This window comes from Meriones unguiculatus, chromosome 1, assembly GCF_030254825.1.
Source record: "Meriones unguiculatus strain TT.TT164.6M chromosome 1, Bangor_MerUng_6.1, whole genome shotgun sequence".
NCBI classification, from domain to species: Eukaryota; Metazoa; Chordata; class Mammalia; order Rodentia; family Muridae; genus Meriones; species Meriones unguiculatus.
This window is the reverse complement of record NC_083349.1, coordinates 185,973,106-186,089,147: the sequence shown is the minus strand read 5'-3', so window position 1 is coordinate 186,089,147 and position 116,042 is coordinate 185,973,106. Positions and strand designations below refer to the sequence as shown.

The window sequence follows — 116,042 nt, the reverse complement described above, 5'->3', positions numbered from 1 at the left end:
CAAAGAAAGAATTCTTAAACACCTGTTCTGTATGTGTTTGGATACTAGGACGACACACTCCTGTGGTGGTCAGAAGGCATCCTGCAGTAGTCAGCTCTTTTCACAATGTGAGTTTTGAGGACCCAACTGAGGTCATCAGCTCAGCATTGAGCACCTTACCTGCTGGGCCATCTTGCTGTCCCTAAACTTTGTTTTTGTTTTTGCAAATGTTTTTTTTTTTTTAATTGAAAATTGATTCTTCACTCATACAATACATCCCAACCACAATTTCCCCTCTTTTTACTCCTCCTAGCTTCCTTCCATCTCCTCTCTTCTCCAGATCCACTCCTCCTCCCTTTCCCCTTAGAAAAGAGCAGGCCTCCAAGAGAGGTCAGCTAGACAGGAGAAAACAAGATACAGTAAGGCAAGACGAAAGCCCATGGAAACTGAGACAAGGCAACCCAGTAGGAAAAGTCTGAGGCGCACCTGCTCTGACATTAGGAGACTCACAAAAACACCAAGCTAACAGTCACACATATATGCAGAGGACCTGGTGCAGTTATTTCTTGTTTTGTGTATGTGAGTTTTCCCTGCATGTGCACACACACACACACACACACACACACACACACACACACACACACGCGGCTACAATCCCTGCACTCAAGAGACAGAGGCAGGAGGACCAAAAAAAGAGTTTGAGGTCAGCCTGGGCTGCACAGTTGAGTTCAAAGCCAGCCTGAACTGTGTAGCAAGACCCACCTCAAAACAGAAATTTCAAAAAGCAAAATTAGGGGCTAGAAATGTGGTTCATTGGTAAGACCACTTGCTGTTAAAGTAAGAGGACCTGAGTTCAAATCCCCAGCCTCCATACAAATGCTAGGCATGGCAGTGCATACCAGTAACCACAGCACTGAGGGCAGGGATCCTATGAGCTCACTGGGCAGCTAGCCTAGCCAAAAGAGTGAGAGACCCTGTCTCAGAAACGGTGGAGAGAAACAAAGAAAAAGATCCAGCATCCTCCCCCGGTCTCTCCATGTGCACAACCATACTCCCCCTCACCCCCAGACACAGAACAGAAGATAAACCCGAGCGAATTCCACAAATACAGAGGTTAAGGACAAAGATGAAAAACTATGTTCACCACAAGACAAAGATACATATCCAAGACCTTTCATCACCTCATTATTTATGATAGAAAACAGATCCAAGCTCGAGATGTGCAAAAGGACCAGGTGAGTGGATAACGAAACATCCGCACACACGAGATAGTTGCCTTTGGCTGCCAAGTAGGCACACTCTTCAGCACCTTAACTGCAGTGCCCATGGGGGCCAGAAGAGGGCACCAGATATCTCTCTCTCTCTCTCTCTCTCTCTCTCTCTCTCTCTCTCTCTCTCTCACACACACACACACACACAAATTTATTGTAAGTGCTGTTAGTGAGGGTCCTCTGGAAGAGGAGTAAATGTTCTTAAACAATGGTCATCCAGCCTCCCAAGTAATAATAGGATGGATTTCTTCCATGGTTGGCTTGAAAGGGTGGAATGTCGCTCTCATGCTGGAGATGCATGTCACTCTGGGAGGAAGACAGTGTTGTGCCCTTCAGCAACAATTACAAGGAACCAAGGCCCTTGGGGGCCAGTTCTCTTTTTCTGGTGTGTTCATCAGGGTAGATATAATCTACAAAATACAGCTTGTACTTTTTACTCTATTAAAAGTGTGACTTTCTGCCTCCTCTTCCATTTTCTGACATCTCTACCAACTCTCAGAGCACTGTTTCTCTCATCGTGCCCCCATTACTACCATGAGCACAAGTTAAGGTGCTGAAGAGGGCAAGCACCGAAGAGCCCGAGTCTTAGATGATATCCCTGTACAGCTGCTCCCATCTGCACGTGTCTGCCTCCAGACAGCCCTTACATGCACTTTTCTGCACTAGCGCTATTCTTGCAGAGTAGGCGAGTGTGCTTACTTGGCAGCCAGAGGCAACTACCTCGTGTGTGCGGATGTTTCGTTATCCACTCACCTGGTCCTTTTGCACATCTCGAGCTTGGATCTGTTTTCTATCATAAATAATGAGGTGATGAAAGGTCTTGGATATGTATCTTTGTCTTGTGGTGAACATAGTTTTTCATCTTTGTCCTTAACCTCTGTATTTGTGGAATTCGCTCGGGTTTATCTTCTGTTCTGTGTCTGGGGGTGAGGGGGAGTATGGTTGTGCACATGGAGAGACCGGGGGAGGATGCTGGATCTTTTTCTTTGTTTCTCTCCACCGTTTCTGAGACAGGGTCTCTCACTCTTTTGGCTAGGCTAGCTGCCCAGTGAGCTCATAGGATCCCTGCCCTCAGTGCTGTGGTTACTGGTATGCACTGCCATGCCTAGCATTTGTATGGAGGCTGGGGATTTGAACTCAGGTCCTCTTACTTTAACAGCAAGTGGTCTTACCCACTGAACCACATTTCTAGCCCCTAATTTTGTTTTTTGAAATTTCTGTTTTGAGGTGGGTCTTGCTACACAGTTCAGGCTGGCTTTGAACTCAACTGTGCAGCCCAGGCTGACCTCAAACTCTTTTTTTGGTCCTCCTGCCTCTGTCTCTTGAGTGCAGGGATTGCAGCCATGTGCCAGCATACTCGCTTTTGGACCTTATTGTGTGCTTTTCTTCCTCTCCTTGTGTCACAGCTACTTCACCTTTTATCTTAGCTTATTTTTTTCTGTTTGTGACTGAGTTCATGTCTTCAGATGTGCTTTACACACACACACATACACACACACCACTTAAGAGGCAGCATTAGCAGGGTGTGGTGGCACATGCCTATAATCCCAGTAGTTGGGAGACAGAGACAAGAATCTCTGAGTTTGAGACCAACCTGAGCTACTGAGCTACATAGTGAGATACTTCCCCCCCATCTCAACAAAACACGAAAAGGATGGAACAGAGGAGGAGAAAGCTTTTCCCTGGATGTCTTTGTAATTTTAGCACCGTTCATAGTGAAAATGGATTCTTCTGGCATTAGGTGTTATACTGAGTCTATAAACATCTTAAGTAGAGAAGAGAGTCAGTAGAGCCTGTGAAGCTTATGAAAACATGAGTCACAGGCAGAGTGAGAGCTGCCTGATGTGAACCCAGCTTCCACTCGGCCATTTCCACTGACACTGGGAATCCCCACGCGTGTTGCTCAATTTGGCAGCTGCAGATGATGAGCACAGGCAAAGCTGGCACTGAGCAAGCTGCAGCTAGGGTGCCCAGGAGCTGCTGCATTCTGTTGGAACTTTACTCTTTGTGCTGAAAATCAGTGTGCATGGCTGAGAATGGTGTAATAGCCAACTCTAAAGCAAAATGGTAAAAGGCTCTTCGGTGCTTGTCCTCTTTAGCATCTTAACGTGCTCACAGTAGTAATGGGGGTACAGAACGAATTCACTCCAAGTCACCTCCAAGTCAGAATTAAATCCATTTCAAAACCTCTTCCCAAAAGAATGTAAAGGGGATTTACAAGAATGACTTACAGGCTCCATGGTCTAGCTCATCAAACAATGACTGTCTATGGACATAAAGTTCAAGAATCCAGAAGTTGCATAGTCCACAAGGCTAGGTGTCTCTGCTGGTCTTCAGTAGACTCTGGAATCCTGAAAAAGTAGGCTATAATGCCAAAGAAGGTATGTACTTGCTAGCAAGATGAGGGCAAGCAGGCAAAGAGCAAAAGTGTCCCTCTTCCACGTCCTCATATAGGCTTCCAGCAGAAGGTGTGGCCCAGATTAAAGGTCCAATTTAAAGACACGTGTCTTCCCGCCTCAAGATCCAGATCAAACATGTGCCTTCCCACCTCAAAGGTAGGAGGAAGTGGATTCACCCACTTCAAACCAAGCAAAAAAATTTCTCACAGCTGTGCCCTCCATTTCTGGATTGCAGGTTTATTCCGTATGTAATCAAGTCAACAACGAAGGTTATCATCATAGAGAGTTTGAGGTCAGCCTGAGATTATAGGAGACCCTGCCTCAATACACACACACATACACACACACACACACACACACACACACACACACAGAGAGAGAGAGAGTGGAGAGGGAGGGAGAGATAGAACAGTTCTTACCTGGAGCTTCTGCTCCGACTTCCCTAATTAAGCTTATGAGCTGTAATTGTGAACAAGTACCAGCCCCACCCCCATTGTTTGTTGGATTGTTGCATCTCAGCAAGAGAATAAAACTAGAACACAGTAAAATTAGGATGAGCTATGGATAATATGTAATCAAGAACTCTTTGGGAGATTACTTATGATTCATCTTAGGAATGTGTCTAATGGGTTATGTATTCTCAGACAACGAAATGAGCCACTTCAAGCCAAATTAAAATATATAAAGGCTAGGGATGGAGAGGTGGCTCAGTGATTAAGAGCACTGGCTGCTCTTCCAGAGATTCTGAGTTTGATTCTCAGCACGCACATGGTGGCTCACAAGCATCTAAGGGATTCAATGCCTTCTGGTCTGTAGATGTGCATGCAAACAAACCATTGATAATACAAAAAATAAATAAATATTAAGAAACAATTTGAGCCAGGCGCAGTGGTACACACCTGTAATCCCAGCACTCTGGGAGGCAGAGGCAGGTGGATCTCTGTGATTTTGAGGCCAGCCTCGTCTACAAAGTGAGTCCAAGACAGCCAAGGCTACACAGAGAAACCCTGTCTCAAAAAACATATATATATATATATATATATATATATATATATGCAGGTTTAATGGGGGAAGCTCTTAGGTGGGTTCACTGATCTCACAGGAGGGGGAGACAGAAAAGCAGGGGCAGAGAAACAGAAAGAGGGAGAAAGAGAGAGAGTCAGGGGAGCCAAAATACCTATATAATAGAGTGAAGAAGAGCCTCTGGGGGAGAGGAAGCCCAGGCCCTGGGATGAAAAGTTTAGAGGATGGAGTATGCCAGCCATGCCCTGCAATAGGTAGGGACTGAGATGCTGGGAGAACCTGGAGGCCAGGTCTGCTTTGGTTAAATAGGCATCTCAGCTGTTTGTGTGAATCCCAACACTTAAGATGTTTTTCATTTATTTCTATTTGAGTGACTGGAGGGCCCATATTTGTGTGGTAGTCAGAGGACAACTTGTGGGACTCCGTTCTCTCCTTCATAATGTGGTTCCTGGGGATGGGCTCAGCCTGTTAGGCCTGGTGGCAAGTGCTTTTACCTGCTGAGGCCTGGCTCATGACCACAGTTTTTTGCCTTTAATTTTTTCCTTTATTTTTATTGTGTGTGTATGGGTGTTTAATTTTTTCCTTTATTTTTATTGTGTGTGTATGGGTGTTTAATTTTTTCCTTTATTTTTATTGTGTGTGTATGGGTGTTTAATTTTTTCCTTTATTTTTATTGTGTGTGTATGGGTGTTTTGGCTGGATGTATATCTCTGCACCACATGTATGCAGTGTCCGGGGAGACTAGAATAGGATGTCAGATCCCCTGGAACTGGAGCTGCCGTGTGGGTGCTGGGTATTGAACCCAGGTCCTGTGGAAGAGCAGCCAGGGTTCTTAACTGCTGAGCCATCTCTCCAGCCCCAAGATTTTGTTTTTAATTGTATTTTCCCCAACACACATGCAGGCTATAAGCCAAAAGAACAACAGCTGTGAATAAAAAAAAAAAAAAAGAACAATTGATATGTTTGAGTCTTTCAGGGGCCCTGACTTGTGATTCATTCCCTTGTTTTTACTAGAGAACTTTGTCTTTTTCATGCCCTCGCTTTATCCCACTTTCTTAGATCACCCCTTTCTTTCATGCAGTTAAATGGTGACTTCCTAAATAATATAAAGTTATGACCTTCATGCAGACATAAAGTGAATACATATTTGAGCTGGGCATGGTGGGCACGTGGCTGTCATGCTAGAATTTGGGAAGACTGAGGTAGGAGGATCAGAGGTTCAAAATTTGGCAAATGAGATGGCTCAGCAGCTAGAAGTGCTTGCTGCCAAGCCTGATGACCTGAGTTCACCTCCAGGATCTACATGGTGGAAGGAGAGAAAACTTACTCTTCAATGCTGTCCTCTGACTTCCACATATACGAATCATGGTGAGCATGCAATCCTAATCGCATGTGTATGCACACACATACACACACATACAAACATAGTACTACTATTACTACTAAAAGGCTTAGTGACTACTTAGAAGAGTGAGGAAACTCCACTGTGTCTTCACTGTGTCTCTACTGAACCTTCAGGCTGTTTTTGCTTCCTTAAGCAACTTGTGCACACCTCCCTGAGATTAGACTGCCCTTGGAGACCGAGTTAGGGACTTGGTTTGTTGCCATCTGTGCAGTAAATGACACGTTGCCTGGCATATAACAAGGCATTTAATATGGGCATGCTTGATCCCTTACCTAGGTTCAACTTCCTGTGTCAAGGTACCAAGAGAGAAGGGTGGCGCCTTTGCAGTTACTTACTGGAAGTCTTGGGGTGTGTAGTGTTATCAAGGTGGAAGAGGCAGGCCGACCAGGCAGGACCAGCGTGTCGGCTCCGCACATCACATTCAGCCTGCCCCAGTGACCTCACCACTCTTGGCTCAGAAGGTATTCATAGTCTGTTTTCCATAGTAAATCTTTAACCACACAAGATTCTGAGGCTACCAGCCACTGATAAACGACAAGGCAAAGCCTCAGTGACAGATACTGCCCTCTGCCCCTCAGCACAGACAGTCTAGGCTATTGACTAGGGTCTTCAGGACTTGAGAGCTTTGCAGGGTTGCAGACTTTTACGTTATGTTGGTTGATTGTGTGTGTGTGTGTCTGTGTGGGTGTGTTTGCACACATGCTCATTTACAAGGCATAACAAGTAAGTGGAGGTCAGAGCACGACTTGCAGGAGTTTGTGGTGGAGGTTTTGGAGTCTTTAAAAACTCAGTTATGTTATGTACACACGTTTTTTGTTTTAATCCCAGGTGTGGGATATGGGACTGCTTTAGACTGTCCACGGCAGCAGACTATTTGCCTCTCTTGGGCTGGGAGAGGAGCATGACCTTTGCTAGCTACAGAGAGTTTAATTCTGAGGACTCTGAGAGGAAATAAATGTCAAAACTAGGAGAGAAAAGGGGTGGGGGCTGCTCTGAGAAAGAAGAAGGTGGCGGCTGCTTCCTCTCTGCTGCTCCTGGTTGCTGTTGTTGCCGTTTGATGAGAAGTTGGAGATACCCTGAAAGGAAGAGTGGAGCCTGACACCCCTAACCAGCAGGAAGTAACTAGGAGACCTACATTTCTTTACCCCACTAACCTTTTTCTCCTACCTAGCGTTGGGGGGTTGGAAGGTATTAGGGTGGACAAGGGTTGGAAGGGAGGTAGAGGTATAAGAACCCCATTAAAATAGTTAAAATAAAGATGCCTAAGCAGGGCGCAGTGGCACACACCTGTAATACCAGCACTCGGGGAGGCAGAGGCAGGCAGATCTCTGTGAGTTCGAGGCCAGGATGGTCTACAAAGCAAGTCCAGGACAGCCAAGGCTACACAGAGAAACCCTGTCGGGGGTGGTGGGGGATGCCTACAGGAGTTGGTTCTTTGCCTCCCACACCTGGGTTCTGGGGATCTAACTCAGGTCACCAGGTCCTATAGCAAACTGTCATGTTGCTAGCTCCCTGGTTTTTCTTTTCTCTTCAAAAAAAAAAAACAGGTCTCATCTATCCCAGGTTAGATCTGTACTTGTTGAGTGGTGAAGGATGATGAATGTGAAGCTCTGATCTTCCCTCACCTCTCCTGTCCCATTTCGCTTCATACTGTATCAACAGTCCAGCCATAGAACATTAAGGGACCTAAATGATGTGTAATTTGCAACCAGTGATGGGGAATTACAGGTTTCACAGGCTCAGCCACCTCCCAAAATAGCAAGTCTGGGGCAGAGGTGGGAAAGGATCTAATGAAAGCTTCCCTGTTGAGTTCTAGGGATGAGAGAATGGAACTCTGCCAGCGAAGCTGGGAGGGACCAGGGTGCCTCTCTCAATCAACACCAATGGCCTCAGCAACCTGCACAATAAGGAGGGAGGCAAAATGGATCTTGGAGACGTGATCAAGAATGTCAGCCGTGCAGGTAGAGACAGCCAAACTGAAAGGACTGTAGGGACAGGAGTGAGAGTCTCCTAAGTAACCAGCCAGAGACCAAAAGAGAGTTGTAGACGGCTCAGCAGATGTCACTGTGTGGTGGTAACAACAGAGGGCTGAGCTCCCCACCCATCCCATCCCTGATTCCTTGGTATTACACCATGGAACTCAGATACGACTCTAGACAAAGAGGGGCACCCTGAAAAATCTAAAATCTAGTTCCTACTACTTTCAGAATGCTGAGAATATGGAGAAGAAATTGAAATGTAGAAAATGTGTTGTTCCTTCCGCCCCCAGAGTTACTAGACTAATCTGCTGTGTCATTTAGCCCTCTGGCCTACACAGAACACCTTCCACAGAGTCCCGTGTTTACAAGCTATGAAGAAAGAGGCCCTCCACATGCGTCTCTTAAAATCTTTGTTTTCGAGACTTACGTGACATGTTTGCAGTGAAAAGTCCCCCAGCAGTGGGCCTTCTCTCCTGTCCTTTTTTTATTTTTAGTTTTGGTTTTTTGAGACAAGGTTTCTCTGTATAGCCCTGACTGTCCTGGACTTGCTCTGTAGACCAGGCTGGCCTTGAACTCACAGAGATCTGCCCACCTCTGCCTCCCTGGGACTATAGGTGTTTTCTACCACACCTGGCCTGTACTTTGTTTTTATTGTGTGAATTTTTAGAAGGCCTAAGATTTTTTTTCCCTGATATATATTTTAAATTTAAATTAATTTTGTAGCCCTGACTGTCCTGGAACTTTCTCTGTGTAGACCAGACTGGCCTTGAACTCACAGAGAATATTGTTTAACTTTTAATTTATTTTTTAGCCAGACTTGCCTCAAACTTGCTATAATAATCAAGGATGACCTTAAATTTCCAGTCCTCTTGCTTTTACTCCTGGGATTACAGGAGTATAAAATGGTTCATTTTATGCAGTGCTGGGCATTCAGCATGGCAGTGTGTGCATATTTCCGGCACTCCACCAATGGAGTTAAAGCTTAGCCCCACCTCCATGTTTGCTTTCAGTTTTAATTTTTAAAAAAGATTTATTTTTTACTCTTATTTACTTAATTAAATTAATTAATATACTTTATATATGAGTGCTTTATATGCATGTACACCTGCATGCCAGAAGAGGGCATCAGATGACATGATAGATGGTTGTGAGCCACTATGTTGCTGGGAATTGAATTCAGGACCTAGGGAAAAGCAGACAGTGGACAGTGCACTTAACCACTGAACCATCTCTCCAGCCCCTGATTTATTTTATTTTTGATTTTGGTATTTTGTGTGTGTGTGTGTGAGAGAGAGAGAGAGAGAGAGAGAGAGAGAGAGAGAGAGAGAGAGAGAGAACTGCTGGAGTGGGGATGATGGGCACTGTGAACTGTCTAATAATGTCGTCATGTTTCAGTTTTTTACAGTGAAAAAAATTAAAATGCCTAAAATAGCATAATGTGGCCAGAGAGATGGCCACATTCAACAGGTAAAGGAGCTTGCCATGCAAGCCTATAATCTGAATTTGATTCCTGGAACCTGGAACCTAAAACCCACACAAAGATGGAAGCGTAGAACTGTCTCCACACGCTCACTGTGATATGTGCCTGCTACCATCATATGCACAATAGTAATCGTTTTTAACTTGAGTCCTCTGGGAGAATAGCAAGTGCTCTTCATCACTGAGCTGTCTCTCCACCCCTCAAGTGCTATCTTAAAAATTTTAATGTAATTATTATCAGACTTTAACAACATGTTGAGGCTACTATTGCTATTTATTTCAATGCCACAAATGTAGATTTGTTTTGGTTCATGTGTTGAAAACTTGGTCCAAAGGACAACTGTGTTGAGGTGGTGAGATGTTTAAGAGATGGGAGAGGGTTAGGCCACGAGGGCCCCAGCACCCAAAAGATCTAATGTTTCTCTCAAGAATGAGCTGCTACAAGGGGAGGCTCATCCACGTGAAATTCACATATGGCCAGTTTCTTTCCTTTTGTCTTCTATGTTGTGATACATTCAGGGCCTTTCTCCAGGGAGTAAAAAATTGGGCAAAACACATGAGACAAATAAACTTGCTTGCTTTATAAATTATGCACCCCCAGGTATACATTATCCTAAGGCTCATGCCTTCTAATCATCTTTCTAGAACACAAAAACTTTAATGCTTAACTTTGATGTAAGGGTGTAACAGTGAACATTACAGATTTATCCCCATTTTCATCCTTTTTTTTCAAGATGAGTTTGAAAGCGTCTTCCTCCTTTTGGCAAGCTAGAAAGTGCCCTTTGTACAGTGAAGATTCAAATTGCATCTTATTGTGTCCTGGAACACGTTTCTGAAAGAATATGAGATCACTTTCTGTATCATCAATATTTTCAGGTGGATTCATTTCCTGTGGAGAAAACACAAAATACACAATTTTTAGGAATATAAACAATTGGAACCTGGCTCAGTGGTTAGTGTGCTAGCTGCTCTGGTTTCTCAGAGATCTAGAACTTAGCTCCTAGTGGCAGCTCATAATGCCTCAACTCCAGCACCGGGGGATCCGACTCCCCCTTCTGGCCTCCAAACAAACACACATACACACAGAACCATGCACAGGAAATGAAATATATATTTTAAAAAGGATATTACCAATTTGAATATGTGCAGTTTATTTAGAAGTGTATTGCTAAGCAGACCTAAGGTAGTTTTACTTTTTTCAAAAGTTAAGGAAAAAAACAAAAAACAAAAAACACAAAACCCTTTGATTGTATGACTGACTGCCTCCCTTTAATCCCTAACTTGTTTTTCCTATCCATCCTGACGTTTTCCGCCATGAGATGCTCCTCACTATGGAGGCCTCCTGGTTCCCTTATGCCCCGAGAGCTTCCTTCTGTTCTCTTCCACCATGTGGAGTCTGTGTCCTACTATTGATGAAGTAAAGTTCTAGCAGACCCAGCCACTTCTCTGGACTAATTTCAGTTCTCGTCTTGTCAGTCGTCCATAGCTAAACACACGGATGACCTCCTCCCTTGCGCTCAGTAGCCCTAGTTTCTGGATCAGCAATGTGAGATGCAGGAGGGGTAGAGAATCTCCGCTTCCTCCTTCTGTGGATCCTGAAACCAAGCTGTAGTGTGATTAGACCCAACACTCTGCTGAGACATGTGTTTCCTGATACCTAGCCCGGCTGTACTGACTCAGCCTGTGGCCTCTGAATGCTGCCTTGCTGCCAAGTGCGACGCTGCTCAGCAGTCCCGCCTTTCTGTCCTGAGTTTACTCTCTTTGGCTGGGTCGTGCCCAGAAAGGCCAAGTACTCATTCCTATATCTTGTGGAGATGCCAGGGTGCTATCAGGATTAGGCATCTGGAAGCTGCAGTTCCTCCCACTGAGCATGGGTCTGCTAGGAGTGCCTGGCTTTTCCTAATCTCCAATTCTGTCTACCTTTCAGGGTGGGTTAAGAAATATAGGCGCTGCCTAAGATTCTTCCAAGGTCATGAGAGAGCTGATATTTTGGAGTTAGTTTTGACCCGATGGTAGGAAAGGGCCTCATCAAAATTAAAAATGAAAAAAGCATCCTACCCTCCTAAGATGCACAGAAGACTCTGAGGGGCTTTCCACCGAACCAGTTACAGAGCTGACAGTCACTGTCTTTCAGCCACAAGTATAGCCATGAGTTGACAGTGATGTGAATTACTCTCTCATTAGCATCTGCTTCCGAAGCTGTGCCTAGCAAACACAACTTAGGGAGAGACTTTAAGGAGACGATCTAGGATCAAGTTGAAGCTGAAAGTCTAACTGAGAGGTAGTTCTTAGCTACAAAGCCCTAGCCATATGGCAGGGAGATGAAGTTGGGTCTTCTCCAAATCCAGTCTCCACAGTGGCTGAGATCTGTATTAGTGGGAGACCCAGACTGTGAGATTGGGCACAGTGACAGACACCTATAATCCTAGCACCTGGGAGTGGGGATGGAAGGGTTTAAAGTTCAAGGTCACCCTCAACTGAGTTTGAGGTCAGTCTAGAATAGAGGAAACCCTGTCTGAAAGAAATCGTTCAGCTGCTCCTTCCTCTTTGACAGGCTCAGAGACAAAATTAGACAAATGAGTATCATCACACTAGGCCAAAGGGCTTGACAATCCCCACAAACAGTCCATTTCAGTGCTTGTCTCCGCTCTCTGGGCTCCAGATAAAATGCTGGTATGAGGATATCTGGCTTTTGTAAATTTGTCCATTAATATGACTAGAACCAAAATGAAGCTGAATCTTACCTCAAAGGAAATGATTTTGTTCTTACAGGAGAGGGTAGCCATTGTTGTATCCTTCACAGAGAGGGTTACAGCCAGCCCCCTTGCTTCAGTATCCTTATACATATATATTATCAGTCTGGTCTGGGGTCCATTAGCTGGAATTAATATTAATAATGAGATCATTAATTAGAGTATTTTTCTCCAGATAAGATTCCCTTTAGTATATTAGTCACTACCCTGCCCTCAGGTTGGCCAGACAGTCGACAGACATGACGCCCACCTAGCCAGACACCCCTTGAAACACACTTAAGGTGGGCAACATGAGTGTGTTAAAAAATATTCTGAGTGAGGCTGAGGAGATGGCTCCGTGGTTAAGAGCACTGACTGCTCTTCCAGAAGACCTGAGTTCAATTCTCAGCACCCACATGGGGGTTCATAAGCATCTGTAACTCCAAGATCTGACCCCCTCACACAGGCGTGCATGCAGGCAAAACACCAACGCACATTAAAAAGTGTTCCGAGTGTGTTAAAGATATTCTGATATGTATATTTTTTGAGCGTGATAAAAATAACACGAACCTCGCCGGGTGTGGATGTGCATATCTCGGGAGGTAGAGGCAGGTGGTTTTGGGCCAGTCTGGTCTACAGAGTGAGCTCCAAGCCTGCAAGGGCTGCACAGAGAGACACTGTCCCGAAACAAAAACCCAAACTAACCCCAAACAACATTATTCTGAATCTAGAGACCATGTTTAACCGTTGAATGTTCAACAGAATATTAAAAACATTTGTTGAGGTGAAAATCTTAGGATAGGATTCTTTTTTCAAGAATATGCATTCAGCCAGGCCCCAAACTGTGCTATTTGGAACTTTAATCTCGAGAGGCAACAGTGAGCTTGTTCATCAGAGATGCTCTCGTGTTCTGGTGGAAGATGGGTTCATTTGAAATGCTTCTGTTTTACTCTTCATTTTGAGTGTTGATGATGTCAGCAGTATGTTGAGCTCTAACAGTGGGGAGGAAGGACCCAACATGACATGGCTCTTCTACAGAGGTACGATTGAAACAAGGAAGCTGATAGTACACATGCAGTCTCAGAGCGCCATGGCCTCTATCAGTGTCTTTTATTGTATTTGGATCCAACTCCTCACTCCATCTAAAAATATGCTCTCTAAGGTGAAATTATATTTGCTGCTGTGAATTCCCGTCTGAGGAAAGGGTCTGACATTTGAAAATGTAGGCAGTAAAATGGAGAGGGAAGAAGTGGGTGGCCCAATGTACCCTCTTGTTCCGCATCAGTCATGTCCTCAAACACTGGCTGTTTTCCTCTGTCAACGAAGAGAACTTGCTCATTTATATTTCGTATCACCGTGGCTGTAGAGCTAAGCCTGCCAAAGCTGTCTGATTCCAGGTCTCCTATAACACACATTGAATCATCAGTGGTAAGTTGTTTTTTCAGATAAACAAGTGAGTCAGTCCAACCCTCCGGTTCTGGAAGCAGCAGTGAGCAGCGAGCTGAGTGATTTTCACCTGCTTCTAAGAGCACACCAAGTTTCCTGTTTGTACTCGAGCTACTCTTCCTCCAACGGTTCGGATATGTTACCTTCTGACCAGTGTCCTGCCCTTTTTGTTTTCTCACACTTTTGTTCATGCTGTCTATGTTCTGAGATCTCACGATGCCCTCCCATGTCCTGTCTCTGGAAACTCTTCCCTAGCCAATTTCCTTCCTGCCCTTCCCTTCTTAATTGCACCATGTGCTTCATTATAGCATCTTGTTAGTACTTAGATCCTTAACCTATTTATACAGATGTGAAAACTGTGCACCGCAGGCTCAGTGGTGGTTCGCGTTTTGCTTTCCAGTTCGGCCTGTTTCTCATAGGCCACAACTGTAGTTTCAAGTCTTGTTCCTCTCAGGATCTTTACCCCATCATCTTATATCTACCTTCTCTCTCTCTCTCTGTCTTTCCTTTCCTCTCCTCTCCTCCTCTCTCCATCCCCCCCCCCCTTTTATTGAGACAGGTTTCTTTTCATAGTCTTGGCTGTCCTGGAACTTGCACTTTAGACCAAGCTGGCCTCAAACTCAGAGATCTGCCTGCCTCTGCCTCCCATGCTTGGCTAAGGAATTATCTCTTGCTAATATACTTATAAACTCAATGGTGGGACCAGTTATTTTTCTCTACCAAAGAAAAATACAGAAAAATTGTCCCAGTGTCTAAGACAGAGCCAAACTGTGCTCTGTATGTAACAGATTGAAGCTTTGATTTGCCAACTGTTCCTTTTCTTCTGTCAACCTGGCATTTCTACTTCCTAGATTTTATCCTGAACACTCTAACACATTCTGCTAACACTATTGTATAAGAATGCTTCTGGGTATGCTGCCACACACTTGTGATCCTAGCCCTTGGGATGCTAAGGCAGGAGGATCACAAGTTTGAGGCCAGTCCAGGTTACATAGTGAGTTCTGGGTCAGTCTAGTCTGTATAGTAAGAACCAGTGTTAAACCAGACAAACAACAGAGATCTCCAATAATCCTGCAAGGGTGCTGTAAACAATTGAGTAGTAAGGTAGAAACAACTTCTAAGTCTACCAGCCGAGAAATTAAGCTTTTATTATGCTCTCACCAAATGATTTTAATCTAATTGTAATTATTAACTGCCAGGGAAGCAGCCCTATGGTCAGAATCTCCCATACGACAATGATGTGTCTTAAGTACCATCTAATTTGAAGAAAAATAAAAAAGATAAATTTATACTTTACCATTATCTTCAGCTAAAGGGAGGAAAAGAGAAACACAACATGTTAGATTGTATACTTCAGCTCAACATGCCCCCTCTTCTGCCCTTTTGCAACTCTGTTCTTCCTTCCACTCCCTTCCCCCAACTCTCCCGAGACCGAGTCTTACTATATAGCTATGGCTGTCCTGAAACTCACTTTATACACTTGACTGGCCTCAAACTCACAGAGATCCACCTGTCTCTGCCTCCTAAAGTGCTGGGATTGAAGGCATGTGCCACCATGCATGGCCCCACTCCTCACTCCTTAACCTCTGTATAATGGTGATGGGCTCTGTGGGCCTCCATTAGGAATATCATGTGACAAAGCATTCAGGAGCGCAGGCATTAAGCTTATTAGGGTTCAAGTGTGCTAACATAGCTAAACATGTTAGGCATAAAACTTAAACCCAGAGCTGAAGAGATGGCTCAGTGGTTAAGGGCACTGTTTGCTGTTCCAGAGGAGCCATGTTTGATGCCCAGCATGAACACGGTGGCTCACATCATCTGTGACTCCAGTTTTAGGGGATCTAACGTCCCCTTCTGGCCTCTGTGGGCCTTGCATGCATATGGTACACAGACACACATGCAGGAGAAACACCCATATACATAAAATAATAATAATTAAAATCGTTAAATCCAGGATTTGTGAATTTCAGTACATAGCTAAAATATTTTTTAATAAACTGGCAAACATTTCTTTTAAATTTATTGTTTAAATGTGAAAATATCTAAGGACTTTTCAAGAAGCCTCCAAAGAAAGCTGAACTTTCAGTGACGTCAAATCGCCCATGAAACTTAATCAGAAGAATCTCTCGCTTTCTCTCTCTCATCAAGTACATTCACCTGAATGGTGTGACTATTCACAGAACTCTAGGCCTAGAATATCATGACTTGGATTTCTTTTGGGAAGCGTGTTTTCTCAATGGCACATTTTTATGGGATTTTCATGATGGGTACCAGGTACCATCTTGCTGAACTACTGCCAGAGTGCCACTCCCTGAGGTGGGGAAGGGCACTGGGGCCTTGGTGATCTTACAGTTATTTTTAGAAAGGGGAGTCATTAACATTATAGTAGAATTTGATGACAAACAGGAGCCTAAGCTCACTCCATGATTTCTAGTTGAATATGTGTATCTGAGCCCTGCATTTTTTAAAGCTGGTTTAGACTTACGTATAAAGTAAAGTGTGTTGTCAATAAACATTATTTCCTTGAAGTTGATGCAAGAGCCTTCTTCTGGTGTGGCAGCCATCATTATTCCTAATAAAATCAAAGAGTCACCAATGAAGAGGCAAAGACTGCAATTTCTACACATAATATGAACGGACTGCTTACCTTTTTTTAATTTATTTTTTTGTTTTGTGTATTTGGTATTTTGTTTTTGTTTGTCTGTGTACCAGATGCAGTTCTTATAGAGGCCAGAAGAAGGTGCTGGATCCCCTTGAACTGGAGTTACAGATGGTTGTAAGCTACCATGTGGGTGCTGGGAACTGAATCCCAGACCTCTGGAAGAGGTCAGAGCTCCTAATTGCTGAGCCATCTCTCCAGATCCTTAATGCAGTCTTCTAAACCTTCAAATTTGAAAGTCAGTTATCATCCAGGATGCTGATGAATACTGCAGATGCTTAATAAATGTGAAGCATCAGCCTATGACACTGGTGCCCATATTCTTTTACAGATCATTACCTATTTGGAATCAGGAGAGTGCTGTTTCATTTAAAAAACACTTTAAAGGGCAACAGTATGGCTCACTATTGAGTTATTAGTTTTTTTGTTCACTGAGGATGCTAGAAATATACCCTTAACTGGAAACCAGTTCTATCTGAACTTAAAACCCAGTGGCCAGGTGCTGAGGGTTCATAACTTCAGGGTCACAGTGGTAAAGGAGAGGAGGTGATAGGAAGTGGTATTTCCACCTGGTGTTTGGGGCAGGGTGGGAGAGCGCCGAGAGGCTCTGGCTTTTGGTGGATTTCCTCGCCAGGCAGCAGCACCTTTGGATCTGAAATCTGGGTTGTCCATGTCCGTGAATGAGTAATACATAAATATGGTGTTTCTCCAAAAACTCAAAAAATAGGATTTCAAAAAAAAAATCTACATTATTGTATTTGCTTTTTGCCCTTCCCTCATCCCACTGTCCACTTACACCTGTGTACCCTTTTAGAGTTTTGTCATGGCATAAGGCTTTGTCTTGAAGTTCTATGTATGCGAAATCTGTGATTTGGGGGTAGAAACAAATACCTATTTATTCTCATCTATGTCTAAGCTGAAATGTAGCACTCCTTCCTAGTGTTACGTAAGAAACAAATGACGGTGTTTGCAGTGGTACCCATGACCCAGCTACTAATAGAGAAGCTCATGTGTTGTCATGTTACGGTTGCTACAGGAGCCTTGAAACATGGTTTAAGTTCTTTATCACTTTGAAGTTACCCTGACAGATCTTTGTTGCTTCGTGTCTTAATAAGGAGCACAAAAACACTATATAACATTTTAACAGTTCTTTTTGACAGCATTTGTGAGGGTGAGAGAGAAGGATCAGGAGTTCAAAGCTATATGATAGGTTTGCTACAGAAGTCCCTGTCCTAATGTTCAGCTCCTCAGCTTTTAATAACTATTCTAGTTTAATGAGTTTCTTGCATTTAATTTAATGACATCAATGGGCTGGATGGAAGCAGCAGCCTCAGGTCTCTCTAATCCCTCCCCACTGTCACGGGTAGGTTCCCTTGATCCCTTTCTTTCCTAAAGTAGGAAAGAACCTCATGTGCCATTTTCTGTCTCCTGATTTTGGGGTCCACTGAAGAGGGACAAAATTACCTTCAATATTTTTTTTGTTTGTTTTCTGTTTTTACTCTTTTGAGTCAGGGTTCTGTTATATACCCTCCGGTGGCCTGGGCAGCATAATCCTCCTGCCTCAGCCACTTGGATGTTGGGATTATAAGTGTATGCCACCACATCTACATCTGACTTTGGGTCCACTCTTTTCCCTCAAGTAATCCACTACCCTTCAATGCCCCGCAAGCCTTACTTCTACTTCCCGTCTGAGGAATGCATTCAAACTTCTCCTTCTGCCTTCTGTAGCCCAGGTGCCTGTGGGTGTAAATAATGTCGAGCAGCCTTTGCTCCTGTTAATCTGTTGAGTTAGTCTTATTTCAGCAGGCGCAAACACAGCCTCTTCAGGGGAAACCCCCGACTTCTCCTGGGCCACAAGTGTGTTCCAGAGGATGGCTGCTCTCTCTAATGGGTGGAGCTTCCAGGATGGTGACTGAGTCACAGCTCCTAATTGTTTATGGTGTGTAGCCATCAAGACTCCTGTTGAGACTTGGTCTCTATACATCAGTGCTGGAGGTGGGGCTTTGTATAGAAATTTGGATAATTAAAGTGGAGCCCACATTAGAGGGCACGTCTCTCTCTCTCTCTCTCTGTGTGTGTCTCTCTCTCTCTCTCTCTGTGTGTGTGTGTGTGTGTGTGTGTGTGTGTTTGTATCCCCTAGAGCTCTAGTTACAGACCTGGGTGCTGGGAAATGCTATTTGACAAGCAAGCCCTTTGACTGTGGTTTTTCTAGGTGCCTGGTTGTTTTTCTTCTTTCAACCAGGAGTTGAAGCAGCACAGGCCCTCACTTAGACTTTCCAGCTCCTGAATTCTAAGACACAAATAAAACTCATTAAAAAAAAAAATAAAAAAGAAGTTGGTTGGGTGTGGTGGCACATGCCTATGATCCCAGCACGCTGGGAGGCAGAGGCAGGTAGATCTCTGTGAGTTCAAGGACAGCCTGGTTTACAAAGCAAGTCCAGGACAAACAAGGCTACACAGAGAGACCGTGTCTCAAAACAAAAACAATCTCACTGAGAACGCTCAAATCTCACTCAGAAGGAAAAGTGAAATAGACATCTGAAGTAGATGGACAGAGGGAACTGGGTAGGGGAGAGGAGTGGGAGTGGAGATCAGGTGTGGGGAGGGGGACTGGGAGGAAGAAAGGAAATATTTGAGTTGGGGAGGCTCTCGGGGGTCTATGGGGTGATCCTAGCTGAGACTCCTAGCATCAGGGGAATATGGAGCCTTAAGTCGCCACCTCCTGTAGCCAGGTGGGACTTCCAGTGAAGGGAGGGGAACACCAACCCACCCATAAAACCTTCAACCCAAAATTTGTCCTGCCTACAAGAAGTAGGGATAAAGATGGAGCAAAGATTGAGGGAATGGCCAACCAATGACTAGCCCAACTTGAGACCCATCTTATGGGAGAGAGCCAACCCCTATTACTATTAATGATCCTCTGCTATGCTTGCAGACAGGCGCCTAGCATAACTGTCTTCTGAGAGGCTTCATCCAGCACCTGATGGAAACACATGCAGAGACCCACAGCCAAACAAGAGGCAGAGCTCAGGGAGTCTTGTAGAAGAGTGGGAGGAAGAATAAAGGGAGCTGGAGGGGTCAAGGACACTACAAGAAGACCTATAAAGTAAATTAAGTTGGGCCCGTTGGGGCTCACAGAGACTGAACCACCAACCAAAGTGCATACACGGGCTGGATGTAGGCCCACTACACATATGTAGCAGATGTGCAGCTTGGTCATCATGTGGGTTCCCTAACAATTGGAGTAGGAACTGTCTCTGACTCTATTGCCTGCCTTTGGATCCCTTTCTTCTAGCTGGGCTGTCTATTCTGGGAGAGGATTCACTTAGTCCTGCTGAGACTTGATGTGCCAGGGTGGGTTGGTATTCATGGGGGGGGGGGGTCCCCTTCCATGAGGGAGTCAGGAAGGGGGTTATGATGGTAGGACTGGAAGGAGAGGAGCAAGGGTCTGTGATCAGTCTGTAAACTGATTAAATGAGTTCATGAAAACAAACAAGCAAACAAACCCAGAACTAAAACAAAACAAAAGAGAAATTCCTAACAAATGCTAGTGAGGATGTAGAGAAAAAGGAACCCTTCTAAATTCCTGGTAGAAATGGACCTTATTTTAACCTTTATGGAAATAAAGATGGAGGTCTCTCAAAAAACAAAAAATAGAGTTATCATATTAACCTGGTATCTGATTCCTGGGTATATACCTAAATAAAGCAAAGCCACGCACAGTAGGGATACCTGCACATCTGTGTTACTTACGCTGCTCTTCACAAGGGACAAGTTATAGAATCAGCCTGGGTGCCATCAACAGATGAATGAAAAAAGATGTGGTATATTTACACAATGGAGTATTATTCAGCCGTAAAGAAGGATGGGTAGCATTACTGGAGGGAGACATGGCTGGAACTGGAAGTTACTATTTTAACTGAAACGAAACAGACTCAGAATGACCTATTTTTTTTTTTTCTCAAATGAAGAATCTAGACTTAAGAAAATATGAAAGTAGCTTGGCAGTGGTGGCTCATGCCTTTAATCCCAGCACTGGGGAGGCAGAGGCAGGTGGATCTCTGGGTTTGAGAAACCCTGTCTTTAAAAACTAAGAAAAAAGAAAAAAAAAAGAAAGAAAGAAAAGTAGGAGGGAGACTATTTGGAAGGAGGAAGAAGACTAGAGCAGTGAAAAGGTAGAACTCTATTTTGATTCACTGTAGTGAAATAATGGATTGTGTTGTCTTCTCTAATATATAGTATACATATTTTTCAAAGTGACTTGCCTGGAATACAGCAAACACAATGGACAAAAATGGGATTTTAAAATTACTAGCATTTACTATAGTGAGTATTTAATTAGTCTTTAGGTAAATGACCTTAGAGAAGGATTCAGTTACCCTAAAATACCACTCTTATGGGTGGAGAGATGGCTCAGTGGTTAAGAGCACTGGCTGCTCTTCAAGAGGACCCAGATCCATTCTCAGCACCCACATCCATCTATTATTCCAGTTCCGGGAGATCCAATGCCCTTTCCTGGACTCCACAGGCAGCAGGCAAACATGCAGGCAAAGCATCCATAACACTACATAGTGGGACCCTGTCTCAAACAATAAAGTCAGGGATGTGGCTCAGTGTTTGAGAGCTTGCCTGGCAGGCACAAGGCTCTGCCCAGCCCTTCCAAAATTAGACCAGCAACAGTGAAACAAAACACCCTTTCCCACAATTCTTGTACTTGTTTATCATCCAGACACTAACTATCGACTATGAGGCAATCACGGGGCTAAAAGCTGGTTGAAACTTGCTCCCATCTTCTAGTGACTCAGATGGCTGTGGGTGAGACAAAGAATGCCAGATGTAGTAGGAACTGGTGGAGATGCAGGAGGCTCTGTGGTGATGATGAAGGTTTCACAGTGATGTCAGTGCAGCATGGACAGAGGAGCAGCCTTGTCAAGAGCAGGGGAGGGTTTCTAGGAAGGAGGGCCAGGGAGCTGGGAAGCTGAGAGACCAAGGCTTCCTTGAGGTTTCCTCATCTTACCATACAAACTGTAAATGCAGTCACAGCTTTCAGAAAGGATGTGTTTCTGAAGACCCCACATGCTTCCAAGATTATTTTATTTCTTGGTAATAAATGTAACAGTAATGGGGCACCATTCTTGGGGTGCACACGTGGATGGCCACCAATGTGGGCACATTCGTTTTCCCCACTCACTTCTCAGCATTATTAACAATGCTTTGTAGGGTGTGTTCTCCTCGCACCTTATCATGGTGGTACTTTGGCCCTCTTAGTACTGTATACTTGCATCTTGCTAGAGATTGTTCATGTCACAAAGAGTAACAATTCCCCTTAATACACTGATAATGTTGTTATCAGATCTGAAAATGTTTAAGCCTGGGCGTGTTGCTGTACACCAGTAATCACATTTGGTAGGAAAAGGTGAGGTAGGGGTTAAAGGTAGAGGCAGGAGGTTATCCTCAGCTACGCAGAGAATTAGAGTCCAGTATGTGTTTTGTGAGATCATGTCTCAAAAAAGGCAAAAATAAAATAGTTGTGATGGAAAATAATATATGGCTGGTGAGGTGGTTCTGGCATTGGCCACCCATATCTGAAAACCTGAGTTCAAATCCCAGAACCTATATAGTGGTGCAGAGAACTGACTCAGCAGGAGTTGTCCTCTGTCCCCTTCACGCCTGTTTCATGCACATGCACACATTGTAATAAAATAATACTTTAATAACAGCATTATAATCCAGTCTGATGGAGCAGACCTGTAACTCCAGTTACAAGGGCAGATGAGACAGGATATCTGCTTAGGTAATGCAGAGAATGCAGAATGAGTTTCAAGGTCAGCTTAGGTCACTTAGTTTCTGTCCCCAAATTTTAGAAAAATGTAAAAAAAAGGGGGGGCAGAGTGGTTGGAGCTAGGGCTCAGTGGGAGAGCTTTTGAGATATGTAAGGAATGGCTTAACTTATGCCATAGTGATGGAGGCAGAGAGTTCCACAGTCTTCCACCTGGCAATAGTGCTAACAGTTGACAGTCCCCTTGGCCTAGCAGCACTGAAATTATGCCAATCTAGACCAAGTGTTTAACTTGGAAATGTTCTTATTATTTCCACTTACTTATAAAGTTAAAACCATCATTTTCCTATCACATTATTTGAATTTTGCCCAATGTAATTCAGAGGAACTTGCAGTGTAGTTTGACAAAAACCAGGGAAGGAAAGCCAGGTAGTAAGTCTTGTTTATGCATGCCTGATCTCTTTGGGTAGGAGAAAGACAGGTTAAATTTGAGTTTTAAAATTTTACCTGGATCATAGTGCCACCATTACATTCTATTTGGGGACAGGCCTTAAAACTTCCCTCTAACACCCAGTGAAAGAAAGAAAAGAAGGGAAGCCTAAAAGCTGGTGAATCAAAATGTAATACTTTCTCAAACAGTCTTTGCTTTCTGATTGATTTTGTCTCGTGTATTTACTTTGGTTTTCACTTATTTGTCCCCTCGTATGTTAGCTCTCAGTGCATCATGGTAGCAACTGTGACCTTCCTATTCTCCACTCCTCTTCCCGTTTTTCCTCTAATTCCTTCTCACTCATATTTCTTTGCTTTCTCAATTCTAATCTATGAAATACAGTTCCCAGAGGATAAGAATGGCCTGAACATTTTATCCAATAGTTTCTTGCACATGTATGTGTAAATGTCCATGTATGTTCTTACTCTGTGGTGTGTGTGTGTGTGTGTGTGTGTGTGTGTGAGTATGGTCAGAGGACCACTTGCAGAAGTCATTTCTGGAGCCAGGCTTCCCCACAGGCGCTCTTATTCTCTGAGTCATCTTGCTGGCCACACCCCATGTTTTTGATACAGGACCTCTCAGTGTCCTGGAACCTGCCTGCTGGCTAGACTGGATCTTCAGCAAGAGCCACGGAGCCCCCTGTTTCTGTTAGACTAGCACTGGGATTATGAATTTACTTGCACCACACAGCTCGTTTGTTCTTTAAACTTGCATTCTGGAGAGTGAACTCGGGTGCTAGTGTACTTTTGTAGCCTTCATCTAATCGTCTCATAAAGAGCCTCCCAGGAGTATATAGAAGATTTGGATCTTCAAAACAAAAAAGATGTAGTATAAATCTTTGAAAACTAGTCCACAGAGAGTGAATGGCAGAGCTTCATGATGAAAATTAGGTCACATGAGTTCCAATTTTGTCTGGGGCGAGTTACTTGACTTGGTGGGGGGGTCCTCAGTTTCTGCATTTGAAAAACAAGGAAGCTTTAGAGTTTTTTCTACAGCCCGAGCATTCTGCAATTCTAGGCTATAGTGGAAGCTGCCAGGAAAGAGCCATTTATATGAGGCCAATGTCAGAGTAGCCATGTCCTCTGGTTGTGGTTCTCAACTTGAGGTTCTTGACCCCTTTGAGAGTCCTCCGACCCTTTCAGTGGGGGTCACAAATATAGATATTTACATTACAATTCATAACAGTAGAAAAATTACAGTTATGAAGTAACAACAACAATAATTTTATGGTTGGGAGTCAGCACAATGTGAGGAACTGTATTAAGTGTTGCAGCGTTAGGAAGGTTGAGAACCACTGGAAAACAATACACAGCTATAGAATATTGCTCAGCCAGTATTTTTAAATTGCTAGGAGTTTTAAAACATAATATTGTATTACAAGTAAAATGCCTTGAACTTGAAAAGCAACTCTGATCCCATATTTCCTGTCTGTGAAACTCCAGTTTTATGGAATAGATGTGGGTTAGACAGATGGGGCCAGTTACATGATTAAATTTCTACATTCAGATGGGAAGTCATCCTGACTTCAACAAGATCAACACTCAACATTAAAACAAACAAACAGACAAACAAAAACAATGCCTATATTGTAGTCAAGTATAGCAGCACATGCCTTTAATCCCAGCACTTGAGAGACAGAGGCAGGCAGATCTCTGTGAGTTTGAGGGGTCTGCTTTATGTAGTTCCAAGACAGCCAGAGCTGCATACAGAGTGAGGCCCTGTCTCAAAACCAAACAAAACTAGACAAACAGAAACAAAATACCTGTATTGTGTGTGTGTGTGTGTGTGTGTGTGTGTGTGTGTGTGGGTGTAGTTTATGATGGCATGTGAGTGGAGGTCAGGGACTCCTTCCATCTTTATAAGGGTTTCATGGATCAGTGGTCAGCAGGCTTTGACACAGTGCTTTTCCTGCTGAGCTATCTCACTGGCCAGGTGGTACTTCAGTTTAGTAAGATGTATGTGGGATGTAGAAGCAACAGGGGCAGAACCCAACAGGAAATTAGATCATTAATGACAGGTATATTTAATCAACTGTTAAATATAGACTTGAAAAAAAGGTCACACATAACTGACATACTTGGAATGCATGTGTGTAAGGGGAGAAGAAATGCTCCATATTTGGACGGAGGGAGAAGGGCACCCAGGAAGAGTCTGTGCATGAGGGGGGAACAGAGGTATGGTGGGGTGAGATGGCGGGTGGAGCTGCTTTATTGTGAACAGGAGAAAATGGAGGGTGTCATGGGAGACTCAAACTCTGATCTTAACAGCAGTGGGAAGTCACCTCAGGTAAAAAAAAAAAAGTAAGATATTCTGAAGGAGCATGGCATAGAATTTGGTCAGCTGAAAAGAGGCAGCAAGTAAAGAGATTAAGGACATCTTAATTGGTTTTGTTATATGACTTGAAAAATAGAGATCATTTACTTATTCAGCCCTTCCTTGTGAAATAGTCTTGCCAGAGAATGCCACAATACTACCCAAGTACAGACCAACCCAGTCTTCTGCTGCAGAGCTTACTGATTATCAACCTTGCACATTGTCTTGTTTGCTTCAACAGAACTGGTTTGGATTTGAGACTTCCTTGAAAGAAAAGCTCGTTTCAACGCTCCAAAGCAGAGGTTCTTAGGGTTCACAGAGTAGCTGACGCTGTTTCTAGTAATCCTGGATGCCATTTGCCTTTTAGATCTCATACTCTTAGAAGGGGACAGGAGAGTGTTAGAGGCGAATTCTGTGTATCACTGCAGCAGTCTGAAGACAAAGCCAGAAGAATCCCACTTTCTTCCATTGGGCCAGTCATTAAAGAGATTTGTAAATATACAAAAGGCTATTCAGGATAGATGGCTGTCTCTAAAAATGTCATTTAAGAATTCATGTGATAAGCCGGGTGCCGTGGCGCATGCATGTAATCCCAGGCAGATCTCTGTGAGTTTGAGGCCAGCCTGGTCTACAAAGTGAGTCCAGGACAGCCAAGGCTACACAGAGAAACCCTGTCTGAATGCCCCCCCACCCCCAATATAAGTGATACACTTGACAAAACAAAACAAAACTAAATAAAACACTAGGTAACTTTAAAAAAAAATTCTCAGCTTTACTTTCTAGTACAGTGCAATATAGCAATATGGTAAATAGCCAAGAGAAACAAAAGCTCCCCAGGTCCTTAATAATTTTCAAGAGAGAAAAGAGAATCTCTGCCCTGAAGTGACATTCTCCCATGTCTAATAAAGATGTGCTTCTGTTCCTTCTGCTTCTGTTCCTTCTGAGATTACTGACTTCCTGTCTTGGTGATAAAGGAGACTTGTACTCTCAGTAGCATTTCAGCTTATTTACCTCTAATTCTCATGCTAGCGTGTCCGAAAAAAGAGGGACATGTCTTACCTGGGCCAAGAGGAAGTGCTCTGGAAGCTTGGCGGCCTCTTTCCTCTTCCTGACACTGGAGGTTGCAGAATTGGCAGTTCTCTCAGGGGCCAGAGCAGGCAGCCAGGAATACAGAGGGCATGGAGGCGCAGAGAATCTGCAGCCCGGGTGTGGATCCAGCTGCAGTCAGAGAAAAGGCCTGGGAGGAATGAGGAAGGAGAGAGGCCAAGGGAGGAGACTGCCCCTGGCACGCCTCAGACCCGCCTTCAGATGGTGCCTCTTTTCCAGGGCACGAGAAAAATTGAAGCAATATGCTGGAAAATATGGACATTTCCTTTAATGTGAGTGTCACTATTTAGTGAAACAGCCCTTCTGTAAAAGTTGGGGCCTGGCCCTTCCAAAGTCCATGCCTCTTTCAGAAGGTTAGGAAAGCAATGTATGGAAGTGAACCTGCTTGGCTGAGCAGAGCATCCATTTTTCACACCAGCCTCTGTGTTTGAGGCTCTTGTCACATTTCATCATGAAATGTATTTATTTAATACCAGTGAATAATCAGTTATACTGGAGTAATTTCTAAAATATAGTCATTATACCTAAAATAGCCCTAAATTATATTTTTGGGGGAAATAAATACTTTTGTATTTTCTTTCTTTCCTTTTAAGACCTTATTCAGGATTTTACCTTCCCAAGCTCAGCATGGTGTCGTATGACACCTGATAGAGGCTCTTCAGATTTACTTCTAACCTCTTTTGTTTGTTTGTTTTTTCCAGACAGGGCTTTTCTGTGTACTTCTGGCTTGTTCTGGAACTCACTTGGTAGACCAGGCTGGCCTCAAACTCACAGACCTACCTGCCTCTGCTTCCTGAGTGCCGCGATTAAAGTCCTGCACCACCACCCCAGTTTACTTCTCAATGGTCTGGAATCAGCCCATTTTTGTAAAGCTTTTCTACTATCGTATCAAATACCAGCCAAAACCTGTATCATTATAACTTTTTCTATCTCGTTATAATTTTGCATGTGTGCATGTGGGGGATGTGCATTCGTGTAGAGGCAGAGTCCATCTTCAAGTGTTGCTCTCAGAACTGTCAATAATGGTTTTTGAGACAGGGTTTCTCACTAGAATAAGGGGTTCACATGACTTAGCTATCAAAGAGGATGGGCTCGTGATACCCAGGAACCTGACTGTCTCCACTACCCAGTGCTGGGGTTACAAGTACATGCCAGCATGCTAATAATACTAATAATTATATATGTATGTTTTTGTTTTGTGTGCCTGTGTGGGAGTTGCATGTGCCATGGTACATCTATGGATGTCAGACGACAGCTTGCAGGAGTGGATTTATTCCTTACAGCACGTGGGCCCCATGGATTGAACTTAGGCTGTTCGGCTTGGCAGTAAGCGCCTTTATGTGCTGCGGTATCTCCCCGGCCCTATGCCAGCGTTAATAATAATAATAACAATAATAATGTTAATAATAATAACATTATTATTATTATTATTTAATGTGAGTTAATTGGGGATTGAATGTAGGCCTTTGTGCTTCTGTGGTAGAACTGTACTGGCTGAGTTGTCTCCTCAGTTCCACCATTAGAACTTTTTTTGAATAAAAAGCTTGAGTAAAAATTTGACTAAAAGCTAGACAGAGTAGCTTTAGTGTCTAACTCCAGTACACCTTTAGAAAATGAGAGGTGGAGACAGGAGGATTCCCCAGGAGCTCCGGGGCCAGGTATGCCGTGGCAAAGACACTCTAGGCTGTCCTCTGATTGACACATGTGTACTGTGTCATTAGAGCATCTGCAGGCAACCCTCTCCCAATACAAACACAAAACAGAACCATCTATTCCTAGGATGGTGGCAAATTTCTGGCTTAAAATATTTGAAATATGATTTAGGGAGGTTTTTGTTGTTGTTGTCTTGTTTTTCCAGACAGGGTTTCTCTGTGCAGACTTGGCTGTCCTGGACTCACCTTGTAGACCAGATGGGCCTCAAACTCACAGAGATCCGCCTGCCTCTGTCTCCCAGAGTGCTGGGATTATAGGTGTGTGCCACTGCGCTCGGCTGGGATATTATTTTTTATCTTTAACTCATTGATACAGCCTTCAAACCAACTCATTGATGTTGTTCAAAAATGTTACTTCTAAAAAATAGAATATAAATGAAATGATAGCAGTATTTCTTAGGGACTTTTTACTTGGACACAGCTAAATTATTGCTTTGTTAGCAATGAAATTAGCAAAGTGACTGTTTTTTTTTTTTTTTTTCCCAGTACAGAAATTGTAAGAGAGCTTCTAAAGTCAGGAAATAAAATGTTGCGTAAACAGGTAGTTTTGAAGGTTTTTTTTTTTAAACAGGGTAGAATTTTCATTTCCTAAAATCATGAAAACATGTCCATAGCTATGATTACAGAGGGAGTTGGTGATGAGATGGTTGGAGGTGCTTGGTGTGATGGAATATGAGGAGAAAAAAAGTAACATTTTAAAGACTGTGGTAGGAACAGGAGTGTGACTGAATTTGAAATAGCAAGTTTTCATTCTCCAAGTGACAGCAATGACAGAATGATTGCTAATCATGCAGCAAGGGGAGCTGACTGTAGAGCCTTCAGCCAGCGGTCCCGAGCTTAATATGCAACATGTAGAAAGAGGTCAGCAGCGGATGCCAGCGAGCATCCTCCAGCTCTGAAGATTTGCACACAAGGTTCTTCTTCTTCTTTTTTTTTCTTTCCTATGATACAGAGTAAATTGTGTTTCTCTATAGACTTGTTGGCAGTCCTTGGAAGAGTCTAAGACACTGGGTAACTATCACCCTCCACGCCCTCTCATGACCGATTTAATTCATACAATGAAGGTAATATTAAAACAAGAAAATAATGTTACAGTTTTCTTTTAATCTAATAAAAACATGCATTAGGATAGATTTTTTTCTTTGAAATATTTAAGAACCAAATGGATAATTATCTGTTTAGAGATATTATTACAATGTGAAGGTTGGAAGAGGAAATAGACCAATATCACTGAAACTTTTTGATTTAATGGACTTTTAAAAATAACAATGCTGGGTGGAACACAGGGAGTCTTGTGGAAGAATGGGGGAGGAATAGAAAGACAAAGAGGAAGAAGACCAACAAGAAAACCACAAGAAGACCAACAGAGCCAATCAACCTGGGCCCAGGGGGGCTTATGGAGCACCAAGCAAGGACCATGCATGGACTCAACTTAGGCCCCTTACACTTAGGTAGACGATGGGTATCTTAGTCTTTATGTGGATTTCCTAATAAGGGGAGCAGGAGCTGTCTCTGACATGGAATCTGTTGCCTGCTTTTCAATCACTTCCCCCTGGCAGGCTGCCTTACCAGGCCAGAGGGGAAGAATTGCTCAGTCTTGATGAAACTTGATGTCCTGGGATGGGTAGGTGGGGAGTGGGGATGGGAAATCCGCTTTTCTTAAGGGTAGGGTAGGGAGTATAGGGAGAAGAGGGAGGGTGGGACTGGAAGGAGAGGAGAAAGGAGGCTACGATTGGAATGTAAAGTGAATTTAAAAATAAATTGTTTATAGTTATTTATTAAATAAAATAACTATGCTAATGATAATACTATAGAATAGTTAAGACTGGAGCAGGAGGATTATAAATTCTGGTCTAGCGTGGACTAGAAAACATGACTGTCTCACAAACAAACAAACAAACAAACACAAAGAAAAAACCAAAACAAAACCAAATAAATACTGAGTGGAGAGCTTTATATCTGGTAAATAGGAATGCTTAAAAATTTAAATCCATTTTAATTCATGTTTATACCAAAAAATTTTAGAAAAGCCAGTCTTCTAACAAGGGATAGTCTTTTACTTTGATAAGGTCTCATGTATCCCAGGGCAGCCTCAAAAGTAGGCAAGAATGACCTTAAACTTAGGATCCTCTGGCCTCTACCTTCCTAGTAGTATTGGAATTCATGTGTGCACTGGTTTATGGGTGCTGGAGAATGAACTCAGGGCCATGAAAGTCCTACAAAAATGAAGACAATCAAATTTATAAAAAATGTATTACTTTTTCTATCATTGTACTGCAGATGGTAAAAATTTCAACACAGATAACACACTTTCAAGTGCCCCTCAGCTCCCACATCAGGGAAGGAACATTCTAGTTAGGCAATAACGCTCCATATCGCTGGCCACTTCTCAGCCTTGATGCTAGCCTTTAAATAAACAAAAGGAAAAAAAAAAAAACACCACAAAAACCCACGTGCTAAATAACAGCCTTTTAAAATGTAAAATTTTATGCTCAGAATTCATGGAGGCATGTCATTGACCTTTGTTTTATGAGGCAATATACTTACTTCTGTACCAAGTCAACTAGCCGGAAAGATTTTAGGAAGTTTGTCTTGGAAACTGAAAGTCAAAGTCGGCATGTGACAGTACCCAATAAAGGTTAAGCTTCGAGGGTATGAACCATGTGAACTTTTGAACACTAAGTCAGCTAAAGTTACTGACATTTTTTTTTTTTATTCATAACGTTATTAAAAGGATGTATTTCAGAGAGTTTGGTCTCAACAGGGACGAAGAGGGACATGATGGAGACTGTGGGCTAAAGGAACCGGCTGACTCTCCTGTCTGCATACCGTAGGCTGAGCATGCGCTTTCCTGAGAGGAGCGGGTGGGAACTATTTCATGCTCATCTGCTGAGAGTCCTGGCCCGGCTTTCCAAGGGCAACACCTCTCTTCCCTCCTGGAATCCGGTTTTGAAGTTTACTCTTCCTTCTCCACAGTGTGGGAAGCAAGCTCCCAAGGTGAGAGAAAAGGGCGGGAAATGGACGGAAGTGAGGCTCCAGTCACGTGGGCGCGCGCTGCCTGCCGGGAGCCGCGCACTTGGCGCCTGCGCAGAGGGGCACGAAGCCTTCACCCTCGCTCCGCTCTGAGGAGGCAGGTCGTGGCCGAATCGCTGGTGGGGCAAGAGGGTGAGTGCGCGCGTGATGGTTAGTGGAGTGTGAAGGGAGGCAGGGAGTGGGGTGGGCGCGGCCTGTCCGGGTTTGGGCCTGGCGTGGGGTCGCAGCGCTAACCAGAAGGTGTGAGGGAGGCGAGGCAAAGAGGCGAGAAAGGACCGAGGAGACCGTAGCGTTGTAAAGGGAGAACAGCACGCTGAAGCGGCAGTAGTAGCGCATGCCTGTAATCCCAGCACTCGGGGCGGGGGCACAGGAGGATTGCTGCGAGTTTGAGTCCAGCCTCGGCTACCCAGTGAGTTCCAGGCCAGTTCGGTTCATGGGGTGAGTCGCAGTCCCATAAAACCCGAAGCCAAACCCGCGGAAGAAAAACTAAACAAATAACAACAGGCAGTTGCACAAGGCAAAGCCTCAGGATGGCAAAGCGGCAGGTCATGATATTTTCCCAGGGAGAGGATGAGCCTGTTCACCTCGACTTGGATTATTCAGGAGTTTTAAATTATGACAGAAATCATTTTCACAAATACAGAATTATGTAATTATGGAAGTTTTCTTGGATGTGTGTATGTGTTCTGGTAGTTTGTAAAAGGAAAGAAGAAGCAGAAAAGGGAAAACTAGAAGGGGAAGAAGACTTTTTCCTAGTGTTCATTTCTTGGAAATACTTTCCAACACTTGAGGACGGTCAGTGTATCCATGCGTTCCATTTTTTTTTTTCCACTTGAGCTTAGTACTGTGAAGGTAGTAGTAAGCACATGGAAGTACTGTGCATTTAGAAGCGTCTTTATAATCTACTTTTTGCTCTTGTTTCCATCTTATGCATACTATATGTAAGTACTCAGATTCTTTACAGTTGTCTAGCTCATGGTATTTAAAAGAAACAAATAGAACCGGGTATGTGGTGCCCATCTTTAATCTCTGAGTTAGAGGCCAGCCTGGTGTACAAAGTAACTTCTAGGTCAGCCAGGGCTACACAGAGAAGCCCTGTCCTGAAAAACCAACAAACCAACACACACCCACATCCACACACACATCCTGACTTGAAAAACCAATAAATAAATAAAAGATAATTTGAATGTAAATAGTTCCACAACTCTTAAGGTGTAGTTTTAGGTTCCAAAGTCTTTTCAAGTTTAAATCTTAGCAGTTTAAAACCTGGGGCTGGAGAGATGGCTCAGTGGTTAAGAGCACTGATGTTCTTTCTGAGGACCTGGGTTCAATTCTCAGCATCCACATGGCAGCTCATAATTGTCTGTAACTCCACATACACACAGACATTCATTCAAGCAAAATACCAATGCACATAAAATAAAAATAAAAAAAAATAAAAATGAATAAAGTGTTAAAAACAGTTTAGATCCCTAGGGAAATAGCTTCAGAATTTATGGGAAAGCTATTTCATGGCATGTTAAGGTGAGGGTAGGGCAATGGAAACAATCTCAGACTGGAAGATCTTGTTTCAGTTTTATTTTTTAAATGTGGTCAACCATCTCTGCCCACTTCCTCATTTGGAAAGAGTGAAGGACAGAAAGAGGGGAGCTCTAATCTCTTAATTCTAACATTAAAGTCTTATAAAGTTAGAAGAATCTTAAATGTTCTAGTGCTGAAACAAGCTAGAACTGCAGTGGTTAGTTGAGGCTAGTAGCTGAAAATGGTACGATTCATAAGTTGGTCTCAGATAATGGAGGATGTTAGATGCCATGTGATAAAACTTACTGACCCAGAGGGTTTTTGAACGAAAACTTTTGAGAGGTAGGATGAATTAGAGGGGAGAAAATAAATTTAAGAGGCAGATTAGGAGAGCAGAAATTAGTAACAGAATTGTTACTAATTGGGGAAAGGACATAGATGAAGAGAACTGTAGTGTGGAGTAATTGACATTTCTCTAAACTTTATACTTTGTATATCCAGAGTATGATGGCAAACCACTTTGTAAAACCCGACTCTAGAAACTGCAAGAGGTTAAGAGATACGGAGGTAAGCCTTTATGCCCCCTGGAGCTGCTTATTGTATTTTTACCTATTTCTAATATTTTCTTTAAGAAAATGCCTAGAGGTAGAATTGTCTTGAGAGGAACTGTGTGGACGCCACCTAGCTTTTTCGATAAGAACAGATATATGAATGTCTGTTTGGGAATTTCTTCTTGGTAGCTTGTGGTTTTAAATGTAACTGTAAAGTGAGTCCATGGCTTTTGGTACATGGGACTTTACATGCATAATTATTTGCTAAGATGAGTAAAATTCTTACAGACAGGTCTAAGGATTGTACTCAAATCATTTATGTCCACATAAAATGTCCACATTTTAGTGGACGTGCTTTCTTTCACTGCTGAGCCATCTTGTCAGTCTCTCTATTGCAAAATTTTGCAGGCATTTGGCTGTTGTTTAAATTACAGTTATTGTAGTATTATAAAAATATACACCACTGCAAGATACAAGGCTGTTTTCCATTGAGTTAAAGGCCATTTTTAAAATCTAAAGAAAAAATTTAGTATTTTGAGTAACGTGTCTCTTTTGTCTAATGGTTTCTTTGATGATAAAAATGTAAATAACTGGTATGTAATCTTTGGTATTTTTGGTATTTTTTCACTGCTGAAACCTAGTCCAGTGCTTTGCCTCTAAACTAACCCTAATCCCAAGCATAGAGTTTCATTTTTAATTTTGAAGTACTGGGTTTGAACCTTAAGTGTACGAGGTAAACACTGTCCTATAGAACAGTCCCTAGCCCTTCTGAAAACGTTTGGTTTCTTTTTTAAACAAGCAGAATATATATGTCTTAAAGACCTTACCATTGATCTGTTTTCTTTTTTCTTTTTTTTTTCTTTTTTTAGCCTCAGGTGTCTGATAGTCAACAGGTACCACCTCTTGGAAAATCAGATTCATCTTTCTCTGAGATTTCTGGACTCTTTTATAACGAGGAAGCCCTGGAGAAGGATCTGAGCGGTGATGTATAAACAGTGCTTGTATTTATGTGTATTAACTATATCATGCAGGTTGGTTATATTTATAACCTACTCAATTTTTTGAACAGATATGAGCAAGGAAATTAATCTGATGTTGTCTACATATGCAAAGATTTTAAGGCAAGTAATTATGGTTTTTTGAGTATTTTTGTTAGAAATCTTTTTCTTTTAAAACTCAGTAGTGACAAATTTAATTCCATGGCTTAAAAATCTATCTGGTAACTAAAAATTTGGAGTTCTACAATTCTGTGTCAATTCCTTACAATAGGTGAGTTGATTATTTTAAGGGAGTAATCCCCAATTTATCTAAACATTTCTCATATTTCTAGTGCTAATACCAGAGTGGATATATCTTGGTCTCTAGAAGATAATATCTTTTACATTTTATACAGATATTTCTTTGAGAATAGTATTATTTAGTAAAATTAATTGGGTTAGATTAAATATAAATATTCCATATATTTATATTTTATCACTATACATTTGAAGGATGAATCTAAATATTGGCCTGAGAAAATGAAATATTACAAGATGCTTTATAAGCTACTGGATAGTCACTATATCCAAATAATAGTTTGTTTAATTTTAATAATTTATGTAATTTATAGTTAAAATTATATAAGATGCACTTTCTGTGTTTTAAGTAGTCAAAAATATTTTCTGGACTGTTTTAATATTTTCTTGATGCATATTAGTTAATGAGGCTCTCATGGGCAAAGCCATGAAAATGAAATAGCTAACAAATAAAGTATAAAGAATATGACCACCAACCAAGAACCAGGGATGAACTAGAACTACACCTTCTGCACATAGATGCCCAATGGGCAGCTCAGCCTCCATATGGGTCTCTGTTGCATGCCGTTTGATCAGTTCACCCTGGCCTGGCTGCCTTGCCAGAGCACTGTGAAAGAGGAAATAGACAAGCTTGATGAGACTGAATGTGCTGGGGCGGGTTTGTGGGGGAGGAATGGTCTCTTTTCTGAGGGGCAAGGGAGGGGGGATGAGGGAGGAACAGAGGAGAGGAGGGAGTGGGCCACAATTGAGATGTAAAGTGAATAACTAACTAAATAGTAATAATAATAAATATTCTAAAAAACATGACAGTGATGATGTGTCTAGATTTTATAACTTGTTTTAATATCAACTTTTTCCCTATTAGTGAGAGAGCAGCAGTAGATGCATCTTACATCGATGAGCTAGATGGACTCTTCAAAGAAGCCAATATTATTGAAAACTTCCTAGTACAAAAAAGAGAGTTCCTGAAGCAGAGGTTTACAGTGATTACCAACACTCTGCACAAGGAAAGTGCTTATACCAGCTGAAAATGTTCCTATTACTGCTGTGCTATACTTGTTAAAGAAAATATATAATAAACTGTAACTTTTTCTAAATTTAAAGGGGGCTTTAAGGTGGACATTAGTACGAAGTGTGTAATATGTCTTTTGAGGGTCAAATATTTGTCACATTATATAAAAATGTAAATTAAAAATTATATACATGTTCTTTATCCTTTACTCCTAAATTGCTTAGCCCTTCTTAAACTGTGAAAGAGGACTCTGTTAATTTGATTATGGCTAACAATATTTGTTTAAATGGCAGATAATTTTGGAGATAGTTTTAAAATGTTTTTTGGTCAATATTATAAAAGAACATCAAAACATTAAAGGTAATTTGTCCAGTTTCTCAACATATAATAAAATATAACTTCAGGGTGGATACAAAGTGAATAAACTATAATTAATAAAAATAAAAAACTATAAAAATATAACAATGTGCTGCTCTCATTTAATATTACCATTTGATTATTTTTACCTTTAACCATTGACCAATAAAATTTTGGATTAAAATATTTTCTTGTGATAAAAATAAAAACTGGAAGTGACTATAACCTATTTCCTTATTATTTAAGTGTCATGCTGTATGGAACACAGGTGAATTCATGGTGCATCTGCCTCAACCTCCCTAGTATCAACACAACACTAAAGCTATGTACCACTAAGTCTGACTGTCTGAGTGGCTTTTTCCCTATTAACCGCATTGATTTGTAAAGTTAGTAAATTATATTTAGAAGCTTTGGCTATAAGGCAGATGAGATGGAAATTAGTAATACGGAACTCAGGAGGTCAGCTTAAACATGGCTTTGGCAGGCTTCTTCAATCATGATAATGTGAAGTTGAATTTGGTCTAGATAAGTGGTTCTTAACCTTCCTAATGCTGCAAACATTTAATATAGTTTCTCATGTAACCCCCAACATTAATTATTTTTTGCTGTTACTTTATAACTATAATTTTGCTACAGTTATGAATTTTAAGTATCTGTCTTCTAATCTTAGGAGACTTATGTGAAATGGTCATTCGACCCACAAAGGGGTTGTGACCTACAGGTCTAGAGAATCTTGTATCAAACTAAAAAATTCCTCCTTTGATAAGAATTAAGTACAGCTAACATTTTATTCAAAATGACCCATATAATAGGTAACTACATTACTTGGGTCCAAAAAAGTCGGTCTCCATTTTTAATCATATAAACAGTTTGGTCTTGCATATGTATATTTTCCAACATAAGCAATTAGAACTTGGGTACATTTGCATACGACACCACAAGGAATTTGTATTCTTAAATTAGGCAGTGTCCTTTTACCCTGCTGTTTGTAAACTTTAAATTTTCATTTCATCAAGTTACTTTTGGTTGTTTGAGGCAGGGTGTATGTAACCCTGTATGGCCTAGAACTCACTAGAACAGGCTGGCCTTGAAACCCCAGAGTTCTAGCTGCCGCTGCCACTGCCTCTGCCTCTAGATTGTTGGGATTGAAAGAGAAATACAAAGAAGGGGGAAAAAAAGGAATGGGGTGCTGAATCCTGTGTTTTGGTATTTTTGCATCCTAGCAGTATTTGCTGTTTAAGTTATCAAAGATGCTTGTTAAAGTAATGAAAATCATGTATCGTTACATGTATTCATGGTGTCCTGTCTTTTATTGTGAGAGAATTCTTTTTTAAACTAATGAATGTAAAAGAAAAGGGATGAGATGAAAGGAAAAGGGTGACCTGTTGCCTCACAGTCTAAATCTGGACTTTATTCTTTGAATCATTTGGAGACACGTTGTGTACTGAACTCCTGACTCTAGTTCCAGGGACTTAACTACAGGTGGGGCCAAATTCCGGAAAGGGATGGTTAAGGAGGGGGACTATCAGTCCCATTTTAATGTCAAAGATTATTTATAATTGGTTAGGCTACTTGCCATGGAACTGAGACTAAGTTTACCAGTGTTTAGAAGCCCCGCCCCTTGCTTTCCTTCCCCCACTAGTCTCATTTTTGTCACAGATCCAGGCACAACCCAGGCTCATTGTTTACTTAAGGCCAGTGGCTGCGGATTTGGAACTCTTGAGACCTGCTGCCATCCTTGAACTGAGTTAAATCATATTTCTCAACTCTTTCTCCGATTCCTCAGCAGCCTTCCTGCCACTGCAGTGGGGGTCCTTTCTGTGGCAGTGCACAGCTTCCAGGTAGGGAACCACCCCCGTCCTCTTTCTTTCCTGGCCCACTTCTTACCAGTCTGCAGTTGGACTGCTTGCTGTGCCTGGCTCCTGAAGATTATGGCAGGCTTCCGAAGCTTCTCTCTCTGTGTGAGGCAGGCAGTACTCCACAGGGGAGAAGTGAAAGAAGGCTTGGTTTACCAACCACAGCATTGTTTTCACTCAATATGACGCACTGGGGCAGGATTCAGTCTAGAGATTTCTCTTGCATACCTCATCAGAAGGGTTTTTCTCTATTCTGACTTTTCCCAACCCAAAACCACTGCTTTGCATTATGACGTAAAGGTTTGGTTTTCCTATTTGCATTCTGAGAAATGGTTTCAAACCCTATGGGTTTTGTTTTGTAGCTTTCTGTTATAGCTAGAACTTCAAGAATTTATTTTCAGTAATTGGTTGATATAAAACTGCCAGAAATTGCACCAATATGCACAGGAAATGATAAAGTTATCTAATCACTTGGTGCTGCAGAATGTAAGGCTTTGTGTTAGGTGCTAGGAGAGGGAGGGCTAACTAGACTTTGTATTCAAGGAGTACTGCTAGGAGAGGTTGTAAAGTGCACTCGATCACACAAGATAGCAAGAAGAGGAGCACAGGAAAGCTATCCGAAGCAGCAGTGGGGAAACGGGAATGTGGCGCTTAGGAAGCAGGTGACCCAGACACCGAGGCTGACAGGTTAAGTTATACATGCAAATTCCATCTGAAAGAGATGGGGAATATTCTAGGTGAAGAATAGTCTTGAGAAGAGACTGGGGATATGTCCAGTTAGGCTGGAGTGAACAGTAAGGTGGGCTGAGACCATACAAGGCCTTCAAGTGCCTGGGCAGGTAGTTTCAACAAGGATAAGTGGTTTGTGCGTTATGGAGGAATAAATGATGCAGGCAGAATTTTATATGTAGGAAATTTAATTTAGTAACGGTACTTCTCTACCTTCTTAATATTATTGCACTGGTGGAAAATCATCTTCCCTGCTCATTCAGATAAATGAGAATCTGAATTCCTGATGAGCTATTTAGAGCTGGAGGCAATTATTTTAGGCCTCTAACCCTTAAGACAGCCAAGGGACTCAAGGAACTCACTAAGTAGGAAGTACTGGTGTGAAGAAGAAGCTTCATCATCACTGTTTTTCTTTCCATCTTCTCCAGTTGGGAGGCTGTAATCCAGTTAAGAGTCAAGGGCCTGAGTCAGGCAGTAGGAAGGAAGTGACATGTAGGAAAGAGAAGTTGAGGCCTAAGTGCTGAGGAAGATGGGCTTAGGATGGGAAAAAAATGTGTAGTCCAAGGGAGGAAAGATTGGTGAAAATAAAGTTGCTCATGCAGAATTTTGAGCCTGGGAAATTTATGCATAAGCCACGGAAGTCATCTTTTTAAAAAATTTCTCCTACTGCCCTGTGCCACTGTGGTCAGAACTGTGTTATAAGGGGAGTGAACAAGATGAATTCTGTGCCCAAAGAGAGACTGAAGTGAGATGTTTGCTGGTGGAAGAGCTGATGCAGAGAGAAGATAAAAGAGGTGAGAGCCACATCTAAGACATAACTGGAGAATTTAAGAGCCAAGATGAGATTACTAGTGCAGAATGTTGAAATTAAAGAGTAAAGGTCCAAGGTTATACCTTGATATTTATGGGCAATAAAAGGGAAAGGATCAGAGGAGGAGGTTAACATTTGCAAAGTATCATTATATTTAACTATGATGATAGATATAAGCAGGAATCATTAAGCTCTCTCAATCCTTATTTTATCTTGGAAAAACTTGAGGTTTCATCAGGTTAAGGTGTTTGCCTAAGGTTTCCAGCTAATGAATAAAGAAGCTGATGGAAAGAAGCATAGTCAAAGGGCAGCAAAGGTAAAACAGCAATTAACTCTAGAGTAGCTTGTCTCCCAAGCCAAGAGTGGAAACAAGTGTAAGGAGATGGTGGCAGCCATATCAAGTACTACAAAAAGTTTGAAGAATATAAGATTTTCAGTATTGTGGAGTATAGAGCATACAGATATGTAAATATAATCTAAAATGAAGGGGCCAGAGAGATGGCTAGCTGCTGCTCCAGATGATTTGGGTTTGATTCCCAGCATATACATGGTGGCTCACAACCATCTTTAACTTCAGTCCCAGGGAACCTAACACCCTCTTCTGAATTCTGAGGGTAACAGGCATGCACACAGCAAAAAGACATAAAACATGAAACACTTCCCATTCATGGTATCTAGTTGGGCTGTTCAGTTTAACTCTATTTAAAATAGCTAACCCTATTTTTTATCAGGAAATTTTTTAAAAATATTTTTTTATTTTTAAATAATTTTATACATTCACTTATATCCCAGCTGTAGCCCTCCCTCTTTCCCTCCCAATCCTCCCCTCCCTCATCTCCTCCCTGCCCCCTTCTGAGTCCACTGAGAGGGGAGGTCCTCCTCACCTTCCATCCGACCCTAGCTTATCGGGTATCTTCATGATGGCTGCAATGTCCTTATCTGTGGCCTAGCAAGGCTGCTCCTCCCTGGGGGGGGGGGGGAGGGAGGGAGAGGAAGTTCAATGAGCTAGTCTTTGTTCATGTCAGAAACAATTCCTGTCCCCCTTACTAGGGAACCCACTTGGATACTGAGCTACCATAGGCTATGTCTGGGCAGGGGTTATAGGTTATATCCAGGCATGGTCCTTAGTTGGAAAAACAGTCTCAGAGAAGACCCCTGTGCTCAGATATATTTGGACCTTGTGGGGATCCTGTCCCCTCTAGGTCATACTAACTCCTCTTTCCTTCATATGATTCACTGCACTCTGCTGAAGGCTTGGTTATGGGTCTCAGCATCTGCTTTGATACACTGCTATGTAGAGTGCCTTCTGTGGTAGGCTACTGTCCTGTTACTTGTTTTCTCCTCCTTCCAATGTCCATCCCCTTTGTCTTTCTAGGTGAGGATTGATCATCTTATCCCTGGTCCTTTTTCTTGTTTATCTTCTTTAGGTGTACAGATTTTAGTATGTTTATCCTATCTTATGGTATCAGGGAATTTTAATGTAAGAGGAGAATCTGATAAATTCACCACTGGGGAGAGTAAGAAAAGTCTAGATTTCTTTTTACTTTTTTTTTCAAAGCATTTTCTTAATACTTCTAAAACTCCTCATCTTTTAGCCTGCTTGCTGACACCACCCCAGAGACTATGTAATATTAGATAGAGTGGAGTCTAGGCATTTCTATGTCAGCTCTTGTATCAGAGAGTAATGGGTCATACTTCTGTTGAAAATCGTCTTCAGACAGGACAGAGACACGATGCTGAAATGACTCATCTGACCCGCTATGCAACGAGTTCCTCTTGTTGTGTTTGGAGGCTTTTCAGTGTCTCATCAGTGTCTGGCTCTTTGTTGGAAAACTGAAATAATTCAAAGAAAGAAAATCCGTAGTGAATCTATGGTATTGATCATTAAAAGTTAAATAACACTGAACATTTTGGGGATATGTATTGTGTCCTAAAGCTTTTTCATAAAGTCGTATGGTTATTTATAACCTTAGGCATGATAAAAAATTCTATTTCTCTGTCTTAGAAAAGAAGAAAAAGCACAGAGAGGTTGAAAACTATTGGAAGAGACTTAAGATTTGAACCTAGGCACTCTAGTCATTCTCTTTAAAGGAAAACAAGGTCTAACATTTGAGTTAGACTTTGAACAATAGGTCGATTTTTTCCTCTCTCTCTCTCTCTCTCTGTACATACGTTGAGGTGAGAGGTTGATAGCAGTCTTCCTCAATTTCCTTCCGCCTTTGTTTTTTGAGGTAAGATCTCTCTCTGACCCTGAAGCTGATCACGGCTAGGCTGATGAGCTGGCCAACAACCCGTGGAATCCTCCACCGACCCAGTGATAGGATAACGAGTCTTGATGCTGCAACCAGAGTGTCGTAATGTTGTTGTTCTTTATGTGGGTGTTGGGGTTGCATAGCAAACAACTTCCTGACCGAGCTACCTTCTGATCCTCCCACTTCTCTCTGCTCTCCTTTCCCCAAGAGACAGGATCTTACTTGGCAGCCCAGGCTGGCCCCTTATATGCTCCATTTTTACTTTTTGAGTGCTGGGATTACAGATGTGTGCCACTGCAACTGTCCAACATTCTTCTTGTCTTGCTTTGTTTTATTTTTCAGTGTTGGAACTTAACACAGGGCCTCGTGCATGTTGGGGAGGCGCTTTACCACTGATCTACATTCCCAGCTATCATTTTCTTAGGGGAGGCTTTGGGAAGGGCATTCAGAGTGGAATGAATATTATTTGGAAAAACAGAGCTGGGCCCGACTGAATGGTTATAGTTAGGAAAGTAAAAGGTCACATGTGCTCAAAATTTAATATTTCAAAGAAATCGGATCATATACCATAACATAAATTGCCAAAAGAACGTAGATCTCATGTCTTTGGGTAAGTTTATCTGTTAATTTTTCTAGTCTAGATCCTGTACCATTGATAACTTCGGTGATGTAAAGGATTGTAGCCGAAGTTACAAGTAGCTTTGTTGTAACTAGAGCTGTATTTGACCACACCTCTCTGCATTAGTGCATCACTATCTCCAAGTCTTTTAAGCATGAAATAACAGGAATGATGTTCTGCTCCTGATTATAGGATATGATTGCTCTTGTGGCTAAAAATTGTTATGGTCCAGAATGGAGAATCCATGTTGGTACCTCGAGAATGAAAAAGAAAAGAAAAAAAAATTGGGGAAATGAACATATTAACAGGAGATCCTGTAACAATGTGTGTGTGTGTGTGTGTGTGTGTGTGTGCGTGCGTGCGCGTGCGCATGCGTGGGTGTGCGTGCTTGTTTATGTGTGTATGCCTCTATGTGTGCATGCATGTGTGTGTACTTGTTTATGAGTGTGTGTGTGTGTGTGCTTTTTGCTTCTCTTCCACAGTGCATGTGGGCACTTGTAGCACCATGTTGCGACCGCAGCAGAGCCTGCCGTGTATTGCCCCGCTGCTGACCACGGTGGAGGAGACTCTAAATACTGTCTGTGCGCAAGTCCGAGGACACATTCCTGAGTGGCTCAATGGCTACCTGCTTCGAGTAGGACCTGGGAAGTTCGAGTTTGGAAAGGATGAGTAAGCCTGGATTTTGGAGAACAATTTGGGCTTTTGAGTCTCTAGAGCATACATTCAACTCTCCTCTCTGAGGTGTCTACTGCCTTTGGCTTCAGACAGGGTAAATGTTGCCTAGAGAAGGGCAACAAAGTATTTTTAAGACTATTTTGCCCCCTCACTCCCAGCACAAATTGTGAATTTGAAGTTCTCTTTGGATTCTGCCCCAAGGGAACCATGCAAGGTTTTCTGTGAGACCACTGAGGTATTTCACCACAAGGTCCTGAAAAAAGGGCATGGCTCTCACCTCCTACCTCTTTCTCTACCACCCTGAACCTCCCAGTCACAATGATCTCTTTCACTTCCTCATATTTTTGCTTCGTATCTTGGCATTGATGCTTTTTTACTTTTCCTCCCTAATTTCCAAGAACGGATTTTTTTTGTTTTGTTTATTTATTTATTTATCTATTTATTTATTTATTATTTTTGTTTTCTTTTCTTTTTTTAATTTTATTTTTAATTACACTTTATTTACTTTGTATCCCCCCTCTAGTTCCCTCCCTCCTCCCCTCCCAATCCCTCCCTTCTTCCCTCTTCTTCATGAATGCCCCTCCCCAAGTCCACTGGTAGGGGAGAGTTTCTTTTTCTTCCTTTGAATTGTCCTGTGAATTTTTATTTATTTTTTATTTGTTTGCTTTACATCCCAATTGTAGGCCCCTTCCACCACTCCTCCCCTCCCCCTGCTGCACCTTTCCTCCTTCTTCCCTCTATTCCCCCTCTCCCTATTCCTTAGAAAAGGAACCACTACCAACCCATCCCAGCACACCAAGTCCCATCAGGACTGAGTGCATCCTCTTCTACTGTGGCTGGGCCAGGCAGCCCTGCCAGAGGGAAGTGATCAGAAAGCAGGCAGCAGAGTCCATGTAAGAGATGGCTCTTGCTTTCCTTACTAGGGAATCCATATGAAAACTAAGCTTCCTATCGGCTAGCGGCTACATATGTGCAGGGGCCCAGGTGAAGTCCATGCATTGCCCTTGGTTGGTGCTTCAGTCTCCATAAGCACCCCTGGGCCCAGGTTAGTTGGCTCTGTTGGTCTTTGTCCCCTCTGGGTCCTTCTGTCCCTCACCCCCACCCTCTGCACTCTTTCAAGGTTCCCTGAACACCACCCAATATTTGCCTGTGAGTCTCAGCATCTGTTTAGTTCCACTGCTGGGTGGAGCCTCTCAGAGGACAGCTATGCCAGGCTCCTGTCTGCAAGCATAACGGAGTATCATTAATAGTGTGAGGTGAGGGGTGGCTCTCTTCCAGGGGGTGGGTCTCAGATTGGGCCAGGCATTGGTTGGCCATTCCCTCAATCTCTTCTGTGACTTCTCATTCTGAAAACACCAGGGTTGATTGCCTTGCCAGTTTCCTACATAGAAGTATTGTGACTAGTGCCCATTTCCTTTGTTTGTCTTAAAAAATTACCTATTAATCATTTATTTTATTTGTATGAGTATTTTATATGTTTTATATTGCATGAGTGTAGGTATATGTATCATGTATATGCCTGGTGCCTGCAGAGATCATAAAAGGGCGTTTGGATCCCCAGAAACTGGAGTTATGGATAATTGTGAGTCACCATGCAGGTTCAGGGAGCTGAACACTTGTCCTCTGTAAGAGCAACAAGAACTATTTTTTTTTCAATGTCTTTTATTGTTCCAAAAGACACCCCAAATCAAACTTATAATTCAAGATTTTGTTTCTGGAGCAGGGTAACTTAGGTCTTATTCATCAGCCTGCTGCACAGTTCTCTTTTCAGACACATAGATATCATCCAAAAACTTTCCGATATCCTTGTTTTTAACTGTTGTTGCTTGCTGAATCAGAGCCATTGAATTTGAGATAAGTTCAATATCATTTCCTTCAAGGATTAATTCATCCTTCTGGGCTTGAGAGATAGAACAAGGAACACCTGCCCTCATCCAAATCCTGCAGCTGTATTTTTCACCCCAAAATTTCGGATTTCAACCAAAGACCCATTTTCCTGGATAACCACATTGATGGGGAAGTGAGCATACACAGACCTCATCTTGTAGCGGAAGCCCAGCGTACCACCCTTGATCATGTTCCTTTCTGTTGACCAGTTCCTTTCTGTTACCCCACCATTTGTCAGCCCGGAGCATCTTCTTTTTCTTCCCAAGATGACTCAGCTCTACACTGATGTGATTGAAGTCCCTCCGCAGGGTTCCCCTGGGACCTCAATGACTGTGAGCCCCTTCAGAGTGATGCCGACATTTTCTGGGGTGTCAATAATCTGCTTGCTGAGAATGGTCTTTGTTCTTGCAGTAGATGGGGCCACAGCCAGAACTATTAACTGCTGGGCCATCTCTCCAGCCGTGTTTGTTTTTCCTCGTGTTTGTTTTTCCTCGGTGATGTATGTCAGCTGTGTTCCTCCACTAGGATGTAACTTCCACAAGGGCAGAGATGCTTCCTAACTTATCCAGATGTTCCCAATATCTTGAATCGTACCTAGCTAGCACTCAATAAGTAGATACAATGGGTGAAAACTCAATGGGTCTTTAGGATATCGTTTCTTTGGGTGTATAAGAGGGATATGGAATGATGAGAAGAAATGCCTATGGCTAGGATGTAATCTGCTTTTTAGCTTTTTTTTAATGTTGGAAAATTATTGTATGAAAAAAAGTTGAACTATAGTAAAGTTATTGGGGTGAGCTGGGGGTGGGCACGTGCTACCCGGCACGTCCTCTTTTATCAATTTCATGTTACTCTCTGCCAGTCTTCTCCAGTATTGCAACAGACTTCTTTTTTAAGAATTGCAGTCTGGAGAGATTGCTCAGTGGGTAGGGTACGTGTTGCTATTGCAGAGGACTCGTGTTCAAGTTCCAGCACCCACATGGTAACTTACAACCATCTGTAACTCCAGTTCCAGGGCATCTGATGCCCTGTTCTGACCTCCCTGGGCATTAGGCATGCATGTGCTGCACATACATACATGAAAACAGAAGTTTTAATACACATAAAATAAAATAAATCAAAAACAAATTCAATAAGAATTGCAATCATCACTAGGAATTTTTTTTGTTTGTTTCGCTTTCTAAAAATTTGTGCTATCACAGCAGCAAGACAGCTCAATGTGTAAAAGTGTTTGCCAGCGAGCCTGATGAGCTGAGCGCGACCCACATGGCCAAAGGAGAGAACCAACTCCAGCAAGCTGTTCTTTGACCTCCAGACAGACACACATACACACACATACACACTTAAAAATTCACACAACCGTAATTTTATGTTGCTACAAAATAGGGATGATCAGTATTTTTAATGACTTGATATTCCAGGGCTTATTACCTGTTAAAAATTGAGCAATGCATTTTTTTTCCCATAAGCTTGCTATCTTAACTACTTACAAGGGTACAGTTCAGTAGCCTTGAGTTCATCCAACCTGGGGTGCCGCCACCATTACACCCATCCACAGAACTCACTTTACAGAACTGAACACTGTGCTTTAAGGCTTAATCCCTTCCTTTCTTCCCCACCTCCTGCCCCTCCTTCCTTCCTATCAACTACCTTTCAGCTTTTCTGTCAGCTACACCAAGCTGCTGTGCCTGGCTATCACACTCCATCACGCCTCTCCATCTGTTTTTGGAAATAGGCCAAGGACCAAGAGAAGGAGACATTCTCAGGATATTTTTAAGACATTTTTAAGAGATACTTGCGTTTATTTTAATTTGCAGAGCTTTGTCTTTACTGAATGGTATGCATGCACCAAGCACAGCAGAGCACCCCAGCCAGCTGCTGCAAGAGGCTGATAAGGAGTTACGTTAGAGGTCAGGATGCAGTAGGTAGAGGGGAGGATGAAGGCCTACATAGAGATTGAAAGTTGAGAAAAATCAAAGTACACAAACCAATAGATAACAGAATGGAAAAAAGTGAGAAAGCATAGATAAACAAAAATGAGAGAGAACAAAGAAATAGCTATTAAAACAGAAAAAAAACTGTAAGAGATTTTGTAGATCTCAATGCAAATACACTTGAAAACCCTGAATAACTTTCTAGAGAATATGAATTACTAGAATAGATAGAGATAGAATGTTTAGGTAGATTGACTTTTTGGCAGCTGAAATAGAGACAATTATTAAAAATATATTATTTTTTTAAGGCACAAGTCTCAGATTATTTCAAAGATGATTCCACCAAAAAATCACATAGAGGTATCCTGATATTGCTTTATAAATTATTTTATAGCCCTAGAAATAGAAGAAAATGTACCAACTGATTTTATGAAGGAAGCATATAAAGACAGTGCAAGAAAGGAAATCTCAGACTAATTATATTTATAAACACATATACAAAAGAACAATTTGACACTGATAAATTATTTATTAACAAACACAGTTTAACATCACATTACAAAAAAATTCATGAAGTTTAGGCGGAATTAAGTCCAAGAAAGCAAATCTGGCTCATCATTAGGAAATGTACCTGTGTCATATTATTAATTGGTCTCAGGGAAAATAGAACTTTCTTATAGGGGCTGGGAAGCCTTTTTGTTGAAATTTACCATCTGTTTCTTGTAAACTGTTACAGGAAAATCTAACTTAACAGATAGTTTCTTAACATGATTTCATATACATGTGAATATGTAATATCTCATCTCTTTCTTCATGCCTGTATCTTTAAGCTCAGGTAGTAAGGCTAAACTGGAAATTGCTAAAATGTTTTTTTTTTCCATACCAAGGGAAGATGTTCAGGGTTTCCACTGCTATGCAATAACTCGATGTTCAATGTAAGAAATGCAGTTAGAATAAAGGCATTGATTTAGGGGCCAGACCTTAAGTAAAGGAGTAAGTTTCCCCACCCCCACCGAGAAGAAAGGTTAGGAAACCCAACACACCAAAATAAATAAGACAACTAAACACAACAGGAAAATTGAAGGTGACAGGATGTAGAACTGTGCTGGTGACAAAAGCATCACTCAAGACAGCAGCAGATTCAATATTTAGGAAAGGGATTTGGTTCTGGCTGTTTTGTTTGCTGGAGATGTGGTCTTGCTTTGTAGCCTGAACTAGCTACTTGAATTCAAAACAAACTTCCTGCCTCAATGTCATGGGCATGTTATGCTGAAACATGGATTTCCACAATTCATATAAGAAAAATGAAGAGTCACCAAGTGTGGTGCAGGCCTGTAACTGAGTATTTGGGAGGCTGGAGCAGGGAGATCACAAGTTTGAAGTTAGCTTTCTCTACATAGCAAGTTCAAGGCCAGCCTGGGTTAAGTAGTGAGACCCTGTCACAAACAAGCAAACAATGCACACACAGAGACATACTAATAATTCTTATTTTCAGTGTGTTCTTGATAATTCTTGTATATATATTTATCCACGTGAGGGAGGAGAAAGAGTGAGAGAGAGAGAGAGAGAGATCCTCAAAAATCTCTTAGCACTAATGCCTGGGTAGTAGCTGGACCAAGAGTAGTAAATTGTGAGAATGTGACAAGGGTTGGAACTAGGGCAGTTAATCATGGGAAGGTCACTGTCAAAGGGAGTTTGTTTAGCAAGGTTTTCTTTTTGCCTCAACTCCCCGTCTCCAGGCACAGAGATGCCTGCCTTCCTCGTGATACAGGGAGGGAGGCCATGTTTCATGAGAGGGTTTTATCTCCCACTTTTGGAAAGATAACGGGTCACAGTGCTCCTCTTGAAGCTGCTGACTTTCAAGTGTTTCAGGCTCACAATGGTGTGTCGGAGTGGCGGATTTTGGGGTAACGAGCACTGACCTCTACAGCTGGTTTGTCCTTAGTCATCAGTGGAAACTTTACTCATTTCTCTTGGCTCTTGTGAGTAAGGCTGACTGGAGCCCAAGTGAACAGAAAGCAGCTCTGATTTCAGGAGCGGCTGTCTCTCGGACAATGATATAAGCCTTCCTTGCCCGTGCTGACGACATCAAGCATTTGAGGCAGGGCCTTAGCTCAGGGCAGCCTCAGACTCCTAGTCCTCCTGCACCCAGCTCTCCAGAAAATACTGAGATTGTCGTTATGTATTGCCACACTGGCTGGGACAACTTTTATTTTGAAACAAGGCTACATTTTTTTTTCTTACAGGTTTTTAGTGTTCCATGGTTTAGTTTTTATTTTCACATTTGCCACCACATATATGTAGAGATCAGAGGACAACATTCAGGAGTCTGTTCTCTCCTCTCATCCTGTGGTTTCTGGGGATTGTATTCAGGTCAACAGGCTTGTTTGTTGGCAAGCAAGCACCTTACCCATTGAACCATCTTGCTAACCCTGCTCCATCTCTTTAATAGGCAATTTCTAAGTATAGTCATAAGACAAATGATTATGCAAAGAATAAAACTGAAAAAATTATAGTAAACAGATGCACTTAAGATATGAGGACAAAGGCTTCTTTTTAAGAACTTGTTCTGATTTGGAAAATGCCACGCTTTCTCTGTCTTCTTACCTATAGGAAAATCAGCATAATTATCTCAGGGATCACCACTGTAGGGTTTTACTTCAGCCCATTGGAAAGTGAGATTTTTGACAGGGGTTAAGGGTCATAGGGTAGGGGTCAGGAGGATGCAAGTTGCTCTTCCCTTTTGTAGCCCAGAGAACTGAGAACACTGTTGTTCCATAATTTCAAGTTCTCTGCGTGATTGGGTAGTTCTGGGGAAACATGACTCTACTATCTTTCTAGTTAGATGGCAAAAATATCCCTCTGCCCCCTCATTATGACCCATGCTTTCCTTACTCATAAGTGAATTTCTATTCTTTCCTCCCGTTTGCAGATACAATCATTGGTTTGATGGGATGGCTTTGCTTCACCAGTTCAGAGTGGAGAAGGGCACAGTGACATACAAGAGCAGGTTTCTACAGAGTGACACATACAAGGCCAACAGTGCTGGGGACAGAATTGTGATCTCAGAATTTGGCACACTGGCCCTGCCTGACCCATGCAAGAATATTTTTGAACGTTTCATGTCAAGGTTTGAGCAACCCAGTAAGTAGCCCTTAAAATAACAGTGATCTCTAATTAAATTAGTATCTGTACAAATAGAATTTTTGAAAAATATAGATTTTAAAAAAGATATTTTTATTTATGTATATGTATCTGTGATGGTGGGTGTTTGTTGAGGCCAGAAGACGGTGTCAAATCTCCTGGAGCTGGGGTTACAGATGGCTGTTAGCTGCCCTATGTGGGTGCTAGGAACAGAATTGAGGTCTTCTGGAAGAGCAATATGTGCTCTTAAGTTGTGAGACATTTCTCCAGCCCTTAAAAAATCCACACTGTGTGTGTGTGTGTGTGTGTGTGTGTGTGTGTGTGTGTGTGTGAAAGAGAGGGGGTGAATTTTCTCCCTCAATGTCTGTGCTCAGTGTCTGCTCCCTGATTTCAGCTATGACTGACAACACCAGTGTCAACTTCGTACAGTACAAGGGTGATTATTTCCTGAGCACAGAGACCAATTTTATGAATAAAGTGGACATTGAAACTCTGGAAAGGACGGAAAAGGTAATGTGTAGGCCCAAAATGAATAAAATAGGTCCTAATTTTCTTTCTATTTAGAGTACCTTGTAGAATCTCTGCAGCTAAAGAAGAAATCAGAGGCTCATCCTCACGCATACAAGGCATCCATTAATTTAGGCTACCAGCACCCTCTGGCAGGATTAGAATGGGTCCCGGGGTTGATTTATTTATTTATTTCAGTTTATTCACTTTGTATCCCTGCTGTAGCCTCCTCCCTTGTCTTCTCCCAGTCCCACCCATCCTCCCTCTTCTCCCCCTATGCCCCTTCTCTACTCCCCTGATAGGGGAGGACCTCCTCCCCTTTTATCTGACCCTAGCCTATCGGGTCTCATCAAGGCTGGCTGCATCCTCTTCCTCTGTGGCCTGGCAAGGCTGCACCCCTCAGGGGGAGGTGATCAAAGAGCCAGCCACTGAGTTCATGTCAGAGACAGTCTCTGTTCCCCTTACTAGGGAACCCACTTAGAAACTGAGTGGCCTATGGACTTTCTTTGAAAAGGGATTCTAGGTCCTCCTCTTCATGCCTGGTCCTTGGTTGGAGTATTGGTCTCTGCAAGTCCTCCCCCGAACCCAGGCCCAGGTATTTTGGCTCTATTGTTCTCCTTGTGGAGTTCCTATCCCCTCCAGGTCTCATAGCCAAACTTTGGGCAAAGTGCCAGAATTCTCATGGAAGAAGAGGGTTAGTTTTTCTTAAAGATAATCCCAAACTCCTTCCTTAGTTTCAACATCACAAAGAACAATGACTATCAGAGTAGAGGCTGAGTAGACCCATATTGCCCTGGCACATTCATTAGTAAAATTTCAGAACAATTTTGTTTTTGATGCCATGTCTTGCTCTGTAGCTCACCTTGGCCTGGAACTCTCTGTGTACCTTAGGTTGGCTTTGTACTTGTGATCCTCCTACCTCTGTCTCCCAAGTACTGGGATTATAGGTGTGTTCCATCACCTCAGACTAAAATTTTAATTTCAATTTTGATTATAATTGCTATGCTTATTTTGAACTTTGTTGTGATATTAGACGAATCCACACAGATGTTTTTGGCTGGTGGCCGCAGTACTGCTGGTTTTAATTGTTTTGTTTCTTATCTGTTTCTTTCTCCTGAGCAGGAAAAATGACGTAGAGTTCTCAGAGCTTTCTTATATCATACTTTCAGCATAGATGACCTGCTTCTATGTTACAATAAAGATATATTGGTATCATTATAATTCTTAAACCTGCAGGTGGACTGGAGCACGTTCATTGCTGTGAATGGGGCAACCGCACACCCTCATTACGACCCAGATGGAACTGTGTATAATATGGGAAACACCTATGGACCAAGAGGTGAAGTGAAGATCAAAGTATTTTTAGATATAATTAAGGATAAACTGTTTCCCAACGTTCCATTACGTTTAAAACATAAACAGGAAACATCACTTGAGGGGTTCAGGAAGCAGCCTCCAAAGAGGCACGTATAAATATGTGTTCTGTGGTTCTTTTGTGCCCTTGCTTAGCGATTGATCTCCTTTGTCTTTTTATGCTCCATTGTGACTTTGGTAGTATAAACATTGTAGGCATTTTTAGCACATATCTCTTGAATATGAACTTTAAATATATGAACATACTATATTGTAAAAGCAAGAGATGTGAAATGCTACAGAGAAGGTAATTAGGGAGGGCCCAATGTCTACCACACAGGAGTAACTAACTACAAAGTAAGTTAGGGTCATAGCGGGGTGGCATTCATAACTCTACCCCATACTACTTTGCTGGTCATCTACACACTTCCAAAGCTGCTACCGATATGCTCCAGAACATTCCAATACCTAATGATTACAGTGCATGTTTGTTAAATACCTAAGATGGGCTAGGGATAAACATATTTCTTTGTGCTTTCTGTTTTAATCCGTACATACCAACTCTCGAAGGCTGTATTATCACCTCTACTTTACAGGTGAGGCCAGTGAACTCCCAGGATGTTTAAGTCATTTGCTTGAGCCTTTTTCCATGTCTCTGTAGCCAGACCTGAAACTGGGCTTGACTTTACACGCAAAGGCTTGCTGTGAGTCACTCTGTTGGGCTATCTTATTAGTTTTACGTCACTGAGTCCTGAAGGCTATGTTGATATTACTTAACATTCTGCCTACACCCAGTCACCATTTCTTCCTCCACTTCCTCTGAGCATATAACCCCACTCTGTGCTTGAGAACACACGTTTCTGAACAAGAGTGTCCTGGGTGAGAGTATTCGATATTTATGACTATGTGTCTTGAATCAGCCTGTTGTCTACAGTCAGGGAGACTGGGGTTAGGGTTGTCTACAGTCAGGGAGACTGGGGTTAGGGTTGTCTACAGTCAGGGAGACTGGGGTTAGGGTTGTCTACAGTCAGGGAGACTGGGGTTAGGGTTACGGTATGTACCTTTGTGAATAGCTGGCTTTGTGGATTGCTCCCTTGTAGGCCTATATCTGTGCACATTTGAGTGTACGTGAAGGCGAATGCTACAGGTCCAGTTTTTACTGGCTTGGGTACAGATGGGGTTTCTCGAATAATCTCCCACCCAGCTTGTTTTCTTTGCTCTCAGATAGGGGTTGATTCTTTTTTTTTTTTTCAATGCAGTTTATTCAGGAACCTTGAACAATCCTCGGACCCCGGGGAAAGCCAGCCCACAGCTTAAATAGCCTCTGGGTAGCCAACCCAGGCGTGCCACGTGGGCAATGCAGATAGGTCCACATACATGGAAGCAAGCCAGGTCCTCGGCCTTAGCCAAATGTGGAGTTGTTCGTGACAGAGAGCACTCACCATTTTGATGTGAACTGACAGACTAAGATCAGAAAGGAGAGGAGAACCTCCCCTATTAGTGGACTTGGGGAGTGGCATGCAAGCAGAGGGAGGAGGGAGGGTGGGATTGGGAGGGGAGGAGGGAGGGGCTTATGGGGGGGATGCAGAATGAATAAAGTGTAATTGATGAAAAATTTTAAAAAAAAGGGAAAAAATAATTTAAGAACCTTAAATGACTTTCAAAAGTGGAGGAAAACATGGAGTTAGTCAATTGGCATGGAGCACGTCTCGCCCCTGGGGGCAACGGTCTCCTGAACCTACTCAGACCTCGGACACCACCACTGCTAGTTCTAGAACTGACGCAGGATGTTCCAACGAGGGGGTTAAGGCTTCTCATAATATTTCCTATAAGCCCACACCTGTTTGTCTATATCCCCCATTTTTATTCATTATTAGCCAGATAGAGCCAAGTAATTGGGGTTGATTCTTAAAAAGCGTTATAGGAAACAGTAGAGTGCCTTCTTGGCAAAACAGTTCAATGGATATAGTGACTCAGCAGGGTTTTTGTTTCACTCATCACTTTTTTGATCATAAAATCCACTTATTAACTCTATTAAGCAAGTGCTTTATTTTGAACCGTATTTGTAATGTTGAAAATATCATTTTTAGTTATATATCCTAAAAGAGTCACTAGATTATCAATCTCGACCTAATGCATCTAAGAATCAGCTAGAATGCTTGCTATCAGAGTAGATCATGGCTCCACCCATCTGTAGGAATTCTGGTTTAGCAGAACTGAAAAGAGGCGGAGAATCTGCACCCTTACTATGGACCCAGGGGAGCTTGGTACAAGCAGCCTTTGAATCTCACTTGTTACTTCACCTCAACTTCCTGGAGACTCTGCCAGAATCCGAGTCAAGGTGCTGAGCAAGGCAGGTCCTCTTCGCATCCCTCAGAGTATTAGATGCCTCTCCTTCGGAATGCCTTCAAGATGCCTTCAGAGTCCTCTAGCTAGAATAGTTTAGTGAGTAAGTGTTTAAATTCAGTGAACTGAGTAATCCAATTGCCAACACTGGGAATCCTTTTATACTCTAATCCTAACCAACACTAAACATGCTTCTGTTTTCTCATTTGATTATCTGGTTCAGTGAGTTGGTTTTGAACTGGAACTAAGTGTGTATGTAGGTGCAGGGAGCCTGAATTCCCAGGATATATTTGGGGAGTATGTTAATTCGTAGTGTAATTTTAAATGTCTGCAATTAATGTCTACTCTTAAGAACTAAGAAGTGTAGAAAGGGGATTTAGAAATTAAAGTGAGAATCATAATGATGTTTTAGCCTTTTCAGATATTTTAAGATCCTCTTTATAAATTAGCAAAAATTCTTTGGATGTTTTATTAACCCAGTTAGTTTTTAATATTTAAACTGTTTTCTTCATATTAATCCATCACTGTTCTTGTCTGTATTTTTGTCACTGTCTGGAACATGATGTTTCCTGTGTAGGTAGTGGGGTCTCTCAAAACCTGCCTCTCCATTCTGGACACCTGCAGTAATTTGTATCTATTGCTCATTCAGCATTTTTACCAGGATGTCAGCAGGCGCCACAAAACCAACTTTTTGATCTTTTCTCAAAATCTTTTCTCTAAATTTTCTCAAAATGGTGACTCCATCCTTCTAATTGCTAATGGCAGCTTTGGAATCATTATTCTTCATGTTTCTCTCTCACACCTACACCCAGTTAATCAAAATATTCATCTCAGCAATGCCCTCAAAATACCTTTAAAATCCTCCCCCTCATGTCATCACTTCCATGGCCACCACGTTCTCACAATCAAGATTGTTGAACTAACCTTTTACTCGGTTTCTTTGATAACTCCTTTATCTTACTTTCTTGTGTTCTCAACATAGTGGCACAGTTGGCTTCTTAACCCCACCCACCTCTCCAGTCTTAGCTTTTAGATTCTCCTCCTTGATTATTAGACAGGACTACCCTGGCCTCTCTTCGTTATTATTTGAACACTACAAATGGTTGCTGGCTGCATATGCACTTTCTCTGCTAGGATGCATTTCCTCCAGATATTCAGAATGGCAAAGAGTGAAGCACACCCATACACAACCACTATAGTTCCTCTTCCTAGCTTGTTTTATTTACAGCTCATATTGCCATCAGATGCATTTTTGCTTAGATATTTTATTAGAATTTGAGTTTTAGAGGCGAACAGATCTTATCTGTTCTGTGTGCTGCTATATAGGAGAGTTTGGGATATAGTGTTTAGAATACTTAGAACAGTGTTTGGAATATAATTGGCGATCAGTAAATGGCCACAGAATAAACGAACCAAGAAAAAAAAATGGTGGTTATTTTGTTCCTAAAGAACAATAGTGATTGTGAAATGGAATTTCACAATTGTACAAGTTCATCATGTCTTATACTGCAAAATATAATACCAGGAAGATAATCCAGTACTATCTAAGTATTTATTCATTCACTGAGTAGCTACATAAACATGTGCTATCAGTTAATCCATCAATGACTATTTATGGCACACTCACTAAATACTCGCAAGGGCAAGGGTTATATTTCATTCTAGAATGCAAGTGAAAATGGTAAAGGGAGAAATTCTTGTTGTCCAGGTTCTTGCTATAATGTTATTCGGGTTCCCCCAGAGAAGAGAGAGTCTGGGGAGACGATTCACGGAGCACAGGTGCTGTGTTCTATCACTTCCAGGGAGGCGATGAAGCCCTCTTATTACCACAGCTTTGGTGAGTCTATAGCTGAGGTGGGTGGCACTGGGCTCCGCCTTAATGTTGTTGTATCAGGAAGATCAGTTTTGGCAAATACCACGCTGATCATGTCTAATAGTATCATGATAATGAGATCAGGATTACATCAATGCCAGTTAAGTTACTCTGTTTAGTCTTGAACTCCTTACGCTAGCCTGCAGATTGCTTGAAGAGACATGTCTGCTTAATGAAAGTAGTTACTAGAAATGTTAATTGATGATTAAAAATTTTAGTCGATGTTAAAGTCCTAAAATAATAGTCACACATGAAAAGGTCTTGACTTTCGTGTGTGTGTGTGTGTGTGTGTGTTTATATTTTGCATATTGCTTCAGCCTTTAAAAATAATGTTTTGTGCCAGATGTGGTGGCTCACACCTTTAATCCCAGCACTTGGGAGGCAGAGGCAGGCAGATCTCTGTGAGTTCAAGGCCAGCCTGGTCTACAAAGTGAGTCCAGGACAGCCAAGGCTACACAGAGAAACCCTGTCTTTAAAAACCACCACCACTACCACCACCATCACCAATAATAATAATAATGATGATGATGTTTTGTTAACTTTTGAGATGCTTTAGCCTTTCTTCAGAACACTTATTTTATGTATTATATATTGTGATATAGCCAAATATTCCTAGGTCCTCACCTCCAGCGTGTACAGGAGGAGGACCGAGGACCAAGTGCACTGAGCATAAGTGGCACTTTAATATTGTTCTGCTTTCTGTTATCCTTAAAGCAAAATGATTTAAAGTGGGGAAAAAACCAACTAAGGCATTAGCCCAAGAGTTCTTAGCAGTTCTCTTTTCTGTGTAGAAACAGGAAATATGTTCAGCTGAGCTGTCAAACAGCTAGGTATTTCTGGATGGTGCTTGCTCAGGCCAGCAGGCCCCCTTACTAACACACTTCAGCTCACTCTAGTTTGCCAAGTAACATTTTATTGTTTCCTGGAACCTTTTAGGAATGACAGAAAACTATGTAATCTTCATCGAGCAGCCTCTAAAGATGAAGCTGTGGAAATTTGTCACTTCTAAGATCCGGGGAAAGGCCTTTGCTGACGGGATAAGCTGGGAGCCCCAGTATAACACACGATTCCATGTGGTGGATAAGCACACCGGACAGGCTGAGTATCTGAGCCTATGTGTAACGAAAGTGTCTGTGCCCGAAGGCGAATTTCTGCAGGGCTGATTTCTCACCCTCGCCGGGCATTATTTTGAAAGGCGTTCCTAATTAAGGCTGTTATATTCTTCTGCTGGTTGGGCTGGCTGTTTATTAATGAGCACGGTGGACGCTGTATGTTGGGAAACTGTAGGGGATGTTTTTCAAGGGCTTGAACTGAAAGGGCACAGGAGGCTCTGTCATCACGAGTTCTCTTGTGCCACAGTAGTGCAGAGGGGTGCAGTTTATCAGGGCTCTTTGTCACTTCTGCAATGACACTTCACGGCTTAAGGTAGCTGCTTCTGGGACTTCTTGGCGTGCTGTCCCCACTGAAGTCCATGCATGTCGGCCGAATATCTCCTCAGGGTCCCCGTCAGTAATAGCACCACTGTATTTGTCTATGTTTCTCTCTAAGAAGACAACATCCTAAATTTAAGGTACCCCCATTTCATTACAAAATCATTGGAATGAGTGTATTTTTCAATTCCTCACTTAGTTTATAATAAACATCGTAAGTGGCAGTGCTTTCTATTAATCTTGCAGTTAGAGCCTAGGATCTATTTATCCTGTAGAACATTCGGCCACATTTCAGGAGGACCTTTAAATTAGTCATAACAATAGATGGGTTTGTGTCAAACAGCCTTGGTTCACTGATTAGAATGAAGTGAGATGACTTAAGCAAGCAAGGCTTAGATCAAAGTATATTTGCTTTTGTATTCTGATTTTTTTCCTTTATACCTACTGACCAGAGCATGTAAATGGGGGCGTATCTCTGGCCATGGCATGTAAGTGGGCTGCGTATCCCCAACCATAGCATCTGAGTGGGGGTGCGTATCCTGCTATTTCTTTCTTTATCCCTACTGACCATGGCTTATCTCCTAATTTGGGCTTTGTGGACTTTCTTCTGAAAGGAGGCAGAAAGGAGGGGAAGGGCAGGGAAGGGAGAGAGAACTGAGTGTCGGTCTGCGTTGTCTGTGCGCCCTGCAGCCTCTCACAGGAGTGTACTCCAGCAAGCCATTTGTTACCTTTCATCAAATCAATGCCTTTGAGGACCAGGGCTGCATTGTGATTGATCTGTGCTGTCAGGATGACGGGAGCAGCCTAGAAGTTTACCAGCTACAGAATCTCAGGAAAGCTGGGGAAGGGCTTGATCAGGTAAACATTTGACCTCCTCTGCCTTCTGAGTGCTGGGAGTAAAGGGGCGCGGCACCATGCCAGGTGTTAACGACAGGTTAACAAGCAACAGGTTTAATACTGTTGCTTGTTCTGTTAATTAACGGTCTGTGTAGAGCAGTATAAGCTTAAGTTTAAATAATAATAATAAAAAAACCAAGCAGAAAGCATGGAGCGTTTCCCCATGTATTTCTTTTCCCCACTTTCCTCAGTATTACTATTTTGTATGTTTTTATTTATTGTTATTGTATGTATGTATATGTCTGGTGTGTGTGCATGAGCTGGGAACTGAACTCAGGCTGTCAGGCTTGTGCAGCAAACTGTTTTGCCCCATCATCATCTCACCAGCCCAACATTAACATCTTGCATTGTTGTGAAACATTTGCCACACCTGATGATCCATTATCACCACAGGCTCACCCATCGTATTAAATGTACTAAATGCTGTCTCTATAGTCTGTCTGTTTCACAAAGTCTGTAGTCCAGGTTGGCCTTGAACATGCAGCATCTTCCTTCCTTGCCCTCTTGAATGATTATAGATGTGCTCAGTTTAGGCTTTCTCCCTCTTTTCCTTCCTTCCTTTTATTTTTAGTAGTATGCAATTATGGTTCCTCCATGTCTTATTGAGTCTTGATAGTTTTATTATTATTATTATTATTGAACAACAGTGTCTTGTGTGTTTATACTAGTTGACTATCCATTCGACTATTTTAAGAACATTTTGGTAGCTTACAGTTTTGATGAATATGACAAAGTTATTGTGCACTGATTGCATGTGAACATAAATTTTCAGTAGATGTCTTTTTGAGACAAAGCCTCACCAAGCACAGGTTAGCCTTGGAATCATTGTATAGCCAAGACTGCCCTCGAACTCTGGCCCTATTGCCCTTGTCTTCCAAGTTCTGAGATTACAGCCATATGCAAATACATTCAGCCTTAGATTTTTTTTTAAATGTATATTTTGTTAGATTAGAAGACTTCTCTTTTTTATTTCTATATTACTAAGAATTTTTATCATGGATAGATGTAGCATTTCATATTTTCCCCTCACTATTGAGAGTATCCCATGGCTTTTATCCCTTATTTTATTAGTGTGATGAAGTACACCGATTCCTTCTTTTAAACAAAAAACTGTTTAAACTAGATATGGCTACTGATGCCTTTAATTCCAGCACTTGGCAGGCAGAGACTGCTGGGTCTCTATAGGTTCCTGGCCAGTCTGTTCACATAGTGGGTTCCAGGGCAGCCGAGGATACATAGTGAGACTCTCTCTCAAAAGAAAAAAGTTTAAGGCAGGCCTGATGGTACAGGCCTGTAATCCTAGCTACCTGGTAGAAAAACCACCATTTCTGGGAACCCGCCTGTCTCTGCCCCTCAGTTCCCAGTAGATGCTGGGGCGTAAGAGATGTTTGTGCTATGCAAACTTCTAACCCTGGCTTTATATGGACTCTGGCAGAGCAAGTGTCTTTGCCCACTGAACCACTGACCTAGCCTCAATAATGTTTTCATTAAAAATAATAACCATCCCACTGGGTGTGGCATGGTGTTTGTGGTTTTGATTTACGTTTCTCAGTGACTAATGTTTTTGTGCTTCTTGCCCAGGGGAAGAGTTGCCTCTAACACCTGACTCATTTGTGGGTTTCCTTTCCCTCCTAAATCTCAGCCTCGTTGTCTTCTGTGGCCTCTCTAGCTCATAATTGCCACCAAACACCTATTTTAAGCATTTTTATCCAGATTTTTCTTTCTGTAGTTCTTCTCAAAAGAATAGTTGATTCCCATCACCAGACCCAACCTTAAATATCTTTTTGTTTAGCTAAGGTTTTACAAAAGGAAACAATGTTGATAAATTTTAAAGAGCTAATCCTCTGGGAATTTCAGAAAAATTGAAATAAAGAACAGCATTGTATTTTCCCCAGTGAAAACATCTCTGTGTGAGATGGAAGTGACATAGGGTCAAAAGTATACTTAAAGCATGCAGTTGCATGAACCATGCATGTTCTCTTTACATCTTCTGCTGAAATACCATCTTAGCATTCAGACTATTTCGAAGTTCCTGGGATCGCCCGAAGCATCAGAGTTCACAAGGAAGACCCACAAGGCTTAGTTTAACAGCAAAGTGAATCCAAAACAAACAAACAAAAAGGTTCTGGATGAAGCCAGCCCTAAGCTTGCAGCAGGCAAGGCATACTCTACTAGGCTGCTTGCACAGGGCACATGTAAAGGAGTCGTGATGCCATGTGTGAGCTGTTCTGTTCCTGGGACGTTCAAGCACGGCTGTTCAGGGTCTCACTGGGATCATGCCCATAGGCATTCAGGCCTACACAGCCAACTGCAGGTCCTGAAGTTCTCGACCCCTGGATATTAATGTTTTTCCTCTTTCACTGGAGATTAAGCCCTAGGTTTTATACATTCTAGGCAGGCACTGCACCTTTGAGCTACATCTTTAGCCCCCAGGTGCTCTTTTTAAACCATAGCGTTGTCATGAACTCTTTATTGCTACATGGTGTCGTTCAAGGTCTCACACATCTTATCAGATACAGCAGTCTAAGAAGAACTCAGTTTCCAGGAGCCAGTCTGGAAAGCTGGTCTTGCTCAAGACTCTGTGGGGTTTGAGCAACCCTAGGCTGCTAAGCTGGCCCTTTCTTGAACCAGCAAACATGAAAAGGGGGCTTCTCTTGTTACTGTCTAGTCCTTGGGGCCGTTGACTACCTAATCACTTGCTTAGTTGATGCTAATTAATAAATTCTTAATTTTATAGTTACTATTCCACCCCTAGAATCTAAATTTTATGTTCAATGTCTAAGCAATATTTAGTACAGTAGGTACTCAATAAAAATGTATTCAATGAATGAATTGGAATTATTTGTACAAGTCTAGTAATGATTGAATTTAAGTTACTAGTTAATTATCCTAGAGATGACTTCTCCACCCCCCCCATCTGTTGATTTCTCTGTTTTGAACAGGTCTATAAGTCAATGGCAAAATCTTTCCCCCGAAGATTTGTCTTGCCCTTAGATGTCAGTGTGGATACCCCTGAGGGAGAGAACCTCAGCCCACTGTCCTATTCTTCAGCCAGTGCTGTGAAACAGGGTGATGGGGAGGTAAGCTCCCGGCAGACATTGGGCCGAGGATTTGGTGACATTACTTTACTACTTATTTATTTGGCTTACTTATTTATTTGGCTACTCTCCAAATGTTTGGTGTCCTGCAGGTTTCATAACCTTTGGCTGAGCTTGGGTGAGGTCATGGAAACTTGTTTGCACAAGAGTCACAGAAACTGGAGGGGAGGGGTGGACATGGTGTTTAACCACACTTTCTGTGTCTTGAGCCAGATCTATGCAACTTGCCAGTGGTTGTAGAATGTGTGAGTTTTTCAGACTGACCCCATCTGCCTCATCTTTCAAAGACACTGCTTTTCCCATGGGAATTTCACTGAAATTCAGCTACACATGCCTTACTTTTAGCAAAACAAGGAAGCACCCCACCTCCTGTGCCACATGACATCTTAGTCACAACACCTGACCACATCATCTGCATGGACACTCGCTAGGAAAAGGGGAATAGTGTGCTAGATGACGCAAACTTTAGTTCTCAACTCCTGTCACAACTTGTGCACTAAAGAAAGGAAAGAGAATTGAGAGAAGATGATAAAGAGAATTAAGCAGCCACTTTACACCCTTGGGGGATCTCTCTTAGATCTGGTGCTCTCCTGAAAATCTACACCACCAGGACCTGGAAGAGGAAGGGGGGATTGAATTTCCTCAGATCAACTATGGCCGAGTCAATGGCAAAAAGTATAATTTCTTCTACGGCTGTGGTTTTCGGCATTTGGTGGGGGACTCTCTGATTAAGGTGGACGTGGTGAACAAGACACTGACGGTAATGAAAATCTCTTGTCTTTTCAAAGACATGTTTTGCCCTTTGAATTAATTTCTGCTTTGTTTAAGGTAGTTTTCAGATGTATTACCTTTCCCAAAAAAATTTGAATATCTGTCTTGTGCGTGCGTGCATGCGTGCTTTCGTGCCTGCTGAGTGTATTCTATGCATCACATGTGTGCAGGAGCTCTGGAGGTCAGAAGGGGGTGTTGGATCCCGTGGAGCTGGGGTTACAGGAAATTGTGAGCTGCTGCATGGGTGTTGGGAATCACACCCAGGCCCTCTGTAAGACCAGCCAGTGTTCCTATTGCTGGGCTGTCTCCGAGCTGTCTCCGAATTCTTTAATATTACGACAACGGCTTAGCTGTTTTCCTAAGTTTGAGAGTCATGGATCTCCTAAACAAAGGAAATCTAAAGGAAAGTCAAAGCTTGGGGAAATAATGGTAAATTGATGTCATCTTTGGAGAAACTACAGGGCGAAGGTTGTAGTGACCCCTAAATTTCTGGTTGATGGGAAAATGTTTTAGACGGTGAGCTAGAGACAGTAGAGGTTTCTTCTACCTGTATTCAGTGCAGTAAGCCAGGGCTTGGGTTCACGGTTGGAACATTCTGTTGACAGCCTAATTTATGCCATGAGTTACAAATGCTGTAGAATGCCTCCCAGCTACCCCTCACCTCTCATCAGATGTCTTTTGTGTGTGTACTGGGGGAACTTGCAGGTTTGGAGAGAAGATGGCTTTTATCCCTCAGAGCCCATTTTTGTTCCAGTGCCAGGAGCTGATGAGGAAGATAGTGGGGTTATACTCTCTGTGGTGATCACCCCCAACCAGGTAAGTTTATTTACCTGTCACTGGTCAGAGAAGGGCAGCACTAATTTGTTGGAGTGTGATTTGTAATGCTGCAGCCCATAATTTATTTTGACGCCTTATGGCACCTTCTCTGTCCTCTTCCCCTTTTTACTGTGTAACATTCCCCACTGTAACAAATTGCAGACCACACTTTATCACATTTTAAAGTTCTATGTGCAAAGTCATAGCAACATGATGTTTCCTTAGGTACTTGTTATATATGATGCACTTTCTTAGATATTATGATTTTATTAAAAACTATGGGATAGCATTTCACTCATGTGGAATTTGCCACTTTCAAGAAGTTGCAGGTGACTTGTGTCTGATCTCACAGTGGTAAAGCCAGTGTTCAAATCATCTGGCTTCTGGCCTGATGCTCATACCCTCATCTGTGAACCGACCTAAAAATGTCCAGTATCATGAGCTCTGGCGATTGTCTCAATAATGCTACTTATTGACTTGTCTGGGCAATCTTACAGCAAGACCAGCTTTGATCAATTATTAGTGGCACCTGGGTGTGGGATGCTGTGCCTTTTAATGGTTTAGTTTTTTTTTTAAAAAAGTGCCATTGTGCTGTGATTAATTAATAATGTCTGCTAGGAGCTTATTTCAGACACTCAGCACTCTAACAACTAGATACGCACAAATCTCAGTCTGACTTACAATGCTGATCTTTGTACAGATCCTAATCTGGGAGAAAGAATTCCTATGTGCTTTACAAGACTGGAAAGAGCCAACTAAAGATATTGTTGGACTCAAAGCCATCTTATGAGGAGGATTGGCACGAACAGCTTTATTTCTTTGCGTTAGGGTATGAACTTCTTCAGTCTTGCTGTTTCCATCCAGTGCAGCAAATGTACAGTTAGTGGGTGGCTAGGTGAGGCCTTGCAGTAGGTGCCAGGAACAGATATGAACATGAGTACGACACACTTTCTTCCTTGGCCAGGGGAGATGGATTCTCAGATGAAGAGTGACTCTCATTGTTGCTTTCCTTTCCTAGAGTGAAAGTAACTTTCTCCTTGTCTTGGATGCCAAGAACTTTGCAGAACTGGGGCGAGCAGAAGTACCTGTGCGGATGCCTTATGGGTTCCACGGCACATTTGTGCCCATCTGATGCCACAACCACAGGGTCTGGGATCAGGTTCCAAGGGGAGCACCTTACAGAAGAGAGAAAATGGTGGGTCTCACCCCAAACCTATTGTGGTTTGGACCCCACCCTGACCACCAAGGACTCATATTTTGAATGCTTGTTCCCAGCTGGGGGCACTATTTTGGGAGGCTGTGGAAACCTTAGTGGGTGAGGCCTCCCAGACACCAGGGACCAGCCTTGGAAGGCCCAGGTTCTCTCTCTGCTTCCCGGTCCACTCCACTGTGAATGGCCTTCACCCCATGTCACTGATGGGGTGCACCACCATGCTAACCTGCTAGGGCAGGCTGGATCTCCTGAAACTGTGGGCCAAGAAAACACTTCCTCCTTAAATTGTTCTGTCCGTTGAGGTTTGGCTTTGTTTTGTAGCAGTGGTAAAATAACTAATAATGATAATAAACCCGGATGTATGGCTTTTCATTTCTATTAAAACATAATTTTGAGGTAATTATGAACATACATGTTTTGAGTTACAATTAAAAGATTTAGTTTATGTGTGTGAATGTTATACCTGCATGTATGTATGTGTACCACATGTATGTCTGGTGCCGGAGGAGGTGAGACTGGAGCATCAGATCCCCTGGAACTGGAGTTACAGGTGGTTCCACCTACCACTGTGTAGGTGCTGGGAACTGAACCCAGGACCTCTGTAAGAGAAACACGCACTATTAATCACTGAGCCTCATCTCCAGCCCCTTTATAGAATTAAAAATTTTTCTGTGTTTTCTGTGTGACTGTATGTTTGGGCACATGTGTGTGTGTGTGTGTGTGTGTGTGTGTGTGTGTGTGTGTGTGTGAGAGAGAGAGAGAGAGAGCACAGGTACCCATGGAATCGCTGTAGTGCTGGGAATCAAACTCAGGTCCTCTCCAAGAGCAGTATGCATGCCCTCAACCACTGTGTGATCTCTTCAGCCCTGGTTTTATATTGTCTCAGGGCTCTTGCTTGCAACTACCAAGCAAGCATTGGTATAATATGTAAAACTTTTGCTGAACCAGGTGTGGTGGCTCACACCTTTAATCCCAGCACTTCTAAGGCAAAGGCAGGCAGATCTCCATGAGTTCAAGGTCAGCCTGGTCTATGTAGTGAGCTCCTGTCTTCTAAACAAACAAACAAACAAACAAACAAATAAATGGAAGTTTAAAATATTTAAAGTTTCTTTTATTATTCGTTATTTCTGTGTATCTATGGACAATGTGCATATACGTGCAGACATGGGGTGCTTGGGAAGTCAGAGGACAACTTTCTACAGTAGGTTTTCTCCTTCCGAACTTCTGGGCAATTCAAAATTCTCTATTTACCATCTCCACGTTGGAGTGCTGAGATTATAGATACAAGGCATTGCATCTGGCCTTTGTAGGTTGTGGATCAAACTCAGGCTATCAGGGTTGTGCAACAAGCATGTTTACTAACTGAGCAATCTTGAAAGCCCTGGAGGATATTTTGAAGATAGTCGAACATTCATTGACTATGCTTTTCTCTAGCTAAAAGAATACACGAGAGGCCTTAGCAGGTAAAGGTGCTTGCAGTGCAAGCCTGATGTCATGAGTTTGGTTCCAGGACCCACATAAAGAAGGAGGAAGATAACTGACTCCACAAAGTTATCTTTTGCTCCTCTGCATGTGCTGTGGCACTTGTGTTACCACCCCTACCCAATATATACAATTTTTGAAAAAAAAAGAACACACACAAAAAGGCTAAAAGTAGGTCATTTCCACTGCCACAGGTGATCAAAGGCCCTGGCGGAAAGAAATACAAACGGTCAAGGACAGTGATAGACTTAGAACAGTGGTTTCAACCTTCCCAATGCTGTAATCCTTTAATACAGTTCCTCATGTTGTGGTGACCCCCAACCATAAAGTTAATTTTTTTGCTCCTTTATAACTGTAAATTTGCTACTGTTACGAATCATAAATATCCGTGTTTTCTGATGGTCTCAGGCAACCCTGTGAAAGGGTCGTTTGACCTCCAATGGGTAGAGACACACATGTTGAGAACCACTAACTTAGGATCTAGAGAAGCACCCTGCTCTCTCCAAGCCTGTAACAGGTCACAGTCCGTCTGCCACCATGTTTGGGACAATAAGCCAGGGCTACTATCATGTTTGGTGGACTCTGAACGGGGTGTTTCTCTGATGTCTGCAGCAGGTGCTATGTCAACTCATGTTAGTTTTCTTCTGACAGATCACCCACTTCCTTCTCCATCTCTCCCTCAGCTCAGTCTTCAGGAGTGATTATTCTGAGGGACATTGCTAAAAGCAGGCATTTAATTCAAATCCCCAGACAGATGATTTTCCAGGGATTGTTGAAAGTGAAGAGGTTCTTTCTTCAGTTGGGCAGCAGGTGGCAGTAGAGACCATATAATTTTCACATTTCTAAGTCTTTAGTTTTTATTTAACAGCATTCAAGTAAACCGCAGGCCCCTAGAATGCCTTTTCTTTCCTTCCCATTACCTCTTGGCTGTGCTTTAATCTTGGGCCAGCTAAACTACCCACGGTCCTCCTGCCTTTTCACTGTTCCTGAAGAAGTTCTTCAAGATGTGATTGGGGACACTGGTTAACCTATAGTTATGTTCTCTGCAGGGTCAGTTTCTTACATTCTGTAGGGGTTATTCCAAACACCATTAACCCTTTCCTCTTTAGTGAAGTGTACCTTATACATAAACGCCTTGTGTGGATATTTGCACCATGACAGTCACCTATAGGGCTAAGTCCCATGTGCAGTTTTGTGAGAGGCCGAACATGATGGATAGACAGAGCTAAGGCAGCAGAAGTGGGTGCACAGAAGCCGCGAACCTTGAGAGGATAAGTCTCCTGGTGTTCACAGAAGTCTATGGGGGAAAAAGCATTCCATGTATTTCCACAGACAAAACATGGAGATTTAATATAACCTGTCTAGACATGGAGGTTTGTGGGGCATCTGCCTTCCGGAAAGCACACATATCTCACTGCATCTTTTTTCTGCACACAAACTTTTACTTCATCTAAATCCAAGAGTGATGGTCAGTGTATAAAAGAGAGGCAAACAAAAATGAGACGGCCTGCTCCTGGCTTAGTTGCCACAAGGAAGCAAGATACAGAGGTGAATGTAAGATGGTCAGGATTGATGAGGTGTGTGTGTGGGGTTCCACTTTGATTTCTTCCTTCCTTCTTTCCTTCTTCCTTCCTTCTTTTCATTCAATCTTTCTATCTTTTCTTCCTGTGTGCATAACTCCAGATAATAAGCCACAGCTACCCTAGCAAGCAGAACTCAGTTATGCCTGGAAATATTATTCAAGCAGTTGGAAACACCTTTCTCTTAGATAGAAACTAGATGAAAAGAGAAACGTGGGGCCTCTTTTTCCTTTATATGTAAAAAGACATTCACAATTCTTCAATTAATCCGTCTCCAGTCAATATTTCCAACACACTCTCTGTCTCACAACCCAAAGTAACCATGGATTTGTCACTATGCATCAAGCAAGCCACACTTCATTTCTTTTCCTACTGGAATTTCCTGTTTACATATCTGTTGGACTCCTTAAAATCCATCTCAGAATAATTTGTTTTCTTTTACTCTCTGATGCAGAATTAGCAGTTTTTCACTTGTCATATTACTTGTTTGACTGTTCCATTAAACTGAACTTTCAGATGGCAGGGGCCATTTTGTTGTTCTGAGGTACATGTGTCTAATCCTTAAAGCATCTGTTATTAAGATCTTAGCCTGCTGTGCCTTTAATCCCAGAACTTGGGAGGCAGAGTGGCAGAGGCAGCCAAAATCTCTGTCAGTTTGAGGCCAGCCTCGTCTACAGCCTGAGTTCCAGGACAGCCAAAGCTACTTAGGTAAACACTTTAACTTTAATATTTTAATTTACTTGGCTGGGCGATGGCTGTGGGGCTGCCTTGCCAAAGATGTCCATCTGAATTATTGGGTTTTATTCTTTTGTTATAGACCTTAAACTCACCATCTTCCTGCTGCAGCCTCAGTGCTGGGGATTACAAAATGTGCTATATCTGACTCTTAGACAGCATTTAATAGACTTTTTGAGACAAAGGATCCAAAAGGCAGAGCCCACAAATATTGTACAAGGGCAGTGGGGATTACTGGAATGCTTTTCAGTTTCAAAACACTGAAAGCCAGCAATCTAAAACCAGGATTGGCTTGTTCCTTCTGAGGGTTCTGAACGGTGAATATGTTTTCAGGCTGCCTCTGGTTTGAGGAGGTCTTTGCATGACATTCTCTCACTTGAATACGGCATTGTCAGTTTTCTATTTTCCACTTGAGCTTGTGTTTTGTAGTATGTTGCCTAGAATAGACCGGAACTCCTAAAATCAACCTTCTCCACCCTAGCCTCCATAGTAACTCTAATGACAGCACACTGCCATCCTTGGCTAGGGATTCCTTTGGTTAAGGACACTCTCAACGTGGTACTGGGCTGGAGAGCATCTGATTAGGGTACCCAGCCATTACATTGGCCTATTGTTACCCAGGGCTGTCAAAAATGGGGAAAGGGCAAGACACAAACTATTGTGAGCAATTTAAAAATCCAGGCCTCTGGCTCCTCACTGGCCCAAGGTATTTCTGACTGCCTAGCAAAGACTGAACAGCAGGAGGCGCTAATGCCTGCCTCCAGGCGGGCGGAGGAGCGCTTCCGGCGAGGAGGGCCGAGCTTGCACTGCGCAGGCGCGAGGAGCGGGGCTGGCCTCGGCCCCGGAAGCCGCAAGCGCTTGTCTGTCGCGGGTCGCTGGCCTGAAGACCATGAGCGCGGCGGGCGGCCTTCGTCGCCGTGCGCGACTGTCCCGCCTCGTGTCCTTCAGCGCGAGCCACCGGCTGCACAGGTGGGGTGTGCCCACGTGGGTCGCCGCACGCGCGGGGCTTGTCCCGCTACGTTCCCCGGGGCGTGGCCCCGCGCCTGAGTTAGAGCGACCTGGGGCGGGCGGAAGAGGAACTGAAAGCGCGGAGTAGCGCTCCGCCTCCTCCGGGAGAGGGCGGTAGAGCTCTCATCCGGAGGGCCCACTCGGGAGAGGTTCCTTCCAGAGGCTGCCCGCACGGTACAGTACCCAGCGCATCCTGAAGGCACAATGACAGGAGCTTCGTCTGCTCTCTGAACCTACGCTTTGTTGTCTGAGAACAGTTGTTTCTAACAGCATCCACCACTCCTTACTGGACCAGGCTTTGTCCCAAACTAGGCTATTGCAGGGAACAGCACACAGTTGTCACCGCCCCCACCCCCCACACCGTGTGGCGTTTAAAATGTGGCCAACTTTCATAAAGTGAATTTTCTGCAAAAGCCTCGTGAACTGTAGTGCTCTAAGTGTGAGCAGTGGGAGGGAAGTAAAGGGAATAAGAAAGATCTTGAAGAATTTACATTTAAAAAATTGTCTGTGTGTTATGTGCACAGCTTACGTGAAAAAGCCTGTGGAAGCCAAAAGAGGGCATCAGATTCCTTGAAAGTGAAGTTACAGGCAGTTCTGAGCTGCCCCTGGTCTTCTGTAATAGCAGTAAGGACTCTTAACTGCTAGGCCATCCTTCCAGCCCCTCAAAGGGATTTTTATAATAGGAAGCTCAAACACAAGTTTAGTATGCACAAGATAAGAAGTTGACTGAGTTGGTATAGATACACAGATTCATTACGTTAATTGTTTTCTATCTGGAACCACATCTATGTGTTGTAATTTTAATGTGCCACGATGTAATTTGAGTGTCCCAGAACGTATTGGTTAAGTTTCCTCTTGGCAATAGTAGAGGCAGAGAAGAACAAGGTAGTTAGAAGAGCCCCAGGCTGTTATGTTTCAGGAGAAAGGAAGGTTAAGCAGGGGGGGATGGGGGATGGGCCTCTCTTTGTGCTTTTCATTGTTCCTCTGCTCTTGTCCCATAGCGAATACTCAGTGCTTGTTGGATTGAAAAGTGCTGGCGGGGTGGTGGTATAGTTCAGTAGGTAGAGAGCTTGACTAGCATGAATTGTGTCCTGGGCTCTAGCCCCAGCCCTACGTAAGTCGGTGTGTGGTAGCAGATCTCAACACTCCTGAGGTGGGGGCAGGAGGATCAGAAGTTCAGAGTCATGCTAAGCTACATGGTAATTTTGAGCCCAGCATAAGATATAGGAGACCTTGACAAAGGAGAGAGAGGGCAGGAGAGAAGAGCTGACTCTGCGCAGATTTTGTTGGAATCTTGCTGTGGAATAACTGGGTTGAAATTAAGATTTTTGATAGTTTATATGGTACTGTAGTTTCGTTAGGGAGCATACATTGGTTCTTGATGGAAATGAGGATGATGAAATCCAAGAGATCCATCCAGTTGATCGTCTAAAGTAAAATTAAATTGTAGAGTTTTCAAAACCCAGAGCAAAACAGGAATTTGGGTGTCTTAATTGTGTCACATAGACTTTCTTTCTTTTTTTGCTTTTTTTTTTTTTTTCCAAAACAGGGTTTCTCTGTGTAGCCTTGACTGCCCCTGGACTCAAATTTGTAGACCAGGCTGGCCTTGAACTCACAGAGATCCACCTGCCTCTGCCCCTAGTGCTGAGATGACAGGTGAATGTCACTGTGCCTCGCTCACACGGACTTTTTCTGTTTTGACTTTGTCAGCCCATCCCTGAGCGATGAAGAGAACTTGAAAGTGTTTGGGAAATGCAACAATCCCAATGGCCATGGGCACAACTATAAAGGTGAGGGAGAGCACAGTTACTCCTAGCCTGTCGGTAGGAATGAGGAGTGAGTAAGTACAAGGGTCGTAGGTGAGAAGCCTGGTGGACAGTGTCAGGGCTCTGAGCACTGGACAAGTATTGTTTCTTCCCGCACAGTTGTCTACGCTGTTAAAGATAGTAGAAAACAACAACGAAAAATGATATAAAGCATTTTCTTTGACGGTTGAATGCATAATGAAACTGCTGTTAACTGTTTCCTTTTAATTATTTTGGGCTGAAACTAATGTTAAAATTTGATTATAATCTATGTTTGTGGAGACAGATATGTTTAACCTGATTTAAATATCATACTATGTATATATGAATTGAAACATCAAATAGTGCCCTTTTAGATGTAGACTTTTTATATTTTTTGTGTATTTGTTAAAATGAAAATTTTAAAAAATGTCATAGCAATATAAAAAATTTACTATTTTGAGTAATGGCCAATGCAAGAGGTGTATAGCTTAGGCATGTATTGTGGCAGAAAAGCAGTTTGTATATAAAACTTTGTTGGTAGTGTTCTAAGAAAATAATTTGTGGGAGTAGTTATAAATTTAAAAAAATTAACATTGGGCTATATAATGTTTGTTATTAGCCCTAAGATTATCACAGTGGTATTATTTGATCTGCTATCACAAATAATAATACACAGATGCCTGTTAGATTTTATAATTGCCTTATGTACCTTGGCCTGGGCAGATATTTCACTTACACTGTCTCAGTATCTTCACTGTCCATCTCCCAGCACCCATCCAGTGCCATCCACCTTGATCCTCCTCATCTGGTCTACCTTCCATCCATAATCCTACGGTACTTGCTTGCATTCTTTATCTGGGGCTTTTCACACCATTATTGGAGTCTTTTTCTCTTGACCCATGTGGTTACTTCTCCATGCTAACCCAGCTAACACATTGTGGCAGCCTCCTTCCTCCTCTCTTTCCATCTGTCTGTCTCCCGTGATTCCTGGTCCTCAAAAGCCCAGGAACCTTAGCCCTACCCCATTCTGCCCTGCCCAGGCATATACCATTTACTCAACCAATCAGGTATGTCTTAGGCAGGTTTACTCATCAAGGATAGGTGTATCCAGATCTTGAGGGCCAGTAACACGCATCAGACAACCTCCAACATGGGAGGAAAAAGGACTTGATTCTTTGAGAGACACCTGATGCCATAACACACACTCTGTAAGCCCTAGAGTGTGGTAGTGTGTGGTGAGATAGGATAGGGCTACAGAAGCCTCTCAAGACCAGGATTTCAGGTTCAGTCTCTGGCCTTTGTCTTCTCTATGTACTTCTAAACCTCAGTGTACTTGCTCACTGTGCAATATCCAGTGATATTTCTGTGGAATGGAAGAAAATACAACTTGTGTATGTCATTTATTTACTTCAAGCGCTTCATGTGAACACCTGCTGTATTAGCTGAGTACACATTCCTGAAAGTAAAAGATGAGTATTTTTGCCTGCTGGCGAATGGGTGGTTTTGGTGCAAAGCTGGACATGCATGTGCATGTTCCACTTCTCCAGGCCCCTCCTCCCAGGCATGTGACAACCTAATAAACAGAAGTTTTTAACACCTTTTTGGATTTGGCTAATTTGCTGAGCCAAAGCTGCTTCCAAGCGCCTCTGTCTGGGTTGAGTCTTGCATTGAATGATAAAATGATTTTAACTAAAAGAATAGATACTTGGAGAAAAATTGGAGTATAGCCTTGGGGGTCAGAGAGCTGACAATTTGCTAACTTGTGTGTATGTACTAATCTGTCGAAAGTCATGCATTTTTGTTGGTATTTTTGTTTTCTTTCTCATAGTTGTGGTGACAGTGCACGGAGAGGTACGTGTTGGAAATGGTGTGTGGATTTTTTCAAATTGCGGGGCCATCTTCCAGACACTGGTGAAACCTGTGTTGAAAGCTTATGTTTCAGTTGCTTCCCTGTTGGTCTTTTTTGTGTGGTGAGCTGCTGCCATGCAAGCTCTGTGATGTGTAGATGGGGAGCCATCCAGCGAGCAGCGTGCTGGAAGTACACGACATTTCTGCACGGAGACCAATAAGTGTCCCGAGGGTGAGGGAGTGTGGCAGAGCCTGCATGTTGTGAAGCCTTTAATAACCTGCCAAGTGGATTTTACTTTTGAGATAGGCTCTCATGTAGCCTAGGCTGCACTTGAACTTCCTGTGTAGCCAAGAAAGGCTTTGAACTCCAGATCCTCCTTATTCTGTGTCACAGTGCTGGGATTACAGGCGTGAGCCATCCAGCCAGCTTTGTGAAAGCATACTATAGAGAGCCTACTAGAATGATACTCACCCTTGTTTTTTCCTTAGATTGATCCTGTTACAGGGATGGTTATGAATTTGACTGACCTCAAGGAATACATGGAGGTAATACCACATTGGGTACTTATCGTGTGATCTGCTCTCAGCATAACTTTTAGTACCCCCTATTCACTGTATCTTGTGAGATACCATGACATTGTGAGTTGGGGTAGGTGGGGGAGTGGGAGAGTGTTTGTAGCGATTGCTTTATTGGTCTTCTTTGGTCTTCTTAATAGAAAGTAGTCAAAGTTGTGTTGTAATGATGGGAAGAAATGTCATATGACCATCACTACTTTTCTTTAGAAGAGACTCATTTTTTTTTCTATTTATAAGATCCTACCCTTCTTTTACAACACAGCTTTTTCTTTGAAGCTTTTGCTCATTCTCTGAATGTTGTACCATTAATAAAAATTTTAAAATACCACTTTCCTTTTTAAAAAAAATATTTATTTTTAATTATATGAGTCAGTTTTTTAAAGCTTAAGTATTGGAAATACAAAGATGAATGAATGAATCATAACCTCATAAATATACCAGCACAGGTGATTGTAGAGGCTGGGAGCCTTGGGAGCCTCACTGGGAGCTAAAGTCACAGGTGGCTGTGAACCATCCCTTGTGGGTGCTCGGAACCCAGCTTAGGTCCTCTGAAAGAGCATCAAGTGCTCTTAGCCACTCAATCTCGAGTCATCTCTGCAGCCCCTGTACTACACTTATTTAACAACTGTGGCTTTATGCTAAGTTTTTGAGACAATTCATGATAGAGATAATGCATCAGAATGTATTCATTAAAAAGTTTCTTGATTGCATCATTGTAAAATTCTTGTGTTGTAAGGTATTTTAGAGAATATTTCTACCAGTTTCTTCATTCCGTGGATTTAAATGAGGGATGCTGGGTAGTTAGTGCCATTGCCCCAGGCTATGTGGTCTTCCTTGTTCACAGAGTTGGGAATTTGTATTTCCTCTGGTTGTTCCCTTTGTCCCACCATTTGAACCTGCTTGTTTAGTTCTTCATTTCTGCTTGCTTTTGTTCTCAGGGTTGACAGATGTTTTGTTAAAAAATGTTACTAATGATTACTTTCTCATATTGTTCATATATTCAACAGATTTGTTTCTTTGTATCATTTTAAAAGCTAATTATTGGAAATATGAAAATGAATGAACCAAGACATAGCCCCTAGAATGTATACATTATCTTTACTAGGAGGTAAAGAATAGTAAGTAGTCATAAATTTTTGAGTAAACAAATAAAAGAAAGAAAGAAAGAAAGAATAGCTCTGTGCTTATTAATTTAGAGGACTTTAGAAGAGGGGCCTCAGAACACACACACAATGTTGTGCACTGTAAGATGACAGTGAGGAACCTCAGCAACCAAAGGATTAAATACTTAGGAGGCTTTTGAGATTTTCTTCTTCCTTTGGGTGCCTACGCTATTAAACACACTCCCCAGTAAGGGTGGCTTCTGGTGGCCATAGACTGAAGTTAGAGCCCTGCAGAAACTTTGATGGAGAAGTTGGGGTCAGAACCGGGATCCAAGATAGAGCAAAGATAGTTATTTTCTTGGTGTTCACATCTCTTAATTTATTTTTAAAAATTAGTTGATTTAGGACTCATTCTTTTTATATGATTCTAGTTTTACTGGAGAAATAATTAGTGTACCTTCTTGAAATCAAAACAGGTGGAAAATTAGTTTGTTTCACAATGCTTAAAGTTTTGTAAGAGAGCTAATGGTAAAGATTGGAAAGAATCAAACAATTACAGTCTTTGCTAATGACAAAAAGAAACATTATTTTAATATTTGTATTAAATATTTATATTAAAGTGATATTCTCTGTATTTTTTTTCTTCTAAGACAGAAGATCATTGTTAAATTATTCTTCAGGGCAGAAATGTAGAAAACGTCCATCCTTTCAGACCAGGTCTCAGTGACGTAGGGCACTGTTCTGTAGGTGACTGTGCTGTGGAAGAGTGTTTCTGCTAACTTTGTGAACAGAATTCAAGAAGTGCTGAACTGAGCTGTGACTCACGATGGCTGTGTTTCTAGAAAGCTCCAGGAACCTGTTTTTGTGGTTCCTTCTGCATTCAGAAACCAGGACACATGGTCAATACAGGAAACTAGGTCTGACCTTGTTTCACAACCTGCTCTGTAGAACCTGGAAGGAATGCTTCCCAGTGTCAAGTCTTGGCCAATCGAGAGGGGAGACGCAGAGACTATGGGGGAAGGAACCCTTTGGGGTTGGAGTTCTAAATGAGGTCAGTGGTTCCCTTTTGTTTGTCTGCAGGAGGCCATCATGAAGCCCCTGGATCATAAGAACCTGGATCTGGATGTGCCACACTTCGCAGATGTTGTCAGGTAGGCGCCACTGTCCTGCCTTGGGCAGTAGAAACGAGACAAATTAACATTGTGATTATCGTGAGATTTCTAAAATACTGCTGTCATGGTAGATTTTGTTATTGGAATTCCTGTGTTTTCCTATGTATTAAACTTGAAATTTTGTTCATTATTTGTATTTTGAACTTCTTTAATTCTTTTTTTTTTTTCCAGCACGACAGAAAATGTAGCTGTCTATATCTGGGAAAAGCTCCAGAAACTTCTTCCAGTGGGAGCTCTTTATAAAGTAAAAGTGTATGAAACTGACAACAACGTTGTAGTCTATAAAGGAGAATAGACCTTAGGGTTAATATTGCAGAAAGGCTAGTTTCTTTTCATGTTTGAAAGACTCTTTGTCCTTTTAGAATACACAGCAGTCACCACATACTTGTGTCCCCACCTTTTATTCTGGAATACCCAAGCATTAAAATACCTGTAAGGTCTATATTTAAATGTATCAAAAAATCAAACTTGCAGTATATCCTGAACATATTTTTGGTGAGGAAGCAGAGGAGAAATGAGGACTGAGGTCAGGGCCTCACTCATGGGAAGCATGTACTCAGTCCTCTCAGCCATTGTGGGGATCTTGTGTCTAGAGATTAAAAATTATTTCATCTCGGCGAAATGTTTTGATATAGAATTATTTAAAGGTAAAGAAAGCCCATTTTGTTGTATGTATTCTCTGTTATATACCTTATTTTCAACATTTGTGTTTTTTTTTTCTTGGAATAATATAAATAGTAAGAATGTTTATGCAATTTTGCCAGGCCAGGCCCCAGGGACTGCTGCAGGCTGACCAGCTCGGCTGCCATTCGGTCCAGGGCTTTGAGCTGGTCTCCCCCGGCATCTGCCCCATCTACAAGCTGCTGGAGCATGTGAAGGGGCTGGTGCTGCAGATCACCCTGACTCTGGCAACAGTATAATAGCTGAAATGAGTCTCAACAGTGGTCCAGTATTCATAATTTATAGTACCTCAGACACCAGAAGACTTGAACCAGACCAAGGACTCATTGCAATGAATATTCGCATGCAAAGTTGCCTGGGTGGTGATGATAATAATGATAAGTGACATACTGCAGTTTCCAATGCCACTACTACAAATGAGTATTTGGTGAGAAAGGTGGGAAAGATAGTGGAGCAAAGGGGTGAGTGAATGGTAGAGAAAGGCCGAACTAGAAACACCACTACCATGAATGGCATGAGAGAAGCACGTGGTAGATGTCATTGCTGTTGCCAAGTAGGGTGGTGTAATATATGTGATATATAATATATAATGCAGTTTCTTTTTCAGTCTGTGTTTGGTGTCATGGCCCATTTGCAATTTATTTGTTAAGTGATCTTAAATAGCTTACATTTTTTTCAATTTAAACTTCTTATCAATAAAATGGAAAAATGCCTTCCTTAAATGGTATTTGTAGAACTTGAAACACAAAGTACCTTTCAAAGTAATAACAGCAATCCTGCCTTTCAAGCAATCAATACAAAATAAAAAAAAATTGCACATGAATACAATTTTTGACAACTAAAACATACTATAATTTAACTAAGTGGGCATTGCATTGTCAAAATTGGGAATAAAAGTTCTTTGTTTACTCTCTACAGGTCTATTTTTCTGCAGATGTTTCTAGAATTATAATCAGTGCATAAGTCCTCTCAGGAATCATTAGGTAACAACATTCTGAGAATCCAGTGTGTACTAGTTGTAATGTGAAGAGAAGTATAAAGTCCTATGCTTAAGAAATGTAGAATACAAACAGGATGCAAGATAAGAGCTGCTCATGCAAAACAAGCAAATACATTCTTGAGAATATAGTCACGAAGAAAAGATAGTGAAGAATACCAGGAGTATATATAGTTCAACTTACGTGAGTTTAGTGCTCAGAGCAAAGCAGGATCAATCAGGAAAAGAGTGTGCATAGGGGATGCTTCACTGAGCAGCATTGCTCTTTTGTGTTGACCCTAACAAGATGTACAATTTGTGGTTACTGTGCAGTCTTCTAAGGTAAAATGGTGCAGGTGGCCTTTACGTCTAGAATTCCAGATAAATATAAATAAGTAGTTTACTGACATTGATGGCGTGTTTGATACGCTGTTCCACAGCAGCAGCTCACAGTTCAGCAAGCTGTTCAAAACCATAGTGGATAATGCATGCAAAGACAGCATTTCCACCACTCTCACATACTGTCAGTTTGTGCATCATTCTTGGCCTCACATGATTTGTGTGTTCAATTTTCACTGAAGAAATGTGTGCCTTTAGCATAACTAGAAGTAATTAAGGGCACTCAATCTATTAAATTGAATCTCTAGGGGATGGAGAGGTGGTTCAGAGGTTAGGAGGAGCACTTGCTCTTCCAGAGGACTGGGGTTTGGTTCCCAGCATCTACATGGGTGGTTGGCAAATTTTTGTAACTCCAACTCCATGGAACCCTGTCCCTCCTGTGGCCTCCATAGCCATCTGACCTCAAGGCAGGCTTTGCAGCAAGTGCTTTTACTTACCAATCAGGTCCAGGATAACATTTGCTTTTTCTGTTTGCCCTCCCATTAAAATCTGTCATCAGTCTGTCTGTTTACTCTCTATAAAGTGAACGCATGAGTGAATAATGCTCATTTAAAGAACCAAAGTTACTATACAGGTAGCTTGCTTTTCTGTGGGGAGTCAGGCCGACTAAAGACTTTCTCAGGGGCCCTAATGAAAGGACAGAGAGAACTTTAGTCCTGTGTTCTTCTCTAGGAGTGGGCTTGACAAAGCTGGTCTAGGGCTGGAGAGATGGCTCAGCCATCATGAAGGCTAGGCTCACAACCAAAATGACAGATGCCTGAATAGCTCAGTTGGTAGAGCATGATCATCTCAGGCCCATGAATTCAAGCTCCGAGTTGAGTACACTTGACCCAAACCAGCAGGACTAAGGGTCCTGAGCTTCAAAGAGTTGAGTGAGAGGCCCAGAGATGAGAAAAAAATAATATGAGAAATAAAAGCAATCACTGGAGCCAGGAGGTCCTTATAGGTTGATGACTTATGCTGACCAAGTTTATTGAGATGTACAGCATTGGCCAGGTGGTCATGGTGCACACCTTGAATCCCAGCACTTGGGAGGCAGAGGCAGGTGGATCTTTGGGTTCTGGGCCAACCTGTTCTACAGAGTGAGTTCCAGGACAGCCAAGGCTATACAGAGAAACCCTGTCTCAAGAAAACCAAAAAAACAAAGAAGGAAGAAGAGGAAGTGGTAGTGGTGGTGGTGGTAGTAATAGCATCGTATACACTGTTTGCAGAGGGAAGATGGCTAAGGTCAGCAGAGAGCTAACTCAGACAGCATTGGCAAACAGAACATGGGATATCTCAGACATGCCTGCCTAAGGATTGATAACCACAGCCCCAGGGGAAAGAGTTGGGTCCCCAGAACTGCAATCTTGAATCTTTCAAGGCATTAGGTACCCCCCCCCCCCCCGCACCAGATCAGCCTTGCCACATCCACTCCTGGACAAGGGACACGGAACTAAAGCTCCTTTTGTCATTTCCTCAGGGCCTCTACTAAAGTCTTGGGTTAGTCTGGCTCCTCACATCTCTCTCTTTCAGAGGCAACCTCAGCTTTCATTGTAATTCTTGCTTTTTTGGTTGGTTTTTGTTATACTCTTGCTAGTGAATTTCTTGTGGGCAAAGTCGAAGTAACATCTAGTAAATAGTACTCAATGCCTTTTATTTTTGTTAATCAGGTAAATGAGTGGCAAATTGTTAACTGCTGAAAATTTATCACACTTGTCATGTTTTTGGATTTGATTAACGAGAACATTTTGGGGCTCAAGTATTGGTTCCAAACTGGTTACTGTTTAAAGCAGTATTCTCAACCTGTGGGTTGCAACCTTTTCAGATGTCCAATGACTGTTTCACTGGGGTCATGTAAGACCATCAGAAAATACAGATATTTATATTCTGATTCATAGCAGTAAGAAAATTACAGTTATGAAGTAGCAATGAGAATCGTTTTATGTTTGGGGGGAGGGTCACCACAACACGAGGACCTGTATTAAAGGGTCACAGCATTAGGAAGGTTGAGAACCGCTGACTTAGAGTCACACTCATCTCTAGGCTTAGTTCTTTTATCTGTAAACGGAATCCTTAGACTAGATGCTTTCTGAAGTTTTTTATTCCAATTCCTCTTCCTTCTTTCCATCCTCCCTCACCAACTCTTCCCAGACTCCTCCCCCAGCTTTGTATCTTCTTTTACCCCTTCAAGACTAATTTGTGTTGTCCAAATACTCTTGGGTGTGTTGCCTTCTTCTGGAGCACAATTGACTTAGTAGGAGCTACCTTTTCAGAAAGAACTGTTCCTCCCTTTCTCAGCCAGTAACAGTTACTAATAGCTCTACAGTTAGTGGTGAGATTGTGTACCCTCTCCATGGAATTTGGTCTGGTTTGGACTTGCACAAGTTTTGTGCATGCTTTTGCAATTCCTATGAGCTCATATATGTAGCTGCCCCCATATTTCCAGAAGACAGTGTTTCCTTATGGTCATCTGCTACCTCTGCCTTACCTACCTCTGTTCTTACACTCTCTCTGCCTTCTCTTCTGCAGTGATTCCTGAGTTCTCTCTCTCTCTCTCATTCTCTCTCTCTCTCTCTCTCTCTCTCTGTGAGTGTGTGTATTCATGTGCATGTTATATATGTTCCCTTTGGGGCTGAACATTCTGCAGTCTCATTCTCTGTACCTTGGCCAGTTGTGGGTCTGAGTTAATCACCATTTCCTATAAATAGAAGCTTCTCAGATGAAGGTTGAGAGATGCTTTGATTTAAGGGTATAATAATAACTCATTAGGGGAGTTTAATAATGTCTATTTAACAGAATAAAAATAGTGGGTTCTCTCCTAGGGCCTATGGCGTGTCTAAACATAGCCTGATAATGGTGCCAAGGATGGGTTTCATCGTGTGGAGCAGGATTTAAATCCAACCAGAAAGTAGTTGGTTATTGTCTTGGTTACTGTTTTATTGTTATGAAGAAAAACCATGACCAAGGCAATGCTCATTTAAAAAGCATTTAATTGGGAGCTTGCTTACATTTCAGAGGGTTAAGCCATGATCAACATGTCAAGGAACATGGTGGCAGGCAGGCAGGGGACTGAGGGCTCTATATCCTGATCTGCAGGCAGGAGAGAGAGGCAGAGACAAGCCTACCTCCAGTGACATACCTCCAACTAGGCCACACCTACTAATCTGTCTCTAACAGTTGACTAACTGGGGATTAAGCATGCAGCTATATGGGCCTGTGGGGCCTTCTCATCCAAAACACCACATGGCCCCGGCAGATGTTTGACTCTTGCTCCAATGCATGTCTTTCCAGGCCAGCCACCATTGTAGTTTGCAAGGTTCACAGCTGGCTATTACTTTTTCACTGTGGTAGTGTGCACAGCACCTTCTAGCACTATGAGAGCCAGTTAGGAGGGAGGAGGCTTCCAGGTCAGTACCAGTTTGATTTCTTCAATCATGTTGTGTCTTCGGCAATAGGGTTTTACCATCGAATTCTGGAAGGTAACCAAGAGCAGTGACAATATCCAGTAATGTTTAGGGGTGGGGGGTTGAGGCTATGGGTGTTACTGGCCAACAACTGCAAAAGAAGCAACACACCCTGGCACCAGGCTTTTTATTTGTTAGCCTGTGTTGTCCAGTAGGAGCACATACTACTAGATCCCTGGAACTGGAGTTTCAGATGGTTGTGAGCCACCATGTGGGTGCTGGGAATCAAACCCAGATCTTCTGGATGAGCAGCCAGTGCTCTTAACCATTGAACTGTCTCTCCAGCCTCTCTGCTTTATTATAATAGAAATGTAATCATTTATTTCACACTCAGTTTTTTTTTTGGGGGGGGACACACATGCCACAGTGCATCTAAAGGTAGAGAAATATGTTCAGGAATCAGTTTTTTTCTTCCACCATGTAGCTTCTGGGGATCAAAACTCAGGCCGTCATGTTTGACAAGAAGTGCCTTTATCTCCTGGTCTCTGTGTGGTTTAAAATACCAAATGAGTCAATGTTTTAATTTGGAGAAGGAAGACGATTGCTGTTGGGTGGTAAGGTCTGGGAAAGCTTAGGGAAAAGGAGTCTTCGATGGTACTTAGCGATGGTGGTTTGAAATCCAGGAGAAGAGGGGTAAGGAGCACCCAAAGGGCAAACACTGCCTAGTAAAGTTCCCAGGGTGAGAATGTGAGAAGTCTATCCCAGATCCAGCAAGGTTAATTTTAGTAGAGTGATGCTGTGTGAGAGCATCATGGGAAGTAAGCTGAGGGTGTCTGTACTGTGGGGGGAAGAGAACTGAGCTGACACTATGAGGTGCCTTCTATGGCATCAGGTATTTTCCTAGATGATTTTTTTTTCTGGTTTTAAGACCTTGTTTCAAAAAATAAAAATTCAGAAAAGGGACAGGGCTTCCCCGTGTAATCAAGAATGACCTTGAATTCTGGATCCTCTCACCTCCACCTCCCATGTGTTGGGAGTACAGGCATGTGACTGTGCCTGGTCTAGGTGTATTTGTATTATTTTATCCTTGTAACCACCCTGTTGGGCTAGCATATTAGTTATCTACTGTTGCATAACAAATAGCATAGCTTACACATGACTCAATGCAGTGCACTGTTATCTCAGTTTCGGTGGGCCAGCAAGCCAAGGATGGTTAGCTTGTGACTTCCGGTTCAGCGTTCCATACATGGCATTGAGTGGCCTGACAGGTTGGATCCACTTCCCAGCTCACTTGGGCTGTAGAAAGCTGAACCCAGGATGGTTGAACTTAGACCTCAGGTTCTCTGTCTTCTGAGGCATTTCCTAGCATGATGGCTGCTTCCTCAGCGTGAACAAGGGAGACTCTGTCAGAAAGTCAGTCACCATTACGTGTACCTCACACTGTTTCTGTGTTTTGTTCTTTAGAAGCATTGCTAGTGGGTAAACTGTCACACAGAGATAGCTAGGGGTGAGGTTGGAAAGGTGGTTAGAGAATGTGGATTCTGACCTTCTTGACAGTAGGGGAAAAAAAAACACATTTCCTTTTATAGGAGTCTCATCAGCAGTGGTTACTTACAGGTGAATTGTGGGGGGTATTGAAACAGAAAGTTCTTGAAAGCACAGTTCTGGGAAATAAAAACAACTCTAAGGCTGAGCCTGATAGCACCAGCCTCCAATCCCAGCACTCGGGAAGCAGAGGCAGGCAGACCTCTCTGAGTTTGAAGCCAGCCTGGTCTACAGAGCAATTTTCAGGACAGCCAGGGCCACACCGAGAAACAGTTGTTGTGGGTGGACAGAGAGCGGAGATGACAAAAACAACAACAACAACAAAACTCTAAGGGGAGAAAGTGAGAAAAAAATAATCATCGTATCTCAGGTTGGTTTTTTGTTTGAGGTGTGTGTGTGCGCACGTGCGTGCATGTAAGCAAGAGGACTTGTGGAAGCCAGAAGACAAACTCAAGTGTTGTTCCTGAGACAAGGTCTCTCATGGGGGATGGTCGAGTAGGCTAAGCCTGTGAGCGCCAGCAATCTGCCCTTTCCTTCCTCCCGAGTGTTGGAATTACAAAGGTGTGCCAGCACACCTGACTGTTCCTGTGTGGGTTCTGGGTAGGGTCTTCATGCTTGTGTGGCAGGTGCCTGACAGACTGGGCTATTTATTCGTGCCCCCCCCCGCCTTTGGAGACAGTCTTTTTGTGTAGCCCGGACCGGACTGGTCTCAAACTCCTGGCTTTCCTCCTGAGGGTAGAGGCTACAGGTATGAGCCACCCTGCCTGGCTTGTTACCATTTCTTGTGAGCATAATGAGCAAGCTTGGCCATCATTTGTATTGTTTTGTAGCAACCACTAATGAGTTATAAAAATAGTCAGATAGGACTGAGCATGGTGGCACATGCCTGTAATCTCAGCACTTGGGAGGCAGAGTCAGGCAGATCTTTAGAGAGACCCTGTCTCTAACAGCCAAACAAACACACACACAAACACAAACAAACAAGACCAGATGGGTATTGACCAGTGGTGTACAGGTGGCCTCCAGCGCACAGTGGCTTGGATTTTCAAACTCCTGGCCTTTAAATTCATCCTAGATCTGAAAGTACCTGAACGATGGGAAACGGATTGTTCTCAGTTTGCTGCTGTATTAGATATTTCTAGCCCCTTCCACACAGAAGAACCACTGTTCGTTTCACTTTACAGCAAAATTCTGCTACAGTACATTTGTGGAAACCGTTGCAGACAAATGGTGTTAAATCTCCATGTAGCTGCAGAGAGAACTGTCAGCACACGGGTGCAGTGAGAGGCGTGTGCCCAGGAACGCTGTCAGAGCACCGAGGGGCAGGTTTCTCTTCCCTTATATGCCCTATGTACGTGAGGTGACATCCCAGGCACGTGTTCACAGAGATGCAAATTCTCACTTCTGCCCAAGTTCATCTTCATTCAGTCTGATGATTTTTCCCACCCTGGAAATTGCCAGCACGGTAGGATAATAAGCATGAACCAACATTTCAAACTCCTTCTACTTTTCATGGTATTTTCATATAATAGTACTGTAAGAACAGCTGTAAGAAATGGGAGAGATGGTGTTACCTTTTTTTTTTTTTAATTTTACCTGTTACTATTTTTATGTGATCACAGAACTGCGGATGGACATCTCATAGGTGTGTCAGACTTAACCTTTCCCAACACAGCTCTCTAAGGTCTCCTTGTTGGCCAGCCAGTCTCCCTACGCCACTACCATTCATTTTCTCCAGGTTAGAAAGCTGGGCGTTGTCCTGTGCCCCTCCCCCAACACCACCTTCTCACCTCCTACACTTAACCTATCACAGTCCTTTTAGCTCTACCTCCCATTGTATAGTGTTCATTGTCTAGTGTTCCTTTTCTGATGCCATTACCCTAGTGAAAACTGCCACCACACCAGGCATGGTTACTCGTTCGCTCTCAGAAGGAATGGAGGCAGTTCTCTGAGAGTCCAAGGCCAGTCTCATTTACAGAGCAAGTTTCAGATTTGTCAGAGCTAAATAGTGAGACCCTGTTTCAAAAACAAACAAGACAAAACAATAACATCTGCCACCATTCTTTCTTGCTTAGAGTCTGCCATTGCCTCATTGCCTGCTATTACTTGGTTCCCTTTCACACTCCTTTCTAAAAAGTGGACCTGTCTAAAAGAGTGATTTAGGGGCTGGAGAGGTATTCCTTAGAGCACATCCTGCTCTTCCAGAGGACTAGATTTTGATCTCCAGCACCCATGTACAGCCTTACAATTGCCTGTAACTCCAGCTCCAGGGGATCTGACTTCCTCTTCTGATTTTCACACATCCACTTAAGTGATTCAGGTCTCGCTGTCTTCTTCACATTGCCCCCTTGAAAGTACCGTCTTACTTTCAGAATATAATACAAACTCCACTCTGCCTCCCAAGGTCTGTATGGCCCAGCACTCCATGAATATCCTCACACGGACTGTAAGTCACCTGTAGGCTTGTAATACTTAATACAAAAACACTGATGAGTAGCTGTCACACTGTTTTGTTTGTATATGTTCAAAAGTGATGCAGCCCCTCCCCCAAGGTATTTTTGATCAGCCAGGGATGATTCCTGGCTTCAGCCTTGGGCCTCCACAGGCACTTGCACAGACATGCAAACATGCTCACACACACATACAGATACATAAGAAGGGAAAAAAGAAAGATAAGGGGGCTCTTGAATCCATGGTTGTGGAACCACAGACATGGGGGCCCAATTACACTTATTTGTTAAATAATGAACATTCCTGATGTCTCTGGAAACCTGGCTGACCCTGGCTTGGTAGATGTTCGAGAACCATTTAGAGCATTAGGTAACATCCTTTGATACAGTTTCTGTACTTCAGAGAACAGCCCCCAAGATTCCCTTCAAACCTGTTTGTCCTGCTCACTCTGCATTCCTAGAACATTTCCATTTCCATTCTGAGTCAAACCTTTTCAGGTCTTTAACTGCCAGTGTGGACCATGTTGACCTGGAGTGTTCAGTCTCTCACCTTTCACACTCTCCTCACGTCCACACCAGCCTTCGCAGCCTCGACTCAGGGCTCCTCTGACAGCAGGATCCAGGGGAAAGGCTTCAGTAGTGGTAATCCCAAGCTCTTCTCCAGCTGTCCTTGTCCTTTGGGTGAGCTTACAATGATCTCTGTTCCTGGCCTAGAGAGCAGTGTCTTTGGAATGCTGAGCTAAAGGCAATGTGCTTTGTCAGAAAAGAAGGGCCCGACTTCTTCAATTATGACCATAAGATTATGGTTAGTGATTTGCTAATGCTAGTGAGAAGGTGGAGGCTCCAGGCTTCTCTATTTGTGTGAGTTTTAGTACCAGCCTGTATGTGTTTATATGTGTGCCTGGTACCTGAGGAAGCCAGAAGACAGCATCAGATTCCCTGGAACTGGAGTTACGGATGTTTGTAAGTCACCGTGTAGGTGCTGAGAGCCACATCCCTGTCCCCTGGAAGAGCAGTCAGTGCAGTTAACCACTGAGCAATCCCACCAGCCCAAGGCTCTGTTCTTGAAGGAGAAGAACAAAAGGTGGGGTTTAGGGTGGAGTGGCTCATTGGAGTGCTTACCGGACGAGCTTTGAGGCCTGGATTTCAGATTCCAGATCCCATGCTGGGCAGTCACGGTGGCACATCTGGACCGGGATGATCCCCAGAGCAAGCTGGGACTAGCCATATTGGTAAGCTTTGGTTTGGTTGCGAGACCTTGCCTCAGTGGCTAACACCTCAATGAATATGAGCAGCCAGGGATGATTCCTGGCTTCAGCCTTGGGCCTCCACAGGCACTTGCACAGACATGCAAACATGCTCACACACACATACAGATACATAAGAAGGGAAAAAAGAAAGATAAGGGGGCTCTTGAGATTAATAGGAGGGTAAAGGCACCCGTCACCAAGCCTGATGACCTGCGTTCGAAACCTAAGACCTACATGGTGGGACCCATAGGGTGGTAGGTAAGAATGGACTCCTGCCAGTTGACCTTTGATCTCCACACACCTGCCAAAGACTCCCTGCTACTGTGTATACACAGAAGAAATACAGTGTAAAGAAAAAAAAAAAAAAAAAAGAAAAGAAAACCAAGTTCTGGGTTATAAGGAGACTTGAGGATGTGCTGTTTGCATCGTTGCACATTTCAGGATTTGGCTTGTGAATGAGCACTGTGCCCTCCATGGAGCATTTGCTGTGCTTCAGCTAATCGCTTCCCCTCTCTAGAGTGGCAATCATCTCCCGTTTCCTGACAAATCTGAGGCTCAAGACAATGAAGAACCTCTTCTTTTCCTGTAGCTGTAGAGAGCTTTGAGGTCCTGAGTCTCCCGCCTCTCCCTGCCAACTGCGGGAATTACACTGAACCACCACACCTTGCCAAGTTCAGAGTCTTGCTGAAGGTCATCCCACAAGTGAAGAACCAAGTTTGAACTTGAGTCTCTTTTGCTTAAAACACGAGTGATCATGCACACATGTATGTGGACAGCCACACACACACACGCCCTCCAAGTAAAACAGTTAAAATGACTATCTAAAACTTTCCAAGCCATTTAAATATGTACTACATGCATACTTTATTTTTTAAAAGCTTTTTGAGTTTGTTGGGCTCTAGCTTGTGCCACAGTTTGAGTAGAAACAAAAATGAACATGGAGATTTTGCATATATTGATGTTTCCCACTTACCTCAAGAGCACATATATAATTTCATTTTACCTCTTTGCATGGATGGATGTAGGTAAAATCAATGTGGGACAGTGCATCTGTGCTAGCTCTACTGAGTCATATCCATGGCACTACAGTTCAGCAATCAGAAGTCAAATAATTTTAATTTTTATTTGTACCCCTTGAAGGGCATCAAGGGAGATCCAGTCTGTGACCTCGAGTGATCCCTGAGAAGTCCCAGGGCTTTTCTTTCACTGGCTCTGAACCCTGCATCTCAGTCCCCAAAATACTAAGCTCAAAGTTTGCTTTTGCTCTTTTCTCTTGGTCCCCCCTTTCCCATATCATCTCTTAATCATGTAGAACACTTAATCTTTCCTTCTCATTATCCATTCTTTGAATTCTCTGTAAAAGAACAGAGCCAGGAGCTGACCCAGACAGCTGGAGACATTCTGCTTAGCAGGGAGAATGTGGAGCTGGGGAAGAATGTGGAAGAAGGGATGATGGTACAGAATCCCTCATTAGCTAGTTATTTGAGAAGTTACAAATGTATAGTTTTGGCCCTTGTTCTGGTCACCATTTTGTGCACATTTTTAGTGTTTGTAATGCTCGGCCGTCTTGTCTGTCACTATCTCTTTTGATATCTTTTTAGCTATTAAGTAGCAATATTTGGATGGTGTACACTTGTGCCAGCCACTGTCTTAGATGCTCTGTGAGTGTGAATTCACTTCACCCTCTGAGCAGCCTTTTGGGTGGCTGCTACTGTCATTTTACAAAGAAGCCAAGTCACACAGAGGTTACTTCTACAAGGTCCCACAGCTAACAAGAACCACGTGAGACTGGACTCAGGCATGTGACTTCAGGATCACTTAGCATGCCACCCATCCTATGAAACAGGAGATTTTCACTTAGTTTTAAGCATTTTCTTTACAAGCAGCCTGATACGGTGTTGCATTGTAATCTCAGCACTGTGGTGGAGGAGGGAGACAAGCATATGAGGAACCCCAAGGCTAGCCTCAGTTAGATGGAAAAAAGAGCTTAATAATAACCCACAATTCTAGGTTTTCTACTTGCTTTGAATTGTTAGTGTAATAATGGGTCTGTTGACCTGGTTTGGGGCCCTTTCTGAAGATCTTGGAAGTAACTGGGTTTGGAAGGCATCACTCTTTTTTTCTTCTTTCTCAGAAAGGATCACACCCTTTAGGTGGGTAGATGATTTTGTTCCTAATGATTGGAATATATTGATTTTATAAAGTGTGAAGCTATAAGCAAAACAAGGTTGGAAAGTTTGAGAAGTTACAAATGTTTAGTTTTGGCCCTGTTCTAGACACCGTTTTGTGCATATTTTTATTGTTTGTAATGCTCGGCCGTCTTGTCCATCAGTATCTGTTTTGATAGCTTTCGAGGTGGGAAAAGAAGGTTGAGTAGCAAACGGGAACTGTTCCCTTACTGTCTCCTCTTCTTCCTGTGGCTGAGGTGCAGCTCACAGGCTTCAGTCAATGAGAACCGGAAGATTATGTGCAAATGGGAGACCAGGGTTCTGTATTCCTGGAACTCCCAGCTATTCATACCATTTCAGCGCTTTCACGTTTCACTCTGCTGCCGCTGTGCTTGCTGCTTATGAACTCCTTTATAGAGCAACCAAGGGTGGCAGTCGCCTGCAACCCAGGCTGCTTCAGTTCTGCCTCTGAGGCCACTCTTGTGGAATACTGCGTTCCTCGGAGTCTGTTCTGCCTCGCAGTCTTCAGCAATGTTCCCAAAGTCCTTGTTAGTCGACCAGGTGTGGCATGAGGTAACACTTACTTATCTCCCCTGACTGGATTTTTAAAACTGGGAGCTAGCTCTCCATAGTCAAGAGCAGGGTCCTGTCCTCATCACCCATCCTGCGGTTCACAACCATGCATGATTTCAGCTCCAAGGCATCTGACACCTTTTTCTGACTTCTATAGGTACCAGACATGCATATGGTGAACATACATCTGTGCAGGCAAACACGTATACACATAAAGTTAAAATAAAAATTGAAAAAAAAAAAAAGAGCAAAAGAATTTTTTAAAAGAAAAAGAAAAATTAGGATTGGGTACAACAGAGAAGGCCAAGTTGAGATCTAGAGAGAGCCGGGACAGTAGGGTTGTCTCACACCATCTCACAGAAGACAGAACACCCGTTTGTCTCTGTTCACCTCCCTTCTTCTTAGAAGGTCAGAGAAGTTGACTCGGATCTCCTAATCTCATTTTCTTGCTCGGCTGCCTGGCTGAATTCTGCTGCCCAGACTTCTGTGTGTCTAAGAATCTTCAGAGAATGATTTTGCCGGGATTGCACTTTGTAACAAAGTCAATACTTGTCACAACTTCCACACTGAACCTGAGATGAAGGACGGGCTGAGCCATGAAAGATAAATACGAAACTGCTCCTAGCTTGCTGGGTCAGGATTTACCAGTGTTTATTTTGGAGATGGTACTGAGCAGTCGGGCCTGGAGAAACTGCCAGAGAACACAGCATATGTGTGAGTGTCAGCAAGAGACACCTACACCCGCCCGTCATATGACCCGTTGAGCCAGTTTTTCTGGGGGAATCCCTGGTATTTAGGACCTAATCAGGAGCCCCAAGGCATCCTGATTAAGGGGCAAGCTCAGAATGATTCAGAACAGCTTTTAAAAGCTGTTGGCCTCAAATTCATGGCGGTCCTCTTGTTTTGGTCTCTGGAGTGCTAGGAATACAGAGTTGAATCCCCACCCCTGGCTTGGTGTAAGGATTAAATGAGATGGTTCATAAGTACAGTGCTCAGGGCAAGGGCTGGCAGGGTCACTAGTAGGCACCCAGCTGGTGATACAAGAGAAAAACCAAGGAGCAAGGAGTTCCAGTGCTGGCCTCTCCCTTGGACCAACCACTGACATGGCCTCACCTTGCCAAAATATTTAGAATTCTGCAATCTATTCAAAACAAAAGAGAACAAACAAACAAAAAAAAGCTATCAGGGTAAAAATGCTAAAATTTTGCATTTAACAAAATCTATCAGCTCACTGGTTAACTACCTAGAAATCATAAAAGAACATGTTACGACTCCACAAGAAATGCAGTCTGCAGCTATAATCACTGGCAGTCAACAATAGCCATTTGTACATCTAAATCAGGTTTTCCAGAGTCACCGTGTTGTAATATTCAGAACACCCAGTTTTCAACCAAAATTTACAAGACATAAAAGAACAAAAATGGATGGTCAATTCAAAGGAAGAAAAAAAAAGTAGATATTGTTCCCAAAGAAGTCCGGCCATTGGGCCTAAGAGGAAAAGATTAATAAAATGGTGTCAACCATTTTATTTATGCTCCAAGTGGAAAAGGAAACCATGACAAAGAAGTAAAACCAGGGAAAATTATTTCTGAGCAGAGAATATTGGGGGGCAGAGAAAAATAATATCAAGAAGCCAAATAGAAATTTTGGAGCTCAAAGGTATAACAGATAAAAAAATAAAATAAAATTGAGGCTTAACTGGAGACTTGAAGAGGTAGGATAATTGGTGAGTTTGAAGACAGGCCAGTTGAAATGATCTAGTTTGAGGAGCAGGAAACAAAACAAAACAAAGAAAAAGATGAAAGGTCTGTGGGATACAAATGCGCTGACATACATATAACTGGAGTTTCAAAGGGGAAGAGAGAAGGAAGCTTAAAGAACAAAAAGATAATGTGCTGAAAATGACCAAAGCTGGTGGAAGACATGAATGCCTGTCTCCATTCAGAAAACAACAAACTGCAGGGAATTCAAAGACATACACTGAGACTTTTTGTGATCACGGCTACAGTTGATTCTGTAGTTACTGCTTCTGCCATGAATGGCATTGTTGTCTTGGCACACTCAGTGAACAGGGGTGGCTCCTATTTCAGCCCCTTAAAGGGCAGAGCCAGCTCAGAAACTTGTGATTATGTGGGAAACCCAGCCTTTGGAGCTGTCTGTATTTCTGTGCTGCCTCTCATCATCTCTGTGGTGTCTCTCCTTTTCTGGCCCCTCCCTTCTGACAGGGTCTTTCTGTGTATCCCTGAGCAGCCTTAAACTTATGAGAAGATCAGACTGTCCCCAAACTTATCAGCCGTCCTCTCTCCTGCCTTCCGAGAGAGCTGTGGTTAGGGGAGGGCTGCTGTACCCATCCACTAGCTCTGTGGTTAGGGCTGGTTGCCATGTTCTCTGACCCCTCTGTCTTCTTATCCTTACACATACGCACCTGAAAGGCAGCTTGGTCTTCATGTGGAATCCCTAGTAAGGGGAGCAGGGGCTGTCTCTAACAAGCACTCTGTTGCATGCTTTTCAATCACTTTCCCGTGGTGGGGCTGCCTTGCCAGGCCACCGAGGAAGAGGATTCATGTGCACAGTTCAGGTGTGACTTGATGTGCTGGAGCAGGTTTGCTGGTGGAGGGAGAGGCTCCCCTTTTCTGAGGGGTAGGGGAAGAGAAGAGGGGAGGAGAGTGGGCCAGGAGGAGAGGAGAAAGGGGGTTACGATTGGGATGTAAAGTGAATAATGAACGAATGAATGTACAGAATGACCAGGCAACTATCAGGACAGCACATTTTTGTGAGACTTGCACATGTGGCACACGTGAAAGCAGCTAACAGGGTCAGCACCTAGCAGAGAGTCATATGAGGGAGTTTCTTCACACCATGTGCTCGTTAGCTTTTTGTTAACTTGACCCACACCAGGGCCATCTTGGAAGAGAAAACTTAAAACCAAGAAAATTCCTCCCCTAGATTGGCCTGATGTCTCCAAATCTGTGGGACATTTTCTTGATTAAAGATTGAGGTGGCCAGTGCCTCCCCAGGTAAATGGTCCTAGATGGTGTACGAAAGGAGTTGTTAAAGGAAAATTTTATTGCTTATTACAGGATTATTGTTGAAAATAACTTTTGTTTCACATTGTATTATATACATAAGTTTTTTATTTTCCATTTCTTAGTGGAAATTATCATCAAGGAAGAAATCAGCAGCTTAGACTGAAAAAACAAATTAAGATAAAGGTAGAATCTGTCTTTGAAAACACACATACATTCACACACACACAATTTCATTCATAGTTTTAAAAATAAAGTTAGGTAACACTTTGTATTTTGTCATTCATTAAGGCTTATCTTTCAATTTAGCACATTCATTATTCTTGTTTAATGTATCATTTATTTGACTTGGGAAAAAAGAGTCATGTTCCCTGTAATTGGCTTCTCAGGCATAGTTTTCATATATTTTCATTCTTCAAAACCTGCTGGTCTGGGCACAGTGGGAATCTGCTAGTGGCCACAGGATTATCACTCATTTCTTTTTCTCCTTCAGTCATGTAAGTTACAAAAGTTCTTTGTAACTTGAGTAGGTTTGGCCAGAAATCAGCATGAAAGTAAAGAAGGATATTCCCTCCCCACCCTGAAACCCAGGGGGCTCATGGGAATCCTTTGGCAAGAAACACAAGTTCAGATTGCTTGTTAACATGTTAAACTGAGAATCAGTACTCCAGATTACAACTAGGATGGCCTAAGTATTTACAAAAAACAAAATTTGTGCCCTGAAAGATCCAGGCAAACGTTTGTGTCCTTCAAAAGCACTACTGAGTGTCACAGGTCTGTGGTCAGAGGTGGTGGAGTTGCACACTGAGGACATAAAACCTTCATTCAGTTTAAACACTGGCCTGGAATGAGCTTGGGAAGATGCTGTGGGGGCTTGATATTTGCTTCCCCAGTTTCCTTTAGAAGAGGAGTTTGCTGATGAGAAAAACAAGCATGATGTGGAGGGTAGCTGCCAGGGGGCTGCTGAGAGTGCTAATAGCCAGGTTTGTGGTCATGGCCGTAGTCTTGGCTGTGGGCTTGGCTGTGGTCATGGTTGAGTTATTGGCTGTGGTCATGGCTGTGGTCTTGGCTGTGGTCATGGTTGAGTTATTGGCTGTGGTCATGGCTGAGTTATTGACTGTGGTCATGGCTGAGTTCTTGGCTATGGTCATGGTTGTGGTCTGGATGGTCTCAGAAATCGTAGGTAGGGCGGGAGTCAGGATTGCACTTGTCACTAGAGGAGAAACAAAGAAGCCAATTTTATCAGTTCTTTGTATGGAGGTGGGTAGGCATTAGAGAAAGAGGCTAAAGGCTGGCAAGGTGATTCTACTGGTAAAAGCATTTGTCATTGAATTCAATTTCATGTGAAGAAGAGAACTGACCTCAAAATGTTGTCCTCTGACCTTCACACATGCATATTATTACTATGCATGCGTATGCATAGTAATAATAAAGTTTTTTTTTTTAAGACAGTAAAGCCAGAGATCATGATCAAACAGCAATCAACACTTCTCTAGTGCTGCAGGGAGGAAGCTGAAGGAAGCTAGAAGGGTCAGATTGCTAAGCAATAAAAATAAGTAAGTCTCTGTTCTTAAGGTCTATACGCTTCTTTGGTTTATTTTGCTTATTTATTTTAAAAAATGTGTACAGATATTTTGCCTGCATGTTTGTATGTGTATCACATATATGTAGTGCCCTCAAAGGCTGGAAGAGGGCATCAGATTCCCTGGGACTGGAGTTAAAGATGGTTGTGAGCACCATACGGGTGCCAGGAATTGAACCTGGGCCCTCTGGGAGAGCAACTATATGTTCTTAACTGCTGAGTTGAGCCATCTCTCCAGCCCCTGCATAGTCTGTTGAAATGAGGAGAAGGCCTACAAAATTTATAAAACATGAATTTGTCGTTGGTTGGGTAGTCTGCCCTCAAATATCTTCATATTGTTGACTGTAATGTCAATATGATCCAAGGCAGTAAATATGTAAATATGATCCAATGCTAATTCCAAGTCCTAGTGAGAATTCAGTATCATGTAGAACCAAGAACAGTGATCTCTGCCTTAAAGTTAGCTTGAGATGCCCTGTATAAATCCTTTACTTTATTTCTCTGGCTTGCAAGCCACAGGCAGTGTCTCATGTTGGTTCCGGCAGGATGCTGGTACTCAGTGATGGTTTCAGAGAAGCAAAGAAAGCCAGACTTGCTCGCCTACAGACTTGTCTGATGCCAGAAAACCTAGAGCTTGGAGCACAGACACTTCAAGGGTGTCTTACATGAGCTGGTAGTAGGGCCTATAACCCCAGCACTGGATAGAGGGTACTTGAGGGGAAGGGAAGAGACAGAAGAATTGCTGGGGCTTGCTGGCCAACTGCATAACTGAAAAATGGGAAGGTCTAGGTTAGTGAGAGCCCCTATCTTGTCATAAGAAGTGAAGCTGTGGATGAAGGCACAGGATGTCCTCCTTTGTCCTCCCAATGTGTGTGTCTGTGTCTGTGTGTGTGCGCGTGCATGTGCATGCGCACACACACACATACACATACTCACATGGTCACTTTCTTCCCCTATAAGACTTGGTTATAAGAGGAAGAAGGAAATTGCCACAGGCCTAGGCATTCTGCTTGCCTGGAATAAGGCTCCCTGGCCAAGACAATGCCTTCTCTCTCTAGCACTTCTCCAGGACCGTGTGTCTCTGGCATTCCATGCAGCCAGAGACTGCATGCTTTGCCCTGCCCTTTTATCCTTTTGTTTGGTTTGAGGCAGTCTTTCTCTGTGTGACCTATGTTGGCCTTAAAATTGGGATCTTCTGGCCTTACCCTCTTAACTGTCAGGAACATAGGTACACACCACCACTTTTGGCCTGTCCCCTGATTTTTAAACTGTGTTTTTTTAGGATGGAGCTAATGATTAGAAATAAACATTCCCCCTCTATTAGCATTTCTGCAAGTGTTTTTCTAAAAAAAAAAAAAAAAAAAAAATGTCCTTGAAGAAGAAAATAACTTCACAGAGGGAAAACCATCAAGGAAACAATTAACACTGTCATACAATAGTTTAATTAGGCATACACACTTTAAAATTTGCTGTTAGAAATAATTATTCTGCCTGTGTGTTTTGTAGTAAATGACCTACAGAAAAACTGGCAGTATATTGATATTTCTGCCTTCCAGTGCTCTGCGGCTCATGAGGAAGGCCTGGTATTTGGATATTGAGAGAGACTAATGTTCCTCTCTCTCTCTCCACAAGCTGAAGAGTTGAACCCAAGGTTCACACATGCTCTTGGCTAAATCTTACAATAAAAACTGCCTCAACATGATCTCTCTAATTTTAATGTAAGTCTAAGAAAAGTAGAAAAACATGGTAAGATGCTGAATCTGAGTCCTCACTCTGCTATGGATTTTCTCTGTGCTCTTAGGCGAGCTAACTCTTCTTTCTGAACTTCAGTTTTGAATACTTTGGCGTCTTACAGGAAAATAGGAAAATGGGGAGTAGAGAGAAGGATAAGGAGCCTGGGGATAACAATGCCTTTTGTATAACTAGAAGCTTCCATTCCCCGACCCCCTCATAATTCTCTTAAAATTGACTAAAATTGGTTAAAATTGACTCTGTGAAGTCCTTGTGTGAGGGGACTTTCAGGTTCTGTGTGGAAACTGAGAATTATGTTGCTTTTCCATATCAATTTGCCTGTCTAGTACTTAACAGAAACAGTCCCCATTGAAGCAGGGGCTTGGAGCCAAAGGCGACCATAGGGATTTCTGAAAAATTGCACAAATCTTAGAGAGGGCTTTTGTTTTCCAGGTAGCATAAAACAAAAGGTTGGGAAAAATCTCACATAGGTTCCAGGAGTGTGGGAAACTCAACAGATACCTGGGCAAAATAACTTTCCAGACTGCTTGAGTTTACTGTCAAATATACAAAGATTTTGCAACAGAACTCACTTGTTTGTTCCAGACTCACAGATGACACTAAGGCGGTGCGATTGATGACTCTGAAGACTCTGGAGAGCAAATCAGTAAGAGAAATGGTGAGGACCTTGTCCGTGCAGCCCACAAGCTACAACTTTTTGCCTTTCCGGATCACCCATCCTGTCAATCTGTTCTGAGCATACTTTTTAGATTGCACAATAAGCAGATCATTAAATATTGACCTACTTTGTATTGACGTGACTGACTCCTCCAAGGGTCTTAACTCCAAACTGCTCCCTTACGTCCCAGCCCCACCAGCTTCATCATTAGAAACTCCCCACAGGCTGGCACCCGTTTTCAGCTCTTGTTCATTCTTTCCTGAAAGGCTTGCAATAACTTTCCTGGTCACATCTGTTCAGAAACTCAGTAGTCTCCTTTTGCTAACCTGGACAGATCTCTTGTCTTTTGTCATATTGAATTGCTATGAGCTTCTCTATCCGCTGTAGGGTTGAATTCTGGAGGGCAGGTCCTTCAGGCATTTACTGTTCACTAAGTTACCCTCAGAGCTTGTTCTGAGGGTAGCAATGGGTCCATTGTAATATTAGGCCCTTGTCTATACATCCAGCAAGTCACTAACGAAAGGACCCCATCTGCATGGCAGTCACCGTGCTTGGTGTGAGCAGACAGCGGTGAACCCAACTGCCATGGCTTTTGTGCTCATGACATTTATAATGTTTTGAGAGACAGATTTTTATGAATATCCAGATAATTAGCTAAGGAGTCAGTTACAGTTGTGATGCATGTGATGAGGTAGAGGAAGGCTGGAGAGAGTGTAACAGCGCTCTTCTGAATCTACGTGTTCAGGGAAAGCAGAGGAAGCATTTCACTCAGTACTCACATGTGCGTTGGTCATGTTTCCCAGCCTCTCTGTAAATCCCATGGGCTGAGACCTTTGACATCCTGTTGTACCCTGCGTAGCATAGTGCCCTCCATGGTGGTGTTCCTTGTGTCCCCTCTCCTTGAATCAGTCTTGCTGATCAAGACCATGAGTGTATACATCATGGACAAGCAGAAAGACTAGTGTCTCGTAGTGAGTGTACAAGTGAGGATGAAAGCCACATTGTTGGTGGGCTGTAACTGTTTCTCCTGTAGATTGTTGTTGCTGGGCCACTGCAGACTGTACCTGTTGGTGCTCAGTGTGGTCAGCATCCTTATTCTAAGATCTGCCTGGTTTCTAAGCAACTGTTGCCATGGTAGGTTGATAGTAGTAGCTCCCTTTGGATTCTGTTTTCATTTATCACACTATGGGCATAATAGTTCCTCCTCAAAAACTGATGAAGCCTGGCTAGGTCTAGAGTGTGGCAAGAGAGGAAAGAATGGGTTAACAGCATCACCAGTTTCCACAGAGACAGGGATGCTGACAGTGGACACAGCCTGATTGCCAGGTTGCCCTTTCAGGAGCATAAGTTCTTCACAACACTTGGTTTCCAAAGTCAGTGTCATCAGGTCCTCAGAGTGAGAGACATTTGTTGTGAAAGCTTAATGTTAGCTATATGTGACCTTTTCTTAGAACCCCAGGGCTTCCATCTTTTATGACAGGAGGAAACTTGTATTATTACTCAGTTATCTTTTAGGTACACATTTCCCAAATGAGTGTCTGCTTTACGAATGATAATCCACTAGATTTGTATTATATATAGATATATATATATGTATACATATATACATATATAGCATGTGTATTTATACATATATGTGCATATATACATGTATAGCATGTATGTATGTGTGTATGAAAGTAGAAGGGGGACTAGTTGCAGGAAGGTAGGTAACTGAAGGAAAAGGAGACTAAGAAAAGGCAATGGAGTGAATAGGAGCAAAGTACAATGATATACTTGATAAAATGTCATAATAAAATCTATTATTTTGTTTGCTAACAGAAATTAAAAAAAATAATTCTCTAGTTTAAACACAGAGAACTTGAAAGAAAAATAGTGCCCGGTCTTCCTAATTATGCATAGCACTGTGCATTGCTTGGGTTCTCCACTCACACCCACCGTCTAGTTTAGTCTCAGATTAATGTGAAACTGTATCAATCTGTTACAAAAATTTAAAAGCTCAAAGTGATATGAGATCTTACTGCAGGTCAACTGTAGTCAAATCCTCAGACTCTGGAACTTTCCACGTTGTCTGAATGGCTGAATTGTTTGGGTGTGTCACATCGTAGAAGCTGGTGCCATTGCATCCCTCAGTTGCTCCAACCCAGGTACCCACTGTGTCATTGCTCTGGGTCACTGCTTTCAGGATCACAGCTCTGACTGAATTGTTCACAGGGATTGTCACTAGGAGGAAAAGATGAGGAAGCAGTTAGCCTGAGCCAAGTGAAACTAAAATGTATGGACAGCATGGTTCTGTTTCTGTGAGAGAAACTGAAGAAGAAGGCCTGGAAGAAAGTACAGAGCTACCAACTGGGAACTCAGTTTGCCACACGCCTGCCATTCCAGCACTTGGAGGTGGGGGATGGAGGATAGTGAGTTCAGTGTCCTCTTCATCTACAGAGAAGTTTAAAGCCAGCCTGGGCTATAGATGATTTTTAATAGTCGTCTCCAGAGTTGCTTTTTATTTTCCAAATACTCTACAGTGAAAGGTGGGTATGAGTCAGACCATCCTCTGGCTCTGGTTTTGCTACAGGTGGACAGACCCTAAGGGTGAAGAGGCTGACCTCTCCTCCCCCGAATGGGTAAGGAGGCCTCCTAGAAAGTGCTACAAGGGAGTGCTTTTGCCAAGTAAAGTAAAGCCCTGCTTCTGACCCCAGAAACACTGATCCTCTTGGCCTCTGTTGTTGAAGGTGATGGGTGGGAGTAGGACAGGGGTTGGTATGATGCACTGAAGTCTGAGCCACAGGTTCCTAATTCAAAGACCAAATTACATCGTGGGGGTATTCTCTATTCAGATGAGGTCTGTGACCCAGCCTGCTTGTGCTTCCAACCTTGCTGACATTTTGTTAATTTCAACATGAGGATATTTCAGTCTTCCATTTTTCTCCCTAGAAGAGCCCAATGAGTAAATTTCTTAATGTTGGGGCATGCCAGTTATCTGAAACTTCTTCCAAGGCTCCTTCCCAAAGCAAAGCAAGTGCATCAAGTAGCACAATGGTCAGACTGTCCGGATCTGTGTCCTGGCTCTAGTACTCAGGGGCAGAACAGGCCACCTCTGAGCCGTGGCGTCTTCTCCCTCAGTGACCACTGGGGGAGGGGAGGACAGTTTGTGTGTTTTGAAACAGGACCTCATCCTAAGCTGGACTCAAACGTGGCTGAGGATGACCTTGAACTCCCTCCTTCTTTCGTACAGACATTGCAGCTGTGCAGTGCCACGCCTGATTTATGAAATGCGGAAAACTGAACCCAGAACTTCGTATGTGCTAGGCAAGCACTCTACAAATTAAGCTACATCCCTGATGACCTGTACATATTTTTTCCCAAGTTCCCACTTTGTGCTTGCCATAGCTCCAGGTCTGGGGAATGACATTATCCCTCATCTGGGTTGATGCTACTTATCAGCAAATGCTCCTGATAGGATGGAAGATGCTAACAGGTGCTTCCTATCGCATAAATTGTGATCGTTAATACTAATTTAAGCACATTATGTTTTATTGCCCTGGTTTGCTTTGCCAAGAGGGTCAGCTGACCCAAAATCTTGTCTGTCCTGGCTCACTCAGGGGAGCTGACTTTTGTGGTACGTTTTTGCATTGTTGCATGGCGGAGATGATGTGCAATACTGCCATTTAGATAGACAGTCAGCAATCTTCTTCGCTCTCCAATAGTGTTTTCTTGACTGTCCCTTTCTGCCTTTTGCCTCTCACTGTGGGCTTAGCTTTCCTCCCTAAGCACTTGCATTCTCTGGCTCTGTAGCTTCAGCCTCCCTCAAGATGCCTTGCAACATGTGGTGGTCAGACCAGACTTCCTCACATAACCTGTCAGGTGGGCTGTGTGCCCACACATCGAGAGAATCTAAACATTTCTGCTTTCACATTCCCATCTCTCCCGGAAGTGATCGGATCCAACACCCAGCCTCGCTCTGTCTGTATTTTACTCTAGGGACAGCAGCTGTTTCTCACCTCCCCCACCCCTACCTGTCCTGCAAACGCACCTGGTTATATCTGACCCGCACCTGCCCCTGGTGTTCGCTCACGTCTGGGTGTCTGTCTGGAGCTCTCCTTTGTTATCGTTCATCCCATCCCCACTTCCACACCCAGATCTTTTCCCCTCCCTCCTCTGGTCTAACTTAGTCCTGTTTCCCCCTCATATCTGGAACATTCACACCCCCTTCTATAGCATTAAATACTTAATTACATTTTATGGTTTCATTGGTCAGTATCTGGGCACTAAACAAGTGTTTTTGATTGATTCTAAAGCCCCGAATTGAGGCTGGCGGGGAGTGTAGCTTGGCGGTGGATCACCTTGTCTAGCGGCTTCAAGGCCTTGGGTTCTGTCTCTCGCACTTAGAAATAAAAAAACAGTCCTTTATCCAGTGGAGTCCAATGTCCTTAAAGCCTGAAAGTTCAGGAAGTACTAAATTACATCCTTTTTTTTTAATCCATAGAAATGAACAACGGGGCAGAGGCTGACTGAGCAACGTCTCAGTGTATATATTATATATTATAGGCTTCCTTCTTTAACAGGTCCGGAAGGGTCTCTGAGATGCCGGCTAAGCTGTGGCCGTCTCACGTCTGCCAAGCCATTTATACATGGCTTACCAATGTCGACACAATGCTGAAATGGAAAAGATTTCAAGCCAAAACAAGGAAAGGTGGCTGACCCAGGGTCTCCAGAAGGCCTGAATCCTGGCTGTGGCGCGCTATAGAGGTATTTGGAAGGCCTTCTTCGTAACTGTAGGTGTGGAATCCAGCCCTTCTCACCCCCACGGACAGAGGTTTTTTTTGACCCTCAGTTTAAAGTATGAGTCAGATTTACCTCGGAGCTCGGAACTCCAATGGGTTTTGGTTTGAAATGGAATCTGATAAAAGAGCAAAGTGTAGGCAGTCAAGGAAGCTGAGTTCTTTTCTCTTTCCCCGAGGCTAGGGGAGCTGCTGCGGTTGCCCTCTTCCCCACTTTCCCCCCTGTTCCTGTTTCCCCCTTCCTGCCTTCCTCCTTTCAGACCGGCTCCAGGTCTTCCTCTTATCTCCCTCTATTTCATGTCTCTTTCTCCCACTTCAGCAGCAGACCCGACACTCTCCTGCTGTGCCATCTTTCATCGGAGGTCTGAAATCGCTCTTGCAGTCATGGATTCATATACATGCTAACCTAGCATTCATCTTGAATTACAGACTTATCTTCCCTGCTTTGGTATGAAAAGACCACTTCTCCAGGGAGTGAGAGTGAAGCCCTGTTACAGCAGGAGAGCCTGTGTAGTGACATCCCCAGGAAACAGTAGAGAGACAAGCAGGATGAGTGTGGGAAGGCAGGCACAGCAGTTCACCTGTGAGGCTGGGTCTGCAGACCGGGAGTACCGGCTGTTACCATGGTGATCTCTGCAAAAATTTGCTTAGACTTTTAAGAGGGGAAGGGTGACGAAGGAGTTAGGAATGATGGGCCTTCCCTATGCTTCTTAGGCTCAAATATTAGTTCTGTTACATTCTGGTGACCTTGGGTAAAATTTTGACTTCTATGTGCCTTCCTTCTCCCCTGTAAAATGGAAGTTAATAATAGCATTTTCCCCTTAGAGCAATACCAGCACATAGTAAGTTGTGTTAACATTATAATGTGGATTGACATTTACTTCCGCCATTTCCACAGCTCTGTGACTGGAGCAAGTCACCCAGCGTCTGTGTCTGTCTCCTCATCACTGAAACGGGGAGTATCAACAGGTCTGCCTAGTGTCATGTTTTCATCTATGAAGCACCAAAAAAAAAAAAAAAATTCTGCTGCTGTTATAAAACTAGCTGTGGTGAGTGGGGGGAGGGCCGGTGAAAGGGCTCAGTGGGTAAAGGCAGTTGCCGTGAAAACCTGGTGACCTGAGTTCAAGGAAGCCTCAGGACACACATAATAGGGGAGGAGAGAAACTCCACAAAGTTATCTTCTGACCTCCACGTGGGTGCCAGGACGTGTGCGTGACTGTGTGCACACACATACACACATCACAAAAGAGCACACACTATAATAATAAAAAAATAAAAAAATAAATCAACTGAAGATGCTTTAAAAAATGAATAAAAAAAATTTAGCTAGGTAGAAAGCATATTCTTTAACGTGTAGGTTTGTTGAATCCCCAAGGGGAAAGTTACGAAATACTTTCTAGATACTTCTAAGGAGAACATTAGGTTAGGATTGACCAACCAAGGTTCACAGGGCTCTGCTACTTCCAGTCCGTGAGTTCCCAGTGAGTCATTTAACACCTGCGTGCCTCAGGCTGCTCACCGTGAGGTGGGCTACCGAAGTTTTCCCTTAGCTCACACGGTTTTCAGCAGACAGTAACTGCAAGTCATCCTTCCTGGTGTCCTGTGTGGTACATTTTGTCAACGGGATGTAATAGGATTGTAGACTGCCATGAAACCCCTCAAAATAACACCATGCCCATTTAAAGCAGCCAGATCTTTGCCTAGGTGGGATCTGGCCGGGGTTAGTTCATTTAGGCACATGCGGCTTAACAGCACCTGTGATTTAGTCATGGGCAGGAAACTACAGAAATGGTCCTTCCAACCCACTCTTTCACAGATTAGCCACCCCTCCCCAGTTCCCATCTTGTTCACACACACACACACACACACACACACACACACACACACACACACACGCATTGAGAGCAGCGGTGGAGGGGTACATTCTGAGAGTCTGGTTAAGGTTCTGTGGAGAACAAAGGACAGCAGAATGAATGGCTTTCACTCACCTGTGTAGGTTGTGTACCCGTCAGCGATGTTAGCCTCGGTGATGTTGATACCCAAGGTGTCGGAGGAAAAGACTTTATCGAAGATCACGCAGGAGTCGTTATCACTTGCAGAGAAGGCGGGAGAAAAGTGCAGGGCCAGGCACACAAGCAGCCTAAGGTGTGGCAGCACGGATCGAAGCACAGCCATGGTCCCGGTCTGTCTGGTTGCTGGGCCTGGCAGTAGCAAGACTGGCGAGGAGTGACGGCTCTCCTGTTTATATGCTCTGGGGCTGGAGCTTCTGGGTGAGGTCATGCATGCAAATCGCCCTCCCTCCCTCCTGAAAATACTGCCTTCTGGAATTTGGCCCAAGACATCACCGGAATGAATCACCAACCTCCACTTTTTGTGTCACCAATGCTGCTTTACCAATTCCAGTTTTGCCCAAGAAGACTGACAAATTATTTCACATGTCCCTCATCTCAGCACCTGATAGCTGAAGAAGTGGAAAGGGCTGCTGAGAAGTGGTAACCGCCAGAAAGTGGAAGTCCACAGTTGAGTAATTTGCACGTAGGTGGTCTATTTGGAAGCCCTGCTTTAATCCACAGAGACTCGGGCATGGCTGCTCTCTTTATCTCCTCCAGTTTCCACATCACCTCATGACTAGTCTAGACCTGGAACGACTGGATATTTATTTACTTATTTTTAAATTACATTTGTTGATTCTGTCTGGGGGTTGAAGTGACAGGGAGATAGATATACAGGCCACAGTCTGTGCGTGCGTGCGTGCGTGCGTGCATGTGTGTGTGTGTGTGTGTGTGTGTGTGTGTGTGTGTGTGTGTGTGTTTGTGTTTGTGGCGGGGGTCAGAGAACAACTTTCAGGAGTCATTTCTTTCCTTCCATAACATGGGTCGTTAGGATTGAGCTCAAGCTGTTAGGTTTCTCGGCAGATGTCTTTTGTCACAGAGCCTTCACCACGACAGCCCTACTTATTTCTTTTTAAGACAGAAGGTCTCATGCATTCCAGGCTTGCCTCAAGTTCTCTGGACATGAGGATGACCTTGAACCTTTTAAAAACATATACTTATTTTATTTATTTAATTTTCGAGCCAGGTTCTCACTATGTAGCCTTGTATGGCCTGAAACTTGCCATGTAGACCAGGCTGCCCTCTAACTCCCAGAGATCTGCCTGCCTCTGTTTCCTGAGTGCTGGGATTAAAGGCGTGTGCGACCACACCTGAGGTTTATTTTATTTTTAATTCCATGTTTGTGTGAGTGCCTGTGGGTGTGTTTGTGTGAGAGCAATTGCCCTGGAAGGCCAAGCTGTCGGGTCTGCTGAAACTGGAGTTATAGGCAGTTCTGACCATGGTTCTGAGTGGGAGTCCTCTGCAAGGGCAGCATGAGCTCCTAACCACTGGGCCATGGCTGCAGTCTAGGACTTTCAATTTCTGTTCCTCCTGCTTCAACGTCCCAAGTTTTGGGATTGCAGGGTGCACTATCACAGCCAGCTGATACGGCACTGAGGGTTGGATCGAGGGCTTCCTGAAAGATAGGCAGGCACTCTGCCGACTGAGATACACCCCCAGCACATGTTATTTATTTGTTTATTTGGAAAGAAACGCTTTGGTCCACATTGTTTCTGAAACTTCCCTCCATGGTGCCAGAGCACAGGGAAACTATTTTTAAAAGTTAGAAAATATTTTTTTCCTATTCCCATTCCTCCTAAAATTTTATAATTTACTCACTGAAGAGATGAGAGAGAAGAAGCAGGTTACATCGTGGGTAGAAAAGAAATAAAAATACTATTGAACCATGACAATAGTTTCTAAATGTTTAGTTAATTAATTTGTATATGCTACCCTTGTGGTGTATGTGTGTGCAAGTGTGTGTGCTCGCATGAGTGTGTGTGTGTGTGTGTGTGTGTGTGTGTGTGTGTGTGTGTGTGTCTGTGTAGGACAGAGGAGAACTTGTGGGAATTGGTTCTTTCCTTCCTCCACATGGGTTCTGGGACTTGAACTCAGGTAATCAAGCTTGGTATGAAGCACCCTTTACTTGCAGAAGTATTTACAGGACCTGAATCACAGGTAATAATTTTAAGTGTCCCTTCAAGGAAGCATGAAGTCTTCAACACCAGCAGTGGAAATATCAGCAATAATTGTCAAAATTTGCTTTTCAAAACCCTTTAGAAAAAAATTAATTAACTAATTCACTTTACATCTCTATTGTAGGCCCCTCCCTCCGTCCTCCCAGCCTTAACCTCCCTCTCTCTTAGCCTCCACATCAAGTTTCATCAGGATTGAGTGCATCCTCTTCCTGTGTGGCCTGGCAAGGCAGCCCTTCCAGAGGGGGAGTGATCAAAAAGCAGGCAACAGAGTCCATGTCAGAGATAACCCCTACTCCCGTTACTAGGAAACTCACATGAAGCCCAAGCTGCCCATTGGCTACATCTGTGTAGGGGGTCTAAGTCCAGTCCATGCATGGTCCTTGGTTGGTGTTTCAATCTCCACAGCTCCCTCCTGGGCCTGGCTAGTTTGCTCTGTTGGTCATCTTGTGGATTAATCTGGAAATGAATTTAAGTAAAGAGAGTGGTTGGATGTAGTTGAAAATAGTGATTGCAGTGGCATTTTATCTTGTTTGGACCTACTCTCTAACCTCATTGCCATGGTGGCCACAGAAATTGGCACCTGTACAGTTACTATGGCAACTGTAGAGGCCAGAAAAGTAGTAACTGATAGAAGAATCTAGGTTTGGGGTCTTTCAAAATAGTTGCATCTCTGGTGAATTGTCTGTGTGACCTTTCTGGAATCTTCTTATAAAGTCACATGCTTAGAACTTATGACTATTTTGATTGGATTAAGAACTTTCTCTGCAAACAGCCTTATTAGCATGTTGGTCAAAGTGGGTTTTTAAAGCATTGTCTTGAGGCAGTGATTCCATTTGGGACCAAGAGATTGAATTAAAACAACAACAACAACATAAAACATGTTCATAGAGAATTTCGAATGCTCCAGCAGATTCCTAGGAAGCTAGTTCTTGTGTTCACATGGTTCCACACGTGATTAAGAAAGGGTCAGGAAAACCCCTCTCACCTTTGATACACGTTGAGACTCTCACAAACAGGAAAACTCTAAGGTTAGAGCCATAAACTGCCCAGCTGGCCACAGAAGACGAGCCCAGAACACAGAGGGAGGAGGAGTGCTCATTGAATCCTGGGACTATCCATTCATTAGTCCAACCAGTAAGTTAACTAAATGGGGTCTCAGGGGTCATCATGCTAAGGAATTCAGATCCTATAAAATCAGTAAAAGAAACTCAGAAACCAATACCAGCAGCAGCAATGGGCAACACTGCAGGGTGGGGGAGGGAATCTAGTACTTAAGTTGGCACTTCATGGTGTGTGAATGGTCAGCCTGCAGCAAAGAGTTACAAGACCGGGGCTGGGCGTGTAGCTCATGGACAGGGCGCACGCCTAACACACACAAGACCTTGAGTTTGATTCTCAGCACAGGGGAGAGAGGGCCTACAATACATACTAAAAACAACAACAAACTATGGCCCAGAAAGAAGGGAAAATTTATCAGTAAACAGAAACTGTACCTGAAGGAATCCACTTGTTGAATTTACTAGATATAATATATTTATACTTATTATAAATTATAAATATATTTAATATATTTAAAGAATTAGGAATTGTGTCTAAAGAGTTGAAGGAAGGCATATAAAATTATGCCTGATCAAAATAAAGAGTAACAATAAAGAGACAGGGATGGTTTTAAAAACATAGAGAACCAAATACAAGTTCTGCAGTTAAAATTCCAACAGTAAATTAAATAGATTAATGACTTTTTGAGCTCACAGAGAACTACCAGCCCCTGTGGTGGTTTGAATAGGAATGACTCCTACAGTCTCATATGTTTAAATGCTTGGTCGTTAGGAAGCTGTGCTCCTTCATGGAAGGGGGAGGAATGAGGAGGTGTGGTCTTGTTGGAGGAAGGGTGTCAATGAGATGCTTTCCTTTTTATGAGTTACCATGCTCATGGTGTCTCTTCACAGCAATAGAACACTGACTAAGACAATACCTAATAGTAAAAAACTACTAATAGTAAAAAAACTACTACTTTAAAAACTACTAAGATCATCCAGCAGATTTAAACTGGCTGCAGGAAGTGTGAGTAAACATGAAGATTGCTCGCCTGAGTGGAGTTAACAAGAGGAGTGCAAGGTTCATATACTGAAAACTGCAAGTACCCAGAATAGTTAAAATCACGTTGGAAAAACTAAACAAAGTAGTTTGAGTGATTTTAAAACTAACGACAGGTATGATGGGACAGGACAGTACTGGCCCGCGAACAGCCATGTAGATCAACAAGGCAGAAGTAAGCCCCTGTGTTTATGAGCAGGTGACTTATTGCGTGTTTTCTTGTTCTTAGGCTTAGACCCAGGATTTGCACATGCCAGGCAAGCGCGGTACCACTGAGTCATATTACCCAACCCTGACCAACTGATGATATGACAAAGGGAATAAAACAGTTCAATGGGGGAGGAACAATGTTTTCAACAGATGTTGTTAATAACTGGATATCCATATTCGAAAGCATCAGGTTGGACCATATATAAACATTAACTCTTGATGAACCAAGGATCTAAATGTAAAACTATGAAAATGTATGATCTTTCTGGCCTCTGTTGGGACAATAGCTCCTTAGGTGTGCTACCCAAGACAAAAGTAGGAAAAGAAAAAGAGAGAAAAAAAGATAAATTGGACTTTATCAGAACTAAAATTTTTCTGTTTTTCAAAAGTCACTATAAAGGAAAGTGAAAGATAGCTCACATAATTGGAGAGGATATTATGAATCTTATATATCCGATAAGAATAATGTGTGTGACCTGAGTAACGGTGGCAGAGAGGCAGGTAGATCCCTGAGTTTGAAACTCACCTGGTCTACAAAGAGACTCTAGGACAGCCAGGGTAACCTTGTCTCAAAAAAAAAAAAAAAAAAAAGTGTGTGTGTGTGTGCGTGTGTGTGTAGATGGGCAGAGAGCTCGAACACTCTCTCCGAAGCAATAGTGTGCTACTATGCACGTAGAAGGGCACTCAGCAACATTAGTCGTTAGAGAAATGTGAACGAGAGCGACAGCGACACCACAGACACCACAATAATGAGAACAAACTTGGGGGTCACAGCCTGTGCGCCAGGTCAGGTCTGGCCACCTGCCCTCAATAAGCCAATTAAAAGAGCCAATTAAGCTGGGAACAGTGAACATGCCTGTAATCCCGGCAGAGGCAGGTGGCGCTCTGTGAGTTCGAGGCCAACCTGGCCTACAACTCGAGTCCAGGATAGCCAAGGCCACACAGAGAAACCCTGTCTGGAATAAACAAAAACAGAAAGAACAACAGAACACAAAACAAACAAAAGAAAACAAAAGCAGAAACAAAACAAAAACAAAAAGAAAGAAAGAAAGGAAAAAAATGAAAAACAGGAAAAGGAGATTTCTTCAGTGTTGCCATTTTGGGAAGAGAGACAAGGAGAGTCATTGATCCCTCAAGTCTGTGTTTTCTCACTGTGGGCACATAAGTAAGTGTCCCTTTCAGCTTGGTTCTTTTAATTGTCTTATTGCAGATGGGCGGCTGGACCTGGATTTTGGGCACAGATTAGAACCCTAGATGGGTAACAATGACTCAGTCTTTGGTGTAGCATAGAGACCCTCCCTGGAACAAACACTTGTGTATTTCCAGCAGGAATAGAAAACGATGTGGCTGCCTATTAAAAATGTTCGGCATCTAATCAGTTACACATAGAGTTGTTACTGTATGGCCCCCGAACTCCAATCCTGGATATTTATCTCAAGGAATAAAAACCTTGAATCCCCCACGAAAATATCCACAGGAGTGTTTATGGAAACATTCCTCCCAATAACTCCAAATCCACTTTGAATAAATAAACAAAACGTGAAAAAAAATAAACAAAATGTGGTGTTGTTTTTACAATGGACTGTCACTTAAAAGCAGAAATGAAGTGTCGCTTCACACACTGCCAGCAGAGAATCCTGGGGTAGACTACATTTTGAAAGTGCCCAACACAGAAGGCCATGTGCTGTGTGATTTCCCTTATGTGGATGTTCGGAATAGGCAACTCCTCTGCGGATATAGGAAGCAGGAATCGGTTGCCAGGTCTGGTTGTCAGGCCTGGAGGAAGGAGGCAAGTGAAGTGAGTGCTAACTGCTGCTTCTTTGGAAGTGTTGGGGATGCTCTGGAACTGGTAATGACACTGAAACCCTGAGAATGAACTAAAGACCCCCAGGGTGAATTTCATGGCCTGTGAATTTCATCTCAATACACGTTTTTATTTATACTGTGGGCTTCGTAGGTGAGCTGGGGTGATGGATTATGACAGGGCTTAGTGTCTAGTGTTGTACATAACACTGGCTTTTTCTAAACTATTTAAATTCTAGTCTCCATGTTTTTTTGGGGGAGGTGGTGGTGAGGTAAGGGCTAGAAATTAAACCCAAGGCCTCGGGCTTGCTAGGCACGGGGGTCCTACCCTGAGCTACCCCTCCAGCTCAAATCTCTTTTTCTAAGAATTGGGACCAAAGCACCAAATCTGGATATCTTTCTGAATATTAAACGAGAGCTGTATGTGAATTGTTTGAGGTGTCAGGTAGACTGTCAGAACAGTATTTTAAAAGTTTTAAATATGTTAATTTGCTTTTTATTCCCCCCCTTCCCTCCCTTCCTCCTTTCTTTCCTCTTTCTCCTTCCCTCTTCTTTCTGTAGAAAGTTCATCAGTTGCTGCACTATCTCATTGGTCCCTCTGGGAAAGACAGTTATCAGGGAATAGAAAGCACCTATCCCTCCAAGGTCCAAGTTTAAAAGGAGAGTCCCTTAAATCCACCAGAAGAGGCCAACGCTAGAGGCAGGGATTGCTGGTCTGAGGAGCCCTGGGGTTTTGATCTTGTCTCCTAAGTATGTCAACAGTGTGGTCATGATGTGGCTGAGACCTCCAGGCTGATGTCCTGAGAACTCCAGGCTTGAGCTCACCTGCTTGAGCCTTTTGAATGATTGCAAGAGGATGGTGTCTGGGTTTGAAGGCAAAGATGCAACAAGTGAGGCCCTTTCTGGGGTAGGGCTCTCCCCGTCCCTACCCCACTCCACCACGGCATGTTAGTCTGCTGGACTCACTCTAGGCAGAAGGGCCAGAGGGCACAGAGCAGAGAGCCTCTACCTTCAAGTCCACAGGTACCAACCTAACTGTGCCTTTGCCTGTTGCCTTAGAGTGTGTGTGTCACAGTCATGAGGGCAGCCTCTGTGCTTCAAGGCTAACAGTGATCAGCATTTTAGAAGATGCTCACTAGGCTTCTTATTCCTACGGTTCACTGTTAGGTGACACTTTAGGAAGTTTAACCTCATCTTCTCCTAAGAAAGAATTGTCGTGTTGCCCCTTCCAACACGATTGAGGAAGCAGCACAGAAAAACGGAAGAACTTGCCCCAAGCGTAGAAGTATATGGATCCTGGTCATATGTCTTCTTACTGGCCTGAGTTCCTCTACTAGGTAGCCCCAGCACTATATAGCTCCTCCTCTGCATGGCTCCCACACTCTGCAGCACCCTATGGTGTAGCTCCCATACAGTATAGCTTCCATGCTATAGAGACCCTCTTCTGACGGCTCTCCTGGTTGGTTAGTTAGCATGTGTGCGCTCAGCTTAGCGTTTTCTATTCAGATGTAGCCAAAATACAGCATATTTTAACTTGCCGTGTGTATGCTTTCTAGTACATCTGAGACTCTTGCCTAACCTACTCATTGTTTGTGGGCCTTAAAGCCTCCTGTTACAGCAATCAGTTGTTATGTCTTTGCTCAAGCATTTCTCTGATCATGCCGCTGTCCTCATTGTGCTTTTAAGTGCACAGTGTGATGTACAGGATAATATACTTTGATGGCTGGGTTTGTGTCATTTGTCCTTACTTTGGTGTTTGGCTGCTCAAACCCATGGTGCCTAAGGGGACACTATAGTCAGCTGTCAAATTCCAGGCTGGCCACAGCCCCCAGAGACAGCCTGGGAAACCCCTCACTTGTCTTTATAGAATGATAGAAGCAAGAACAAAGTGGTGAGATGAAAAAAAGAAAGAAAGGAAGAAAGAAAACCAAATGTATGTGTTTATTTGAAAACTTTTGACTGCCTTTTTTATTCTGGTTTATTTCCCACCCCGTCTCTCTCATCTGTATTTACCTTTTAGAGCAGAGTGTGACTTGGACAGGACATTTCCATTTATAAGTCTGGTTCGGCTACTTCCCATTCAGTTTTACAGGTCATGGGGAAGTTAGAGTTTTGTTCCTCAATATTTTACTGTGGAAAAGAAGCTGTGGGGAATCCCTCCCACCAGCTTGTTTCAGTTTACCTTATTCCTAAAGTACTAATCCATGCTAACCTAACCACAAGAGGTGGAAGATTTAGCAAGTAGATCCTACAGGATAAAACTCAAGCCATTTTAACTTTCGTTGTTGTTCTAAAAATTAAGACATATCTAAGAACATGGTGACAAAAGATTTGATCTACCAAGAAGTTCCATATCTAAGAACATGGTGACAAAAGATTTGATCTACCAAGAAGTCCATGACTCCGAAAACACTTTAGACCACAAGGTAAATAAGGCCTTATACTAAATTTTACAATAAAGGGTCTGGAAATCACATGGTGGCTCAAAACTATCTGTAAAGCCAGTTCAGGAGGTCTGACACCTTTTGACCTCCACAGGCACCAGGCACACATGTGGTTCACAGACATGCACACAGGCCCAAATGCTCACACAACAAAATAAGACTATTAAAAACAGTTTTACAACAAAGGAGGAGTTGAGGGAGGTGAGCGAATATGGTCCAAATATATTGTATATAATTCTAAAAAAAAAAATTAGCTAAAGATATTTTAAAAATAAATAAACCAAAGCAAAACTGGAAAAAGTGTTACTAGCTTTGCGTTATAGCCTGAGGCTTGGGGCATTGCTTGAGAGTAGAAAGAAATCCTATCTGCTTGTCAAGTATCATGCCTTAGAGAACCTTAGAATGCTAGCACAAAACAGAACAAAGTGTCCTGGGAGATGTCTCCTCAGAGGGGATGAAGGTAAGCATTGAACAAGTGAACAAATGTTTTTCCTAGAAAATTTTAGTCTTGTTCTACACGTATGATGTGCTGCTGTCTCCTCCAATGGCTGCCACTCTTCAGTCATCCACAGTGAGGCTGTCCTTCTCAGTCTGAGAGCAGCAGGGGTCTGGGGACCTTCCACACTGAAGCCAGTGGACAAGAATGCGGTTCCAGACAGCAAGAGATGAGACCCTTCACAGACTTGTCCTTGTCAGCCTCTGCCAAGGGTCTCTCTGCTGCCTGGTCACCCTTTGTTGCAGTCCATCCACACGTGTTTGTAACAATAGAACATGGGAATGTCACCAATTGATTTGGCGTGATCTCTGCTCCCACTTGGGTCTGGGTTTCCCCCACCCATGAGGTCTTCCATGGCTTTCTCACTTTGTCTTTTTATCTTCCTTTTTCTCTTTCTCTTCTTCCTTGTCTGGGAGTCCCAACCCTCTTGGGTGACTGACTCTAAGATCTTCCCTTTAAACTTCTTCAGCTTGAGCACACTGCTTGTTAATGAGCTCAGTTGTACAGATCACTTGCAGAGAGCAATTAGCCTTGTGATAGAATAGACATGCTTTTGGTTTGCCTTCATTTTGGTGCTTCTCACTGTCAGAATAAGGCATGTAGTCAGAGACAGGATCACAGCTCTGAAACCTTCTTCTGACTTTAGGAGTCTCCATGAATTCCAGGGTTTTTAGAAGATTCAATGAACATTTATTTTTCTATCAAAATCTTTCTGACAACTTTCAAAACTTTTGCTGCTTTTTCTGTTTTTTTTTTTTTTTGTTGTTGTTGTTTTTAACATTTCATTGGAATTCTTTAGTGACAACTCCTTGGAACCTACCACTCCTCTAATGAAATTCATTCTTGGGGAGATGCTCCTCATGGTTACCCATGATGAGAACTCTGTAGACACAACTTTTTTGTTTGTTTTTTTTTTTTGTGATTTTGTCCCCCCCACTTCTGTTTTCAAATATATCAAAAGGATCACATCTTGAAACATAAAAGGAACTCAGGATTCCAACTGTCCTTCAACAGAAAAAAAAAAAAAAAAACAACAACACTCCATCTCCAGAGGCTCTTCCCAACTGTGGGCCAGATTCTTACATCATGCACCATACTTAGTGCCATCAGCATTTCTGGCCTAAATAGGTTTTGTTTTCTTGAGTTCCTCTTGATCAGTGTACTTTTCCTTAATCAGATTTTTTTTTCTTGTCACCTTTCATTCTCTCTCCTTCCTCTCTTTCTTCATTTCTCCTCCTCCTTCTTCAGAACTAACACCATTTCATGTTTAAATCAGACGACCTCTCCCAACCCTCTCCCCCTCCCCTCCTCTATTCTCTTCTCCTTATCCCTCTTCTTTTTTGGGGGGAGGGGTGTTTCAAGCAGGGTTTCTCTGTGTAGCCATGGCTGGCTGTCCTGGAACTCATTTTGTAGACCAGGCTGGTCTCAAACTCAGAGATCCACCTGCCTCTTTGCCTCTGGAGTGCTGGGATTAAAGGCCTGTGCCACCACTGCTCCTTCCTCTTCCTTTTCTTTAACCTCATCATCACTGATTTCTTTATTCCATTTATTCTCCTTGAAAAGAGAAATGGGACAGCTAAGAACCTGAGAATATTTCTTTGCAACCTCCCTGATTTGTCTGTCCTGTCAGCATTCCAGCTGGTCATCTTTCAGGTACAGGGTAACTTTGGTTTCAAGACCCGTAGAGTCTCATGTGCTAGTCCTCGGCCCTTGCTGTGACTTGTCCCCTGCTGAGGATTCCCAGGCATGTTACCCATCATCTTCTTTGGTGATCACAGCCATTTTCCCAGCAAACAAATACAGAGAATGAAAACCATCACCTAACAGGCCAATCGTAGAGATGTTCACACCAGCTTCGAAGTCTCCTTGACGGCTTTGGTTCCAGGGTGAGCGGCAGTGCTGAGATTATTAACCAAACTGGCTTTGGACACTCCACTTCTACTGTGGTGAGGGACTGAACTTGGTCACTGGGAGTGAGCTCAGAGCGTAGGTACTGGGATCTGCCAGGCTTTCATATCTGATTTTATCCAGAATGTCTGACAAATTTGAAATGAGTTCCCACAGAAAGATCTCTTTGAGTAGAAAGTATTGATGATCAATAACATTAATGGAACAATTTCTGCTCGAAAGGCAAAAGTCTCAATCTCTTTGTCCTTGTTAGTTGGTCTTGGGTCTGGGTTTCTTCAGACATCTTGGTTGAGTGACTGCAAAGGTTCTTCTGTGTTGCAACACTAGAAGTGGGAAGGAACTCTGAGGTTGCCCACCCAGATACATATTCACATACAGGATAAACAAATAAATGCAGTAAAAGAATTTTAAATGTCTCCAGGCTTGGTGTGCATGCCTGTAATCCCAGCATTCTAGGAGGCAAAGGAAGGCAGATCACTGTGAGTTCATGGCCAGCCTGGTCTACAAAGAGTGTACAGGACAGCCAACGCTACACAGAGAAACCCTGTCTCAAAAACAAAACAAAACAAAACAAAAAAACACCAAATAATAAATAAATAAATAAATAAATAAACAAACAAATAAAGTTAAAAAAATTTAAAAGTTTATCTTTTAAAAATATGAACTATGCAGGTCTTAGGAATAAAACTCCAGGCGTCATATTTAGTATCAGCCAGCTTTACCTGCCTGGCCATCTTGCATGCCCTAGTTTTTCAATTTGTTTATTTTTGAGATTATTTACAACACTTCCCCCTTCCCTCTCCTTCCTCCAAACCCTCCTATATAGACCTCCCCACTCTCCTTCAAATTCATGGCCTCATTTTTTTATCAGTTGTCATTGCACGACAACATGTATTTGTATGTGTATATATCTTCCTAAATGTCACCTATTAAGTTTTTAATTTTTTATTTTTATTTTTTATGTTTTTACCTGTTAAGTTTTTGAATGGATGCTTTCAGGGTTGACCATTTGCCTCTTCACCTCAGTTTTTTGATATTTTGTCTAAATATCCCTTTTAAATGAAGTCATATATATTTTAGATAGTTTTCTCTTATTTCAACTGTTTATTTTTAAATGTCCTTATTTGAAAGAATTTAAAAAAATGGTGCTGTATCTAGGCTTCTGATATCCACAGTCCAGGAGCCTAAAAGTTTGCCTTGTGAGGTATTCAGGTGCCTTGTGTTGCTGTATCAGAAGGCATGGGTGGGTATTTAAGGAGGACCTGGAAGGCTGTGTCTCCGGAAGGGTATTATTCACTGTCTGATCGGCTTCCCAAGGTTAGGCCCCACGGCCTCCCTGAAAGAAGAAGTTGATTTCATTCATTTTAAGGCAGACGCTGAAGTGTTGAGGACACTGGTGGGCTGGTGAGAGTGGGTTGGCGGGAGAGGAAGTGAAATAAGACAAGAGAAGTCAGGGCTCTGTGTCTCCCATGCTAAACAGAAGAGGAAGGAGGAGAGGGGTCACCCACAGAGGAGGAGGAGTTAGGGTGGGGGTGAGTGCTTGGACACTCCAAGGTGAGTTTGTATGTGGCCTCCTCCCTGGGAGGCAAGAGTGTAAGAGCAGCCCATTGCAGCGTTTTGCAGAGAACTAAGCAAACCATACCAGGGACTGAAAATGCAAGGGTCCTCTTGGTTCCTGTCCTTAGAAATGGCTCTGAAAGGTGCAGTGTTTTATCAAGAAACTCCAGAGTGTTGTCCCCACAGTTAAAGCAGAAGGCTCCATAGTGAGAAAATACACAGGAGATTGATCAGTGTAGTATGCGTTAGAACTCTCAGGTTGAGCTGTGAGTTAGCAGGGTACTGACAAAGTTGTGATGGAGACTCCTCTCCAGGCATAAAATCAAGTAGATGTCTCAGGGGGCTTCTCTCATTCCAGTTCTTGGAAAGTATATTGGTTTTCTAATACCCTAGTCTATCCAGGCAGTTTTCCTGGTTACATTTATGTCAGCTTGACACAAACTGGAGCCATTTGGGAGGAGAGACTCTCACCTGAGAAAGTGCTTCCATAATATTGGCTTATAGGCAAGTCTGTCTGGCATTTTCTTGATTAACAGAGGACTTATGTGGTCCTGTCCACTGTGGATGGTCCCACCTCTAGGCAGATGGGTCTGAGTTTTGTAAGAAAGCAGACTGAGCAAGTCATGAGAGCAAGCCAGTAAGCAGCATTTCTTCATGGCCTCCACTTCAGTTCCTGCCTCGACTTCCCTCAGCGAGTTGTAAGCTGAAATAAACCTCCAAGTTGCTTTTGGTCATGGTGTTTTATCACAGAAACCCTAGCTAGGACAGGAGGTATTTTGGATATCTTAGAGAAACACCAGATTGACAAAGTACAGACTTAAGAGTGCATGGAAGAGAAAGATAGAAAGAATAAGGATACAAGGGAAGGATAGGACTCATCCTGTCAAATGTTTGCCAAATGTCTCTATGTTTGGTGCTGTTTGGTGGTGTGTTTGGCTCTGGGAGAAGAGAAGCCCTGGTCCCAAGAGGTGTGTGATGTCATGTATACACACTTCCAAGTGGTGGCCCAGTTATTCACAACTGGGTTATGAAGATCAGCCCCAAGCCCAGCCCCAAACCATCCTTGTTAAGTGTCATATGATGACCAGGAGGACCCTTGAATTCATTTTATTGCCTAAATGATAACAGCATTTGCCATTAATGGGCATCTGGTTTTTCCCTTGGTGCTGATGCCATGATGTCGTGCAGGA

At 42.8% G+C, this 116,042-nt stretch overlaps 5 protein-coding genes, 1 long non-coding RNA gene and 1 pseudogene across 18 annotated transcripts; 4 read left to right on the top strand and 3 right to left on the bottom strand.

Annotated features, from left to right (window-relative positions):
• Window positions 1-10,092: 10,092 nt before the first annotated feature.
• Il18 (interleukin 18) lies at window positions 10,093-37,596 on the bottom strand. 2 transcript variants are annotated; one of them, XM_021658655.2, is made up of 6 exons: window positions 37,430-37,596; window positions 26,014-26,191; window positions 16,199-16,285; window positions 13,535-15,022; window positions 12,280-12,413; window positions 10,093-10,424 (listed from the first exon to the last, which is right to left on the bottom strand). In XM_021658655.2, the coding sequence occupies exons 4-6, from the start codon at window positions 13,902-13,904 to the stop codon at window positions 10,200-10,202; spliced, it is 729 nt and encodes a 242-aa protein (XP_021514330.1). In that variant the 5' UTR covers window positions 13,905-15,022; window positions 16,199-16,285; window positions 26,014-26,191; window positions 37,430-37,596; the 3' UTR covers window positions 10,093-10,199. The 2 variants fall into 2 exon arrangements, with proteins under 2 accessions (XP_021514330.1, XP_060229607.1); XM_060373624.1 differs by having other exon boundaries at window positions 26,014-26,172.
• Tex12 (testis expressed 12) lies at window positions 30,278-35,381 on the top strand. Of its 3 annotated transcripts, XM_021658657.2 has the most exons (6): window positions 30,278-30,637; window positions 30,750-30,938; window positions 32,829-32,894; window positions 33,748-33,859; window positions 33,948-33,999; window positions 35,039-35,381. In XM_021658657.2, exons 3-6 carry the CDS (start codon window positions 32,832-32,834, stop codon window positions 35,199-35,201), a joined length of 390 nt encoding a protein of 129 aa, XP_021514332.1. In that variant the 5' UTR covers window positions 30,278-30,637; window positions 30,750-30,938; window positions 32,829-32,831; the 3' UTR covers window positions 35,202-35,381. The 3 variants fall into 3 exon arrangements, with proteins under 3 accessions (XP_021514332.1, XP_060229549.1, XP_060229558.1); XM_060373566.1 differs by having other exon boundaries at window positions 30,278-30,770; XM_060373575.1 differs by lacking the exons at window positions 30,278-30,637; window positions 30,750-30,938 and adding an exon at window positions 32,407-32,669.
• Bco2 (beta-carotene oxygenase 2) lies at window positions 37,213-64,153 on the top strand. Of its 7 annotated transcripts, XM_060373599.1 has the most exons (13): window positions 37,213-37,383; window positions 38,817-38,921; window positions 42,292-42,478; window positions 49,238-49,449; window positions 49,844-49,959; window positions 51,193-51,295; window positions 55,364-55,492; window positions 56,465-56,625; window positions 57,649-57,816; window positions 60,798-60,935; window positions 61,531-61,713; window positions 62,430-62,540; window positions 63,559-64,153. In XM_060373599.1, exons 2-13 carry the CDS (start codon window positions 38,900-38,902, stop codon window positions 63,670-63,672), a joined length of 1,644 nt encoding a protein of 547 aa, XP_060229582.1. In that variant the 5' UTR covers window positions 37,213-37,383; window positions 38,817-38,899; the 3' UTR covers window positions 63,673-64,153. The 7 variants fall into 7 exon arrangements, with proteins under 7 accessions (XP_060229582.1, XP_060229589.1, XP_060229593.1 ...); XM_060373606.1 differs by lacking the exon at window positions 38,817-38,921; XM_060373610.1 differs by lacking the exons at window positions 38,817-38,921; window positions 42,292-42,478.
• Window positions 64,154-68,358: 4,205 nt separating this feature from the next.
• Window positions 68,359-76,638, top strand: Pts (6-pyruvoyltetrahydropterin synthase). 4 transcript variants are annotated; one of them, XM_021648527.2, is made up of 6 exons: window positions 68,359-68,519; window positions 70,269-70,348; window positions 72,174-72,196; window positions 72,683-72,739; window positions 74,953-75,023; window positions 75,216-76,638. In XM_021648527.2, the coding sequence occupies exons 1-6, from the start codon at window positions 68,440-68,442 to the stop codon at window positions 75,337-75,339; spliced, it is 435 nt and encodes a 144-aa protein (XP_021504202.1). In that variant the 5' UTR covers window positions 68,359-68,439; the 3' UTR covers window positions 75,340-76,638. The 4 variants fall into 4 exon arrangements, with proteins under 4 accessions (XP_021504202.1, XP_060229536.1, XP_060229546.1 ...); XM_060373553.1 differs by lacking the exon at window positions 72,174-72,196 and having other exon boundaries at window positions 68,380-68,519; XM_060373558.1 differs by lacking the exons at window positions 68,359-68,519; window positions 72,174-72,196 and adding an exon at window positions 68,619-68,732.
• A 14,882-nt stretch (window positions 76,639-91,520) lies between these two features.
• Plet1 (placenta expressed transcript 1) lies at window positions 91,521-102,443 on the bottom strand. The gene is made up of 4 exons (XM_021648528.2): window positions 102,257-102,443; window positions 97,512-97,713; window positions 95,405-95,463; window positions 91,521-92,711 (listed from the first exon to the last, which is right to left on the bottom strand). Exons 1-4 carry the CDS (start codon window positions 102,441-102,443, stop codon window positions 92,398-92,400), a joined length of 762 nt encoding a protein of 253 aa, XP_021504203.1. The 3' UTR covers window positions 91,521-92,397.
• On the top strand, window positions 93,947-102,263 carry LOC132649554 (uncharacterized). The gene is made up of 3 exons (XR_009588054.1): window positions 93,947-95,490; window positions 100,053-100,236; window positions 101,167-102,263. It is a non-coding gene; the product is annotated as an uncharacterized LOC132649554 (long non-coding RNA).
• Window positions 102,444-112,077: 9,634 nt separating the features above from the next.
• Window positions 112,078-113,578, bottom strand: LOC132654597 (heat shock protein HSP 90-alpha-like; annotated as a pseudogene).
• Window positions 113,579-116,042: the final 2,464 nt, after the last annotated feature.

Excerpts from the sequence above, each read along its gene's own strand:
- Il18 (XM_021658655.2), bottom strand. The coding sequence starts at position 13,904 with ATGAACAAAAGTGTGAGAAAACAAAAAGGGCAGGACACTGGTCAGAAG. Across the intron at positions 12,414-13,534 it reads GACTGATGCGGAACAAGAGG|CTAATGGACCCCAGACCAGA; the intron begins GTACATTGGGCC and ends TATTAATTCCAG. Across the intron at positions 10,425-12,279 it reads ACAAAATCATTTCCTTTGAG|GAAATGAATCCACCTGAAAA; the intron begins GTAAGATTCAGC and ends TTTTCTCCACAG.
- Tex12 (XM_060373566.1), top strand. The coding sequence starts at position 30,615 with ATGCGCTTTCCTGAGAGGAGCGGGTGGGAACTATTTCATGCTCATCTG. Across the intron at positions 32,895-33,747 it reads AGAGGTTAAGAGATACGGAG|CCTCAGGTGTCTGATAGTCA; the intron begins GTAAGCCTTTAT and ends TTCTTTTTTTAG. Across the intron at positions 33,860-33,947 it reads CCTGGAGAAGGATCTGAGCG|ATATGAGCAAGGAAATTAAT; the intron begins GTGATGTATAAA and ends TTTTTTGAACAG.
- Bco2 (XM_060373579.1), top strand. The coding sequence starts at position 42,102 with ATGAACATATTAACAGGAGATCCTGTAACAATGTGTGTGTGTGTGTGT. Across the intron at positions 49,960-51,192 it reads CTCTGGAAAGGACGGAAAAG|GTGGACTGGAGCACGTTCAT; the intron begins GTAATGTGTAGG and ends TTAAACCTGCAG. Across the intron at positions 61,714-62,429 it reads TGGTGAACAAGACACTGACG|GTTTGGAGAGAAGATGGCTT; the intron begins GTAATGAAAATC and ends GGGAACTTGCAG.
- Pts (XM_021648527.2), top strand. The coding sequence starts at position 68,440 with ATGAGCGCGGCGGGCGGCCTTCGTCGCCGTGCGCGACTGTCCCGCCTC. Across the intron at positions 68,520-70,268 it reads GCGAGCCACCGGCTGCACAG|CCCATCCCTGAGCGATGAAG; the intron begins GTGGGGTGTGCC and ends TGACTTTGTCAG. Across the intron at positions 72,740-74,952 it reads ACCTCAAGGAATACATGGAG|GAGGCCATCATGAAGCCCCT; the intron begins GTAATACCACAT and ends GTTTGTCTGCAG.
- Plet1 (XM_021648528.2), bottom strand. The coding sequence starts at position 102,443 with ATGGCTGTGCTTCGATCCGTGCTGCCACACCTTAGGCTGCTTGTGTGC. Across the intron at positions 95,464-97,511 it reads TTGACTACAGTTGACCTGCA|AGTCTTCAGAGTCATCAATC; the intron begins GTAAGATCTCAT and ends TTTGCTCTCCAG. Across the intron at positions 92,712-95,404 it reads TGTGAGTCTGGAACAAACAA|TGACAAGTGCAATCCTGACT; the intron begins GTGAGTTCTGTT and ends TTTCTCCTCTAG.